Source organism: Phocoena phocoena, chromosome 9 (assembly GCF_963924675.1).
Source record: "Phocoena phocoena chromosome 9, mPhoPho1.1, whole genome shotgun sequence".
Classification (NCBI taxonomy): Eukaryota; Metazoa; Chordata; class Mammalia; order Artiodactyla; family Phocoenidae; genus Phocoena; species Phocoena phocoena.
The window spans coordinates 69,461,364-69,605,542 of NC_089227.1; the positions used below are offsets into that span (position 1 = coordinate 69,461,364).

At 37.8% G+C, this 144,179-nt stretch overlaps 1 pseudogene; it reads right to left on the bottom strand.

Moving 5' to 3' along the window:
• Positions 1–22,732: 22,732 nt before the first annotated feature.
• LOC136128393 (vacuolar protein sorting-associated protein 37A pseudogene) lies at positions 22,733–23,914 on the bottom strand (annotated as a pseudogene).
• Between the last annotated feature and the right edge of the window lie 120,265 nt (positions 23,915–144,179).

Here is a 144,179-nt window from a genome sequence, read left to right on the forward strand (position 1 = left end):
CGTGGCTGCTTCCCACTAGCTATCTATTTTACGTTTGGAAGTGTATATATGTCCATTACACTCTCTCACTTTGTCACAGCTTACCTTTCCCCCTCCCTATATCCTCAAGTCCATTCTCTAGTAGGTTTGCGTCTTTATTCCCATCTTACTCCTAGGTTCTTCATGGCTTTTCTTAGATTCCGTATATATGTGTTAGCATACGGTGTTTGTTTTTCTCTTTCTGACTTACTTCACTCTGTACGACAGACTCTAGGTCCATCCACGTCACTACAAATAACTCAATTTTGTTTCATTTTATGGCTGAGTAATATTCCATTGTATACATGTGACACATCTTCTTTATCCATTCATCTGTTGATGGATACTTAGTTTGCTTCCATGTCCTGGCTATTGTAAATAGAGCTGCAGTGAACATTTTGGTACATGACTCTTTTTGAATTATGGTTTTCTCAGGGTATATGCCCAGTAGAGGGATTGCTGGGTCATATGGTAGTTCTATTTGTAGTGTTTTAAGGAACCTCCATACTGTTCTCCATAGTGGCTGTATCAATTTACATAACCACTAACAGTGCAAGAGGGTACCCTTTTCTCCACACCATCTCCAGCATTTATTGTTTCTAGATTTTTTGATGATGGCCACTCGGACTGGTGTGAGATGATATCTCATTGGAGCATTGATTTGCATTTCTCTAATGATTAATGATGTTGAGCATTCTTTCATGTGTTTGTTGGCAATCTATATATCTTCTTTGGAGAAATGTCTGTTTAGGTCTTCTGCCCATTTTTGGATTGGGTTGTTTGGTTTTTTGTTATTGAGCTGCATGAGCTGCTTATAAATTTTGGAGATTAATCCTTTGTCAGTTGCTTCATTTGCAAATATTTTCTCCATTCTGAGGGTTGTCTTTTGGTCTTGTATATGGTTTCCTTGGCTGTGCAAAAGCTTTTAAGTTTCATTAGGTCCCATTTGTTTATTTTTGTTTTTATTTCCATTTCTCTAGGAGGTGGGTCAAAAAGGATCTTGCTGTGATTTATGTCATAGAGTGTTCTGCCTATGTTTTCCTCTAAGAGTTGGATAGTTTCTGGCCTTACATTTAGGTCTTTAATCCATTTTGAGTTTATTTTTGTGTATGATGTTAGGGGGTGATCTAATCTCATACTTTTACATGTACCTGTCCAGTTTTCCCAGCACCACTTATTGAAGAGGCTGTCTTTTCTCCACTGTATATTCTTGCCTCCTTTATCAAAGATAAGATGACCATATGTGAATGGGCTTTTCTCTGGGCTTTCTATCCTGTTCCATTGATCTATCTTTCTGTTTTTGTGCCAGTACCATACTGTCTTGGTTACTGTAGCTTTGTAGTGTAGTCTGAAGTCAGGGAGCCTGATTCCTCCAGCTCCATTTTTGGTTCTCAAGATTGCTTTGGCTATTCGGGGTTTTTTGTATTTCCAACCAATAGTGAAATTTTTTGTTCTAGTTATGTGAAAAATACCAGTGGTAGTTTGATAGGGATTGCATTGAATCTGTAGATTGCTTAGGGTAGTAGAGTCATGTTCACAATGTTGATTCTTCCAATCCAAGAACATGGTATATCTTTCCATCTATTTGTATCATCTTTAATTTCTTTCATCAGTGTCTTATAATTTTCTGCATGCAGGTCTTTTCTCTCCTTTGGTAGGTTTATTCCTAGATGTTTTATTCTTTTTTTCCAATGGTAAATGGGAATGTTTTCTTAATTTTACTTTCAGATTTTTCATCATTAGTGTAGAGGAATGCCAGAGATTTCTGTGCATTAATTTTTTTTCCTGCTACTTTAACAAATTCATTGATTAGCTCTAGTAGTTTTCTGGTAGCATCTTTGGGATTCTCTATGTATAGTATCATGTCATCTGCAAACAGTGACAGCTTTACTTCTTGTTTTCCGATTTGGATTCCTTTTTTTTCTTTTTCTTCTCTGATTGCTGGGCTAAAACTTCCAAAACTATGTTGAATAATAGTGGTGAGAGTGGGCAACCTTGTTTTGTTCCTGATCTTAGTGGAAATGGTTTCAGTTTTTCACCATTGAGGACGATGTTGGCTGTGGGTTTGTCATATATGGCCTTTATTATGTTGAGGAAAGTTCCCTCTCTGCCTACTTTCTGGAGGGTTTTTTATCATAAATGGGTGTTGAATTTTGTCGAGAGATTTCTCTGCATCTATTGAGACGATCATATGGTTTTTCTCCTTCAGTTTGTTAATATGGTGTCTCACATAGTTTGATTTGCGTATATTGAAGAATCTTTGCATTCCTGGAATAAACCACACTTGATCATGGTGCATGATCCTTTTAATGTGCTGTTGGATTCTGTTTGCTAGTATTTTGCTGAGGATTTTTGCATCTATGTTCATCATTGATATTGGCCTGTAGTTTTCTTTCTTTGTGACATTTTTGTCTGGTTTTGGTATCAGGGTGATGGTGGCCTCGTAGTATGAGTTTGGAAGTGTTCCTCCCTCTGCTATATTTTGGAAGAGTTTGAGAAAGATAGGTGTTAGCTCTTCTCTAAATGTTTGATAGAATTCGCCTGTGAAGCCATCCGGCCCTGGGCTTTTGTTTGTTAGGAAGATTTTTAATCACAGTATCAATTTCAGTGCTTGTGATTTGTCTGTTCATATTTTCTATTTCTTCCTGGTTCAGTCTCAGAAGGTTGTGCATTTCTAAGGATTTGTCCATTTCTTCCAGGTTGTCCATTTTATTGGCATATAGTTGCTTGTAGTAATCTCTCATGATCCTTTGTATTTCTGCAGTGTCATTTGTTACTTCTCCTTTTTCATTTCTAATTCTATTGGTTTGAGTCTTCTCCATTTTTTTCTTGATGAGTCTGGCTAATGGTTTATCCATTTTGTTTATCTTCTCAAAGAACCACCTTTTAGTTTTATTGATCTTTGCTATTGTTTCCTTCGTTTCTTTTCCATTTATTTCTGATCTGATCTTTATGATTTCTTTCCTTCTGCTAACTTTAGGTTTTTTTGGTTCTTCTTTCTTTAATTGTTTTAGGTGCAAGGTTAGGTTTTTATTTGAGATGTTTCCTGTTTCTTAAGGTAAGATTGTATTGCTATAAACTTCCCTCTTAGAACTGCTTTTGCTGCATCCCATAGGTTTTGGGTCGTCATGTCTCCATTGTCATTTGTCTCTAGGTATTTTTTGATTTCCTCTTTGGTTTCTTCAGTGATTATTGGTTATTAAGTACTGTATTGTTTAGTCTCCATGTGTTTGTATTTTTTACAGATCTTTTCCTGTAATTGATATCTAGTCTCATAGCGTTGTGATCAGAAAAGATACTTGATACAATTTCAGTTTTCTTAAATTTACCAAGGCTTGATTTGTGACCCAAGATATTATCTATCCTGGAGAATGTTCCATGAGCACTTGAGAAAAATGTGTATTCTGTTGTTTTTGGATGGAATGTCCTATAAAGGTCAATTAAATCCATCTTGTTTAATGTATCATTTAAAGGTTGTGTTTCCTTATTTATTTTCATTTTGGATGATCTGTCCATTGGTGAAAGTGGGGCGTTAAAGTCCCCTACTATGATTGTGTTACTGTCGATTTCCCCTTTTATGGCTGTTAGTATTTGCCTTATGTATTGAGGTGCTTCTATGTTGGGTGCATAAATATTTACAACTGCTATATCTTCTTCTTGGATCAATCCCTTGATCATTATGTAGTGTCCTTCCTTGTCTCTTGTAACATTCTTTATTAAAGTCTGTTTTGTCTGATATGAGAATTGCTACTGCACCTTTCTTTTGATTTCCCTTTGCATGGAATACGTTTTTCCATCCCCTCACTTTCAGTCTGTATGTGTCCCTAGGTCTGAAATGGGTCTCTTGTAGACAGCATATATACAGGTATTGTTTTTGTATCCATTCAGCCAGTCTGTGTCTTTTGGTGGGAGCGTTTAATCCATTTACATTTAAGGTAATTATTGATATGTATGTTCCTATTCCTATTTTCTTAATTATTTTGGGGTTGTTATTGTAGGTCTTTTCCTTCTCTTGTATTTCTTGCCTAGAGAAGTTCCTTTAGCATTTGTTTGGTGGTGCTGAACTCTCTCAGCTTTTGCTTGTCTGTAAAGGTTTTAATTTCTCCAGCAAATCTGAATGAGATCCTTGCTGGGTAGAATAATCTTGGTTGTAAGTTTTTCTCCTTCATCATTTTAAATATGTCCTGCCAGTCCCTTCTGGCTTGCAGAGTTTCTGCTGAAAGATCAGCTGTTAACCTTATGGGGATTCCCTTGTGTGTTATTTGTTGTTTTTCCCTTGCTGCTTTTAATATGTTTTCTTTGTATTTAATTTTTGATAATTTGATTCATATGTGTCTTGGCATGTTTCTCCTTGGATTTATCTTGTATGGGACTCTCTGTGCTTCCTGGACTTGATTAACTATTTCCTTTCCCATATTAGGGAAGTTTTCAACTATAATCTCTTCAAATATTTTCTAAGTCCCTTTCTTTTTCTCTTCTTCTTCTGGGACCCCTGTACTTTGAATGTTGGTGTGGTTAATATTGTCCCAGAGGTCTCTGAGACTGTCCTCCGTTGTTTTCTTTCTTTTTTCTTTATTCTCCTCTGCAGTAGTTATTTCCACTATTTTATCTTCCAGGTCAGTTATCCGTTCTTCTGCCTTGGTTATTCTGCTACTGATCCCTTCTAGAGTATTTTTAATTTCATTTATTGTGTTGTTCATCGTTGTTTGTTTCAGCTCTAGTTCTTCTAGGTCCTTTTTAAATGTTTCTTGCATTTTCTCTATTTCCAAGATTTTGGATCATCTTTACTATCATTATTCTGAATTCTTTTTCAGGTAGACTGCCTATTTCCTCTTCATTTGTTAGGTCTGGTGGGTTTTTACCTTGCCCCTTCATCTGCTGTGTGTTTTTCCGTCTTCTCATTTTGCTTATCTTAATGTGTTTCGGGTCTCCTTCTTTGCAGGCTGTAGGTTCTTAGTTCCTGTTGTTTTTGGTGTCTGTCCCCAGTGGCTAAGGTTGTTTCAGTGGGTTGTGTACGCTTCCTGGTGGAGGGGACTAGTGTCTGTGTTCTGGTGGATGAGGCTGGATCTTGTCTTTCTGGTGGGCAGGTCCACATCTGCTGATGTGTTTTGGTGTGTCTGTGGCCTTATTATGATTTTAGGCAGCCTTTCTGCTAATGGATGGGGCTGTGTTCCTGTCTTGCTAGTTGTTTGGCATAGGATGTCCAGCACTGTAGCTTGCTGGTCATTGAGTGAAGTTGGGTCTTGGTGTTGAGTTGGAGATCTCTGGGATATTTTCACCATTTGATACTATGTGGAGCTGGGAGATCTCTTGTGGATCAGTGTCCTGAAGTTGGCTCTCCCACCTTAGAGGCATAGCACTGACTCCTGGCTGGAGCACCATGAGCCTTTCATCCACATGGCTCAGAATAAAAGGGAGAAAAAATAGAAACAAAGAAACAGGATAAAGTAAAATAAAGTAAGATAAAATAAACTAATTAAAATAAAAAATAATTATTAAGAAAAAAATTTTAATGTAAAAAAGAAAAGAAAGAAAAAGAAAAAAAAAACGGACGGACAAATGGTGAAAGCAAAGCTATACAGACAAAATCTTACACAGAAGCATATACATACAGACTCACAAAAAGGGGGAAAATAATGTATCTTGCTCCCAAAGTCCACCTCCTCAGTTTGGGATGATTCATTGTCTATTCAGGTATTCCACAGATGCAGGGTACATCAAGTTGATTGTGGAGCTTTAATCCACTGTTTCTGAGGCTGCTGGGAGAAATTTCCCTTTCTCCTTTGTTCTCACAGCTCCTGGGGTTCAGCTTTGGATTTGGACCCGCCTCTGCATGTAGGTCGCCTGAGGGTGTCTGTTCTTCGCTCGGACAGGACGGGGTTAAAGGAGCCGCTGATTCGGGGGCTCTGGCTCACTCAGGACTGGGGTAGGGAGGGGTACAGAGTGCGGGCCGAGCCTGAGGCGGCAGAGGGCAACGTGACGTTGCACCAGCTTGAGGCGCGCCGTGTGTTCTCCCGGGGAAGTTGTCCCTGGATCCCGGGACCCTGGCAGTGGCGGGCTGCACAGGCTCCCACGAGGGGAGGTGTGGAGAGTGACCTGTGCTTGCACACAGGCTTCTTGGAGGCGGCAGCAGCAGCCTTAGCGTCTCATGCCTGTCTCTGGGGCCTGCGCTGTTAGTCGCTGCTCGTGCCTGTCTCTGGAGCTTCTTTAAGCGGCGCTCTTAATCCCCTCTCCTCGCGCACCAGGAAACAAAGAGGCAAGAAAAAGTCTCTTGCCTCTTTGGCAGGTGCAGACTTTTTCCCGGCCTCCCTCCTGGCTAGCCGTGGTGCACTATCCCCTGAAAGGTTGTGTTCACACCGCCAACCCCAGTCCTCTCCCTGTGATCCGACCGAAGCCCGAGCCTCAGCTCCCAGCCCCCGCCTGCCCCGGCGGATGAGCAGACAAGCCTCTTGGGCTGGTGAGTGCTGGTCGGCACCGATCCTCTGTGCGGGAATCTCCCCGCTTTGCCCTCCGCACCCCTGTTGCTGCGCTCTCCTCCGTGGCTCTGAAGCTTTCCCCCTCCGCCACCCACAGTCTCCCCCCACTAAGGGGCTTCCTAGTGTGTGGAAACCTTTCCTCCTTCACAGCTCCCTCCCACTGGTGCAGGTCCCGTCCCTATTCTTTTGTCTCTGTTTTTTCTTTTGCCCTACCCAGGTACGTGGGGAGTTTCTTGCCTTTTGGGCGGTCTGAGGTCTTCTGCCAGCCTTCAGTGGGTGTTCTATAGGAGCAGTTCCACGTGTAGATGTATTTCTGATGTATCTGTGGGGAGGAAGGTGATCTCCACATCTTACTCTTCCGCCATCTTCTCAAATCTCTCCGCTGAAGTATTTTTTTCCAAGTTAAAATTTCAGTTTTGTCATCACATAAAAGCAAAAACTACACAAAAATAAGCAATGATATAACACAGTGAAAAAGATGTATACATAGTCTGAATTGCTTTATTACAAACCAAAGCCTAACATCATATTCAGCAATGAAAGCATGGGAAAAGAACGTAAAAAAGTATGGATATCTGTATATGTATAACTGATTCACTTTGCTGAATAATGGAAACTAACAACATTGTAAATCAATTATACTCTAATAAAAATTTAAAAAACAAAGAAAAAGCAATGAAAAGTTGGAGGTTTCCTGCTAATATCAGCAAGACAAGGATGCCCACTCTCCCCACTCTCATTCAACATAGTACTGGAATTCCTAGCCAGAGAAATTAGGAAGAAAAAGTAATAAATTCATCCAAATTAGAAAGGAAAAAGTAAAATTCTCTCTGATTGCAGATGATATAATCTTATACATAGAAAATCCTAAAGACTCTATCAAAAAAACTGTTAGAACTAATAAATGAATTCAGTAAAGTTGCAGGATACAAAGTCAACAAACAAAAATCAACTGTGTTTCTATACACAAACAATGGACTATCAGAAAAGGAAATTTTAAAAAATCCCATTTACAATAGCATCAAAGATAATAAAATACTTAGGAATAAATTTAACCAAGGAGGTAAAAGATCTATACACTGAAAATTACAAGACATTGATTAAAGAAATTGAAGAAGACACAAATAAATGGGAAGATAATCTGTGTTCACAGATTGGAAGAATTAATATTGTTAAAATGTTTGTATCCAAAGCCATCTTTAGATTTGGTGCAATCCCTATCAAAATTCCACTGGCATTTTTCACAGAAATAAAAAAAAGAAAACCTAAAAAATTTTTGGAACTACAAAAGACCCCAAATAACCAAAGTTATCCTGAGAAAGAACAAAGCTGGATGTATTACTATTCCTGATTTCAAACTTTATTACAAAGCTATACTAATCAAAACTGATTGGTATTTGCATAAAAACAGACACATAGATCAATGGAACAGAACCAAGAACTCAGAAATAAACTCCCACATATGTGGTCAACTAATATTTGACAAGGGATCCTAGAATACCCAGTGGAGAAAGGAGTCTCTTTAATAGGTGGTGTTGGGAAAACTGGATATTCACATGCAAAAGAATGAAACTACACCACTCACGAAAATGAACTCAAAATGGATCAATGATCTAAATTTAAGCCCCAGAACTATAAAACTATTGCAAGAAAACATAGGGAAAATTCTCCTCACATTGATCTTAGCAATGATTTTTTGGATACGACACCAAAACACAAGCAACAAAAGCAAAAACGAACAAGTGGGACTACAAATTATAAAGCTTTTGTACAGCAAAAGTATCAATCAACAAAATGAAAAGGCAACCTGTGGAATGAGGGAAAATATTTACAAACCATCTATCTGATAAAGAGTTAATATCCAAAATATATAAAGAACTCATACAATTCAATAGCACAAAAAGATCCAGTTAAAAATGGGCAGAGTAAATAGATGTTTTTCCAAAGAAGACATACAAATGGTCAAACAATACACAAAAAGATGTTCAACATCACTAATTATCAGGGAAATGCAAGTCAAAACCACAATGAAATATTACCTCACACCTGTTAGAATGGCTATCATAAAAAGACAAGAGATAACAAGTGTTGGTGAGGATGTGGAAAAAAGGGGACCCTTGTACACTATTGGTGGGAATGTAAATTGGTGCAGCCACTATGGAAAACAATATGGACGTTCCTCAAAAAATTAAAAATAAAACTACCATATGATCCATCAATCCCACTTCTGGGTATATATTCGAAGGAAATGAAACTACTATCTTGAATAGATATCTCTACTCCCGTGTCTATTACAGAATTGTTTACAACATTCAAGACATGAAAACAACCTAAGCATCTAATGATGAATGGATAAAGAAAATGCAGTACACACACACACACACACACACACACACACACACACACTATGGAATAATATTCAGCCCATTGAAAGAAGGAAACCCTCCTTTTTTGTGACTACATGGATGGATCTTGAGGGCATTATACTGAGTGAAATAAGTCAGACAGAGAAAGACAAATACTATATGATATCACTTATATGTGGTATTTAAAAAAGCCAAACTCATAAAAATAGAAAGTAGAATGGTCATTGCCAGGGGTTGGGTTTGGAAGAGTGGGAGAAAGGGGACGTTGGTCAAAGGGTACAAATTTCCCGCTGTAGAATGTAAGTTTTGGGGATCTAATGTATACCATGGTGACTATAAATAACAATACTGTGTTACATACTTGAAAGTTGTTAAGACAGTAGATCTTAAATATTATCACTACACAAACGCACACACAGGTTATTTGAGGTGGCAGGTGTGTTAATTAACATTATTGTGGGAATCATCTAACAATATGTACTTGTATCCAGTCATCACATTGTAAACCTTAAATTTACAAGTATGTGTCAATAATATCTCAGTAAAGCTGGAAACAAATACCTTTCAGATGAGTCAAAGATTTTAATGTAAAAATAAAACTATCAAAGTTATGGAAGCAAACATGAGAGGGAACTTCCTGGGGGATAAGGAGTCAAGGAGGCTTTTCTCACTGTAGACTCTTGTACTTTATGAATGTTGTACCATGAACACGTATTACCTAGTCAAATATTTTCTAATATAAATGAAATAGTTAATAAGGATATTGTCTTGCCCAAACAGTCAAGTCTAATTTCTACTTCAAAAGCTGAGTACTAACGCATTTCTTTCCAGCTTCATTTCTGCTGTAACTGCACAAACTTGAAGGCAGTGAATATAAGACATTTTTTGTTCTTGCTGCAGCTCTCTGAATGAGGAGGTGGCGGGGGAGGAATTACAGTAGGGCAAGAGGAAATACTGGAAGTGAGAAATAAAACACATTGTATAATATTTCAAAATATTTACCTAGACTGCCCCTCTCTCCTCACTACCTTACCTCCCTGAGAATATTTCTGTGTTTTATTATCTAGTGGTTCAAGAGGATGACTGCATTATTTGGGCTTCCTGATCAGTGAGTCTGTTCTGATCTGTGTAATTCACAAATATAAGAAACTTGGTAGAAATTGTTTGCTGTGTTTATATTGTTCTTCCCATTTCAGATTGTAGCTGACTAAAACTAAGATGTTATCTTAGTGCAAGCACATGAATAGATAATATTCAACAGTTTGAGCCGTGAAAAAGTTGATAGAACTTAGAGCAGAAAGGATCTCTAATTTTTGCTCTAGATTTGTTAATTATTAATTAAAAACTTTCAGGAATTTGCTTTTAGTAATAATGGAGACATGAAGTGGTCCCATAAATTCTGAGCAGATAATTATAAAATCTTGTTAAATAGTTAAAAAATTATTTAAAGATTATGGAAATTATCCAAAGCAGATGAAAGTCAGAGGAGTATTTAAACGGGTAAGAAGTGTGAGTTTGTCTAAAACCCAGAATAGCAACTGAGGAAAACTACAAAACACTGCTAAGAGAGACTTTATAACATACATTTATTTATTTATTCATTTCCGAAGTATAGCTGATTTACAGTGCTCTGCCAATCTCTGCTGTACAGCAAAGGACTCAGTTATACACACATAAATTCTTTTTTATATTCTTTTCCATTATGTTTTCTCACAGGATATTGAATACACTTCCCTGTGCTATACATTAGGACCTTGTTTATCCATTCTAAATATAATAGCTTGCATCTAGCAGCTCCCAGTCCATCCCTTTCCCTCTCCACCTCCCGCTTGACAACCACAAGTCTGTTCTCTATGTCTTTTGAGTCTGTTTCTGTTTTGTAGATAGGTTCATTTGTGCCATATTTTAGATTCCACATATAAGAACTATCATATGGTATTTTAAAAATTTATTTATTTATTTTTGGCTGAGTTGGGTCTTCGTTGCTGCGCGTGGGCTTTCTCTAGTTGTGGTGAGTGGGGGCTACTCTTTGTTGCGGTGTGTGTGCTTCTCATTGCAGTGGCTTCTCTTGTTGTGGAGCACAGGCTCTAGATGTGCAGGCTTCAGTAGTTGTGGCTTGTGGGCTGTAGAGCGCAGGCTCAGTACAGTAGTTGTGGTGCATGGGCTTAGTTTCTCTGAAGCATGTGGGATCTTCCCAGACCAGGGCTTGAACCTGTGTCCACTGAATTGGCAGGTGGATTCCCAGCCACTGCGCCACCAGGGAAGCCCTATCATATGGTATTTGTCTTTCTCTTTCTGACTTCACTTAGTATGATAATCTCTAGTTGCATCCATGTTGCTGCAAATGGCATTATTTCATTCTTCTTTATGGCTGAGTAGTATTCCATTGTATGTATGTATGTATGTATGTATATGTATATACCACATCTTCTTTATTCATCTGTCAGTGGACATTTAGGTTGTTTCCATGTCTTGGTTATTGTGACTAGTGCTGCTATGAACATAGAGGTACATGTATCTTTTTGAGTTATAGTTGTGTCTGGATATATGCCCAGGGGTGGGATTGCTGGATCATATGGCAATTCTATTTTTAGTTCTTTGAGGAACCTCCATACTGTTTTTCCATAGTGGCTGCACCAACTTACATTCCCACCAACAGTGTTGGAGATTTCCCTTTTCTATAAAATTTAAGTAAATGGAAAGAAAGGCCATGTTCATGGATTGGAAGATGTAGCATAATTAAGATGTTAATTATTCTAAAACTGACTTATAGATTTAATAAAACCCCAATCAAATATCTCAGTGGGCATTGAAAAATATGAATAGACAACTGATTCTAAAATTTATATGAAAGTATAAACTACCTAGAATAAGCAAACGATTTTGAGTGAGCAAAATTGGATAGCTTTTGAGTGAGAAATAAAAACAAAGTTGGAGAACTAATTCTACCTGATTTCAAGATTAACTATAAAAGTTACTGTAATCAAGATAGTCTAATTGGTGTAGGGATAGACATATAAATCAGAGAGTCCAGAAATAGACTTATACATACATTCAAGTGATTTTTGACAGATGTGCTAATGTAATTCAATAATGGAAAGAAAAGATGTTTTTTCAACAAGTGCTAAAGCTATTGAATATCCATATGTGAAAATAATAAAGTCCACCCTAACCTCAAAACATATAAAATTGTCAACGCAGGTTAGATGATAGTTCTAAAGGTAAGAGCTAAAACTATAAACGTCTAAAAGAAAACATAGAAGGAAATATTTATGACCATTTATTAGTCAAAGACTTCTAAGGCAGAACACAAAAAGCATGAAGAAAAAAATCGATACATTGAAATCCATTACATTTAAAAATACATGTATTTGATGAGTCATCTATTTTCTCTCAGCTCCAAACCCACTCTTCTAGTCCAGGCTTTGTAATAATGGAGCTGCAGCTGGTAAACATTTCTTTGCCAGTTAGTGTGATGCTAGGCTCAGTAGAGGGCACTGGAGTAATGATGCAAGGTGATAGCAACAAGAACTTTTTGGGGTGATGGAAATGCTGTGCACTAATATGGTAGTCCCACATCACATGTAGCTGCTTAAATTAAGATTTAACTGAATTAAAATTAAAGTTAATAATTCAGTTCCTCAGTCCCCAAGCCACATTTCAAGTGCCCAATAGCCAATGTGGTCAATGGCTGCAATATTGGGCAGTTACAGAACATTTTCACCAGCACCAAAAATTCTATTGGATAGCGCTGCTCTATATCTTCAATCTTCATTGTGTTGAATGGTACACTGCTGTATATATTTATCAAAACTCATCAAATCATACACTCAGAATTAGTGAGTTTTGTTGTATGTAAGTTACACTTCAATAAAAATTACTGTTTGATTGAAAAGGTGTTAATGGGCTAGTCTAGGGTTTTAGTCATTTTTATCACTGAAATTGCACCATTAAATAAAAGTCTTGCAAAGCTTAATGTTGCCTCCCACCTTTTTGTTTGTTTGTTTGTTTTTTGAGCCAGGATCAAGCAGTGCTGCAGTGCTTTACAGTCTTGTGTTAATATTTATTCTGAATTTCCATTTTTAAACCAGATTTTCAATTCTTATCTTGCTTTAGAAAATTAAAAACATATCCTTTGGAGATTTAAACAATTTTGTAATCATTTTTCAATGCTATTCATAAAGTTTAATATCCTAAGAGAACTGCCAACAATTTAAATGTTTTTCTAAGATGGTTTAAGCAGTTATTAAAAAATTATTTGGTTCATGAAATAAAATATTCCTCTCTAGTTCAACTCCAAGATGCTAGATGATTGCCTTTCCCAGAAAAATGAATAGCTTTTGAGTGAGAAAAAACAGGGAGATGATTCTATGGAGCGGCAGAAGCTGTGTAGGTTTTGTTCAACAAATTGAATCTTGAGCACCTGAACAGAACCTGACAGTCAGTAAACTTCTGGTGAATGATTGACTGAGTGAATGAATGAATTCAGGTACTGGGGGAAGTCTGTGATTAGTTATGGATTTTGAAACATATACCACCAGCAAAGAACAGAAGACAACTGGGGAAATGCATAGCTATTGTTTTTTAACTAAACACTCCCCCCAAAATCTCTTTTGACTGAGTACCTGGGAAAATTTCCTAATATCTTCTTTTAAAAATATTTATTTATTTATTTATTTGGTTGCGCTGGGTCTTAGTTGCGGCAGGCAGGCTCCTTAGTTGTGGCTCAAGGGCTCCTTAATTGTGGCTCACCAACTCCTTAGTTGCAGCATGCAAACTCTTAGTTGCAGCACGCATGTAAGATCTAGTTTCCTGACGAGAGATCAAACCCAGGCCCCCTGCATTAGGAGTGTGGAATCTTAACCACTGAGCTATCAGGCAAGTCCCAAAATTTCCTAATTTCAAAATCCATTTCCTATAGCAAAGGACAAGCTGGAAGGCTCATTCTAGGCATTTAAAATAGCAAATACTGAGCTTCTGTGTGTCTATGTAGTTTAAATATTTGAAACAGACAACTGAACTACTTCCTCCAGGACTTCTATCCAGCTACCTGCAAAGCCACTCCCCCTGCTATCCCCTAGACACCTCAGTGTCAGTGTGCTTCAATCCAAACGCTTCCTCTTTGCTTAACTCCCTCTCCTGGTCTAATTTTTGCATCTTAGTAACAAGAACTGCTACTTTACCCAGTCACCCCTGCTAGAAACCAGGAAGTTACTAGAAGAAGAGGAATATTCTTCTCTCTTTTGACTTTCCAGAGCCAATCAGTTGCCAACTCTCGCTAATACATTTTAAACTGGACTGTCTCTAGTTGTGTCCAGAAGCATCACTGAGGTGGGTGAACACTAGAAGGACAGACGGGAAAGTTGGAATTGATGGTAGCTGGGAAGCGGAGGCTCCCTTAGGGCACATTCTCAAAAAGTGGTCTCCCATTTTTTTCTGCAACAGTTGTTAAAATTATGATGAAAAATTCTTAGAAGAAACAATGTGAAGTAAAGACTCTGATATAGAGAAAGTAGTTGGAGCAATAGTGCCATTTTAACTTCTTACCTTTTCTAAGCAGCCAGTGACAGAGAGAGGTTCATCCTTTGTTAGAATACTTTGTCTCTAGTCCCACTTCTATTTAATTCTTTTCACATCTTGATGTCAGTGTCATCCTCCTAAAACTAAAATTTTTATTTCTTCCCTTTTTAAAAACCTTTACCAGTACTCCTTGATACCCAGTAGGATGGCTAGAATAAAAAAGACTAATAATAGCAAGTGTTGACAAGGATGTGGAAAAGTTGGAACTCTCATACACCACTCGTAGGATTGTAAAATGGTGCATCCACTTTGGAAAGTAGTCTGGCAGTTACTTGAGTGATTAAATATGTGTTACCATATGACCCAGCAATCTCACTCCAGGGTATACACTCAACAGAAACGAAAACTTATGTCCACAAAGAAACTTGTACATAACTGCCTGTGGCAGCATTATTCATAATAGCCAAAAGGTAGAAACAACCCAAATGTCCATCAAAGGATGAATGGATAAATAAAATATGGTAAATCCATACAATAGAATATTATTTAGGCATAGAAAGTTATGAAATACTTGCTACATACTACAATACAGATGAACTCTGAAAATATTATGCTAAGTGAAAAAAGCCAGTCACAAAAGACCACATATTATATGATTCCATTCCTATGAAATGTCCAGAACAGGTAAGTCTATAGAGACAAAAAGTAGATAAGTGGTTTCTTAGGGCTAGCAGAGGGCATAGGGTATGGGGATTGATAGCTAAAAGTTGTGGGGTTTCTTTTTGAGGTAATGAAAATATTCTGAAATTGTGGTGATAGTTGCACACATTTGTGAATATACTAAAAACCAATGAATTGTACATTTAAATGGGTGAATCATATGGTATGTGAATTTTATCTCAGTAAAGTTGTTAGAATAAATGAAAATTTTAAAACCTTTAGTGACCTACATAGTAAAGCCCAATCTCATCTCACCCATGCTGTATTCTGTGCAGGGCTGGCTTCATGGCCGCATGCTTAGCAGTACACCATCACTTGGCTCCACAATAATGCAATCAGTCCTGACTCAGTGTTTCATCCCCATACTGTCCCTGGATGTTCCAGACTGCTCCATGAGTCCAGTTAACTCTCGTTCATGCTGTTTCCTTTGCTCAGAATGTCTTTCCCAATTGCCCCTTCTTTCTGAGTTCTGCCAGGGAAACACCTACCCATCTTCCAGGTTTATTCACTGGTCACCTCCATTTTAAAACGTTTACCCAACTTTCCCAGGCTGATTGACCACTCTGGCTTTTGTGGTCCATTCTACAAACTTCTATCACAGCATCTCTGGAGCTTGTTTGCTCATGTGTTTCTTTCTCCCTACTTACACTGTGAGCTTTTCATTGGCAAAGATATTGCCACTGTGTTTTTCTTCTGCATCTTTTCACTGCTTGACTCTGTTTGACATCTGCTGGCTCATCCCTGCCACATACTGAAATTGAAGCTTAAGAAGAAAGATCAGGCAGTTCTATCTTGGTTTACCTCACACACTGCGCCTGCTGCTCTGTGGTCCTATGTGTTCTGATGATTGCAGAGGGCCTCCTTCCAGATTATCTATCCAAATGCTGAATCTGAATCTGAACTCTGACCCATGCTAGCAAGCGTTTGGCTATGCTGTACACCCTGGCTGGTGTCTGTTGAACATATACCTCTGGAAGTTGACTGCAGAACTTGCACTGGACTGTGAACTTTGCCAGGCCTCTCCAGTTCAGCTGTCAACTCTGCTTTGATTTAAGACTGATGGGACCAAGATCCATAACCTGAGCACTTCCCAAGCTGTCCCAACCCAGGTCCTGCTTCTGTGTCCTTAGTCAGGTTTATCCCATGTTAGCTGTGGCTTGGCACAGTCTCCTCTAATCTTAACCGCACCCTCTCCTATCAGCACAGTTTTCTCTGACCCTTTCTGTCTTTTTAAAAAAAAAATACCCTTTTAGAATCTTTTTAAAAATTGTAATTGATTTAAAATGTTGTGTTAATTTCTGCTGTACAGCAAAGTGATTCAGTGATACTTATATATACATTCTTTTTGTATGTTCTTTTCCATTATGGTTTATCACAGGATATTGAATATATTTCCCTGTGCTATACATTAGGACTTTGTTGTTTATCCATCCTATATATAACAGTGTGCATTTGCTAACCCCAAATTCCCACTCCATCCTTCCTTCTCCTCCCCCTTGGGAACCACAAGTCTGTTCTCTATGTCTGCAAATCTGTTTCTGTTTCATAGATAAGTTCATGTCTGTCATATTTTAGATTCCACATGTAAGTGATATCATATGGTATTTGTCTCTTTCTGACTTACTTCACTTAGTATGAAAATCTCTAGTTCCATCTATGTTGCTGCAAATGGCATTACTTCGTTCTTTTTTATGGCTGAGTAATATTCCATTGTATATATGTACCGCATCTTCTTTATCCATTCATCTGTCAGTGGACATGTAGGTTGTTTCCATGTCTTGGCTATTGTGAATAGTGCTTCTATGAATATAGGGATACATGTATCTCTTTGAGTTATAGTTTTGTCTGGATATGTGCCCTGCAGTGGGATTGCTGGATCATATGGCAATTCTATTTTTAGTTTTTTGACAAACCTCCATACTGTTTTCCATAGTGGCTGTACATTCCCATTAACAGTGTTAAGAAGGTTCTTTTTTCTCCACACCCACTCCAGTATTTATTATTTGTAAACTTTTTAATATTGGCCATTCTGACTGGTGTGGGGTAATACTTAATTGTAGTTTTGATTTGCATTTCTCTAATAACTAGCAGTGTTGAGCATCTTTGCATGTGCCTGTTGGCCATCTGTATGTCTTCTTTGGGAAAATGTCTCTTTAGTTCTTAGTTCCCATTTTTTGATTGGGTTGTTTGTTTTTTTGTTATTGAGTTGTATGAGCTGTTTGTATATTTTGGAAATTAAGCCCTTGTCAGTTGCATCATTTGCAAATATTTTCTCCCATTCCATAGGTTGTCTTTTCATATTGTTTATGGTTTCCTTTGCTGTGCAAAAGCTTGTAAGTTTAATTAGGTCCCATTTGTTTATTTTTGCTTTTATTTCTATTCCCTTGGGAGACTGACCTAAGAAAACATTGGTACAATTTATGTCAGAGAATGTTTTTCCTATGTTCTTTTCCAGGAGTTTTATGGTGTCATGTCTTATATTTAAGTCTCTAAGCTATTTTGAGTTTAGTTTTGTGTATGGTGTAAGAGTGTGTTCTAACTTCATTGATTTACATGCAGCTGTCCAACTTTCCCAACACCCCTTGCTGAAGAGACTATCTTCTTCCCGTCATATATTCTTGCCTCCTTTGTCAAAGATTAATTGGCCATAGGTGTGTACGTTTAGTTTCCGAACTCTCTATTCTGTTCCATTGATCCAGATGTCTGTTTTTATGTCAATACCACACTCTTTTGATTACTGTAGCTTTGTAGTATTGTCTGAAGTCTGGGAGGGTTATGCCTCCTGCTTTGTTCGTTTTCCTCAGGATTGCTCTGGCAATTGTGTGACCCCTCTCTTTCTCTGCCTGCCCACAGCATCCTGTGTTTACATCAAGTGCTTATGACTGCACCTAATGGACTATCCTGTAATCATTGTCTGTCTGCCTGTTTCCCTCTCCCACTAGATCTAGGCTAGAGCTTGTCAACAATTTTTTCTACTTTAACACATGATAGTGATTTTCATTTGCTGGCACACCTCCATGGATTTATCCAGATGAATCGTAACTCTATCCCTTCTATTCCTACTCAAGAATGTGTATCATGATGTCAGTAAATGAGTACAAAGTTATTATAAGGATAACCAAATCCATTCTAATCTTTTAAAGTAAAAATTTCACCAACTTCAGTACTTTGTTATTAATAGCAAATCACTTGTGCTAGCCCTCTTGGGTGACTGCACTACACCAATGTTTTATGAGGGTCTCTATGCAGAATCATGGGTTCCCAAGAGCTGGAGCTACATCACAGCTATCTCTGTAAACTCAGTGTCTAGCACATTTTCTGACAGTAGCAGGTACTCAGTATGTGGTTGTTAAATTGGTCGCTGATGATGAATTATAAAATGAGATTAATTTTTTTACAATTTCCTAGGTTTTCATAAAAACAAAAAGGAAACCGAGGGTAACTATCTCCAGATATGTCCAGCTGTCTAATGGAGGCAGCTTCTAAGGCCAGAGTTCTTTAGAATTGGGTTTCCTTTCACAATAAGGCCATGAAAGAGCTTACTGTTCAGGAGAAGCAATATACAATGTAGTTAATGAGCTAGTCCACTCCTGGAATATTGTTAATTTTACACACGGATGAGTGGTTTCCAGTCTGTAATTATGGATCTCTTTTGGGTATCTGTATGGAATCTACTACATGAATCCATAAATCTATTTCATATTCTTTTGGTCAGATGCTTACATAATAATACTTCTAAGGTATTATTACTCCAAGGAGCTCACAATCACAAGTAGCACAGTAGAAATAGCTTCTGTCTTAAAGAACATGATTCCAATACTGGGTTCACTAGTATCAAAAGTGTGACTTTAGCCAAGTCACTTTGATTTGCTGAGGCTTTAAAATGGGAGTTAAATGAATAATCTCTAATCTCCTCACTCACTCTAAAGTTCCTGAGTCTAACAAGTATTGAAAGACTTTAGAAAGTACATGGACAGATCGTCGCCCTACAAAATGAGAATTAAAAATTGTAAAGGTTAGTCAAAATATTTATGTAGCCTTCCAAGGAGGAAAGATTGGTGCCTTAGCCCCCAGGTCACAGGAGACACTGGGCTCCCTTGTCCATTTCTATACAGAATGGGTACCTAGCCAGGGATGGGGAAAAACAAAGTAATCATGGCAAGGGTTCCAGATTTGACACATGGCTGGTACACAGGGATTGTTTCTTGGAGTGGCTCCATAATTAGGGCCAGACAGGATCCTTTGGGGAGTGTATTAGGGTTTGGATTGTGGTTTAGACAGAGCATTGCTTCTTCTGGCATTTAGGATTCACCAGCCTATAGTTGTCTTCACCAGTCTGTGAGATTTGTGAGAGGGCAGCCTGTCTAACTTGAAAGAGTGATGTGATGGGAACTGGAGTCCAAAGGAAAGATGAGCCTTTGAAGGCAGAGAGACACACCTTCCACTGTAACAGGAGGAAGGATGGAGAAACAGGTATTAACACAGGTAGGTTTCACATATGGAGGTGAGAATGTGAGGGTGTTCCCATCTAATAACATCTGTTTCCTCAAAAAGTCAAGAGTCAAGGTCATCAACTGAGAATGAAAAGGGAAGGGGGTGTAGGAGGTTTTTTGAGAGGGAAGAGGTATGAAATAATTGTCTTAGAGAGTGGGAAAGTGAGCTTACTAGGGAAACACTGTAGACTTTCCAGGATGTGTTGCATGCCCATTTGAGATATGTATTCATGAATTTAAGTGGTGCTCTAGCATCACCAAGATACAGGAAAAGAGGCTATTCAGGTTCAACCAGGGTTTTGTTAGGATTGTACACTCAAAGGTGAAAGCATAAAGGGAGTGATAGTCTTGATGATTACCAAAACAGATAGCTGAAGACAGAACAGGGGTATGTTAGCAATAGATAGAAGGGTCATTGAAAATTGTAGCAGTGGAGGAGGTTGTTAAGAGAATAAGTGAGCTCAAAGAAATGGAAGGTGGGAGTAGATATGGGATGTTTGAAACAGATTATGGGAATGGCTGGCTGAGATGCTGTGGAAGAAAAAGTCTCTGGAATTGAGTGGGTTGAGAAATTGAGACACTGAGGTGTGTGATGGGTCATCTGTATGGATGTCATCATCACTAAGAATAATGACAGAAGTCGGAATGATAAGGAAGACTGGTCTAGGATCTAGGATCTAATCCTGTCAAAGAAGGAGTGGGGTAACTAGGCGATAAGAATATGATAGCATTGAGGAGGTAGAGCAGCTAGTATAGCGGGCTGGCATGAGCTTCAAATTCATAGAAGGAAGGGGGAAATGATTTGATGTTGCAATGGAAAGCATGGAGGATAATCTACCTTCTAACCCTTTTGTATGTGCAATGTGAGAGGGGAAAAAAATCACCTCTACTTGAGCAGATTACAGAAAAAGCAATGCTGTTAGGAGGTAACCTGGTTTCATTTAAGGCAAAGAGAAGGGAATGTTCAGAGAAGACATTGAAGATACAGTGTTTACTGATGAGGAATTTTAGAGAATTCAAGAGCAACATTTGGAAGGGAAGGTAGGGTTGTGTGCTGGGTCAGATTCAGGGATGTATTGGGCAGAGTGGGGGAAATTGATGACAGTGGAAGAGTGTGGACTTCTAAAAGGGCAGGAATAGAATCATAGATGTGAAGTCTCTACCCCGAGAGGGCCAAAGGGTCTCAATACTTATCTCAGTGGTAAGATATCTTAGGAACCTTACCTTTCTGTACTTTCTGTGCTGAATTGTGGAGGCTTTTAGGTAAGAGTAGGAGTAAAGCAAACCTCTGGGGCATGAACTTATTTTCAAGTTATAATTATGAACTTGTGGTTCAGTAGAACTTGTTTAATAAATATACTGGTAGAAACCGTTAGAGCTCAGAAAATGATAAGGCATTGGCAGTAGGAGACTGTCTAATAACATACAATATCACTGGTTGATAAGTGAAAAATCACTGTTTCTTCTTCTCCACCATAAGTTCTTCACCTGGTCCAGATTTTCAGGAGGGAAAATCCATAACTTTCACTAAATTCTCAAAGCAGTCTTTGAACCTCCAAAAGCTTACCAACCACCGGTCTACATGATCAATCAAACATTGGATGAGTTTCTTTTTCTCTGAATTAATTGAAATTCAGACTGGATTTACCAAGCTTTTTGTCATCACTTGGACACAAATGTTAATCTTTAGTTTACATAATTGAGTTCTCTGTGAACTCTTGTTGGAGTATAATGAGAAACACTATGCAGAGGAAGCTTAGTAATTTCCCATAATTCCTAAGAGAGCCTTTTCAATGTACTGCACTTCATAAATCAATGAGTAAATAAAGAGACATGGTTAACAGACAACGGCATGTTGTCCCTATGAATATGCTTGATTGCATAATAAAAAAGCCTCCATGAACTACTTGGGATGTACATTAATGGTTTGAATAGTACTCTGCACAAAAATAAATACCTCATTAACAGACTTCATTGGAATCGATGATAATTCTGACCTGTAGTCAGAATTTTTATGTCTTTGCATTAAGAAAAATGTGTTTGATATGAATATTAATCATATAAACAAAGGAAATGAACAGCTTATTTGAATGAAGTCCTTTAGTCCAATAAGCTATTTTCAAAAGCATTTGGAAAACCATAGAGTTTTTGAATAGTACCAATGAATATGTTAATGACAAATGGTTATTTATTTACTAAAGAACTCATAAACATTTTCTAAGAACCATAGCCCTACTTCACTACCCTGCCAGTCAGCAATGTGACTATAGGTCCTCACGCTATAAGCCCCACATGCGCCCTCCAGTTAGTGTATATTTATTAAAGTTAATCAATTTTAAGTTTTTCTTTTCTCTCAAATCCATAAATATAAAAATAGACAAAAATTCTATTGTAAGAGACTATTTTGACACAGATATTCAGGCTTGTGAGTTAATGAAACTAATAGTTTCCTTTGGCTTGTGATAATTTCAAATGCTTTGAAACGATTCGTAGATGGTTGGATAAACTGAAGTTTTTTTGTTTTGTTTTGTTTTTGTTTGTAAAAACAGCTGGTTTATTCTTTTGATTTATTGTATGTATTAAAAGTTACTTCCTTGAGATGGCACATTGACAGGTTTGCTGTTTCCTGACACTGTGAATATTTAAAAACAAATTATTTTTGAAAGTTTTATCATCCAGAAAGAAGCAGGAAGAATAAGAGTTTTTCTACAGTTGAAATGGTAATTTTTCAAAAAATGTTGAGAGGAAAAAATATAAACCATTCTTGATAAAGCAATGAGGCAGTTTCAAATTAAAATTACAAATTTAAATGAAGTAATTTTATAAAATATTGAAACTAGCTAAAATGACATGCATAGGTATTTAATCAATAGTAAGAGATGAACAGCAGTGGAACTTAAATATGATAGGATTTATCAACAATAAATAAACATTTTTTAGTGCAGAAAAATTTCTCAAAGCAAAGATCATAGCAATCATTCTAATCTGTACAAAATTAGTCTCAGTTCTGTATACAATCTATATAGTTTATCTATGAATTCAGCCACTGTGATGAAATGCCAATTTTCAAATCATAAACATAAATGTGCTTAGTTTTGTGTCCCATTCCTCTCTTGGCAGTTCATGTTTTCAGGAAAATCTACAGTGGAGAATGAAATTGGCTGTGCATTGCTATCACTTGTTGAAGTTTCTCTCCCTTGGCTCTTCTACAGTGGCAAATTGTTTTCTTTTCCATGAAGCTACTGAGAAAATCTTCTATATCAGTTTTTCCCTCCAAGAAATCTTCTGCAATATTATCAGATTCCTCCTCAGCTTCATGTGCAGCTACTTTCAATCTTGCCTATTGGACACTCTCGCACTACAGCTCTTGCTAAGTTCGTGTTGCCTTTGCATCTTCTTTTCAAAAGTTGATTTCATTTGTGTAAGTAATTCATACTCATCTAAAACAGTTTGCCTTTTGGCTTGCAAGCTGGGCTCCAAAAGGAGATTTTTTCTTGCTAGTTCCTCAGTACTTTTTACTAAGTCATCCTTGTCAGTAATAATTTGTTTTAGTTGAGGCAAAGTCAGAAACTGTTCTAGTAATACCTCCTCTTGTTCATTCATATCTGTAAGTTGTGATACACTTAGTTCTGGAAATGCATCAGGGATATCAGGCATCTTGTAACCAAAAGCATTTTGGCTTATCGGTGCTGAAGTGTCTGTTGTGGGAATGGGCAATGGCAGATTTGAAAGCACACCAAATGAAGGAGCAGCAGAGCGGGTTTGGCTGTTGTATAACGTTGTTGAAGAGGAAACAGTGTCAGCAACAGATAAAGAACTGATAGTCCTGGTAGCTTCTTGTGGGGAATATGGAGGAAGAAATGGAAAATGCTGAGAAGCATAAGGAGGAATCCCACCTGGGTTACTGTGCAGGTATGGGAATGCTGTTGAAGCAGGAACTGAAATTGGAGGATTCTTCCAAAACTCATCCAATAGACTCCGAATAATTTTCCCAAGGTCTGAGCGCATTGTTAAAATTGTTTCCTAATGAAGAGGTAACTCCTTGTTTATCCACTAAGTGATGTCGTATTGGTGGATAAACACTGATCACTGGTTTTTCCTGAGGAAATTGTGGAGGAAGCAATATATTAATACTAATTGTCAGGGTGTTTACAGTGAATGGTAACCTGTATTCCACATCTTTCTGTATTTCGGCTACACTGGAGTGTGCGTTTCAGAGGGACTCGATCAGGTGTTGCTTCTGCTGTTGGGCTGGGGAGACCACCGGGGGGCCCCACCACAGGGGAGGAGGTGCTGTTGGTCAGGGAAAGAGCCAGCTCATCCTCCACGGGTGCCCGGGCCCGAGGCCCTAGAAGGCTCTGGCCTGCTTCTCCCAGCTGCTCAGCGCGGCGGTTCTCCAGCAACAGAGGGGGAACGGGCAGGGACAGAGGGGGAGCGGGCAGGGATGCCCCAGCTCAAGTGCTGGGGAGCCGCGTCTTCTCTAAGCAAGCCAGCCAGGGGTCCTAGCTCAGGGGGCCATGCTCTGACTGGGGACAGCTGGAGACAGGGAACTCGCCGCCCGGGACTGGCAGTCCTACCTTCACGGCCCTGACGGCCCAACCAGCCGATAAACTGAAGTTTTCAGATAAGGTTTTATTTTAATGTTCTTAGGACAATGAAGGTAAATCAAATTGTATAATCTTAGAAGCTAAAATAATAAAATTTGGAATACAAATATAAAACGCTCTCTATAATATGAGCTAGATCGTCTTTTATTCCCTGTATGTAACAGAGGGCCTGGCTCATTGTGAGTGCTCAAGGAATACTTTCTATGAGTGAGTAAAATATAACAAATTATTCACACTTTTTTTTTATACAGAAGGTTCTTATTAGTCATCAATTTTATACACATCAGTGTATACATGTCAATCCCAATCTCCCAATTCATCCCACCACCACCCCCATCCCCCCGTCACTTTCCCCACTTGGTGTCCATACGTTTGTTCTCTACATCTGTGTCTCAATTTCTGCTCTGCAAACCAGTTCATCTGTACTATTTTTCTAGGTTCCACATATATGCGTTAATATACGATATTTGTTTTTCTCTTTCTGACTTACTTCACTCTGTATGACAGTCTCTAGATCCATCCACGTCTCAACAAATGACCCAATTTAGTTCCTTTTTATGGCTGAGTAATATTCCATTGTATATATGTATCACATCTTCTTTATCCATTCGTCTGTCGTTGGGTATTTAGGTTGCTTCCATGACCTGGCTATTGTAAATAGTGCTGCAATGAACATTGGGATGTATGTGTCCTGTTAAATATGTTTTTCTCTGGGTATATGCCCAGTAGTGGGTTTGTTGGATCATATGGTAATTCTATTTTTAGTTTTTTCAGGAACCTCCATGCTATTCTCCATAGTGGCTGTATCAATTTACATTCCCACCAACAGTGCCGGAGGGTTCCCTTTTCTCTACACCCTCTCTAACATTTGTTGTTTGTAGATTTTCTGATGATGCCCATTCTAACTGGTATGAGGTAATACCTCATTGTGGTTTTGATTTGCATTTCTCTAATAATTAGTGATGGTGAGCAGCTTTTCATGTACTTCTTGGCCATCTGTATGTCTTCTTTGGAAAAATGTCTGTTTAAGTCTTCTGCCCATTTTTTGATTGGGTTGTTTGTTTTTTTAATATTGAGCTGCATGAACAGCTTGTAAATTTTGGAGATTAATCCGTTGTCCGTTGCTTCATTTGCAAGTATTTTCTCCCATTCTGAGGGTTGTCTTTTGGTCTTGTTTATGGTTTCCATTGCCGTGCAAAAGCTTTGAAGTTTCATTAGGTCCCATTTGTTTCTTTTTGTTTTTATTTCCATTACTCTAGGAGGTGGATCAAAAAAGATCTTGCTGTGCTTTATGTCAAAGAGTGTTCTTCCTATGTTTTCCTCTGAGAGTTTTATAGTGTCTGGTGTTACATTTAGGTCTCTAATCCATTTTGAGTTTATTTTTGTGTATGGTATTAGGGAGTGTTCTAGTTTCATTCTTTTACATGTAGCTGTCCACTTTTACCAGCACCACTTATTGAAGAGACTGTCTTTTCTCCATTGTATATCCTTGCCTCCTTTGTCATAGATTAGGTGACCATAGGTGTGTGGGTTTATCTCTGGGCTTTCTATCCTGTTCCATTGATCTATATTTCTGTTTTTGTGCCAGTATCATATTGTCTTGATTACTGTAGCTTTATAGTATAGTCTGAAGTTAGGGAGTCTGATTCCTCCAGCTCCGTTTTTTTCCCTCAAGAATGCTTTGGCTATTTGGGGTGTTTTGTGTCTCCATACAAATTTTAAGATTTTTTGTCCAAGTTCCATATAAAATGCCATTGGTAATTTGATAGGGATTGCATTGAATCTGTAGTTTGCTTTGGGAAGTAGAGTCATTTTCACAATATTGATTCTTCTGATCCAAGAACATGGTATATCTCTCCATCTGTTGGTATCATCTTTAATTTCTTTCATCAGTGTCTTATAGTTTTCTGCATACAGGTCTTTTGTCTCTCTAGGTAGGTTTATTCCTAGGTATTATATTCTTTTGGTTGCAGTGGTACATGTGTTTCCTTAATTTCTCTTTCAGATTTTTCTTCATTAGTGTATAGGAATGCAAGAGATTTCTGTGCATTAATTTTGTATCCTGCAAGTTTACCAAATTCATTGATTAGCTCTAGTAGTTTTCTGGTGGCATCTGTAGGATTCTCTATGTATGGTATCATGTCATCTGCAAACAGTGACAGTTTTACTTCTCCTTTTCCAATTTGTATTTGTTTTGTTTCTTTTTCTTCTCTGATTGCTGTGGCTAGGACTTCCAAGACCATGCTGAATAATAGTGGCAAGGGTGGCCATCCTTGTCTTGTCCTGATCTTAGAGGAAATGCTTTCAGTTTTTCACCATTGAGAATGATGTTTGCTGTGGGTTTGTCATATATGGCCTTTATTATGTTGAGGTAAGTTCCCTCTATGCCCACTTTCTGGCGAGTTTTTATCATAAATGCGTGTTGAATTTTGTCAAAAACTTTTTCTGCATCTATTGAGATGATCATATGTTGTTTTTTTGTTTTTTGGGTTTTTTTTGCGTTACGCGGGCCTCTCACTGTTGTGGCCTCTCCCGCTGCGGAACACAGGCTCTGGACACGCAGGCTCAGTGGCCATGGCTCACGGGCCCAGTCGCTCTGCGGCATGTGGGATCCTCCTGGACTGGGGCACAAACCCGCGTCCCCTGCATCAGCAGGCGGACTCCCAACCACTGCGCCACCAGGGAAGCCCTATCATATGGTTTTCATTCTTCAATTTTTTAATATAGTGTATCACATTGATTGATTTGTGTATATTGAAGAATCCGTGCATCTCTGGGAAAAATCCCACTTGGGCATGGTGTATGATCCTTTAAATGTGTTATTGGATTCTGTTTGCTAGTATTTTGCTGAGGATTTTTGCATCTATATTCATCAGTGATACTGGTCTGTAATTTTCTTTCTTTGTGACATCCTTGTCTGGTTTTGGTATCAGGGTGATGGTGACCTCATAGAATGAGTTTGGAAGTGTTCCTCTGCAGTCTTTTGGAAGAGTTTGGGAAGGATGGGTGGTAGCTCTTCTTAAATGTTTGATAGAATTCATCTGTGAAGCCATCTGGTCCTGGAATTTTGTTTGTTGGAAGATTTTAAATCACAGTTTCAATTTCATTGCTTGCGATTTGTCTATTCATATTATCTATTTCTTCCTGGTTCAATCTTTGGAGGTTATGCCTTTCTAAGAATTTGTCCATTCCTTCCAGGTTGTCCATTTTATTGGCATACAGGTGCTTGTAGTAATATCTTAGAATGCTTTGTATTTCTGCCGTGTCTGTTGTAGCTTCCCCTTTTTCATTTCTAATTTTATTGATTTGAGTCTTCGCCCTCTTTTTCTTGATGAGTCTGGCTAATGGTTGATCAGTTTTGTTTATCTTGCCAAGGAACCAACGTTTAGTTTTACTGATCTTTGCTATTGTTTTCTTTGTTTCTATTTCATTTATTTCTGCTCTGATCTTTATGATTTTTTTCCTTCTGCTGACTTTGGGTTTTGTTTGTTCTTCTTTCACCAGTTGCTTTAGGTGTAAGGATAGATTACTTATTTGAGATTTTTCTTGCTTCTTGAGGTAGGCTTGTATAGCTATAAACATTCCTCTTAGAACTGCTTTTCTGTATCCCATAGGTTTTGGATCGTCGTGTTTTCATTGTCATTTCTCTCCAGGTATTTTTTGATTTCCTCTTTGATTTCTTTGGTGATCTCCTGGTTATTTAGTAACGTATTGTTTAGCCTCCATGTTTTTGTGTTTTTTATGTTTTTTTCCCTGTAATTGATTTCTAATCTCCTAGCATTGTGGTCAGAAAAGATGCTTGATATGATTTCAATTTTCTTAAATTTACTGAGGTTTGATTTGTGACCCAAGATGTGATCTATCCTGGAGAATGTTCCATGTGCACTTGAGAAGAAAGTGTAATCTTCTGTTTTGAGATGGAATGTCCTCTAAATATTCATTAAATCTGTCTGGTCTGTTGTGTCATTTAAAGCTTGTGTTTCCTGATTAATTTTCTGTTTGGATGATCTGTCCATTGGTGTAAGTGAGGTGTTAACGTCCCCCACTATTATTGTGTTACTGTCGATTTCCACTTTTATAGCTGTTAGCAGTTGACTTATGTATTGAGGTGCTCCTATGTTGGGTTCATATATATTTATAAATGTTATATCTTCTTCTTGGATTGATCCCCTGATCATTATGTATTGTCCTTCCTTGTCTCTTGAAACATTCTTTAAAGTCTATTTTATCTGATATGAGTATTGCTACTCCAGCTTTCTTTTGATTTCCATTTGCATGGAATATCTTTTTCCATCCTCTCACTTTCAGTCTGTATGTGTCCCTAGGTCTGAAGTGGGTCTCTTGTAGACAGTATATATATAGGTCTTGTTTTTGTATCCATTCAGCGATCCTGTGTCTTTAGGTTGGAGCATTTAATCCATTCACATTTAAGGTAATTATTATTATGTATGTTCATATGACCATTTTCTTAATTGTTTTGGGTTTGTTTTTGTAGGTCCTTTTCTTCTCTTGTGTTTCCCACTTAGAGAAGTTCCTTTAGCATTTGTGTGGAGCTGGTTTCGTGGTGCTTAATTATCTTAGCTTTTGCTTGTCTGTAAAGCTTTTGATTTCTCCATCGAATCTGAATGAGATCCTTGCCGGGTAGAGTAATCTTGCTTGTAGGTTCTTCCCTTTCATCACTTTAAGTAAATCATGCAACTCCCTTCTGGCTTGTAGAGTTTCTGCTGAGAAATCATCTGTTAACCTTATGGGAGTTCCCTTGTATGTTATTTGTCATTTTCCCCTTGCTGCTTTCAATAATTTTTCTTTGTGTAATTTTTGCCAATTTGATTACTATGTGTCTCGGTGTGTTTCTCCTTGTGTTTGTCCTGTATGGGACTCTCTGTGCTTCTTGGACTTGGGTGACTATTTCCTTTCCTATGTTAGGGAAGTTTTTGACTATAATCTCTTCACATATTTTCTCAGGTCCTTTCTCTCTCTCTTCTCCTTCTGGGACCCCTATAATGAGAATGTTGTTGTGTTTAATGTTGTCCCAGAGGTCTCTTAGGCTGTCTTCATTTCTTTTCATTCTTTTTTCTTTATTTTGTTCTGCAGTGGTGAATTTCTCCATTCTGTCTTCCAGGTCACTTATCCGTTTTTCTGCCTCAGTTATTCTGTTGTTGATTCCTTCTAGTGTAGTTTTCATTTCAGTTATTGTATGGTTCATCTCTGTTTGTTTGTTCTTTAATTCTTCTAGGTCTTTGTTAAAGATTTCTTTCATCCTCTTGACCTTTGCCTCCATTCTTTTTCCAAGGTCGTTGATCATCTTCACTATCATTATTCTGAATTCTTTTTCTGGAAGGTTGCCTATCTCCAGTTCATCTAATTGTTTTTCTGCAGTTTTACCTTGTTCCTTCATCTGGTACATAGCCCTCTGCCTTTTAATCTTGTCTGTCTTTCTGTGAATGTGGTTTTTGTTCCACAGGCTGCAGGATTGTAGCTCTTCTTGCTTCTGCTGTCTGGCCTTTGGTGGATGAGGCTATCTAAGAGGCTTATGCAAGTTTCCTCCACACATTTTTGATGTCTAGAAGACATTGTCAGTTTGGAGAGACATATTCTAATTCTTTTTCTGTCGCTCAAACTGTATATAGTTAAAAATACATATTTAAATTAACTTGGTATATAGGATTAAGGGCTTTCTGACTGGTGTGCATTTTGTAAGCCAACTCTACATGAGCAGCAAATACTACAACAATTTTTACTTATTTACATATGGATGAAGAAATACCAAATAGTGAAGTAAATCATAGTGCACCAACCAGATTTTCTATATCTAAAAAATCTTGTGATATGTTTCAACAGCAAAAAGACAAATAACCAAATTTAAAAATGGACAAAGGACATGAATAGACGTTTCTTCAAATAAGATATATAATAGGTACATGAAAAGATGCTCAACATCACTAGTCATTGGGAAAATGCAAATTAAAACCACAGTAAGATATTACCTTATACCTGTTAGAATGGCCATTATCAAAAAGACAAGAGATAACAAATGCTGGCAAGGATGTCGAGAAAAGGAAACCCTTGTGAACTGTTGGTGGGAATGTAAATTAATGCAGCCACTAGGAAAAGCAGTATGGAGGTTCTTCGAAAAATTAAAAACAAAGCTATCATATGATCCAGCAATTTCACTTCTGGGAATATATCCAAAGGAAACAAAAACATTAACTCAAAAAGATCTGCAACCTTGTGTTCATAGCAGCATTAGTTACAATAGCCAAGATATGAAAGCAACCTCAGTGCCCAACAACAGATGAATGTATAAAAAAGTTATGATATATATATATACAATGGAATATTACTTAGCCATAAAAAATGAGGAAATCCTAACATTCACATCAACTTGGATGGACCTTGAAGGTGTTATGCTAAATATACCAGACAGAGAAAGCCAAATACTGTATTATCTCAATTATATGTGGAATCTAAAAAGAAAACAAAGCAAAGCAAAACAAAATAAAAACCAAACTCATAGAAAAGGAGTCAGACTTGTGGTTACCAGAGGTAAAGAATTGGGGGAGGAAAAATTGGAGGAAGGAAGTGGTCAAAAGGTACAAACTTCCGGTTATAAGGTAAATAAGTACTAAGGATGTGATATATCCAATACAACATGATGACTATGGCTAACACTGCTGTATGATATATAGGAATGTTACTAAATCCTAATTCTCATCACAAAGAGAAAATTTTTTCCTTTTTTCTTTCCTTCTTTCTTTTCTTTTTATTTTATGTATATGAGAAGATAGATGTTAACTGAATCTATTGTAATCATTTCAGAATATATGTAAATCAAACCATCCTGCTGTATACCTTAAGTTTATACAGTGATGTATATCAATTATTTCTCACCAAAACTGGGGGAAAATCTTATGAAAGATAGAATTAACTATTTCAATTGTATTTCAAGGACGAATAGAGGGGAAATGCATTTAGGTTGTAGTTACTGGGAATGAAAACCTTCAATACATTTTTTAAAAATTTGAGTTAATTAGGTCTACAACTTGGAGCCATAAGAAATTGCTTAAACTCCAAGTTTTCTTACAGAATTAATAGATGCTGGCAGAATTTGTAATTAGTCATATTACCTGGTGTTGGTAGAGTCCATATTCCCATTACTTTCTTTCCTTGTTTGTATGGATTTCATTAACAGAAATGTATTGGGGAAATGTACACAATAGGTGTTTAATAAATATTAAGTGAATAAATGAAAAATGATGAAGGAAAATGATTTTGTAACCTATTTTTACAGTTGAATGTTCTGGTTTATTCATTTAGCAAATATTTATTGAGCACCTACTTTGTGCTGGGCACTGTCCCAGGACCCCAGATACAGACACAGTGGAGCCCAAGTTCCTACCCTTATGGCACTCACATCCTAGAGTATCAGGCTAGTCTTGATGGAGTGCTTAGTTAGTGCCTGGCAGAGTTCTACTACATTACACATATTAACTCATTTAATCTCCACAAGTGCTCTATATTGTTGGTGTTATTATTATCCATCATCATTTTACTGATGAGGAATCTGAGGGTCAGAGAAGTTGAGAAATTTGCCTATAGTCACACAGTTAATAGGAACTGACAAGTTCAAACCCAGGCAGTATAGTTCCAGAGCTGTCTCTGTGACCTGTTTATGACTACAGGAGAAAGTAAAATATGAATAGGTTTGGTGATGAAACTCCAAATGGGCAACTATTTTACTAATGGGTGAAAGTTTTATAGTAATTTAGTGTCCATTGTCAATCAAAAATCTTTTCACATGTATTGCTTGAATAATTGAGTGACTCTTACTAGACACTGGGTGAAAGTTTTGACACTAGTACTTAAGATTCTTAGACTAAAATTTCTCTTTATAGACCAATATGACAATTCTCACTGCTTTGTTTATATATTTTTTAAAACAAGGAGTGTGATAATATATTCTGTCAATATATTTTTCTTTCACAGTTTAATTCTAAAGATTTGAAAGAGTAGAGGTCCTGATAAAGAGTAAATAGAAGGATATAATGCCATGTTAGACATTCCTGAGTGGTAATAATGGGAGTAGAAGCTTTTAGATATTATATTTCCAAAGGAGTTACATTAAATCTATTTACTATAATACAAAGAAATGTGATTTTTTTTGCTTATTTTTCACACTTTGACCTGAATTGGAGATTGCTTCTTCATGTAATTTATAAATATATATAATTTCAGAGCTATAGTAAGATGCTAGCATTATGGCTAGAGAAATGAAGAAGGGTGGAGTTGGACTATTTTGTTGGTGTCTAGGCAGCTAGTCTGGGCAGGTTAGGAAAGAAGAGAACTGTTTGAAAAAGTTTGAAAAAGTGGACGGAAACCTTGAAAGACTTACACAGAGGTGTGTGAAGAACAGTAAAGAAAGGTGCTGAAGAATAGATATTAATTAGCAAGATTGCAAGCTAACTTCACTAGGATGAGAGGAATAATACGTAGTATCATTAGATAGGCTTTTCTGGCTCAAAAGTTCCAGAGCATTCACAGGGGAACAAGCTGTTGCTGAAGCAAGAAGCTTGATATTTTTAAAATTCAATATACATTCTTTTTTTTTTTTTAATGTTTGAGAACCAGTAGTTAATTTAATTTAATTTAATTTATTCGTCTGCACTGCACAGCATGCAGGATCCCAGTTCCCTGACCAGGGACCAAACCCAAGCCCCTTGCAGTGGAAGTGCACAGTCCCAGCCACTGGACCGCCAGGGAAGTCCCTTGATGTCCTATTTACATCCTCACCCAACAGTCCTGAAGCACCGGCTGGCCTCTTCCTCTTCTGTAAGCGCTTGGGAGTAAGCTGCAGAGGCAAACAGGGGCAGGATGGCTCAACAATGACTTGCCTGAGCCCAGACCACACTGTGTTTTTCTGTTAGTGTTTGGAACAGAATTCGAAGTCCTTAAGATTTTATATTATTTAGCCTTCAATAGATTTTCAGATACCTGAACTTTAAAGTATCAGTCCTTCCCTTTGCTTTTCCATGATTGGGCATATTTATGAGAACAACTGAAACTTTAAATCTCCTACTTTCATTGTCAGTAAAAGCAGCAGAAATGACAGCAATAAAAAGTCTTGGCTTCTATTCTAATCGATGACCAATCCTTTCCTATCTAAGCAAGCCCATGTGACAGAAAGCAGTGATCTGTAACACCATTATCACTAAAGGCCAGCCAGCGATTTTGTTACAAAACCTTCTGAGGCAGTTTGTAATTTGGCTGTTTTAATTAAACCTTACCAGCCCAGATTGCAGAGGGAAAGTACTGGGAATTTTCCACTGAAATGTCACTCTTAAGATAGTGTTTTACTATAAATTTGATATCAGAAATCATAACAATATTTAATGCCAGATAATTGGCATAACAGTGATCTTGACTGACAGCTTGTGAACTTGGGAAGCTAAATTAAAATTGGTATGCTTATTTGTCTCTTGAACTGTCAAATCAACACAAGCACCTTTTGCTTTTTCAGCACTGCTACAGCTTCAGGCAGTTGGCTGCAATCCATAGTTAATTCTGTGCATTTTAGCAGGAGGTGGGATTTGAGTTCATTTTTCTCTTTTCTTCTTGTTTTTGACCTTAGAGAAGGATAATGAGAATTATGGTATTGGTAAATTTACCAGTACAAACTGGGGCCATAGAAATCTAAACGTCTAGAAGAATATTTTCTTGGCTTAATTCATCTCTTCAGAGAGTTTAGGACATGTAAAGCGGCTAATAATGGCAATGGCTACCATTACTGAGTGTTTACTGTGTGCTGGGTACTAGGCTAAAACCATTCCTGCATTTACGACTATAGAACCACTCTTATAGAGGAAGATAACAGCACCACTTCATAGATGAGGAAATTTGCCCAAATCTCTCAGCCAGTAAGTGGTGGATTTGTGATTTCAACTTTGCTCTGCTTAACCCTGGAGACCATGTTTTAAACTATATCATAATGCTTCCTGTCACAAACTACCCCCTTTCTACCAAAAATCAAATTCTTTTTCCAAGAGTCTAAGGTGAGGTTTTTCTTATATCGTCTTTTATCTAAAGGAAAGCTATTTATTCTAGAGCTACATACAAAAAAAAAGAGAGATAAATATAAAACATTCAACTCACCTACTTTTAGCTTAAGAACAGTCATAAAACAATATAATTTTACAAACGTGAACATTATTATTTTTATTTTACTTCTATATTACAGCTGGTTGGGAGAGAGAGAAGTAAGGCGAAGCAAAGAGAAGATGAAAAGGAGAAATGAAAAGGAATGACCAGGAAGTTGAGGGGAAAGGAAGATTGATGGGAGTGAGGATAGTAAGCATGGAAACAATTCCTAGAAACACTGAGGAAGGCTATTGTACGATCTTTGACCTTCACCACTGAGAATTTTTTCCATGTCTCTCTTTAATCAAGTTCTTTCTTTTAACATGATCAATTTCTTCCCTCCATTGACTTCATCTTCTTTGCCTTCAAAAATACACAGCTCTCTTCTAACATGAAGAAACCTTCCCTTGGTCTTTAGCCCTTTCTATCACTGGTTGAATTAGTGATTGACTTGAGAACAAGGTCTGGGCATCCATTTACCAGGCATTAGCTGCTAAGTCCTAGGGGTACAGAGAAGCACCAGGATGGGCTCTTTCCTTTTCACAAGGAAACTTTCTGAATGATTGGAAATTAATCATGAGCAGGTAGATATATCTAAGACCATATTTTATAATGATAAATCAATTAAGAATAAAAATCTGCCAAACCAGCTTATGTAGATAGATCAACTACTATAGCAATTGTTTTCCCTTTTTCAACCACTTATTTCTTCTTTTTGTGGACTGTGATTACTACCTTCATTTCATTTCTGTCCTCTCATTGTGACAGTTTGGTACATGACTATCCCCCTTCTAAGTTTCATCCTTGAATGTCACCAATTACCACCTTATTGAAAAATCAAATGTTTCTTTCATACCTTCTCTTCTTTCTATTGTACACATTGTGTATATGTATTGTATGATTTCCTTCAGCTCTTCTCTCCACCCTCAAATTATTTCCTTCTAGAACTGTAGCTCAAATCATTCTGGTTTAGAATAGCTTTATCTCAAACTGGATAAGCTTGGTTAGAAACGCTTTATCTTGAACAATCTAAGTTTGGTTTGCTAAATTTGGGGCAAGCCACTCAAGCTGAGGTTCTGAGTATTCTAAGTCATATATTCAGGTCATAGATTTCATTCTTTTACATCTGGAATATACCTTCAAATGACGATGGTTTCTCTCCTGAAAGGAGATAGGGTCTTGTGTGCAATTTTTCAGCTGAGGGGATTATTTTATATTTGATACACATATATCAGAAGTAAACATGGATTTTAGAAACCTCACTTTTAAAAAAAATTAATTTTATTGAAGTGTAGTTGACTTACAATGTTGTGTTAATTTCTACTGTACAGCAAAATGATTCAGTTGTACATATATATATACATTCTTTTTCATATTCTTTTCTATTATGGTTTATCACAGGATATTGAATATAGTTCCCTGTGCTATACAGTAGGACCTTGTTGTTTCTCCATTCTGTATATTATAGTTTGCATCTACTAAACTCAAACTCCCAATCCATCCCTCCCCCACCCCATTCCTTCCCCTCGGAACCACAAGTCTGTTCTTTGTATCTGTGAGTCTGTTTCTGTTTCATAGATAAGTTCATTTGTGTCATATTTTAGATTCCACACTTAAGTGATATCATATGGTATTTGTCTTTCTCTTTCTGACTTACTTCACTTAGTATGATAATCTCCAGGTCCATCCAAGTTGCTGAAGATGGCATTATTTCATTCTTTTCTTATGGCTGAGTAGTATTCCATTGTATATGCATACCACATCTTCTTTATCCATTCATCTGTTGATAGACATTTAGGTTGTTTCTATGTCTTGGTTATTGTAAATTAGAAATCTCATTTTTTTTTTTTTTTTTTTTGTTTGTTTGTTTTGCGTATGCAGGCCTCTCACTGTTGTGGCCTCTCCCATTGCGGAGCACAGGCTCCGGACGCGCAGGCTCAGCAGCCATGGCTCACGGGCCCAGCCACTCCGCGGCATGTGGGATCTTCCTGGCCCGGGGCACGAACCCGCGTCCCCTGCATCGGCAGGCAGACTCTCAACCACTGCGCCACCAGGGAAGCCCTGAAATCTCATTTTTTGATATCCAATGATTCAGGCTTTTTGGCTTTCTGGGTATAGGGTTTGGGGGTCCAGGGGGAAAGTCCAACTTTGCTAAAAGTAATCTAAGTTGAGTTCTAACTTTGTCCCATCCATCTTCTCTTACTTTAGAGGGAAGACCACCAAACTTCCTGTATTTTACCATAAGAACTTTAACAACAATATCCTTACTATACAGGCACAGACTATCTGCTCAAATATTAGGTAACATCTTGCATATTTCTTTTCTCCATTTTGTGTATACTCATTGTGGAGTTACTTATTTTGGGAATTGAATATCCCTTGAAGGTTATCAAATTTATTATAGATATAGTTACTCTTTGCCCTTCTCTCTTTAGAATTACAAAATTTTGCATTTTTAAGTGATTCTGTAGGTTTTGCTTACTGACATAGTAAAGAGATTTGGGTTATGTCCATATAAAGAAAAAATAAGTGGTTGAAAAGAGGGGAAACAGTTAATATGGTCATTTATCTATCTATATGGCAGTAAATAACTGGTTTGTCAGACTTCTATTCTCAATTGATTCAGTTATCATTGTAAAATATGGTCTTAGATATCTACCAGCTGATGATTAATTTCTGATTCATAATGCTGCCTCTTCTGACAACTTGCTCTTAGAAATTTTCCAATAGAAATGAAATCTTGAAAAATAAGTATTAGCTAATTTGAAGATCTTGGAACCCAGATGAAGGACATAGAGACAATTTATATAATGAGGCTCCAGTTTATGCAGCTTTAAAAGACTATACAACATTTGGGTTCTGGAATTCTTAAGAATATGGTTTCGACTTGGATTTGGTAGTAAATATCCACATTTACATTCATTATGTATAATTATTACTCCAGTAGAGCCGGTGAGGTCTGAGTTTTATTAGCCATGAATAACGAGTGAAAAAAGAGATAACACATGTAAACACACTTAGTGAACTGTAATTTCTATGTATCTGTTAACAACAACAGTTACTGTTTTAACAGACAGGCTAACTCTCTGTAGTCAGTGGAAGAAGCATGCAGTCCGTGGCAGCTTCTATCAGTCAGGATGCAGACAAAAAATAAATGACTCGCTTAAACCAAGAAATAGAGGAGAGCTTAATGAAAGGACTGTTTACAAAGATGCATAGAAAGTAGGCAAGGTCAAAGTGAACCAGTAGGGAATGATGCAGCACAACAGAACTAGCAATAGTCGGGAAATACCACCTCCCTAGGTCTGAAGCAACAAGACAAAGGGAGAAGTTACCCGAACCCAGAGAGAAAGCAGCTGTAGGAGTCTTTTTGACGGTGTTGTGGTCTTTAGTAGAGGGAAAAAGTCCAACCATGGTCAAGAGAACAGATACCTAGTCTCACTCTCCTCTCGCTCACTTTGATCTACTAGTGTCTCCCATTGGCTGGACCCAAATGGAGGCCAGAAGACAACACAGCCCATTGGTGCACTTCATGTACATCAGCCTCTGGAACACAAAGTAGGGAAGAGAAGCATCGAGTGAATTTGCTCTGGAAGAGCAAGTAAATACATCCAGTTCACAGGCTAGGCTGATATCTATGGCCTATAACAATTCATTTGGAGTCAATTAACTTTTATTGGCCTGGATAACATCACTCCTTCCTTTGAATGTCACCAATTACTTCCTTCTTGACAAATGTTTCTTTTACTCTCACACTTTCTTTTCTTTCTATTGTACATACTGGATTATCTCACCTACATTTTTTCCACGCAAGTCATTTATTTCTAGAACTATAGCTCAAATCTTCATTCCAGTTCAGAAAAGCTGTATCTTGAACTGGATAAGCTTGGCTTCCTAAATTTGGGACAAGCCACTCAAAGGGAATTGAGGTTCTACCTGATGCTTCCCTCCCAAAAGAATATGTAAAACTTAGAAGAGATCATTGCCTTGGGTAGACAGTTGAACCATGACTTATGAAGTCTATGACTACTGTGAGTTAGACGCATGACAATATTGGTAGCATGCCAAAGTACACAATACTTGTCTTTACAGATCACTATCCACTGTACCAACATCTCCTGAAACCGTCCGGCAAATGGGGAAAAGGAAGAAAAGTCATACATCTTAAATTTACACAGGAACTGCTGTATCAGGAAGTGCTAAGCTGTTAGAAGACTCTGAGTCTTAAAAACACATGCAGCCATATTAGCTTTATCTTCATGTGAACAGAGTCCATTGCATGATGGCTCTTGTTGAGTGAACCAAGATGGCTTTGCCAAGATGCGATTACCTTGAAGGAGGAGTAATTTGGCCCCCGCTTTCTCTTCAATCTCATCTTTCGTTATTCCCTCTAACACCCACAGTGCACATGCACGCACCAGACACACACCCTCAGACAGACACACTCCACCCCACCATACTAAGCCTCCCTCTTAACTCTGTTTTGTACATGCTGTTCCTACTGCCAGGAACCCTCTTTCTGCTCCTTATATTTTTCTCCTCCCGCCACTCACCATATTATATTATATTTGCTTACTAATGACATTATGCTGTGAACACCCTGAGAGTAGGGGCTATTTCTTACTTATTTGTCATTAAATCTCCAGGACCTTTTCCAGTGTTTGGCATATAATAGCTTCTCATTATCTGTTGAATTAATAAATGAATGAAGGAAATAGCAATGGGAAAAACTTTACTCACTGATATTTATTCTCAAGTTAGTTCTGCCTAGGATGATCTCATTTGTAAAGGTGAAAGGAAATTACAAAGTGCCTGAATAGCTTACAAATACAGTGTAGGTCCCAAATAAGCAGCAGAACAATAGCCAGCCTGTTGCATTGTGAGGGCTCCAGACTTGTGAGACAATGGTGAGGAAACTGGCTCTGCCAGTGCCGTCCAGGTTAGATGCCCATCAGAATCCCTTCAGGTTACTTATCTCAATTACTGAAGCCAGGGCTTCTGCTTCTCAGACCTTCTGAGTCAGCACCACAGGGGGTGTGTTCTGAGAGTCTGTGTTTCAGCATCTGCCCCCACGAACCCCCAGGTGGTGGTTCTGGTGCACACTCTAGCAAGAGAAGCTTTGCTTGACCTCCCTGAGGACTTGTGATCTTGCCATGGGCATGAGTCATTAACAATCGTAAGTTTGTAAATGATATTTGTAAATATTCAGTTTTACGTTTTAACTTTTTATGACTTGTCGGCTTTTCCCTGGGGAGATGTTTAACTTTTGTTTGCTGTTTTGTATTGCAGGGCCTTATTCACTTGATTAACTTTTAATCGAAGAATCACGCTGAGCTACTTCTGGACTCTGAGTGGAGACAGCGCAGGACTGATTTCCCGGTGCAATTCTCATTAACGCACTGTCTCTGTGGTCCCTGCGGATCACCAACTTCCTCATCCTCCGATTATATTTATTCTGTGGAGAGGAAGGCAGAAAGTTGGGGAAAGGTAAGCACAGCTGAGCAGTGTTGAGATATGCTGGGTAGCAGAATGTTAAAACCTCCTTTTGCATGTCTGCAGGTAGGAATCTACTTGTGTGTTTCCATGGAATCATCCAGTATAGTTCTGCCTCTTTGTTTTCACAATCACTTGCTTTTATTGGAAAATTGGTTATTCTAAAATTAAGCATTTAACTTCAGCCGAGACCTCTGCTAAAACTTCCTAATATGCATCCCAGTCTTGAAAATGATTGTTAGAGTCATTTAGTTAGATGGTTCTGCTGATTCTTCTATTTAGGCTTGTTACTGAAGCCAAGTGAGTCATTTTCTTATTATAGCTCATTGTAACTTAACAGATGATCTTCAGAATAGTCAACAGACCGTTCCTGATGCTCACCTGGGGGCTTTGCTGTTTCTTCATGCGAATCAGATTTTGAATTTTGTACAAAGCTGCACGAAAATGTTAGATATAAAAGAAGCCTGACATATAAGATTACGGAAGGATAGTGGATTATTACCTACTTCTATGTAACAAATTTCCACAAAGTTAGTGGCTTACCACTCATTTCTTAGCTTAGAGACCCATAGGTCAAAAGTCTGGCAGGGGCTTGGCTGAGTTCTCTGCTTAGGGTCTGTACAAGGCAGAAATCAAGGCAGTGGCCTTGTGGGAGAGGGGCATTTTTATCTGGAGGAATCTACTGCCACACTCACTCAGGTTGTTGGCAGAATTCAGTTCCCTGCAGCTGTGGGACTGAGGTTGCCATTACTATGCTGGCTGTTGGCTGGGGGTCTTCTTAGCTCTTAGAGGCAACTATCTAGTCCTTGCGTGGCACCCTCTCCATTTTCAAGGCGAGCAATGGTGCATCAAAATTTCTTTCATGCTTCAAATCTCTCTGGCTTCACTGTCTGCTACCAGCTAGAAAAAATCCTGCTTTTAAAAGGGCTCATGTGATTAGGTCAAGCCTACCCATATATCCTCTATATCTTAGAGTCAATTGATTTGGGACTTTACAACTTAAAAATTCCATTACAGCAGTACCTAGATTAGTGTTCAGTTGAATAACTAGGGGACAGAAATTTTGGAAATCCATCTTGGAATTCTGGCTAAAACAGACAGGGACAGCATTTAAATGATAAAACAATTATTATAGCTTATAAATATATGTAATCTATATTATATATGCAACCTATATTATTCGATTTTAATTGGCTGATAATAGGCTGCTATCTTTGGGAAAAATACTAGTTGTGACAGTATATAATATCATTTGTATATTATATGTAAGCCAGAAATTAGGGTACAAGAATGTAAGATCTTTTACCAAATTTAAAGGTATACTTCCCCTTGACTTTTTTTTTTTTTAAACATCTTTATTGGGGTATAATTGCTTTACAATGGTGTGTTAGTTTCTGCTTTATAACAAAGTGAATCAGCTATACATATACATATGTTCCCATATGTCTTCCCTCTTGCCCCCTTGACTTTTGAACGAAATATTTCATCTCTACAGGCAGGACTTTCAGGTCATGTAAATGCTCACTTCAATGCTGAAATCTCCTAGAAATTTCCCAGTAGTTACCTGCCAGGCATGAGGACTCATTCTTTCCTAAGTCTGTTGCCCAGTATCAAGAATTCATTTATGGACCAAGATAGCTAATACAAAATTCCCATTCTGATTGGCTTATATTATGTTTAAAACAAGTAACATTTCGTGAGAAGTCCTTTTCCTGACCACTTCCACAGGCCAGCTAGCACATTGTGTCAAAGTTGTTACTAAACATATACATTTTTTTTCTTCAGTAGCATTGAGTGACAAGTAAAGGGGATCTGTTTACGATAATGTACTTAAAGTCTGTGAGAGAAAATAGTTTTTACAATGAGTAGAATCATAAGAACTGGGTCAAAGATTAGCACGTATGGTTGAACTATGGATTTGCATATTGACCTTGGGACCAAGAACAAAACTATAGCAAGGTGTGCAAAGAAGAGGGGAGAATCAGCAGAAGGATAAGACCAGCAAAGTGCCAAGGGGAGGATGGCTAAGGATAGCTAAGGGCTGGGATGAGACGAGCTGTCCAAACTGGCCAGAGTGAGGTTGTGCTTCTATATCTGGGCACATCCTGAAGCTTGAGTTTGAAGCAAGGCAATGAATGAAACTAGAAAGAATGCAGAAACCAGGAGAACACAGATAATGGAGATCAGTGGATCTTCACTTCTAATAAAACCTATCATCTCCCTTTCTAAAAAAAAAAAAAACACACACATACAAAACCACACATACAGTTTTGTATTTAATTCCGGATCCCATAGGAATTGGGACTCTGTACAAATGTTTAGGTCAGCAGTCACCCAACACAGGCTCTGGATTAGATGCAGACCCAGAATTCAGGGACAAGCCCTGAAACCACCTACAGAACCATAATGGGGCAGCAATCAGCACCAGGCACCGCTATCCTTGATTCTGAAGTTACCCTCTTCGTTCACCAAGAATCTTATACACTCTGGTCATTTAGAAGTCAATCTTACAGCTGGACCCCTGCAAGGTTTAGAAGGAGTGAGATTACAGAGGATGGACTTATGCATGTCAGATAGGAAGAAGGGTGAGTCCTAACATCTAGATTATATTCTCAAGCAGATATAATGGGTACTTAAACTGGAACTACCTTTCATTTTTTCCTTTACAGATTCTTATCCTCCTCACACATTTCTGGCTCCTTTATGATCTAATTCTTAAACTTGCCCATCTGAGAAAACTGTTAAAAGTCTTTTTAAGCTGGATGTTCACACAAGCTTATTTAGTTTATATTCCTGAATTATTTAAATAACTAAAAAAGAGCCTCAAGAAATTGTCAAATGAAATAGATACCTAATAATTGATGAAATACAAATGACTTTGAACTAGAAAGACAGAACAACAGCAGATTTAGCCTCCAAGGGAAGATACTCAAGAGGAAGCATTAGAAAATATCGTTTGGGGTTTGTCTAGGGACATTTGTCAAGAAGTCACTAAAGTTAGAGTTTTAAGATGGCACTGTCTTCTCTCCCTTTTATCAAATCTGTAGCTGGAAAAACTAGGCCAGTTGAGAAATTCATTGATTATGAGTATCTACACTGCGTCCAGAGAGGCCTGAGAATTATCCACATAGCCTGTTCCACCAGGGTGGACTCTCCCGGGCCATCTACATGTTACACTCACACTAGGGATTCAGTGTGTCAGTTATTCTCTCTGACTGGTGTCACCATCAGTGGTTAAAATTTAGCTTCAGGAAGGAACAGTTTGGGGAATTTTGGTTCACTAAGCATGCCATAGCTGTCATAACTGAAGGTTAGTCTGTGTTCTGAGCTCAGGTTCTCTTTAGGAAGGAGACATTGCTACTGATGAGGAACATCCTGAATGCTTGGGACTCCTTCTTAGGTAGGGGACTCATGTATAAGGACAGATCAAGAAAGAGATTCCAGAAATGAGGCTGTGTTGGGGAAATCTATTACTAACATGTTTGGAAAGATTCAACTACCCTTCTAGTGAGGAATCAGTTGCATTGAACATGACCTAATTGATTATAAGTGGCAATTATAATTCATAAATCATTTAATATTTGGTTGTCATCCTTTCTGTGTAGGTGAGCAGGTACATGATTATAGTCCTAAGCCTCATATGTATTCAGGATGCAGAGTGTTCTTAGCTGCAGTATTTCAGTGATGGTTATAACTCTCTGACGTAGGAAGGGACGTTATTAATGTTGTTATCTCTAACAGATGTATAACTGGGGCACAGAGGGATAAAGTAACTTGGCCAAAATTACAGATGTTGTAAATAACAGACCTGGGACTTGTACCCTGTCTCCTTACTCTTGCATGCCTGTAGAGGCTCTTCTCTGCCACCATCCTCAGGGAAGGTGCTCTGTGATTGGTTTTTCCAGAAGTGATGATAAGATTGTGCTTTTTAGTGGTGCCTTGGGAGCCCCATTAGCAATACCCATGTCAGGAGTGAGTGGCACAGCCTGTGCACCTCGAATGGGGCTTTTCTTCAGGTGGCAATTAACTGGCATATCATTATGATCAAAATCATGTCCTATTCAACTTTAGTAGATGAATGCAAGCCAACCTCACTGAAATGCCTAGAACAGTGCCTGGCACTTGATAGACACATAAAAACATATGTTGAATTCACTGTTATTAGTGTTACATATATGATTGAAACTTTTATAAAGTAGGTTTAGTCAGAAGAGTTTATTCATTAATCTGTGCTTGGCATTGCTCTGGGCTCTAGGGGTTCAATGGTGAGACAAATGTTCCTGCTCTCATGGAGCTTATTGTCTAGTACAGGGAAACAGATATTTAATAAGTAAGAAAATGTCATAAATGGTGAGTGATCCAAAGAAAATTTAAATGAATCAGGAAATAAAATGACAGGCCAGGGAGTGGGCAAGCATTTCAGAAAATTCCCTTCTGAGGTGGTAACATGTGTATGATGTGTGCTGAGGTGGTAACGTGTGCTGAGACCTGAATGATATGATGGTGCCTGTTGTGCAGAGATCTGGATGATGAGATTTCCAGGACAGGACTCTTAGAAGTTAATAAGCTGGGTGTGGGTTTTTTTTTCAACATCTTTATTGGAGTATAACTGCTCTACACTGGTGCATTAGCTTCTGCTGTATAACAAAGTGAATCAGCCATAGGTATACACATACCCCCATATCCCCTCCCTCTTGCATCTCCCTCCCACCCTCCCTATCCCACCTCTCTAGGTGGTCACAAAGCACCGAGCTGATCTCCCTGTGCTATGCAGCTGCTTCCCACCAGCCAGCTGGGTGTGTTTGAGGGAACAAAAACCCCAGAGGACCAGTGAAGTTGGAGTGTCCTAACTGAGGGGACAAGGAGAACACAGGGAGGATGAAGAGCTAGTCAGGGCCTTATGGACCATGATAGGAATTCGAAATCTGTTCTAATTATACTCAGAAGTTGTGGGAGGGTTTGAAGCAAGGTAGTCATAAATCTGATTTATAGTTGAGATGATTTAGACTCTTGTGTCATGAGTGGACTGTGGGGGGCAAGGGAAGTGGGTTCAAGTGAGGGATGTTGTTGGTGGGGCAGAGAGAGTGTCAGTGGAGGTGGTGAGAAGTGCTTGGGTTTGACATGTGCAAACTAGAGGTAGGACTTGATGTGATTGACTGCGAGGGGGGCACAGGGGAAGAGATGAATCCAGGATGATTCCTAGGGTTTAGGCTTGAGCAACAGGTGGCTGGTTGTGTCATCACTGGAGGAGCAGGATTTGTGTGTATGGGGTGGGGATGGAGAATCAAGAATTATTGCCCAAGACACAAATGAACTTATCTACAAAACAGAAACAGACTCATAGACATAGAGAACAGACTTGTGGTTGCCAAGGGGTGGCGGGGGAGGGAGAGGGATAGAATGGGAGTTTGGGCTTGGTAGATGCATAGATGCAAACTATTATATTTAGAATGGATAAGCAACAGGGTCCTAATGTATAGCACAGGGAATTAAATTGAATATCCTGTGATAAACCATAATGGAAAAGAATATAAAAAAAGAATGTCTATATGTGTATAACTAAGTCACTTTGCTGTACAGCAGAGACTGCCACAATATTGTAAATCAACTATACTTCAATTTTTTAAATTAAGGAAAAGAGAATTATTGCCCAAGAGCATCCTTGCCACCAAGAAAACTCTGCCTGTGAAGGGAGAAGCTGAAGAACGGGCAGAACTAGGATGTCAGAAGGTTGAGGCTTTCTTTGATCTCTCCCTGTTGCGGTATGTAGGTCCAGGAAATATATTCTTAACGCTTTCTGTCTATTTCCTTTCTTAAGGAGGCGAGGTTAAATACATAAAAGTGCATATGCACAATACCCTTCCCCAAGAGTTTTGAGCTCCTCGGGTTTCGGTGTTATACAAGTGTAACTGGTTTCCCCAAAGGTCACGCAGTGTATCTCCTCGAGAGTGATTTATGTTAGCAGCTCTGATTGTTTATCTCTTCAGCAGCTCTGCTGCCAGGAATAGAAAGAAAATCCTGAGACATCTTATTCTTCATTAGGTGGCAGGGGAAGTGGTTTAAAGTCCCTGTCAAAGTTATTAATTAGCCACTTAGCTCAGTTCTATACTAAAGTGTAAGGAATTCTTTCTCCTCATCTTGTAGGAATATTGAAGAAAGCAAAATATATAAAATAAGCAATATGAGTGTGTAGGTTACTGAAAAATAATACTTGTCTCCTCGCCACAGTTGTCTCCACAAAAGTAAGTCAAGGCTTTGAGCATCCATTAACAGTTGGTTATAATTTATTCAGCCATTCATTCACTGTGGTAAAATAAGCTGTCACCAGGAGATGATACTTGGGGGCCAAATGACTTCCCTGATTTCATCAAAGACGCTAGATGGTCTTTAGACTGGTGCTAATAATAGGAGTAATGAGTGAAGTCAGTCAGAATGATTATCCCCCATACACTGATGTGGAATATTTAACACTCAAAGACCGCCAAGCATTTTTAAGACCCTAAACTTGTGAGACTTGACAGCTGAGAATTTGAGGCATTGAAGAGGTGGAGGGCTTATCTAAAGTTAGGCTGGAATTAGACTCTGAAGAATCTAAGTCTATTGTGGGTAAAAAAGTGGAAATTTACTTCCAATGACTAATGACCCCACCTCCCTTATCTGAATCATTCCCCTCCCCAATGGACCAGGGCCTTAGTGTGTACACTTCCTGGACCTCTCATTTCAGAAGAAAAGGTTATAATTAATGAATTCATGATTGAACCAGACTGGTCACAATTTAAGATGTTATTCCTCCAGACAGGATTCACATTTTTAAGAGTATATACTCAGGGAAATGCTTAGCTTAAGGGGAAAAAATGAGTCTTTGATAGTGGACTTTTAGTCACATGATGAATCAAAGATCGCCAGCTTTATCATTGTTAAGACTGGTTCTGGTGCATCTTCCATTGATTCTCTGAGGCCCAAGAACAATAGAGACCGAAATCTCCACCCCACCACTTGTAGGGCTTTCTGTAAAACAAAAAGAGTGTTTTTACTGAAGCACCCTCTATTAAATATTATTTACATACATGTATTTTAGAAAAATAGTAAAATGTTTCTTTCTTAAATTCTTTCTGCCATGCTTCCTCCTTACCTAAATTACCTCCTACCTTATTTTACCTCCTCCGTACATAAATAAAGATAGCTGGTTAAATTAAAGCCAATACCTGGCTGTGCGTCAATGACTGAGAGCTTACTTCAGCATGGTGGGTCTCAAACTTGAGTGTACAATGTACATCAGAATCATCCAAAGAGCCTGTTAAAACACAGGTTGCTGGACCCCATTTCTGGAGTTTCTGATTTAGGATGTCTGGAGTGGGCATTGAGAATTTGCATTTCTTGTCAGTTCTGAGGTGATGCTGATGCTTCTAATCTGAGGACCACATTTTGGGGTCTACTGGCCTAACCTTCACTGTCATCTGACTCCCCTCATTTGAGTCTCTGTTGGAATAATGAAGAGTGGATGTTACAGGAACCAGAACTTTTCACTTTGAACCAAAGGACCTTAAGTCTCAAAACCTAATCCCTAAATTATTCCCTACCTTAATTTTGTCAAGAACATCTATTTCACATGACTTACTTTTTAAGAGTTAAGAATTGTATTCACCTAGACAACTCTCCCAACTTGTTATAATACCAGTTCTAGAGACCCCACAGAGCTCAATCAAATGTACTTCTCTGTCTACTCATGGACTGAGTTTCTCTGACGTGTTGGAAACTTGTGTTATCATTCGGTTTAAAAATTAAATTGCAAACTGAGCTTAAGGTGTGTCAGTACTCTTTAGTGGGTTGATAAAGATCAAATTACCTGGTGTCACAATTCCCTTCAGCTGCTTGTGATATAATTTACTCAGGAGCTATTTCAAATGTCACCTTTTCATGAACCCTTCCCCATTTCTCTCAGGCAAGAGGGAGCCTCCCTTGCAAGGTCCACACCGCACTTAGTTCACACGCTGCTGTTTATCACAGGGAACTACAATATATTAAATGACTTTGCTTTTTTGTTTGTTTGTTTTGACCATGTCACACAGCATGTGAGATCTTAGTTCCTCGACCAGGGACTGAACCTGGGAAGCATGGAGTCTTAACCACTGGACCGCCAGGGAAGTCCCTCAGAGGGAACTACAGTATATTCTACCACAGGTCTTTTACCTTTCAGTAGATTGTGAACTGTTCAAGGAAGGACCAACTGTAATTTTTTGTAACACCAGGGCCAATTATAATGCCAAGTATGTAATAGATAAATAAATGTTGCTAAATGAATGGGATTTTTAAAAGTTATCGTGAGGCAAACATTGATCAACAGCAGAAGAGGAGAACCACATTCTATCAATAATAGTATACCATTTCCCTTTTGGACTAAATAATAAACTCAATAACAGATACAGCTGATTAATCTTGTGGCTGTTTTGAAGTATAAAGATGAGTGATGAATGAACTGGATTCGACTATTAAAATGGTGACATTTATTATAAAACTAATATATGTTTATTGTAGGAAATCTGAAGAATACAGAAAGGATGATATTTTAAAAGTCACCCCTGGTTCCACACTCAAATTCAATAACAAATATATATAGTTAAAACAGAAGTCCCTTTTTTGTCTCCTTTCTCCCTGGATATATCATGTTAATGATTTGGTTTACCAGTTTCACATGGATGAGATCCTATTTATACATTGTTCTCTCACTTGACTTTTCACTTAATATTCTATATTTTGATTACTCTGGGTGCCAATATCATAAATTTACATTTTATTCATCTGCTTACTGTCAGGATGAGAATATTCTCGTGTTTCTGCATAGTTTGAATTCCTAAGCAAAGGAAACTGACAAGCTACAGAATGTCTCCATTTTCCCAGATCCATTTGCTCCTCACATTCAAGGGTTTTAGACCTGCAGCCATCTGCTCCCATCCAAAGAGTAATAAACTTATCTCCTCCAAACTGTGGAAACATTCCAAGGTTGTAAACTTAGAGATATTTGTCCTATCATCCCTCTGGAGACATTTATTTATATTCCAAAGGGAAAGAGCCTAGCATACCTTCCCTTTTGTTCCCAAGTAGAGTTTGCTTATTTTAAGGAACAAAGGTTTCTTTCTTTCTCAGGAGAGAAGCAGGGTGAGCAGCTGTTCCAGATTCATGTTTATGGGGTTCCTCACCACATATGTGGGATGACATCTGTCAGCCTCTCATTCTATCATCCCAAAAAGGGGAGGAATTGGGACAAGGGGGAGACACTGTGGTTATTGTAAGTAGTAATCTGTCCCTGCCCCAGAAAATTTTTGTCTATTTTTAGGATACTATGACTATATGTAGATATTAAAAACTGATCACTTGTTATTTTGTGTAATGGCCATACCTAAGTTATTTAACACTTTTTCTTCTTGAAAGCATTTAAGTTGTCTATATTTTTCACAATCACAAATCATGCTTCATAAACAGATTTCTGTAAGTCTGATTCTTAGAAGTGAAAATGTTCAGTTAAATGACATGTGCATTTAAATTTTTGTCAGATGTTATCAAATGGCCCTCCAAAAAGGCAACACTGATTTATACTTCCATCAACTGTGTATATTACCAGTTAAAAAAATTTTTTTAAAAAATATGATTGATAAAAATCACATTACCTTGTTCCAATATGCATTTTACTCTTCACTAGTTGGGTTAAGAATATTTTCTTTGTTTATTTTTCATGTATATTTCTTTTTTTCTTCATTGCTTGCTCTGGTGCTTTGTTCATTTTCTACTGTATTGTTTTTCTTAGTGATGCAGAGATCATTATATAATATATTATGAGCATTGATGTTCATCTGCTCTATATATTGTAAATATTCTCCCTCTGTATTTTGCTTGTTTTTGTTGTTTATTGTATTTTGTGTATGGCTTCTATTGCTATATCAAAATTTTAAATTTTATGTAGTTCATTTATCAATCCTTTCCCTTATGGTTTCTGAGTTTTCTATCTATCTTATTGTGAAATGAATTGTAAATAAACCCCCTTGGTGAAATTCCAGCCCCCTTGCAGTATGCCTTTCATGCTAAAGACTAGAAAGTAGAAAGGCTAGAATGTAAAAGACTACATTTTATAAAATCCATCAAAGTTTGAATTCTACACGTGAGCTAGTAATTCCTAACAGACAAGCACCTTCTCCCCAAGATTTAGAAGATGGAAGTGAGGTGGATCCACGCCTGTGCTATTCTAGCTGGTTCCACAGGTGGGCATGGTGGAAGGGGCACTTGGTTTTCAGAGACAACAGTAGTAGAAACCCCAATTCCTGGTTTTTACTTTCATGAATATCAAGAAACAAGGTGGATGGGGTGATGGGTTCAGTTAGCTTGTATGGGAAGGGCTGAGGTGGAGTGGTCCTTTTGTAAAAATTTTAATTTTATATTGGAGTATAGTTGATTAACAATGTTGTATTAATTTCAGGTGTATAGCAAAGTGATTCAGTTATACATATACATGAATCAATTTTTTTTCAAATTCTTTTCCCATTTAGGTTATTACAGAGCATTGAGCAGAGTTCCCTGTGCTATACAGTAGATCCTTTTTGGCAGTCTATTTTAAATATAGCAGCGTGTACATGTCAATCCCAACCTCCCAATCTATCCCTCTCATCTACCCTTCCCCCCTGGTAACCATAAGTTTGCTCTCTAAGTCTGTGAGTTTGTTTCTGTTTTGTAAATAAGTTCATTTTTATCATTTTTTTAGACTTAAGTGATATCATGTGATATTTGTCTCTCTCTGACTTACTTCACTTAGTATGATAATCTCTAGGTCCATCCATGTTGCTGCAAATGGCATTATTTCATTCTTTTAATGGCTGAGTAATATTCCATTGTATATATGTACCACATCTTCTTTATCTATGGAGTTGTCTTAAAGTTAGCCGATTCACCCACTTTCTGATCATGGAGTTTTCTGATCACAGCAGAGTTAGTTATTAATAATTTTGGTGGGCCAGATCTGCAGTGATGTTCTAGAAATCTTTTTGAAAGTTCTACTTAGATCTTGCTCCACAAATCCCTTCTAATAATTTTCAAAGCTTTAGGTTCTCTGTATTTAATTTTTTTCTACTTAAGCCAGATAGAATAATTTCTGTTATGTTCAACTGAACCCTGATTAATATACTTGGCAATGCCTCCTTAAAGTTGGACACTCATTCTCATATTTTCTTCTAATACTTTTGTAGTTGTAGTTTTTCATTTAAATTGCGACTACATCTGGAATTATTTTTGTGTTTGGTGTTGGGTAAAGATATAATGGATAGTTATTAGTTCCAACAAAATTCTTTGAATAATCGATTATTTCCCGTGGATTTCAAATGTTACATTTATCTTACATCATATCCCACTATACAGATAAAGGAGTCCATTTATGTCCTTTATTTTATTCTATTATTTATTCCTTGAAAGACTTGTCTATTATTTTAAGAAATACTACAGTGTTTTAATTACTGAAGTTCTCCAACGTGTGCTTTGAAATCCAGCATGGCAACTTACCCATCATATTCATAAGTTTTCATAATGTCCATAGATAATTTTAACATTTATATATATGTAGATGAATAAGAGTTATCTTTTTCAAGCTTCATAAAAGTCTTTTTGGGATTTTATTTAGAACTGCATTGAAATTATAGAATTTGAGAATGGACATATTTTTTATTAATAATGATAATGATTCTATTATAGTTTACATAAATTAATTCGCTTAATTCTCATAACAACCCAGTGAAGTAGATACTGTTTTCATTTCCATCTTACCAACAAGGGAGAGACGACACAGAAAGGTTAAATAATTTATCCTACTTACACAACTAGAAAAACAGTATATCCAGAAGCATAGTATGTCATTTCACTTAATCAAGTGTTTATACATTTCCTTCAATAAAGTTTTATGATTTTTTTCTCATAGGTTTAACACATTTCTTGTGATGTTTATTTCAAGATGTTTTATAAGTTTTGCTCCAGTGTGAGTGAATATTTTCCCCATTACTTTGCAGATCTGTTAATGCTGGCATGCAGAAAAGCAATTCACATTGACATGTTGCTCTTGTATTTGGCCACCTGACAAAATTCTCCTGTTCTCATAGTTTTAAAATATTTTTGCAAGTATTATATATTCACTGTGATAACTGATAAGCGAAATCCAGAATATCACACACAGCTGTGTACATACACATAAATGTGTGTGCACACACATGCGTACCCAAAGGACACACATGCATACACAAGCACACATGAGCATGCACGGTATGTTGCAGAGCACAAAGGACCTCAACAGGCATCTGGGGTCTCAGCCCTGCTGGCTCAGCGTCTACATTTATTCCTCCAGCAATAGGATCCCTGCCAAATCCGAACCAGAGCAACATACCAGTTGGCTCAGGTCATTCCACACCCTTTAAGTCACTACCTCTCTGAAAACTGCAGTGTTTTCCTTGCTTGAGTTCTCAGTCGAGCTGTTATTCCTTTCAAATTCCACCAAGTCAAAGCCCTTCTCTTAGATAGTTCAGTTTAAACACCCTGGCGGGGGGCGGGGGCTGGTGGGAAACCAGATCTTCTAATCACAAAGACTGATTGATTATATCTAGGGCAGCCAGTACTTGAGTGTTAACTTCTCATTCACTAGCCTGGAAACACGAAAGCTCCATCCATGCTAGGGTTAGAGAGAACATAGACCATAGCTTGGTTGTCCTGTTGGGAAGGGTAACACTTTCTTTTATTCCTAGCTAACCAGTCTAAAGGAGTGGGAACAAAATTCACATTAATTTCTTACAGAGCATCCAATTCTCATCCTATTCCTAGATTACTAAATTTATTTCAGGAGTAGGATTGGGGTTTTTTAACTCCTTTTTTCAACATCAATTGCAAGATCATATAGAATTTCTCTGTTTTTCTATGTATACAAGGAATTAATACATATCCCATTGTTTAACCATTTAACCACACTTTTATTCTTATAAAAAGTCCTACCTGGTCATGATATATTCTTCTTGTAATATGCTACTAGTTTTGATTTATAATTTTTTAAAAGATTTTTACTTTTATAATTTTATGTGAAAAGGCTATTTTGGGCAGTTTTTGCTCAATTTGGTGTTAAACTAGCTTTATAGAACAAAAAAAGGAATTTTATATTTATTCTATGCACTGAAACAATTTAAATAAAACATGAAAAAACAATCCATTATTTCAAGGTTTTGTAGAACTCACCCATAAAACAGTCTGGGACCAATGCATTTTTTAAATTGTAGATTTTTTTAAATTATGTTTTCAATTTTTTTTCTAGGGCTGTTTATCCAGTTTTACATCTTTTCTGATATTATTCTAGTAGTCTATATGTCCTGAACAATTCTTTCCTCTAAAATTTTAAATTTATTGGTGTAAGTATTAGATAAAATTCTCTTGATTTTGCAATTATTATCTTTATCTTTGGCTATGTTTTTTTTTTTTTTTTTGGCTATGTTTTAATTCTTATTTCTGTTCTTATTTCTCTCTTCCTCTCTGTCATCAGAATTACCAGAGGCTTATGAATTTTACTGGGCTTTTCAAGAACTAACTTTATTTTAATTAACCTAATCTGCCTTTGGGGGTTATTTTCTATATAATTTATTTCTGTCTTTATCTTTTTAAATTCCTTCCTAATTTTTTTTGTTTTGTTTGGTTCTTTTTCTATCATTGAGAGTTAAAAGTATAATGCATTTATTTTCTGTCTTTCTTGTTTTCTAGTAAATGTACTTAAGAATGTACACTTCTGCTGATTATTGCTTTGGCTGCATGCCATACAGGAGAAGTGCTGTACACTCACTGATGTTCATTTTATCAGTAATTTTAGATGTGATTTCTCCTTTGATGCAAGAATTACTTAGAAAAGATTTTAAATATCTCAAAATGCCTTTGTTTTACCCTCCCACCTGTTTTTAATAGATGATTTCAATTGTGCCCTTTAAATATCACAAACAGGTAGTGAGTGTCGTTCAGCATTTCATTGTTTCTGTAGCTCGGCAACTCCCAGATATCGTTCATCTGCCCACTGAACTGTTCCTTTATCAGAGACAGATACCATCCAAAACTTTTCTGATACCCTTGATTTTAACTAGCATGTTTTTTTAAATGGAAGCAGCTTCAATACAAGTTTAAAGCTGTTTCCTTCAAGAACTAACTCATCTTTCTCAGCTTGATATATTAAACAAATAATAGCCTGGCCTTATCCCAAATTTGTGGATATATTTTTCACCCAAGCAATTTCAGATTTCAAGAGAGACCATTTTCCTGAATAATGATGCTGATGGGGAAGTAAGGACCTCACCTTATAATGAAAGACTGATGTTGCAGCCTTGATGATGTTTTGTACATGACGACAGAGAGTGGGAATGATGCATAGCAAGTTCCTTCCTACTTCCCCACTCTTCATCAACCAGACCGTATTCTTTTCTTTCTAAGGAGATTGAGTTCTATGCTGTTGAAACTGAGTCCTTCTGTGGTGTTCCTGTGTGGTCTTTTGTAATAAATGTGCATCCCTTCAAGTTAACTAAACTCTGTGTTCTTGGAGTTCAAGAAAAATAAAATACAGTCTTCCTAAAAGAAGCAAAATGCTAGCAAAGGGTGTCATTCTCCCATCTTTCAGGACAGGGAAGATTGCCTGGCTCCTCTGTAGTTCCTCAGGGGACAGAGGGGACAGCAGCCTTCACCCAGGGGACCAAGGATCTCTACTTGCCAAGCTTGCTCTAGAATACTCAGCCTGTTCTGCTCTTCCTCCTAAGCCTTTTCGCTACTGGTCCCCAGCTGTTCCTTGGGTTCATCTCTCTCTTTCAGGACTGGCCAGAGCTGCAGCCTGCCCACACGCTCAAAGCCCAGGAGCCATTTGGCTGGAAAGTGGTGTGGCAATTAGATTGAGGTGAGGGCCAGTGAATATGAGAGCACAGAGACCAGTTCAAACCACCACCTTCCTCTCTCAGACTTTTAAGTTTTTGCCAGTCGTAATGACCATAAAATGGCATTTCATTGTGTTAATTTGACTTTCTTTAATGACTAGTAGATGAGCATCTTTTTATATGACCCTTCTCTCTCTTTTTAAAATTGCTACTGTCTATTCCTTCCCATTTTCCTGTTGGATTGTTTATTTTTTTCTAAATATTTGTAGTTCTACAAATATATATATTCTGGACTAACCCTTTGTTATTGTTTCAGTTTTATTGAGATATAATTGACATACAACACTGTATGAGTTTAAGATGTATGGCATAATGACTTGACATATATATTGTGAAATGGTTGCCACAGTAAATTTAATTAACATCCATCACCTCATGTAGATATAAAAAAGGAGAAAGAAAAATATTTTTTTTCCTTGCATTGAGAACTATTGAATTTATTCTCTTGGCAGCTTTCAAATATACCATATAGAAGTGTTAACTGTAGTCATCATGTTGTACACTACATTCGGTACTTATTTATTTCATAACTGGCAGTTTGTACCTCTTGACCACCTTCATCCAATTCCCTCATCCCCCTCTCCCTGCCTCTGGTAACCACAAATCTGATCTTTTTTTTTAGATTCCGTATATAAGTGAGATCATACAGTATTTGTCTTTCTCTGACTTACTTAACTCAATGGCCTCAAGGTCCATCCATGTTGTCGCAATCTTTTTTATGGCTGAATAGTATTCTATTGTATATGTATATGTATATATATCACATATATATCATATTTTCTTTATCCATTCATCCATCAATGGACACTTAGGTTGTTTCCATGTCTTGGCTACTGTAAATAATGCTGTTATGAATATGGGGGTGCAGATATCTTTTTGAATTTGTGTTTTGATTCCTTCAGATAAATACCCAGAGTGGGATTGCTGGATCATATGATAGATTTTTAAGAACTTTTGTTTGCAACCTCCATACTGTTCTCCATAGTGGCTGCACCAATTTCCATTCCCACAAACAGTGCACAAGGGTTCCCTTTTGTCCACTTCCTCACCAACACTTATTATCTCTTGTCTTTCTTATGGTAGGCAACCCTTTACTGTTAATGCATCATAACTCTCAGCTGGTGGTTTATCTTCATTTTGTAGTGTCTTTTGCTGTACACAAATTTTAAGTGTTAATCTAAGTAGCTTATATTTTTCTTTTTGAAGAAGGAAATAAAATTGACTGAGGATGTTCTATCTTCTCCACCGCCTCCAATTCCTAAGAAAATGTTGAAAGGGGAAAATTGATGATTCAATTCTCTGACTACAATAATAAATACTAGGCGATGTTAATAGGAAAAAAAACCCAGGCTGTTTTAACATTTTTATACAAGAGCTTTGAAAAGCTGCTTAAATGTCAATTTGCACTAAATTACAGGCTTTAAAAGGGGCCCGCAAAATTAACTATCAAGGTTATAAATCCCAAGAAAAAACGCAGACCTTAGGTCACATGAACGTCTGTCAGGACTGGGTAATTTTCACTTTAACCACTTTTTAGTTAACAGGAGTAATCTGTAAATGTTGGAACCTTATTATTTATAGGACAGGGTGGCTCAGTCATTTTGATAGTCAGAACAAAGAGTTTAAGTGTGTTGTGGATCACCTTAATGTTGTAATATTAATGGGGAAGACACATAGAAGGAACAGAGTTGAAAACAATGGATCTGAAACATTAATAGTCATGTTTCATCTACAGAGAAGGGAGGGGCCACCATGGTAACTGCTTTTATATGAAAACTCATTATCACATAAGGATACAGAGTAGACTAGAAATAATAAAGATGCTATTTTTACATTTCAAAAACAAAAGTGAATCCTTTCATACAAAAATGTTTTCATGATTATATATCTTATGGTCCCACATCCTCACCCCAAACTGCATACATAACTTGAAAAAAGCATGCACATGTTTCTAGTTGACTAATTAATTTTGCAAACTTGCTTATGACATTTTTAATAATTTAAAGCAGTGGCTTTGGCTATAATTAGCATTATTTTTTATATCAATGCATGACATTGGAAAAAACCTTAAAATAATCAACCTCTGACCTAATAATTTAAGCAATTTATTTCTCTAATCTTTTTTTTTTTTTTTTTTTTGCGATACGTGGGCCTCTCACTGTTGTGGCCTCTCCCGTTGCGGAGCACAGGTTCCGGACGCACAGGCCCAGTGGCCATGGCTCACGGGCCCAGCCGCTCTGCGGCATGTGGGATCCTCCCGGACCGGGGAACGAACCCGTGTCCCCTGCATCGGCAGGCGGACTCTCAACCACTGCACCACCAGGGAAGCCCTATTTCTCTAATCTTTTAAAAGTGACCTCCTGCAAGCTCCTTTCCTCTTCCCAACCCTCCAGGGCAAACTAAGCCCTATGTCATGAAATGGACCCTTCTTAGAGGGCTGGTCTTTTATTGGCTCCCCTTTGGGGAGCCAGCAGGCCAGGTGCACCTACAGTTGGTCAGCTACCTCCTGTGTGGTTTCTGGATGATGATCTGGCACCTGATTCTACATGACCTTGACCCTAGTTCCATCTTCTAACTTCTAGACTTAATCCACCCTGGACTTGGACTTGGAATTGGACTTGGACTTGGACTCTGGGCACTGCCAGGCAGCCTCAATTGTTCTGCAGGTGGTTCTTATTTCTTCAACCCTGACATCAACCCCAAGCCAGTTCTTCAACCTGTTCTAAAAGGTGATAGGTAGCAGCTTTAAATCACTATAAAGATGTTCTTCTCTCTTAACAGTTTGTTCTTTTTAATTGGAAATGTTGACGTGTTGATGGGTATGGGGAACAAGTGTCCCTTTCGGCTCCCTTAGTGCTCTCTGTCTCTCTTAGGTAGGTTGTTTGTACCTGCTTCAATGCTAGGAGCTCTTTTCCCTCAGACAATCCAGCTCTGGGGGCGTCTCAGCTTTCAAATCAAAGGCTTCATATTCTCATCCACAGTGAGGGAAGCTCCAAATTCTCCAACCCCAAGCCCAAGCTACTCTCTTGGACAGGAAAAGAAAAATGCTTTCCTATGAGGACAGACAGGACTGGATGGAGCGGAGGTGGGGCACCCTGAGCAGGTTCCCTAAATGATACAAAATCTAATGAGGCTGTTGTCATAGCTGTTGCTGTTATTGCTGTTATCATTGTTAGGTTTTTCAGGTTGCACTCAGAAAACTGTTTTCTCTTCCAAACACACCTGAGCTTCCAGGGTAACAACAGTTAATACGTGTTAAGTTCTCTCTAAGGGCTTTACATGCAATACCTCAATCTATCATCACAGCGACCCTATGAAGGATGGTACAGGGACTACTACCATCATCCTCCCCATTTCACAGATAAAGACACCGAAGTCTAGAGATGCTGAGGGGTTGCCAAGGTCACACAGGAGGTGATGCCACAGGCAGTTCAGAAGCTGCTATCAGGAGGGTCCAGGGGCCATGTTCTTATCTCCAAGACAAATGCCTTGCAGCTGCACCCAACTGCTGACTGCATCAGAACCTCTCCTTTCTTCTGTGCCCCAGGCCAGACTCTTCCTTCTCTAGGGGTAAATTCTCTCTCAGGGACTCACCTGGATTCTCTTAACTTCCCTGCTTCTGGTTCTGGTTCATCAGATGAGTGACTTGACTTGACTTGACTTGCCTTGATAATGATGAGTCTTTGAACTCTGTACAGCTGAATTTGACTTGTGGTTTGAAATTTTTTCCCCCAAGAGCCTCCTTCACTCCTATGTAAATCAGAGGATGAAAATAAGTATTTACTTGCCAAGCAATTCCAAGTTCTGGCTATAGTCTAACCAGAAACTCTGCTACATGTAGGAATCACAATCCTAAAATGCAGTTACTTCTCCCTCCCTTCCTCTCTTCTTCCTCCTTTTCTTCCTTTCTTCCTTCCTGGAAGTTTTGTGTTTCTCCTACTCACCAGTCTACAGTGCAGAAACGTTACATCAGGTGAAGAGTAGCACACGGATTGCATTTTTGTGGTGTGAATATAGATTGGGTTCACTGAGAATACGAGTAGCCATCTTTACACTAAAATCAATCAATCTATTTATCCATCTATCTATTACCTATCTATTTATATCTTATTTTCCTTGCAAAGCTGATATCCAGGAGGCATATATTGGTATGACCATAGTGGTTGTGTGCAACCAGCTTCTGTCATGGTTAATTGATGTTGCATTAGTTGAAATATTTAAAATATCATTCCTGTATATGTGTACTCACAGAATTATATATCTATCTCCATTAAAATAACAAATCCATAAACTTGGAATCATATAATTTTAGATTTTAGATTTATATACTCTGAAGCATCCAATGAGAAACAAACTATCAGTGGCAGCATTTGGAAATGAGAGAGTTTTCATGGCTTATCCAAGGAGACAGAATTAATAAGAGACAGAATCAAGCCTATAACCCATAACTGCCTTGTCCCTTGTTCAATGGCACTCTGCTTTCTTTTGACAGCTTCCATTAAATATCAAGGTTTAAAGAAAGATAAACATCTAGGTATACTTAGGTAAGTTGCCCTCTAGCTTTTAACAGATCTCAATCATTTTTATTCTAAGCTTTGGTTTTTCTGACCTTGGTATTTTAACTACAGCTAACAACAGTGGATACAAATACTTCAGTGTAGGACATTTTCCTCTCAATGACAGTTCTCTCATCTTCCATCTCCTTCTCCCTGTCTTCTTCCTCTTTAACATTCATAGAATTCGCATTCTGTGGAAGGCGTCTTGCTAGCATAATGTTCTCCCAGACCTGCCTGGGTCATCCTTCTCCACTTGAATTCCTATACCTAACTTTTTCCCCCATACAGAAACAGCAATTCTTTCTTTTTTTCCACTTTCCCTTCCATCTAGTTCTCCTCTTTCTTTCCATTATATATTTACTTTAAAATACCGTATAATTGTTAAATTGGCTTATTTAACATTTCCTTTATCAATGCATCTTTCCTAAATTTTTTCAGTCTGTCCTTTGTGATAGATGGATTTTGAAAGACATTGGAGATACAAAATGGCAGTTTGTCCCAGGTATAACTTTTAAAAGTACATTTAAGGAAATATAATAAGATTTTGTTAAGAATTTTTTCACATATATTTTCTAGTCTGATAACTGAACTGATTTCCTATGTACAGCAGATTCCAGAACCCCTAAAATCATTTAAATCTGAATGGAAGTTTTTCGTCTTGGTAAATCTTATGATTTAATTCAATTTTGGCACTTCCCATCAGTCTTTTGTATTTTAAAATCACTATCAAAATATTTATAAAGAAACTCATTTTCCTCCTTTTCACTTGAGGAAATGGAAGATGAGCAACGCCAAGCGTATAGCAACATGGGGAGAGGTGTGTATTATGGAAGAAACTGTCTGGACTATAAAAAAAACTTAACTAAATTCTATGTGTTAGAAGGATTCTGCCACTGAAAAAGATGAAGAAGCCTCATCTCTCCTCAAGGAAGGTGGTGTCATCAGCCTTTTGCTTCTAAACATAAACAAGTTTAATAACGATGTTATTTAATGATGTTGTGCATCCTTTTGAAACTGCAGGGCTGTGGTTATAAAGGTGTGCTTATTCATCAGGCATTTAAACTCTTATACCTTAGTAAACTCTGGACCATACAAGAGAAGTAGAGGACATAGCTCTTATACTTACGGATACTGTTTCTAGTTTGGCAGACAGCTACATTGAGCTTATTTAAACTCCTAACATAAAAATATAAATACACACAAAATCATCATATCAACAATCTTTTCACTAAGTGCCTGCCAAGTGTGAGATAATGATACTCTGTCCTCACTCTCCCCTTTTAAAAACTTTGTACCTTGGGCTTCCCTGGTGGCGCAGTGGTTGAGAGTCCGCCTGCCGATGCAGGGGACACGGGTTCGTGCCCCAGTCCGGGAAGATCCCACATGCTGCGGAGCGGCTGGGCCCGTGAGCCATGGTCGCTGAGCCTGCGCATCCGGAGCCTGTGCTCCGCAACAGGAGAGGCCACAACAGTGAGAGGCCCGCGTACCACAAAAAAAAAAAACAACTTTGTACCTTGTATCATATAAAAGTTTGTGTTTTGGTGTTGTCCAATTTATTAGACTTTTTTCTTTATCGTTTCTGGGTTTTGTGTCTTGCTTAGCAGGACCTTTCCCTTACCAAGATTTTGAAACTTTTCTTTGTTTTCAAATTCTTTTGTGCTTAGATATTTAATTTTATGTTTGGTAGGGAGAAGAGATTGAATTCTCTGCTGCTTTAAGGTATAGCCAGTTATTATATTTAGGAAAGTTCATCATTTCCACACAGATATTAAACATCAACCTCATCAAGTACTCCATTATGGAAATGGAATACCATGGAGCATCTGAAGAGCAATTTCTGGACTTTCTAGTCTGGTTCATTGATCTGTGTTTGTATATCTCAATGCCAATTCCACTCTGTTTTTTATTATTGGGGCTCCATAGCATATTTGAATACATGTTAGGGCAGCTCCTCTCTTATTCTTTTTATTTTTGAACATTTTTTGATACAGTTGAGTACTTTTTCTTGCAGGTGAATTTTAGAATCAGCTTGTTAAGTTAACATACTCAACAAAAATCCTGTTGGGATTTTGAATAAAATTATATTAATTAAATTAATAACAATTCCCTTGGAGAAAACAATTCAAGAACAATGTGGGCCTCTGAACTTATTAAAATATAATTTTATGTCCTTCAGTTGAGTTTTGTGTACTTCATGTACTTTTTGAGTATTTTTGATAGGTGTCTTCCTATATATTTTATATTTCTTTGGCTATTATAAATGGTAGGGTTTTTTTACTATATTAAAATAATGGATTATTATATCACAAATTTATAGATGTTTTTATACACCTATCTTATATCTGCCTATGTTACTAAACCTCCTTAAAAACTAACAAATTTTCAGTTGGTTTCTCTTGATTTTCTAGGTAAGCAACTGTATTTCTTTGTAAATAATGAAAATTTGATCCTTTTCTATTATTTATCTCATTTATCTAATTATCTAATTGCATTGGGCAGGATCTCAGGTACATGGCTGAATAGTTCTGGTAAGAGTGGACATCTTTGTCCTGTTCATGACATCAAGTGGAATTACTTCCAATGTGTTCCACTTTGGTATGATATTTGTTCTCTGTTTCTGGTAGATATCCTTTATGAATTAAGAAAATTTGGTATGACATTTGTTCTCTGTTTCTGGTAGACATCCTTTATGAATTAAGAAAATTTCCAACTATTCCTAGTTTGATAAGATTTTATTTTGTATTATTTTTAGTCAGTAAGAGATGTTGAACGTCATCAGTCTTGGGCTATAAAATTGATGACTTTTCTTTTTTCAATCTGTTTGTGTAGTGAATCACATAGATATATTAATGTTAAATTATCCTTGCATTACTGATATAAACTCTACTCTGTCAAAAAATTAGTCCATGTTTTTATTTGCAAGCAACAAAACCAACTCATGCTAAGTTAAGCAGAAAAGCAATTTATCCTGGAATCTCTGAGAAGTCAAAAGAATCAGGCTACATGGTCCAGAACAAAGCCTCACATTATTTCATAGAAGTGGTCCAGCAAAGATACACTGCAGAAACTGCAGAGCACAGATACCACAATTTTTATCACTTAAGCTGGTCAGCAGATACTTCCTTTGTCCCCACCATCCTTGTGCTTGGATGTAGCCTCTACTGCCCAACAGATGGATTCTGAGCAGTCTCTGCTTCTTCATGTCAGTTGCTTTCAACTCAAAGTCTGGAGTGGTGCTCTCTGATGAGCAAAGCCTAGGTCATGTACTTCTTGCTTTAGCTTTGAGGGAAGCTGGGAAAGAAAATATGTGGCATGGGAAGCCTTTTTGATAGGAGATTGGGAATTCCCTAAACAAAGGACGGGTTGTCAGATACCAGGCAGCCCAGAAGAATGACTAATGTCCCTGATAGTTCTGACATATTACTTAAAAAAAAAACTTTTGGATTCTGTTAGATAATATTTTATTTAGGATTGTTACATCAGTGTTTTAAAATGAGATAAATGAGATTATTTATAGCATTCTGTTTTTGAGCCATCCTTATTTATTTTTGATATAAAGGTAAACTGTTCTTATAGAATGATATGGGAAGATTTTCATGCTTTCTATGCTCTGAAAGAGTTTATATAACATAGTAATTACCTGCCTTTTATAGATTTAGTAAAACTTATAAAACCACTTGGGAGTGGAGCCTATTTTTAGGATAGAGCTTTGACAACTCTTGCAACTATTTTTACAGTTATTGCTATAGTCACACTTTTTTCTTCTCTCTGGTTTAGTTTGATAATCTATATTTTTAGGAGAAAATAATTTCATCTATATTTTAAAATTAATTGGTATTAGAAAATCAGTATCCTTTTACAGTATAAACAATCTCCTCTGTATTTGTAGACATATCTCTTTTCTCATTATGAATGGTATTTATTTTTTCTCATTTATTCTAAACAAAAGATTCAAAGCTGGTATCTATTTTATGGGACTTTTCAAAGTGCTATGTTTGATTTTATTGATCAATATTACTCCTTTATGTTTTCTGTTGCATTCTTTGTAATTTAACTTTATGAATTCCTTTTTCTTCTTTCTCTGAAGGTATTTTATTATTGTTTTTCTAGCTATCTGACCTGAGAAATTAACTTATTTACTTTATTTTATCCTTAAAATTATAAATTATATCAAGCAAATAGAAGAGTTTAGAGAAGGATATGTCTATATTCCTCATACAACTTAGATAAATCTTAATATTTTGCCACATTTGTTTCAGATAGTTTTTTTAAGGAATAAAATATTTCAGTCAGCAAGTCCCTTATATATCCTTCACAAGAGAAAACTACTATCCTAAGCTATCTATCATGCTTTTCTATTTATTACATTTATACGTGCCCACAAGCAACATAGAGTTTATATAAAGTTTTTAAGCTTCATATAATTGGATCATACTGTATGTATCCTTTTGCAAATTGCTTTTGCTAAACACATTATGTTTAAGATTTATCTATCAAAATAAATGTAGCTCCAGTTTATAAATTTTGGCTACTCTATAGCTTCCTTTGATGAATGAGTCACAATTTATTTACAGTACCATGTTGATGAGTTTGAGGGAAAAAATGCTTTATCTGGAATAATACTAAAAGGAGCAGAAGAATGACTGTAGAAAAAGATATTAGAGTTCAGACATTGCTATAAGAGTGCAGGCAGAACTTCAATTGGCATCATGCTTGGAAATTGATGAATTTCTTTTGCTGTTTCTTTGTCAAAAGATTCAGAAATTTTTTTGTGGAATCCAAATGGAAACCACTTAGGTAATGTAATCAATGGTATTAAAGTTTATTTTTCACTCAATGGTTACAAATTTTGTAAAGCCTGTTTATTTCCAGTTTAAAATTAGAAAAACAAAAATAATTTCAAAATGGTTGGATTTTCTGAGGTTAGGTAGGGATGACTTCAAGTAATAATGGTGAATCCACTCAACTTTTGTCCTTTCAGGATGTGATGAATACCAAATTTTCATCTACCTACTTTCTTAGATTTTCCTTTTTTTTCCCCCCCCCCCTCTCTCTCTCATCTGTTACACTCTAACCTGAATATAGTACAGAGCTAAAATATAGAATGGCTTGATGTTCCCTGTTCTAAGTTTAATATAGAATATTTCTATTTCCTCTTTAGTATAAAAATTGCTTTTTGATGGATTTTTACTTAGGTCAGAAACCTCAATTTAAAAATGTATGTATGTGGGTCATCTGATTTAAGGATTTGAAACTAAAGTAAAACACCTGAAATTGGTGGCTTGTATTGTTTCACAGAAGCCTTGTTCTATAGGGTTGACCTAAGCTGGATGGTTTATCTGTATCATGGCATCAAACCTTTCATTAAAAAATTCTGCAATGTCTACACATCAAAATTATATATATATATATATATATATATATAATATATATATATGTACACACATGCATATTTATATATATTTTTTTAAGATTTCAAAACAACTTCTGTCCCTAGGCATTTAGGACTCAAGAAATACATACAAATTATTAAGAATGGATTATCTTTTTTTTTAACTTTAGGCATGTTATTGTAGAGCCAAAATAAAAGGACTAACTATATGTTGCTAATGTTGGAAGACTAAGAAAAAATGGTTGACACATGGAGAATAAGAATGAGCTATAGTGCACTGAACAGATTTTGGCACCTGTCTTTTTCCCTTCTTCCCCACTCCAAGTTATTTAAAATAAATACAAAGTTTAACCCATTAAAAAAAAAAGAATGAGCTATAGCATTTTGAAATGTATTATCAAAATATATTTTAAATTTGAAAACAAAACTTAAAAAGTTAGGCTCCAAGGAAAGGGGTCAGAGTATTTGAAGAGAATCTCTGCCATTCATAAGTGTTCCTCAGAGGAGATGCCAGCGGGTGAGGAGAGCAGAGAGGTGGGTTTCACTTTACTGCCTTCTCTTGGCAGCAGAGCTAAACTTGGGAGAACTCAGGAAGATAGCCTGAAGTTCCTACTCACTTCTTTGTGACTTAAATCATAGTATTGAAGTAAACTGCTGAGACTTAAGTCATTGATGTGTTGAGTGTTTCCTGTGTGTCAGGCAGCCCCTGTGCTATCTTCTGGGTATACACTGGTGAATTGAATAGATATAGGTCCTGCCCACAAAGGGATTGCCTGTCTGAGCCATTCATTTGTTTAGGTATAGCAGGAGTTTTTTGGGGTTTTTTTTAACCTCTTCTTTCTAGACTGGAGGCTTTTTACTGCTTTGCTTCTCTAGTAAAGATCTGGAAACTGTCATTTGTCTTCTGCTTAAAGGATAAATGTGTTCTCTGTCTTCTTTAGTGGTCTTCCAGAGACAGACCCAATGAGCATAACCCAGTTAATAGTAGTAAGACAGCCAGCTGGGAATGTGTACAGTGTGAGCTCTTCCCATACCCTGGCACCAGACAGACACTGGAGGACCGATACATGTTGGAGGGCTGATATCTCATCTAGTGGGCAAAATACAGTGCCCAAGAATAACAGCAAACACTTCCATAGCACTTAATATGTTCCAGGTGTAAATAACATCAAGTGTGTATTAACCTGTTTACTGCACATCACAGCCCCATGAGATAGATGCTAGAGTTTGCCTTTCTATCTTAATTCAGGAACCAAACAGATTCAAATAACACAGGATGCCCTCTTAATTAATCTCATTTTAGGGATGAAGAAACTGAAGCATGCAGAGGTTAGTGACTTGCCCAAGGTCACATGGTTGGAGAGCTCAAGGTTCAAATCCAAGTAGTATGGCTCTAGAATCTGTGCTCTAACCCCTGCACTACCACCTTCCCCACCAACCACCATTAGTCTTTGTTACTGAACTTCCAAAACACTTTTCACCCCAGTCTATTTATCCTGCCTTCAAGGCCTCAGAATGGTCCTGCCCTGGAATTGGCTGATGCCTTAGGAAGTAGCAGGGGATTTTGAATAGGATAGTAAGGATCTCTAACTATTAAGGATGGTTTGTGATTGTTGCCCTGTGGCTATTGTACAGTTTATTTGGAGAAGGCAGGGGTGAGGAAGTGGAAGAGCTTTGTGACTCCTTGGCCTTTAGGGTTATTTTTCCACTGTGACAGTGGGTTGTGTGAATTTGTATCCTGCGGGCAAAATGATGGTCATGCCTTGACCTTCAGTCTTTTTGAGTGTTCTGTTTCATGATCCCTAGCTGTCCAGCTTATTGGCCTGGGCTCTGACTCCCCAGCATCACCCAAATTTTTGATCTCTTAGACTTCTTATTTCTTCTACAGCAGAAATCAACCTGGGATCATGTACTCTTAAGGCATTGGATCGAGGTAGGGGGAGCCTGTGAAAACTTCTTACATTGTATATGGACTTTTATGGGTATGTGCATGGATGCACTTCTTTTTTTTTTTCTTCAAGGTGGAAAGCCTACAATGTATTAAATTCTCAGAGGAGTTTCTGTGATATACAACCCAATTTTATAATCTGCTCATTTTTCACCTCATGTGTGTATTCAATAAGCTGCCTTAAATTCTTTTTTTTGAAGGATATATGAGACAAATATATATAATCATAACTTATTTGAAGGATTCATCGTTAATTCCTTGTGTCAGACAGACTCTAATGTTGTGCTAAGGGTTGCATTAACTATGCCCAACTTTAAATTCCTCATTTTCAGGAATGTTTAAAGCAATTGTGATCCAAGATGATATCAATCTGTAAGCATCTGTAGTCTACCTAATGGGTAAAGGATTTTGAGGTTTAAGATTGAGGGAAATGGTAGAAAAAGATGGGACAGAGAAACTTGGAAGATGACAGATTTTGAAGGAGGCAGTGATATCTGAAACAAAAGAAAGGGTGTAGGTAAAAAGATATTCTAATGGATAGAAGGTGAGATGAAGAAATACACAAGTGATGGCTCAATATTTTCAGGAAAGAAAGAAGGGGAAGATTTTAAGTAATCTGTGTGAAAAAGGGAGGGACTGGTCTTAGTTCTGATATGAACGTCTCATTGAGGTGAGAGGACTCAATAAAAGAGTAACAAAAAAAGTGGGGAGGTCAATTCAACAGTTCAACAAATTTTCTATGAGCATTACTGTGGTAGGATACCGTGTAGGCACGGGGTCACAGAAGATACAATCCCTTTTCTCATGGGTGTCACGTTTAAGAGGAAAGCCACTACCAGGGCCTGGTGGAAAGCAAGTGAAAATGAAACATTAGCATAACCCCATGACAATCTTCAACAATGTTTGTTGGATTTAGGAGGAGAGCAAGTTAAGGTCTATGAAGATTCGGCCTTGGGACTATTCAAGGCAACATTGACCTTTGTGAACATGACATCCAGACTGGGAAAGGAGATGTGTAGACTAAGGGAAAGCACTGCTCCTGTGTGGAGGGAGTGGAATAGGTGTCCAGAAAGGTGGTGCCACCTTGAAGGGGTCCATCAAAATAGAGATCTGCTAAGTGATAAGAGGCCCCACAGTTAAGCCCTGATGGTGGGTCACCGAGACAAAATAGGAAGTACACAGAGGTGGTGGGGAGTTGGCTTCCCCGCAAATCTGAGAGAGACCAAGACATGTAAGTTCCTGCTCAAGATTGAAAGTCTCTAAGTACAGGAAGACTGATTCTAGAATCATCTCCATTTCTATTGGTTTAGTTTTTTGAGACACTTAGTTGTCTATGAGCTGCCTTACTATGAAGATTCATTACCTTTTCTTAGCTCTTCTTTCTTCTGGTCTGTTATCTGCCGCAGGTAAGACTTTAGCAGTAATAAGGGAAGAGCTGACATAAACGAGAAGTCTATATGAAATGACGCAACAACCATCCATCTCCAGTGGTACTTGGTAGATGCTCAATGAATGTTTTGAATGACTGAATCGTTGTTTCTTTACAGATAACCCCTTGAGAATTGAATAGAATTTGGAGAATTCTAAGATTCCCTTTCTTTTTCATACCAGATTTCTTATCTCAGCTATGAGGTAGAATCTTAAGATTGTTTCCAAGGGGAAATTTTAAAAAGAATGATTTTGAGACCTTGAATCCAGGTCCTCTGACTTCCAGTACACCATGCAAATTTCACTGGCACTGCTTTGTTTCTCTGCCTATTATAAGGAAGGTACAAATAGTGTCCATTTCACAGACTTTTATTGTGACTCTTAAATGTGTTAATCTATGTAAAGGACCTTTAAGAAGTACTTGACAAATAGTGTTCAAGAAATATTAACTGTTATTATTATCATTATTACAATTTTTACTTCTCCATTAATTTATCCCCTTTAGTAATTTTTCCTTTCAGTTCAGAATATCCTCAATCAGGATAAGCTCAAAAAAGAACTGTGAAGTTATTGTTTATCTTTAGAACTTCAGGTGCCCATGAAGTGATAAGGCTTGATAGGGTTGAGAATGGGAAGCAAGGGATGGAGGAGAGAGATAATATCAGGAGGATCAAAACATTGATGGTACAGGGGACTTCCCTGGCGGTCCAGTGGCTAAGACTTCACCTTTCAATGCAGGGGGTGTGGGTTCGATCCCATATGCCTCGTGGCCAAAAAACCAAAGCATAAAACAGAAGCAATACTGTAACAAATTCAATGGACCATTTAAAAATGGTCCACATCAAAAAAAAAAAATCTTTAAGCCAAATAAACAAAAAAACATTGATGGTACAAAGGTGAGAAGAGGGAGGGAGAGTTAGCATTGGCACTGGGGATTAGGCTGAGTGTTTGAGGAAGTTTTGGTGCCATTAATAGAAATGCAAATGCAGGGGAAGGGAGCTGGTTTGGGGATGAAGCCAGTTAAAATGATTTTAGAAATGGTTACTTTGAAGTGACAGTAAGACATCCAAGTGGAAATAATCTAGTAGACAGACAAGTGGAGATATGGAACTAGGAGAAAGCTTGTGGCTGAAGATAAACATTGTGGGACCTTCCTAAGAGTATGATAGTTGAGGTTATGTGAATAGATGACTACTTCAAGGGTAATTCTCCCTCTCTCCTCTCTCTTTCTCTCATGCATGTTGTATTCTGGGCATGGTGATGACAAGCACTGTGTACTAGTGGAAGACAAAGGCAACACAGCAAACCATCATTCTCTTTTTCTTTATCCCCCTCCTTCCTACTCTTCTCCCCTTCACCTTGCTCTTTCTCTATATATTTTTCTATTTTTCCTGGTCCTGTACATATAAGGAATTTTACAAATTGCATACAGTAAGTTTTTTCAAGCTAAATAATTAGGAAGAAGATTCCAGCAGAGGAAAATTAGCTTAGTAAAAAGTAATTTGGAGCAGTGATGATACTGTGCTCCAAAATGATCCCTGGGAGAGGCAGCTGAAAGTGGAGGAGAGAGGAACTCCTTGATATGGATTTCAATTAGGAATGGAGTGGTAACTCCTGAGACACTGCACTGATGCTTTCTGACCCTGTTGTCCTCACCTGCCTGGAATGGCAGGACATCCAGCAAGGTATGATCTTCTAGAATATATAGTATTGACCTTTCTCCTAGGATCGTCCCATAATGCTGGGCTTATTCAGTCCAAAGGGAGGGTGATCAGTCTTCTACACCAAGTCAGGAGACCTGTAGTCTCTGTCAGTTCTTTCTAGAATGTATTTTTTAAAATTTGATTAAAAACTATTTTGTTCCCCTGGGCCACTGTCACTGATAATTCCACAAGTCTTTATATTTGCAGTCTCTGCTAGAACTTTGTGAAATATCTGCAAATAAATGTAGTCTCCTGTTTTTGCTTATATATCTCCTTATTTTTAGGAACTGAAGATGGTCATGTCATCTCTAGCTTTCTGGAGTGTAAAAATCAAACACTGTGTGATTCTTCAGATGGAAAAGAAAGCTGCTCTTATGCTAATAAGGAGGTTGGAATATGTGTGTTGCATCTCAGAAAACATGCAAAGCAAGTAGTCATGAAGAAATAGAAAATTAGGGAGACAGGACAATCAACTCCCATGTTTTATTAAAAAAAGTCAGTCTTTCTCTTTTTGTCTAAAGTGACATATTTACTGACAGTTTAGATAAAAGTTTGTCAAGGAATTATAATGAGAGCCAACATTTCTTCTTTAGTTCCAACAGATCAAATATTTTCAAAGATTAAGAAAACAAAAGAATCCCTGGTCTCTCTGAGTTGGGGTGAAAAGTTTGGGGGGAGTGTGAGGTTCTAGAGAGAGGACCTGAAGGGGCATCTATAGTGTGCGTATGAGATACAGAAAGGGCAGGTGGGATCAGACATTACTAAATTTTACTGTAGATTATGAAGTTTTCCCTCCCTGTTTGCAGATTTTGGTAAAGTCTTACGTTACTTTTCAATGATTATTTTGGCTCAAAAATCTTTGATTGTAATTATCATGTTAGTGTTTGTATCATAACCTGTGATTCGTTTTCCTGACTTTTTATGCCAAATACCCAAACACCACCGGGACCTGGTAAAGTAGGAAAGTGATTCTTTTAGCCTGGGATTCCTTTCCATGGCCTCTGGTGCCTATGAGGTCCATGCTATCCATAGCAAATATAATCTCCTGCTTGGCGTGCTGAACAGGGCTATCTGCCCCCAGTACCTTATCCACCAAAGTTCAATGATTGCGCTACCCCAGCTTCTCTCTGAAACCGCTCTCTTAGCCTTTTAGAAAAAAACGTGATTGAACGTATCCGATTTGGGTAAAAAAGACAGTCTGTATTTTAAATAGAAAGCTTAGTGCTTGTAGGTGAATTTTAGACTGTATAACGACAGTGAAGAATTTCAGGCAAATATGCGTATCAGTCGGGGTTCAGGCTGGAAACAAAGGAGACATTCAAAGAAGTTCCCAAAGGTCTGGGCGAGGCTGTGGTCCTCATCCAGCGCGGGGCGGTAAGGGGGGCGGGGCGGGTGAGGGGGAAGCAATGTAGGAAGAAGACTTTCTCTGATGCGCTGCACCTGGAGGCCCCGCAGGGAGGCTGGGAGGAGGAGTTCCCGGACACTAGCCCTGGAATATAAGGGAGTAGCAAAGGAAAAATTAGCAAGGTAACAACAATGATTTGTCTCATTATTAATAGAACAGGGGGCAGCAGTAGGCTAATAAATGGAAATGTTGGTCCAGATGTGCTTAGAGGAAAGAGTTTTTGTTTAAAGAATTCAGGGTGGCCCCCCGCAGGCCCTGCCTTTGGGGTCTAGGTGGCCTCCTAGAGGGGCGCTGTCCCTTCTCAGGGTCTGCCCCTCCCTAGGTGAGCCAGGTCCCCAGGGTCCCTTTGTGATGCTGATGAAGGTGCCCAGGAGGGGGATGTAACGACAACTCCCTTCCATGCCCATCTTCAGTCTTCTCGCCTGTCGCCGACCCTCAGGCCCGGCCCCAGGGGGTCAGATGTCCCTGTCTAGCAGGTCGTCGGAGCGTTGGGCGAGGCAGTCCCAGCTGCAGCACGCGGCCTCCGTGGCACTTTGCAGGGCCCTGGTCAGGGAACGCAAGCGCTCCTGGACGAAGGTAACCGTGCGGGACCCGCGGGGCTGCGGTGGGAAGGCAGGGCCCCCAGGTGCTGCAAGGGGCTAAGGCTGGGCGGGGCTCGGCTGTCGCAGTTCCCATAAAGCCCTCTCTGCCCTGTGGATTGTGGAGATTATAGCCCTGTTCCCAATGTTCTGTGTACTTTAGAAGCACCAGTGCGTTAAAAACAGGTAAAATGTACTGTTCAGCTTCTTGCTGCTATAAATGCATCATTTTTTGTTTCTATACTTAACTCTGCAGCCGCACCCCTATCTCCCTGAATTCCCAGAGATGACTGCACTAGTTTTCCAACTGGCCTCCCAGCCTCAGGCTTACTCTCAGATTTATTCTTCAGTATCCCACCAAAAAAGGGGTGTGTGTGTTTGAAGGGGAGAGGGGGAGAGAGAGAGGGATCCTATTATTTAGCTGTTTCTTAGGGGGAAGAGGCTGAATTTTATATGCACAGACTCACATGTTTACTGGTGTGTAGACTGAGTGTACACGTAGTGTCACCTACATTCTCTGGGAAATGAGTGCCAGAAATTCCCATGGACCTTGCTTTTGCTTTGGCAAGCCAGGGCACACCGAAATCACAGTCCCTGAGTCAGCGAGGCCAATAAATTAGAAAGGATGGATGGCTACTCCTACCATAGCTGTGTTGTAAGCTAGATGGAGTTGCAAATAGCACGTTCCTCACCTCCACCCCCCCACCCCCCCAAACAAACAAACAAACAAACAAACAGTAAAACTGAAAAGCAATGGCAAAGGCAACCGGGCACAATGATGATAATTAACACTTACGGTACTTACTCAATTACCTGTGTGAAGTAGCTAGTATTTATCACTTGTGTACTGATAAAGAAACTGAGGCACCTGAGAGGTTATAGACCCTGCAGGTTGTAAGGAGTGTTGCCAGGATTCCAATCCAAGCAGAAGCTTTAACTCATTCTCCCAAGAAAGCAACTGGAAGCAACTGTTGCTTCAAGTATATAACTTGAAGGTATACAAGTTATATACTTGTTCCATAACTGCTGGAACAAGTTCATAGGAGGCAAAGCCAACTAGCTTGAGTAAGTAAAAGTTGGGGGTCCTTTCATTTCTACACAAGGAGACGTGTTGACCTTTTAAGTGGAGCAGTAGGAAGCTGGAGACAGCAATAGGATCTGAAGGTATTATACAGAGTAGGAACCACTTTTAAAACAGAAAAAGTACTTTTAGTCTATAATATCTCAAAATGTAATGCATTACAAGAGACTGCAATCTCTTTTAAGAAAAATAATCATGTACATTAATATCAGAAATATATCATTTGGAACCCTGATCTAGTCATATTAAGATTCAATGGTGAAGCCAAAACTTCTTATTGCTCTTAAAATAAGGCTCTGCCATGGTAATTATAAGGATGGCAATCAAACTCTAGAAATTAATATGACCAAGCTAGACAATTTATTAAATTTTTTCCCTTCCAATTTTAGGTTGTTGAATATTACACTGAACTACTGGGCATTCTAAACCAAGTGGAAATATACCAGATATACAACCCTGACATTCCTTTAGTCCTACTGATGATTTTTAACTTTCTTGCCAAAGAGTATTATTTTGGGTGGTAGTGAGATCATACTTGAAAATAGAGTTGAATTTCTAGAATGAAAAGTGCAAACTATGTATTACGATTTTCATTATTAAGTGTTGTTTATTATTATTATCCTAAGAAGTACCCATTCGTGGATACAAAGTAGGGTTTCTTTGTTTGTGATTCAGAAGAACTAGTGAGACTGGATCAGTGCCATTATTCGGCCTCCTTAAAGGATATTTATGCAGCATCATTCTGTTGGATTCACCTTTGCAAAGAATAGAACAAAATAGAAATCAAAGTAGTAGACAGAAAAACCAAATCTATCCACTCTGCTCAAAGAGTGTGCAACCTAATGACGCTGATAAACATATAAACTTTGTATTGTTAAGAGCACCAATCCTCCAGAGCAGTGCTTCTCAACAAGGGCTAAACATTAGACTCACCTGGGGAGCTTGTAAATATTCAGATGCCCTGGCTATACATCAGAATCTCTGGGGGTGTGACCTAGGTTGTACATTTTTTAAAGCTCCCCAAGCAATTTCAATGGTCAGTGAAGCTGGAGAATTAAGAATAACTGTATCACCTTATTAATGAATTTCATTCTTTCAAACCTTGAGAAAAGCCTTTTAAATATGAACCTGAATTTAAAATACATGTAAATTTCAGACAGCAGAAGCAGGAAGAACTATAATCCTTCAGCCTGTGGAACAAAAACCACATTCACAGAAAGATAGACAAGATGAAAAGGCAGAGGGCTATGTACCAGATGAAGGAACAAGATAAAACCCAGGAAAAATAACTAAATGAAGTGGAGATAGGCAATTGTCCAGAAAAAGAATTCAGAATAATGATAGTGAAGATGATCCAGGACCTCGGAAAAAGAATAGAGGCAAAGATCGAGAAGATGCAAGAAATGTTTAACAAAAATCTAGAAGAATTAAAGAACAAACAAACAGAGATGAACAATACAATAGCAGAAATGAAAACTACACTAGAAGGAATCAATAGCAGAATAACTGAGGCAGAGGAATGGGTAAGTGACCTGGAAGACAGAGTGTTGGAATTCACTGCTGTGGAACAGAATAAAGAAGAAAGAATGAAAAGAAATGAAGACAACCTAAGAGGCCTCTGGGGCAACATTATGTGCAACAACATTCACATTATAGGGGTCCCAGAAGGAGAAGAGAGAGAGAAAGGACCTGAGAAAATATTTGAAGAGATTATTGTCGAAAACTTCCCTAACATGGGAAAGGAAATAGCCACCCAAGTCCAGGAAGCGCAGAGAGTCCAATACAGGATAAACCCAAGAAGAAACTCACCGAGAAACATAGTGATCAAACTGGCAAAAATTAAAGACAAGGAAAAATTATTGAAAGCAACAAGGGAAAAATGACAAACAACATACAAGGGAACTCCCATAAGGTTAACAGCTGATTTCTCAGCAGAAACTCTACAGGCCAGAAGGGAGTGGCATGATATACTTAAAGTGATGAAAGGAAAGAACCTACAAGCAAGATTACTCTACCCAGCAAGGATCTCATTCAGATTCGATGGAGAAATCAAAAGCTTTACAGACAAGCAAAAGCTAAGAGAATTCAGCACCACCAAACCAGCTCTACAACAACTGCTAAAGGAACTTCTCTAAGTGGGAAACACAAGAAGAAAAGGACCTACAAAAACAACCCCAAAACAATTAAGAAAATGGTCATAGGAACATACATAGAGATAATTACCTTAAATGTGAATGGATTAAATGCTCCAACCAAAAGACACAGGCTCGCTGAATGTACACAAAAACAAGACCCATATATATGCTGTCTACAAGAGACCCACTTCAGACCTAGGGACACATACAGTCTGAAAGTGAGGGGATGGAAAAAGATATTCCATGCAAATGGAAATCAAAAGAAAGCTGGAGCAGCAATACTCATATCAGATAAGATAGACTTTAAAATAAAGAATGTTACAAGAGACAAGTAAGGACACTACATAATGATCAAGGGATCAATCCAAGAAGAAGATATAATAATTATAAATATATATGAATCCAACATAGGAGCACCTCAATACATAAGGCAACATCTAACAGCTATAAAAGTGGAAATCGACAGTAATACAGTAATAGTGGAGGACTTTTAACACCTCACTTACACCAATGGACAGATCATCCAAACAGAAAATCAATAAGGAAACAGAAGCTTTAAATGACACAATAGACCAGATAGATTTAATTGATATAGGACATTCCATCCAAAAACATCAGAGTACACTTTCTTCTCAAGTGAACACGGAACATTCTCCAGGATAGATCATATCTTGGGTCACAAATCAAACCTCAGTAAATTTAAGAAAATTGAAATCATACCAAGCATCTTTTCTGACCACAATGCCATGAGATTAGAAATGAATTACATGGAAAAAAACATTAAAAACACAAACACATGGAGGCTAAACAATACGTTACTAAATAACCAGGAGATCACCAAAGAAATCAAAGAGGAAATCAAAAAATACCTGGAGAGAAATGACAATGAAAACATGACGATCCAAAACCTATGGGATGCAGCAAAAGCAGTTCTAAGAGGGAAGTTTATAGCTATACAAGCCTACCTCAAGAAGCAAGAAAAATCTCAAATAAACAATCTATCCTTACACCTAAAGGAACTGGGGAAAGAAGAACAAACAAAACCGAAAGTTAGTAGAAGGAAAAAAATCATAAAGATCAGAGCAGAAATAAATGAAATAGAAACAAAGAAAACAGTAACAAAGATCAATAAAATTAAAAGCTGGTTCTTTGAGAAGATAAAGTTGATAAACCATTAGCCAGACTCATCAAGAAAAACAGGAAGAGGACTCAAATCAATAAAATTAGAAATGAAAAAGGAGAAGTCACAACGGACACCACAGAAATACAAAGCATCCTAAGAGACTACTACAAGCAACTCTATGCCAATAAAATGGGCAACCTCGAAGAAAGGGACAAATTCTTAGAAAGGTATAACCTTCCAAGACTGAACAAGGAAGAAATAGAAAATATGAACAGACCAATCACAAGTAATGAAATTGAAGCTGTGATTAAAAATCTTCCAACAAACAAAAGTCCAGGACAAGATGGCTTCACAGGTGAATTCTATCACACATTTAGAGAAGAGCTAACACCCATCCTTCTCAAACTCTTCCAAAAAATTGCAGAGGAAGAAAAACTCCCAAACTCATTCCATGAGGCCACAATCACCCTGATACCAAAACCATGCAAAGATACTACAAAAAAAGAAAATTACAGACCAATATAACTCATGAATATAGATGCAAAAATCCTCAACAAAATACTAGCAAACAGAATCCAACAACAAATTAAAAGGATCATACACCATGATCAAGTGGGATTTATCCCAGAGATGCAAGGATTCTTCAATATATGCAAATCAATCAATGTGATACACCATATTAACAAATTGAAGAAGCAAAACCATATGATCATCTCAATAGATGCAGAAAAAGCTTTTGACACAATTTAACACTGATTTACGACAAAAACTCTCCAGAAAGTGGGCATAGAGGGAACCTACTTCAACATAATAAAGATCATATATGACAAACCCACAGCAAACATCATTCTCAATGGTGAAAAACTGAAAGCATTTCCTCTAAGATCAGGAACAAGTCAAGGATGTCCACTCTCACCACTATTATTCAGCATAGTTTTGGAAGTCCTAGCTATGGCAATCAGAGAAGAAAAAGAAATAAAAGGAATACAGATTGGAAAAGAAGAAGTAAAACTGTCACTGTTTGCAGATGGCATGATACTATACATAGAGGATCCTAATGATGCCACCAGAAAACTACTAGACCTAATCAATGAATTTGGTAAACTTGCAGGATACAAAATTAATGCACAGAAATCTCTTGCATTCCTATACACTAATAATGAAGAATCTGAAAGAGAAATTAAGGAAACACTCACATTTACTATTGCAAGAAAAAGAATAAAATACCTAGGAATAAACCTACCTAGGGAGACAAAAGACCTTTATGCAAAAAACGATAAGACACTGATGAAAGAAATTAAAGATGATACCAACAGATGGAGAGATATGCCATGTTCTTGGATTGGAAGAATCAATATTGTGAAAATGATTGTACTACCCAAAGCAATCTACAGATTCAATGCAATCCCTATCAAATTACCAATGGCATTTTTTACAGAACAAGAACAAAAAATCTTCAGTTTTGTATGGAGACACAAAAGACACTGAATAGCCAAAGCAGTCTTGAGGGAAAAATCAGAACTGGAGAATCAGACTCCTTGTATTCAGACTATACTACAAAGCTACAGTAATCAAGGCAATATGGTACTGGCACAGAAACAGAAATATAGATCAATGGAACAAAATAGAAAACCCGGATATAAACCCACGCACCTACGGGCAACTTATCTATAACAAAGGAGGCAAGGATATACAATGGAGAAAAGACAGTCTCTTCAACAAGTGGTGCTGGGAAAACTGGACAGCTACATGTAGAAGAATGAAATTAGAACACTCCCTAACACCATACACAAAAATAAACTCAAACTGGATTAGAGACCTAATTGTAAGACCAGACAGTATAAAACTCTTAGAGGAAAACATAGGAAGAACACTCTTTGACAAAAATCACAGCAAGATCTTTTTTGATCCACCTCCTAGAGTAATGGAAATAAAAACAAACGTAAACAAATGGGACCTAATGAAACTTCAAAGCTTTTGCACGGCAAAGGAAACCATAAACAAGACAAAAAGACAACCCTCAGAATGGGAGAAAATATTTGCAAATGAAGCAACAAAGGATTAATCTCCAAAATATATAAACAGCTCATGCAGCTCAATATTAAAGAAACAAACAACCCAATCAAAAAATGGGCAGAAGACCTAAATAGACATTTCTCCAAAGAAGACATACAGATGGCCAAGAAGCACATGAAAAGCTACTCACCATCACTAATTATTAGAGAAATGCAAATCAAAACCACAATCAAGTATCACCTCACACCAGTTAGAATGGGCATCATCAGAAAATCTATAAACAACAAATGCTGGAGAGGCTGTGGAGAAAAGAGAACCCTCTGGCACTGTTTGTGGGAATGTAAATTGATATAGCCACTATGGAGAACAGTATGGAGGTTCCTTAAAAAACTAAAACTAGAATTGCCACATGATCCAGCAGTCCCACTACTGGGCATATACCCAGAGAAAACCATAATTCAAAAAGACACATACACCACAATGTTCATTGCAGCACTATTTACAATAGCCAGGTCATGGAAGCAACCTAAATGCCCATCAACAGACGAATGGACAAATAAGATGTGATACATATATACAATGGAATATTACTCAGCAGTAAAAAGGAACATAATTGGGTCATTTGTTGAGATGTGGATGGATCTAGAGACTGTCATATAGAGTGAAATAAGTCAGAAAGAGGAAAACAAACATCGTATATTAATGCATATACGTGGAACCTAGAAAAGTGGTACAGATGAACCAGTTTGCAGGGCAGAAATTGAGACACAGATGTAGAGAACAAAGCTATGGACGCCAAGGGCGGAAAGCGGCAGGGGGGGCGGAGGGTGGTGTGATGTATTGGGAGATTGGCATTGACATGTATACACTGATGTGTATGAAATAGATGACTAATAAGAACCTGCTGTATAAAAATATGTATATATATGTGAGAGACACAAAAAATAAAATAAAATACATGTAAATTTTAATGTGGGGATCACAGAGGCAAATGTGGAGTTCTTTGCATACTGTTTCTCTGACTGAGAATGGGAAGAATTAGGAACCAGATGGTATGAATTTTAGGCAAGAAATCAATGTGTAAAAAGATCCTTAATTCATTGTGATACTTCAAAACCCAATTCCTTAGATTGGGGGAAGGAAACATGTGATGAAAACTTGTTTCATGGCAGTCTCTGGAAACATGCTCATCACCATGACTTGAAACCTGAGTGTGAAAAGAAGTCTCATCCAATCCTGTTGTCTTTTCTGTGGAGACTGAAACAACTAAGGTTGTTGATTTTACAAGCACTCACTATTTCTTTTGGCTGGCGGGCTCCAGATGATTTTCATTTATTCATATATTCAGGCTGGAATAACTCTTCCAGTTAACTTATTTTCTTCCTCTTAAAAATATTGAAGAGGTAGAATTAAAGCTATGCCAAGTGGTTGAATGTGCACTTCGAGGGCTGTATCTGAGTATCTTCTGTGATGATACCCTTTGTTTTGCCAACCAGCTCTTCACTTAGAATCTTAGTGGTACTCATCCTCCTCAGAAAGCCACCCACTTATTCTGAGCTCAGTAGCAAGAGATGAGGTTTTCGTGCTTATGAGCCATGATTGGTTGTCAAAAGCTCATTGGAACAAAGCAGAAATTAGCCCCAAGGCATTTTCCTCGATAAGTCTCTTCCAGTCCTACCACCATTAAGTTGGGTTTAGACATTTTAAATAAATCATCTTCTAACCCATTAATTACTAAAAATTATTCGAGGTTTTGAATTCCTCACTTTTATTAAATACCATAAATTTTGTTGTTCTCATTTTTTAGGAAAGAATAACAAACCCATCTAAATTTATTAGGTAGCATGTATTTTGAAGTTTTTTTTTAACTGTGCTGAAGCTGTAGTTTCAATCAGTGCAATTCAACATGCTTTGTAAATAATTAGTTTCCATAAATATTATTCCAAGTATGTATTGGCAATGATATCTGATGGAAATATTATAAAACAATAAAAATGGCAACTGTTATGCTTAAATAAAAAGTATTTTGGACCATATTACCAAAACCATCTTGGGCCTGATCACTATTGAAAAAACCCTGTTTGTTGAATTGCCAGTCAGATTTAGAATTCCTTGCAACCTGTCTTTCTATTCCTCACAGTGATAAGGGACATTTTTCAGAGGTCATGGCTGCCTTTCATGATACCTCAAAAAGCTAAGCTGTCACTCAGACATTAGGTTAACAGATGAGAAAGTATGATTTTTCCAAGCAAGTAAATATACAGACAGAAGAGCAAAGGAGAAAGAGCTGACCTTTATGGTAAATACAGGGTTAAGATGGGAGAAGTGGAAGAAAAGTCAGAGAGAAGCAGTCATAAAGGGGGAAGAGAATGAGAGTAGGGCTAAGACCCCACCCAGTAGAGACTTTCTTGAAAGATGAGCAAGGAATAAAAAAGGGTTAAGTCTTTCAAAGAAATGGAGGAGAGTGATGAATGAGAAAAAACAGATTTGGTGACCTCCATGAACTTATAAATACTAAGTATAAGTAGCATTAGATATAACTACACTTTATTTTGTCTTACTTATTTTTAAGTTGTATTTTGTCTCATTTCTGGTATTTTATTGTTTGTTTTTGGCAACAGAAAGAGTGAATTATTGCTTCTCCGAGTGTTTCTGGGTCAAGAACCAGAAATCTTGCCCAGAACTTAGGCACCAGCAAAGTCGGAAAACCACAGAATATTAGCATTGAGAAGGCCCTCAGGAGTGTGTCCTGGTTCATTTCATCTTATTGGTGGGGAAATTGAAGTACAGAGTGGTTGAGTGACTCCCATCTGAGAAGCTCCCTAAGATGAGCCTGGAGGTCGAGCCAGAACCAGGTCCCTCCTCTTTCTGATGTGTCTCCATGTGGCTTTGGAACAATCGGTAGCGTCAGCTAAAAGCCTTAGGCTCTCTTCTGACTTACGTATTCAGTCCTTCCTTGGTTTCTACAGGGGTTGGTTCCGCAGCCAGTACCAAAATCCTTGGATGCTCAAATCCGCCCCTTAAATAAAATGGCATAGTATTTGCATATAACCTATTCACATCTTTCCATATATTTCAAATCTTCTCTAGATTATTTATATTACCTAATACAATGTAAATACTATGTAAATAGCTGTAAATACAGTGTAGACCTGTGGATGTGGAACCTGCAGTTTCAGAGGGTGGACTGTATCTCGACTTGCATCAATTTCACATAACAGAGGGAGACCCTAGACCAAAGAAAGATATTTTTTAAAAAACCTTTATTGTTGAATCAGAACACTGAGCTGTGTCTGGTTTGTTTGGTTCAATGCTTTGACTGCCTCAGTGCCTCTTTTAGACATAACAACATATTTAGAATCAGTATTGTCAGAATGAAATACATACTTTTTCTGGAAATGGATATATATTTAAAGACTTTAAAATTGTGGCACATAACTTACAGCATTGGAAAATATTGAAAATAACAGTGGTTGAGATTTTAAGAATGAATTTCTGTGTAATTTTGTGTAGTTTAGCACATCATGGTAGAAGACGGCTGCTGGAATCAGCCCTGTTATTTTTCTACCTCTGCTGCCTGTCCTTCTGGCTGTTAATGTATCTGTTTACTCACAAGGCCAGGAGATTTGCTCTTACATGGTTAGGAATGTAAACTGACAGACAAAAACTTTCACAGTATCCAGGAACCTATAGGAAATGTGTTGTCATACTTTCAAAAGGGAACTGTAAGCTAGTTTGTACTACAAGAGAATGTGTCTGCCATTTCAAACCACTAAACTCCTAGACTAGTAAGGGTTTGGAGCTGTATTGTGTAGGGATCTATAGATGCCTGTCATCATAGACTCATGAGCTTACTTTGGTTTATCTGTCTTTGGACTGGTCTGTTCTCAGTGGCACTGCGGAGACTGAGGCAACTTCCCCTACATCATGGATGACATTAGTAAAAGGGCAGAAAGAACTTCTTTTTTATAGTTTAAGCTTAGCCAAAAGCTTGCTACTTCAAAAAACAAAACAAAAGCACAGAAACCTGGAGTATTTTCACACCGCTTTTCTCTTCCAGCTCTATGAGCATCATTTTCATTTAGCAGTTGCTCTCCAGAACCTGAATCTCCACAAGAAAGCCACCCAGCTATTAACAAATGCCTCAAGGATTGCCTCCATACCAAAGGTAAACCTGGGAACTGTTGCTTAGAATTTTCAAAAAGGTGCAAATTGTAGGAGTGCAATGTGCTATTTGATGACAGCCATGTGTTTCCAGCAGCTATACATGGCATCATGTAAAAAACATGATATGCTCCAACCCAGAAAACACAGCACATTATGTTGTTCATATCAGGCATCACTATCAACCATTTTTCTGAATATTTTATGCTGCTTCATGCTTTGTTGTTGTTGTTGTTTTAAGTGACTATTTTTCCAGTTGTAGAGGTCATATGTATTCTGTGTTGAGAATTTGGAAAATGAAGAAAGGTACAAATCTCATCAACCATAGTATCTTCTGAATCTCCTAAAACAATATCACTCTCAAATAAGTAAATGAGAGACTTTCGTTTTGAGTGGAATTTTTCTTTTCTTTTCCCTTAAATTTGTGTCTAGTAGAGTAAGTTAAGGAAAAAATGGCTCTTCTGACTGTTCTGTAGTGTCATTTTACTTACATTTACTTATATTATTATTACTACTAAAAATGAACTTTCTCCCTGAGCACTTGACAGGTTTGGGACAGAATGCTAAGCACGGCATGTGAATTATCTCACTTAGCCCTGACGAGAAACCTAGAAGATTGGCAGGATCCCCAGTAACTTAATACAGGTGGATTAGTGGAAGCAGAGTGAGAGTATAACGAGCCCAAAGTCAGGCAGCTGGTAAGAAGGAAGGTGGATTCACACTGAGTCCTCTGCAATCATTCCACTACCTAATTGTGAAAGGAATGGAGGGAAGGAGGTGATTTATGGAGCTTCTCCATTATGTAAGGTACTGTACTGGTTACTTCCCTTGCTGATCTCGGTCCATCCTCACAGCCTCACAAGGTAAGGCTTGTCATTTACAACCATAGAAACTGAAGCTTTGGGGGATTAAATACTATGTTAAAAGTCACACAGCTAATAAGTGGCAGAGCTAGGAGACAGACTCAGCTGTTTCCAAAGCTGTCATTCCTAGTCAACCACACACAAAAAAGACTGTTTTTGTACAAAAAACTATTTTTGTATCTCTTTTTCCCACATGGATTTATAGGACAAAAATGGCTTTCCTTTTTTTATATATATATATATATATATATAAATTTGTACAGGATAATATGCACACTGGATCTGAAAATTCTTTAGCCCTGTAGATTCATGCTGACTTGGATTTTGAGGTCCATCTTGAAGAATTTCACCACAGATTCAACATAATGCCCGAAGATTATATTGAATGCACAATCTAATGTCTTGATATTTTAATGTTGAATCTCAATTTAAAATAAATTGTAAAGAATAGATTTGACACTTTATAAGAGATAGCGTTTTAAATATGTGTAGGAGGAATTTCAAGCACATTGCTGAAGTTTCCCCAGTCAAGAATGTTCTCTCATTTACCGATTAGATAACAAATGAAAATAAATAGATTTGTCATAACTTAGAATATACTTTGCCTGTAAAATAATTTTTTAAAGAAATTATAAATAGTAGAGAAAAGTGATATGAGAAACCTGGCTTAAGAGTGGTATCATAGTTTATTCAACAGTTATCTATTGACTACACTTTTCTAGGTGCTGAAGGTACAGCAGTGAAAAAAGCAAAATCCCTGCTCTTGAGGAGATTACTTCCTAGTGGCGAAATGCAGACAGTAAACATAAATAGTATATCAGATGGTGAGCTGTACTATGGAGAACAATGAAGATGAATAATGGGGGATAGGAAGTCTGGAATGTAAGGGGAGGTTATTGTATAAATAGAGAAGTCAGAGATCCCCATGTAAAATGGAAACTACAATTTCTGCCTAAAAGCAATGTTGTAAGAATGTGGGGTAAATAAAAGTATCCAAAGCTCCCTGTACTGAGAGGAAGGTTATATTATATTTTATAGATGAGAAACAGATGTGGAATAACAAGGTTGAGTTCACTCAGTTACTGCTAATTGGCAAAACAGGATTTGAAATCCGTTTTTCTGACTCTAGAATCTGTGATCATACCATTTCACTTTGCAGTTGTGGTGTTTCCCATGGGTATTGATCGCCCTTGGACAGACATTGAAGATAATATTTGCTTGCAAATGAACCTAACATAAATGCTTATTTTTCATTTTCATAAATTTTTCTGTGATGCATTTTTGTTTTGAAAGTGTATTTACTGTTAAGTGTAATTTTTATGTCTGTTAAATGTATTTTAAAAATTATAATCTCTAAGGATGTGAATTGATTTATATTAATGTGTGGCTAATGTTACAAGTTTTTAAAACAACCTCTTGAATTTTCATGTTGTTTTTAAAAAGTGAGTGTTATTATAGGAAACATTTATGGAATGATGGCATAAGTCAACCCTAAAGGAATAGCAAAAGTCCTGGGGTAGTTTTGTAGAGACCTGTCAAGATTAATAAGGTTGGTGATTTAAAACAAAGAACCTAATACTTTTACATGTACCTGTCCAGTTTTGCCAGCACCACTTATTGAAGAGGCTGTCCTTTCTCCACTGTACATTCCTGCCTCCTTTATCAAAGATAAGGTGACCATACGTGCGTGGGTTTATCTCTGGGCTTTCTATCCTGTTCCATTGATCTATCTTTCTGTTTTTGTGCCAGTACCATACTATCTTGATTACTGTAGCTTTGCAGTATAGTCTGAAGTCAGGGAGCCTGATTCCTCCAGCTCCGTTTTTCGTTCTCAAGATTACTTTGGCTATTTGGGGTCTTTTGTGTTTCCATACAAATTGTGAAAATTTTTGTTCTAGTTCTGTAAAAAATGCCAGTGGTAGTTTGATAGGGATTGCACTGAATCTGTAGATTGCTTTGGGTAGTAGAGTCATTTTCACAATGTTGATTCTTCTAATCAGGTACATGTAAGAGTATGAGATTAGATCACTCCCTAACACCATACACAGAAATAAGCTCAAAATGGATTAAAGACCTAAATGTAAGGCCAGAAACTATCAAACTCTTAGAGGAAAACATAGGCAGAACACCCTATGACATAAAACACAGCAAGATCCTTTTTGACCCACCTCCTAGAGAAATGGAAATAAAAACAAAAATAAACAAATGGGACCTAATGAAACTTCAAAGGTTTTGCACAGCAAAGGAAACCATAAACAAGACCAAAAGACAACCCTCAGAATGGGAGAAAATATTTGCAATTGAACAACTGACAAATGATTAATCTCCAAAATTTATAAGCAGCTCATGCAGCTCAATAACAAAAAAGCAAACAACCCAATCCAAAAATGGGTAGAAGACCTAAATAGACATTTCTCCAAAGAAGATATACAGACTGCCAACAAACACATGAAAGAATGCTCAACATCATTAATCATTAGAGAAATGCAAATCAAAACTACAATGAGATATCATCTCACACCACTCAGAATGGCCATCATCAAAAAAATCTAGAAACAATAAATGCTGGAGAGGGTGTGGAGAAAAGGGAACACTCTTGCCCTGCTGGTGGTAATGTGAATTGGTGCAGCCACTATGAAGAACAGTATGGAGGTTCCTTAAAAAACTAAAAATAGAGCTACCATGTGACCCAGCAATCCCACTACTGGGCATAAACCATAATTCAAAAAGAGTCATGTACCAAAATGTTCATTGCAGCTGTATGTACAATAGCCCAGAGATGGAAACAACCTAAGTGTCCATCATCAGATGAATGGATAAAGAAGATGTGACACATATATACCATGGACTATTACTCAGCCATAAAAAGAAACGAAATTGAGCTATTTGTAATGAGGTGGATAGACCTAGAGTCTGTCATACAGAGTGAAGTAAGTCAGAAAGAGAAAGACAAATACCGTATGCTAACACATACATATGGAATTTAAGAAAATAAAAAATGTCATGAAGAACCTAGGGGTAAGACAGGAATAAAGACACAGACCTACTAGAGAATGGACTTGAGGATATGGGGAGGGAGAAGGGTAAGCTGTGACAAACTGAGAGAGAGGCATGGACATATATACACTAACAAACGTAAAATAGATAGCTAGTGGGAAACAGCCGCATAGCACAGGGAGATCAGCTTGGTGCTTTGTGACCACCTAGAGGGGTGGGATAGGGAGGGTAGGAGGGAGGGAGACGCAAGAGGGAAGAGATATGGGAACATATGTATATGTATAACTGATTCACTTTGTTATAAAGCAGAAACTAACACACCATTGTAAAGCAATTATACTCCAATAAGGATGTAAAATAAATAAATAAATAAATAAAATAAAACAAAGAACCAATTGTGCTCATCCATTACAGTGTAAAATTATTGTTAGATTTGTTGCGAGGGATTTTTATATTTGGCAATTCTAGCTGACCACTAAATTGCTCTGAAAAACTGTGCCACTAAAGAAATGACAAAAGTATTTTAGTGTATGTAATCAGAGCTAAAGATGACATATGAAAAGTACATTCAGTTGGAAGCAAAAAGTTGTACCCCAATATAATTGGCAAACACAAAATTTCATCCAAAAAGAAGTAGAACTATTTAGGAACCAGTAAAAATGTTTGTGGTTGCTACTAATCATAGAATAATATTAAAAGGCAGAACAAGTTATTTTTCTACTCAGATTAGTTAAAGGAAATGGTTGAGAAGAGACAATGAAAATGGTATTTTTATACCTTGCAAGTGGGAAGACAAATGATACAACCCTCATGAAAAGCAATGTGGTAACAGGAACCAAGAGCCATGAAAAGATTTGTAGTATTATTATTTTTTTTAATATACAGGATAGCCCATTCTCAAGGCTCTGACCTTTATTTATTTTTAAAATTTATTTAAATAAAGAGAAAATGGTCTTTTCTCTAGAGGCAGCGAGTGGGGACTACTCTTCGTGGTGGTGCGCGGGCTTCTCATTGCAGTGGCTTCTCTTGTTGCGGAGCACGGGCTCTATTCACATGGGCTCAGTAGCTGTGGCCCGCGGGCTCTAGAGTACAGGCTCAGTAGTTGTGGCGCATGGGCTTAGTTGCTCTGTGGTATCTTCCCGGACCAGGGTTCGAACCTGTGTCCCCTGCATGGGCAGGCTGATTCTTAACCACTGCGCCACCAGGGAAGTCCAAGATTTGTAGTATTTTATCCAGCAAGTCAATTTATTGAATTTATTCTGTAAGAGTAAACTAAAATAAAGGAAAAACCTTGTTGAGGAAGATGTTCGTTGCAGTGTTATCGATAACAGCAAAAAAATTAGAAGAAAAAATATCTCACAATAATATCGTACTAGGTAAATTAGGGTGGACGTACTTGTTAGAAGATTGTGAAATTAGAAGAAATGATCGTGAATGTAACATAGCAATGTAGCAATACCCTTAATATCTTAAGTGAAAAATAAGTACAGGAAGTAGAGTGCAGGCTATTATGATAGCTATAAACAATTATGTAGAGAAGACGGAAAGGAAACATAAAAAATTGTTTGTAACTTATTTAAGGATAGTGGGATTATATATTTCCCCATCGATTTTTCAAATATTCTGCACTATTGTTATAATGCTTTAATAATAAAATGTTAATTCAAAGATTATTAATAAAATTCTTCATTTATTTCCAGTATGGCTATAATGTTGGCTGTAACTATGAAACTTTCTTCCACACACCAATATTTTCAAGAATGGCATATTCTCATGCAGTATGTGGTAAAATGCATTGTTTCTCTCTGGATTGGGCTGATATATTTTCAACCTAACAAACCTGTTACCTCTATGAAATTAAGTTTCCACTGGAGACCTTACACTCACTGTATATAAGCAGTAGTTAACAAAAAGCTACTATTTTGAAATGTCAAGTGCTTCCTATACTAAGATGTTTTTATATATTGATAAGTTACAATCAGCTTGATTAAAGCACTGCATCTTAAAAGTGCATTGGGACAACATCTTCATATTCACAGGATAAACCCAGAGGTTCAAATACAGAACTACTATTTTTGAGGGAGGTACCACTTAGGAAAACCATGTTTTGTATGCCAGGAGAGATGTACTTAAATCCAAGGCTTTCATCCCTTGGAAGATGAATGAAGATCCCTTTGTTTTTATCCTTCACCTCCTAGATTTCCCAAAACCTGGCTTGGAGAGAAATCTGCTTCTGTGGATTGAGCAGAGAAGGGTGCAAATAGCTTGAGCTCAAACAATAATGCTGTATCCAATTTCATACAAGATTCCACATTCCTAAGACTTTCTCCTCAAGTCTGCATCTCTTCCTGTGTTCCCTATCTTGATTCATGGTTCCATCTTTCAGGAATTTACCTAAGAGAAACACTTCAGAGATATTCCAAGGCTTCCCTCTCTTTCATCCAAAAACTGTCAACTTCTGTCAACTGAACCTCTAAAATGATTCTTGAGTTGATTCCCTGTTTATTTCTATACCTGGACTATTGTATTAACCTTTTGATAGGCTTCTACCAGAGTTATCTTCCTCAAACACTATTTCAAAATTTCTACTTTTATATTAAAAATCTTTGATGGCTCTTTACTGGCTGCCAAAAAAGGTCCATATTTCTTTTAATTTGAAAATTAAAGCCTGGGACGTGGTCAGGCTTTACCTCTTCTAGCTGTGTTTTTTCCAACGCTCCCTTATGCATTTCACATTTAATCCCGACACAGCAAATTGTTTTAATTTCCTCAAACCAGGAGGCCTTTGCATGATTGCATGCCTTTGCTTGCATATTTTTTGATAGCACATTACAAACACATGGCCATAATCTGCTTACATCTGTCCCCCTCACTAGATTGTCAGTCACTTAGCACAGAGACCATCACTGGATATCAAGCAGCTAACAGAGGTTGCATTAGTTGAGTGAATGAATGATTTAATAAATCCTATAGTGTAGAGTGCAGATAAAGTTAATGTGATGCTCCAAAGAGATGACTCTGGTTTTCATTGTGGGAAACTTTCGGAGGGGAAAAGCTGGGAGTGGGGAGTGTCCACAGACGTGGCCCAGATTAGAGCTGGAAGCAGAGCTCTGACAAGTGTTCTAAAGCTAGGGAGGAGGGGACCAGACTAGGAATGTGGTGGGGCTGCACTGGAGGTCAAGAACCACGGACCAAAGATACTGACTGAGTCAAGAATAAAATTGAATATAATTAGAGAAACATAGATCCTGTATTATCTTTCCTATAGCCTCCCATAGATACTCTCTTGGAGCAGATGGGAGCAAGTTATTTTTTTCTGCTAAGAACTTGAGGTAGACAGAACCTGTGTAGGGAGAGTAGAACCAAATATTTTGACAGGCAGCTGAGTTAAGGGCAGAGTTGACTTCCACTCTTGAATGTTAAGGAACTTAACCAACACATGCATGCATCTCTGGCTAGAAGTGGACTGAAGACATTCCAGTTAGAAGAAACAGAATGTACAAAGGTTCAGAAATGTGAAGGTGTGTATTATGTTTGAGGAATTTCTAATACTCTCATTCAGTAGGAAAATAGAATGTGAGAGAGTAGTTAAGGAGAAGAGGATTAGAGAATTTGGGGAAAGAGTGAAAGATCCAAGGTGGCCCCTCTGATCCCTGCCTCCTGGTGTTCACATAGAATCCTCTCTCCTTAAATGTAAGCAGAACTTGTGATATGATTCTAAGCAGTGGAGTATGGCACAGGTGATGAGATGTCTTATGATAATATTACATTCTACACTACTCCATCTTGCTAGTGGACTCGCTCCCCCTTTTACTTTGATGGTTTTGAAGAAATAAGTGCCATGAATTCTGTAGCCAAAAGGAGCTGAATGCTGCCAAGAACTGCACAAGCAGGGAAGCAAACCCCTCTATAGTTGAGCCTCCAGATAAGAATGCAGCTGTGGTCACCACCTTGATAACAACCTGTGAAACTCTAAGCAGGTGATCCAACTAAGTCGTGTCCACACTACTGACCCATAGAAACTGTGAGATAATAAATGTATGTTGTTTTAAGCTACTAAGTTTGTAGTGATTTGGCACGCAGTAGCAAACAAATACAGATTTTAGTATTTGGAAATGGGATGCTGCTATAACAAACACCTAAAAATGTGGGAATGGCTTTGAAGCCAGGCACTGGGTAGTCTAGAGAGATTTTGAGTTATAATAGAAAAGGCGTAAATGCCTTCAAACAAGTTGTTAATAGATATCTGGACTTTAAGGACTCTTGGAAGACTCAAAAGGAAGTGAGCCTGTTATTGGAAAATGGGGGAAGGGGGATCCTTGTTGTATAATAGCAGGAAGTAAGCAAATTGTTTCCAGCAGTTTGTTGTTCTTCAACTATCTCAATAGGAGCCAAAGATAGAAAAAAGATTATCTTGAAAGATATGTGGGTATGGCTTTTGTCTAATGGAATGAACCCCTGTTGAAATCTATGAGAGACCCACAAAATTTTTGAGAAAATTGTTTCAGCAGAAACACTTCCAGCCTGAGTGGAAAGGGGCAGAGAGAGAACAAAATGAAAGGAGGTTGTTGGACTCCCAACATTCTTCTGTCAGGAAGTAGGCTGATAAAACTACCTGGCTGTAAACCTATGCTACCATTTATGAAAAAGGAAAGATGATTTGAAGGGCAGAACAAAGATCGCAGAAGACTAGGCTGAGAGACATGGAGGATTATTTCCAGCCTTTGAAAATTAATAAAGGAACTCCCAACTTTTGTCTGGCTGGATTGATTTCTAAACTCCTGTAGACTAGTAATGGTTTTTGACCTTTGATTTTGCCCCTTTATGAATTAGGATGTCTATAGCAATTTTCCTACACCTATCCCACCATTGCATGTTGGCTCTGTTTGGACAGGTAACTTTAGTTTCACAGGTCTGAATATGGAGAGTAATTGTTTCTCAGGAGTTGTACTTAACAGATTATACCTAAGAGCCTAATCTGCACCTGGACTTAATTCCTAATTTAGATGATGAGAGTTTAGACTTTGAGCTGATGCTATAATGCAGTGAGACCCTTGGGAATCTTAAGAAGAGAAAAATGTATTTTGCATGTGGAAGAGATGTGAATTATTGATGCCAGAGCATGGTCTATGGCAGACTCTAAGGCGGCCCCTATGACCTCCGTTTCCTGGTGTAATTACCTCCTCTTACAAGACCTGTGACTAGCTTGATTCTAACCAGTAGAATATAGCAAATGTGATGGAATCCCACTCTACTGATTGTTATGTTATACTAGAATCTGTCTTGCTAGCTGACTTTCTCTCTTTCTCCACTTGTAGTTTTAAACAAGTCAGCCTCTATGAATCCTATAACCGCAAAGAAGCAAATGCTTACAACAATCACATGAATGGAGAAATGGATCCTTCCCCAGTTGAACCACCAGACCAGAACCCAGCCCTGGCCTAGGTCTTTGTATTGTAGTAATTTTTTACTCAGCAATAGATAACTAATACATTAGCATAGGAGGCAAAAGCCCCTGATAATCTCTACTTTCATCCCAGTCTATAAAAATGGTTAAAATATTAAATTTGAGGGGGAAACAATTATATTTCATCTTATCAAGATTTGTCAAATCTTTCTGAAGCATTTTAGTAGGCTTCTATCCAAAGAAGTAAAGAATTATTAAAACCAGTTTTCCTCTCAGATTAATCTTCTATTTTCTTCTCTAGCTCTTTTACGTTGCTTATCTTCATCTCCAATTCAAGCTATGTCCGAAGCCAACCCTCCTGGTCTGATTTGAGGTGATAGGCCCTTTACTTCCATCAACTGTATTTAGATTACTTCAGTGGCTCATTTTTATTTTAAAAAACCTTTTCTCACTTTATACATCTGTAAGAATTTCAGCATGTCCTGCAGTACTTTTCAGTAAATTGAAACTGTCTATGCACATGTCATATAAATGAATATCAGAATATTATATGCATTTATTATCCAGTTTATCCTTGGCAATGAAATGTAAAGAGAGACTATGGAAAAATATATTTACTTTCCACCTTCTCTACATTGATTTAGGACAGATGAGAGAAGCAATAAAGGATGCTAATAAAGCTATTTCTTTGGACTTTCTTAACCCGGTAGGTTTGATAAATTTTAATGTAAATAAATGACTAAAAATAGTGTACTATTCCTATAATTCTTTCCTTTGTCATCTCTGCTTGCTAGTTTTTAGATACTGCAATTACCTCTCCCTATTTTTATGTATGTCTGTACCACTATGTATCTCCTTGACTAGTTTTTAAGTCAGTGAAAACTGTGCACCTTGGGATGCACAATGAAATCCCAATGAAATTTAGGAACACTTAAGTTAAAAACTATTATAATCAGTAACACTATACTATAGTGATTTACTACCATATGTCATTTTCATAGAATGTGCCTCTAAGAACTTCACTTTCTGTGAAATAGATTGATAAAATGTTGCATTAACATTATTAACAATTTATCACCAAATGGCATATGCAGTTTTCTGAAAACATAGGCAGAGCTAAGGAATGTAGTGAATGAAAATGCATGGAGAAGATGGTTGTAAGTCTATAACTTGAGAAGCCTGAACGATATCTGTTGCAGTTGTCTCACTTTGCAGATGAAGAAAGTAAATCCAGGGAACTGATTGGTTAAAGTTATGTGGGCTCCAGGGCCACCAGGTTGTGAATGACAGCAACCTTGAGGGGCATGATTCACATGATCTAAGTTTGGAGCATGTGAACGGTGCTCCCGAGTTTCCAGTGCACAACCTGCATGGCTGCACAATTAGTACAACCCTGTTAGTTAATGGAGCTCATGGGACGAAATCCAGATTTCTGAACTCATGGGCTGGGGCCCTTTAAACTATGTTACTCTAACCTGCCTGTTTCTTTTTTACTTGTTTTGATTCTTTTTTTTTTTTTAAGCCTAAAGATTAACCACATTTTAGAAAATGAGTTTTATGTTTTCCAGGATGTGTACTGTGTTAGACCTCTCGTGTGGAATTCATGCAAAGAAACCAAAAGAGCCATTTATGATTTAAACTATGGCTTCAAGCTAAATCCTTCTCACATTTGTACCTTAATATTAAGAGGGGTTATCACTTAGTCTATTGGAAATGAAAATGATCAGTTTGATGAGAATAAAGATCATGAAAAGGTAAACAAAAAGGTTTTGACATCACAAATTTGAAATTAATACTTTTTCCTTCTATTATGTCTAAAATTTTAACTCTAATAAGAAATGTGATGTGAAAAGCACTAAATTAGTAATTATAAATTTGGGGGGAGAAATGTAGAAATTATTGCATCATGATAACATTACCCAAACCACATTATAAAACAAAGTAAGGCATTGTATACGTGAGTGATGTAAAGGTATATCACATAAACTCTCAAAGTATAATACACTAACATACACTTTTATATATTAATTACCTTTGAAAAAAGATATTTAAATCTTTACACTTATAAAATCTTGGAAAGAAATGCATGAAAGAAATGTTTTATTGTTTTGTTTGTTTGTTTGTTTTTTGCGGTACGCGGGCCTCTCACTGTTGTGGCCTCTCCCGTTGTGGAGCACAGGCTCCAGATGCGCAGGCTCAGTGGCCATGGCTCACGGGCCCAACTGCTCCGCGGCATGTGGGATCTTCCCGGACCGGGGCACAAACCCGTGTCCCCTGCATCAGCAGGCGGACTCCCAACCACTGCGCCACTAGGGAAGCCCAGAAATGTTTATTTTTATACCTGTTATTTCATTGTCACATTTATGGCATCTATCCATTAACTAAGCATGAAATGAGTTGCTAATAGTCCTATTTTTACCACAAGCCCACTTTGCAGAGTCTGAAGCTACCTTTTGGCATTATGGAAGAGGCACTCCCATGATGACTCTGAAGTAATCTCATGGAATGATTTTGAGTGCAACTGAAAACACTTAGAAAGCTTAGACTTCTAGTCCTTTTGTTTCAGTTGGATCTATTGCCAGTAATCATACTCAAACCTCTTTTATGGACATAGTTCCTTCACCTCTGTTACTGGGAGAAGGCAGGTGTAACCTGATTTTCACCACACATCTTTACAAGGCTTCTCAGTCTTAGCACTACTGACATTTTGAAACAGTTTTCTTTTTTATCCCCAGCTTTATTGAGATACAGTTGACATGTAACCACGTGTAAGTTTTAGGTGTACAACGTAATGACTTGATATATGTATATATTGCAAAATGATTACCACGATAAAGTTAGTTAATACATCCATCACCTCACATAGTTACATAGTAGCTTTTTTATTGGTGGTGAGAACTGTCAAAATCTACCCTTCTAGCAACTTGCAAAGATACAGTACTGTTAACTATAGACACCACGCTGTACATTACATCCCCAAAGTGTATTTATCTCATAACTGGAAGTTTGTACCCTTTGATCCCCTTCATCCATTTCTCCCACCCCATCTCCTGTCCCTGGAAACCACCCATCACTTCTCTGTTTCTATGAGTTCAGGTTTTTAGATTCCACAATTATGTGCGATCACATGGTATTTTTTTCTGATTTATTTCACTTAGCATAACGCCTTCAAGTTTCATTCATGTTGTTGCAAATGGCAGAATTTCCTTCTTTTATGGCTGAATAATATTCCAGTATATAATGTGTGTATGCATATCCATTCATCCATCAATGGACACTTAGGTTGTTTCCATGTCTTGGCTATTGTAAATAATGCTGCAGTGAACATGGGGGTGCAGATATCCTTTTGAGTTAGTGTTCTGTTTCCTTCAGATAAATACCCAGATACAAGATTGCTGGATCATATGGTAGTTCTATTTTTAATTTTATGAGGACCCTCCACACTGTTCTCCATAGTGGCTGCACCAATTTACATTCCCACCAACAGTGCACAAAGGTTCCCTTTTCTCCACATCCTCACCAACACTTGTTATTTCTTATCTTTTTGAGAATAGCCATTCTAACAGGTATGAGTAATCATCTCATTGTGGTTTTGATTTGCATTTCCCTAATGATTAGTGATGTTGAGTACCTTTTCATGGACCTGTTGTTTGAATATCTTCTTTGGAACAATGTCTATTCATATCCTTTGCCCACTTTTTGAATTGAATTGTTTTTTTGCTTTTGTCTTATTTATTGTTTCTCTGCAGTTGTGCTGTATGAATTCCTTATATATTTTGGATATTAACCCCATATCAGATATGTCATTTGCAAGTATTTTCTCCCATTCTGAGGTTACCTCATTTTGGTGATTGTGTCTTTTGGTGTGCAAAAGCTTTTTAGTTTGATGGAGTCCCACTTGTTTACTTTTGCTTTGTCGCTTGTGTTTTGGGTGTCATATTTATAAAATCATTGCCAAGACCAATGTCAAAGAACTTTTTCCTGTGTTTCCTTCTAGGAGTTTTATGGAGGTTTCAGTTAAGTCTTTGTTGTGTAGGGCTTTTCTGTGCATTGAAAGACGTTCAGCAGCATCCCTGGCCTCTACTTAGTAGATGCCAGTATCACCCTCTATCTCAGTTGTCAGAGCCAGAAGTGTCACTAGACATTGCTAAGTGTTCCCTGTGGGTGGCAAAACTTCCTCCCAGTTGAAAATCTCTGCTTTATTCCCCTATTTAGATTCATGTAAGGTTTTTGGAAAAGGCTTTAAGTAAAAACAATCTTATCTCCTGCTGTTTGGGAGTGCACACATAGTTAAACTTTTCCAACCTTGTCAAGCCCCAGATTTCTAGATATTGTAGCCCTTTACCTCTTGCAAACTGGCCAGTTCTTGCCTGATCTCATATCTCTCTCTCTTTTTCTCTCTCTCGTAATAACTTGCCAAAAAGTGGCAAGAAGCTGCAGGTGCATGGTGACATTCTGGCTTTTTGTTTAGCTGCTTCCCCTAAAGCAGTAGGTATGTAGGCATATGATTTGCCATCCAGATTATCATGGGAGACACTGTTACCAAAAGTTTTGCTGTAGCATAACGAGTCACAAGATTTTTAGCTTGCAGTGTCTGTGTGCTTTATTCCTGCCATCACACTGCTAAGCCAGTACCACATTTTAGGCTTTTATAATGGCAGCGCTCCACTTCTGAGTATCAGTCTCTGTTACAGGAAAAAATAAGCCATTTGAGGGTTAAGGAGAAGACTTGAACAGAAGGAACAGCTAGTAGAAAGGTACAAGAGTGGGAGCATACTTGGTCTAGTTGAGGAACCAAAAAAAACCCAATGTGGATGGAACTTAGTGGAAAAGGGGTGGAGCAATCTGAGATGAGGTCACAGAGGTAGGCAGGGCCTAGCTCTAGTTGGGCTTTCTAGCCAGTGTAAGAAGTACAGATTTGGGGCTTCCCCGGTGGCGCAGTGGTTGAGAGTCCGCCTGCCGATGCAGGGGACACGGGCTCGTGCCCCGGTCCAGGAAGATCCCATATGCCGCGGAGCGACTGGGCCCGTGAGCCATGGCCGCTGAGCTTGCGCGTCCGGAGCCTGTGCTCCGCAACGGGAGAGGCCACAACAGTGAGAGGCCCGCGTACCGCAAAAAAAAAAAAAAAAAAAAGGAGTACAGATTTGTTCTAGGAACAATGGGAAGCCATTGGCATATATTAAGGAGGAGGGGAAAAAAACTTGGATCATTCTGGCTACCATGGGAGAAATGGGTTATTGGGAAACAAGAGCAGAAGCAGGGAGTAGTCCTATAAGAAGTTCGTGTGAGATATGATAGTTGTTTAATTGTGGACCGTAGTCAAAGAGTTGGAGGAAAATGGATGGGTAAGGGATGTTTCAGAAATAACACTGGAAGATTCCTTGATAAATTGAATATTCAGTGTAAGGACAAAAGAGGGATGAAGGATAATTCCTGGATTGTGACTTAATTACCTGGAGGAATAATGGTTTAATATATTTAGCTGAAAAGGATTCAGAGATAAAAACAAGAGTTTTTGTTTTTGTCAAATTAAATTTGAGGTGCCATTCATCAACCATGCAGTTATATTAAGTGGCCAATTTGCTATATGATTCAAAATTTCCAGAAAGGTGTAAGGAATAGAAATTTTGACTGGAGAGTCATCAGTTTTTGAGGATATTGAAAGCCATCATCCTAAATGAGGTCATTATTGGAGAATGAAGAAGAGAAGGGAGCTTAGGATAGGTTCTGAGGCTTGCTGACATGTAGAATGTGAGTACAGTAGGAGGAACAAGCAAAGGAAACTGACAAGGGGCAGACAGAGAGGTAGGAAGAAACAGAGAGATTGGGAGTCTGGGATGTATAATGAGAGGTGAATCTTCTTTCTGCTTCTGATTTCCAGTTCTCTTGTCAGTAGTGGTTTCAGGTATATCCTTCCAGGAGGTATAAGCAGGTAGTTTTTTCCTAGAGGATTCATATTCTTTAAAGATACTCAAATCCAGATAGGAAGATACCACAATATTATTTTGCAGCTTGCTTTCTTAACAGTACATCTTTCCATATTAATACATACACATTGACCTCTTCTTTACTATGACTTCATAGTATTTGAAACTTCAAAGTCTAAGCAATGCTCCAATTTTCAGATGAGTCTTTTTAAAATGCTCTGTTTACACACGTACACACACCCCAATGATATACTGAATAAGAAGCTACCAAACGTGAAGCAATTTCAATTTCAATTAATGAGTTTCAATTAATGAATACTTGGAGAATCAGCTCTGACCTTAACTTAAAGATTTAATAATTGGCAAAACTGAGGGTTATAGAAAACCAGCCACAATGTTTTCCTCAATCTCCAGAAGAGAAAATGTGGAGAAACAAGAGAAAATGTTCCTTATGCAAGTTTCGTGTGTTCAGAAGTAATAGATAAATGAATGCCCTCTGATAATGCAGTGGAATGGAGAGTTATTTAAGCCATCCAATCATAAACCCTGGCTGCTGGAATCCTTGCTCCAATTAAGTAAATACAGCAGCTTATTTTGGTTTTATTGAGTTATAAGTAGAAAAACTCAGCCTGCTGTTTTCTGAAAAAGTTAATAATCATAGGTCTAAAAAGTTTCTTCTCCACGTATTACTGAACAATGATGTTTCTTACTGCAGTGAAGCAATGCGATGTGTAAAAAAATGAATCACTGGATTTTTACATTACCATCAAACTATTCAGATTCATTTATTAGATTCCTTGTAATTGGAAAACAGCTTTTTGCACCACAGAAATAGACTTCGTGTAACAATAAGTATACAATTAGTCGCCATAAACGAACAGATGACTTAAAACAGTAATGACTTTGAGATTAAAAATTTCTCACACTGTTGTTCACTCAGTGATCACTGCATTTAAGCATCATTAATGAAGCATTAGCAATTCACATTAATGCAGTTGAGATGCCATTTTTTTCTTTAATAGGTTTGTAAAATATGCCCAACTAATAAGCATGTCTTAGATGTTACAGACTTCAACAGTCCTAAAATGGCTGATTTCTATGACAAGTAAGTGGTGTAACAGATGAGAAGAATTTAAGTTACTTTTTAAAAATTCATTGTTATAATGAAATCAGCTTAATTTTTTTTCAGTCTGTTAGTATAAACATGCGTCAACGCCAAGGCCTGAGAGCCTGGGGAGGGAAGGGGACTCAGGCCTGCCTGAGCAGCTGTATCATATCTGCCATGTTCTTTTCTCTTGAAATTATGTTCCAAACCCACACAAAGGCCACCCCATGACTTGAGATCTGTGTCTTCCCCAGAAGGGCTCTCATTCTGATCTGATGCACAAGCCTCCAGTGGCTTCAGGCTTTGCCTTACTCTCATTTTTCTCCTCTCCATCTGGTCAAGCGTATGTATACTGTCAAGAACATTATCCTGAAAATTCTTTTTCTTATACCCTCTTTGCTTGTCTTCTCCTGCTAGAAAGTTTTTTTTTGTTTTTTGGGGTTTTTTTGCGGTACGTGGGCCTCTCACTGCCTTGGCCTCTCCCGCCGCGGAGCACAGGCTCTGGACGCACAGGCTCAGCGACCGTGGCTCACGGGCCCAGCCACTCCGCGGCACGTGGGATCCTCCCAGCCGGGGCACGAACCCGTGTCCCCTGCATCGGCAGGCGGACTCTCAACCACTGCGCCACCAGGGAAACCCCGCTAGAAAGTTTTAAAGAACAGAATCTGTGTGATTCTTTCAGCCCACACCAAGTCACTGTCTGCTGATCATAAGGAAGAATTCTTCTCGGGGTGTACTTTGTTTTTTACGTGGGCCTCTCACTGTTCTGGCCTCTCCCGTTGGGGAGCACAGGCTCCGGACGCGCAGGCTCAGCGGCCATGGCTCACGGGCCCAGCCGCTCCGCGGCATGTGGGATCCTCCCGGACTGGGGCACAAACCCGTATCCCCTGAATCAGCAGGCGGACTCTCAACCACTGCACCACCAGGGAATACCTTTTTTTTTTTTCAGAATTTTGTCTTCCTTCTTCAGTGCACTGTACTGTTTTCCCAAGAGGTGTGTTGATTTCTGGCACTTTTTTCACTTAGTTCCAAATTGCTCTGGTTTTAGTATTTCTCAAAATGTGAAGTTTGAGTTTTGGACTCTTTCCTGTTGGCAATGCTGATTGTTATTTGTTATTTTTGTTGCTATTTTTCATCTGGTTTGGGGGATGGGCTTCTTCAATTCTGCACCAAACTACCAGTTACCAAAATACAAGCTCCCTGAGAGCAGGGATCTTGTTTTATACTCCACTCTCTGCCCAGTACCAGACTAATTTTGAATAATGAATGAGTCTTACACAATAGCTTTGGGGGTATATTGAATGTGACAGGATGAATCAGTTATCCTACAAGTCTCTGGGAACTATATTCAGTGAGTGACGTGGACCTACTAGACTAAAAGCATCAGGGTGTGGATGTTTCCATTACCACCTACAGCTCCTCATCCAGGTGAACAGTCCCTCTTGCCAATCCATGGTCTCTCCTGCCCATCCCCCTTCTCACCAAAGGCTGCCTCTGGACACCCTCAGATCTCACCCAAGCACTGAGAATTGCAAGGGGTGAATTCCATTTTAGGCACTTGGCCTGACTCAGATGAACACTGTATGCTAAATAGTAAATACTTATATACAGTTCCTCTGCAGAAGGTGTAGCAAAGGCTCTTCCTCAATTGTGTAATATTTTTTTTCTCAGTGTGAACAATTGTGTGTGTATTGACTAAAGAGAGATGTGCCCTGCCTGCCCGCTCTGTGTCTGGCCTTAAGTACAGTCATGACTAAAATAATCTCTGCCCTCAGAGGGTTTATGATTGAGTGAGAGAAAAAAAAAGTAAATACAAATTATATACATCTGCAACCTGCTTTGATGGATTGGGTGAAAAAATTTTCAAGTTAGATACATCCTGCAGGATTCAGGGATTATTGATAATAGAGATGAAAGTTCAGAGAAGTCTTTATGTTTTATTCCCTTACAGATTGGAGGAACAGGTTTGTGATTGTTTTTTAAAAGTAAAATGCTTTCGAAATTTTGGCTGAAATTCAAATGAAAGTTTTGCATAAAATTTCTGGGCTTCAGTGAGAAAAATAATATTTGGCAACGTGAATATCTATTGTTGTGTGGTTAGGAATCTTTTAATGTCCCTTTTATATGCACTTAAAAGTCAAAGATTCACACCAGCTATTCAATTCATTGAATTTAACAGCTGTGTCTTCTGCTGAATTACTAGTTTATTTTTCCCTTGCTCTTTGAAAGTGAATGCTGTATGCAAATTGCTAGGTATACTTGGTAAGGTGTAGGCATAAATGGTATAGTCTGAAATTGTTAAAATGCGTTTTACCTATACAGCTGTTCCATGGAAGAAAGTTAACAATGACATTTTATTTACTATACCAGGAAAACGCTATGTTTATCTTAAATCATTATCATTTCAAGATGGTATTTCCAACGTCTTGTCAAGATTTTTCCAATAGAAAATTTAAATTCTGCATTGTTGTTTTTAAAATAAGCATATTTCCATTCCATTTCTATTTCATTCCATTTTCCAAAAAACTGCTAATTTCATTTTCTTTGAGAAACAAAGTACTGGTTCATCTTTAAATTGGTCGTCTTTTTTGTTCTCAGTAGCCTGCTCGGAACCATACTCTGCACCCAGGTTTTTAGATATTTGATCTGGAATCTAATGGAATTAGAAAACAGGAACCTGTAAAACCATTACTTTATCATTATCTGTCTTCTTCTGGTAACACTCTAGAGAGATTCAAAGCATGTCCTATTTGTGTGTGGCAGCCCTCAATGCTTTCCTTGAGAGAGGAAGAGTAGCGTAATCCAAGGTCATCCGCAGGTTACTAGGGCAAACATTCTGGGTCTACCTGTAATCCTGTGAGGAGAGGAAATTGCATAGAATGCTGCCTATACCTTTATCAGGTTCTGTAGGTCTTTGCAGAAATGCAAACCTGCAGAAGCCTGCCCTACACAGATTTCTTTCAGTCCCATATCCGGGTCTCAGGAAAAATGTGCAAGTAGGACAAGAAAAATAGAATCCCACAACCAAATATTTACTTGCTCACCCTTCTCTGTCTTGGGTCTTATGTTAATTCACCTTTACTGCTTTGAGGTTTCAGGTCCGGGTAGAATGGCAGGTAAACTATTTGGAAGTGTTCTACATGTGGGAAGGTGTATCAGTTAGAGGTTGTTAGTTGCAAGCAACAGGCCAATAAAAAAAGAAACAGACCATTTTGCTTCATGTATTTGAAAGATTAATACATTAGTGTATTGTGGCAGTGGCCTCATCTTAACACTATAAATGCAATTTAAAAGACTCACCCCCAGAAAAAAACATCCAAGTAAAACAGAATCTAACACACAGAAAAAAACCTGTTACTCCTGTTTTGGGAAGGTAACCTGGCAATGTGTATTAATAGCTACGAAAATGATCATGCCCTTTGACATAATCTTAACCTGTAGCCATCAAAAAAGTTTGTTATTTATTAAGTTTACATTTTTGGTAAATTTTCAAAATGCATTTAACCTTGACTTTCATTTGGAGAATACCTTCATAAATTATGATTCAGTGGAATTCAACATTTAATCAACATTTCAAAATATTTTTTGGATAGCTCTGTGACCATGGAACTTTTTTTGTTTTTTGTTTATTTTTGTTTTTATTTCCATTACTCTAGGGGGTGGATCAAAAAAGATCTTGCTGTGATTTATGTCAAAGAGTGTCCTTCCTATGTTTTCCTCTAAGAGTTTTATAGTGTCCAGTCTTACATTTAGGTCTCTAATCCAGTTTGAGTTTATTTTTGTGTATGTTGTTAGGGAGTGTTCTAATTTCATTCTTTTACATGTAGCTGTCCAGTTTTCCCAGAACCATTTATTGAAGAGACTGTTTTTTCTCCTTTGCCTTTTCTCCTTGCCTCCTTTGTCATAGATTAGTTGACCTTAGGTGCGTGGGCTTATCTTGGGGATTTCTATCCTGTTCCATTGATCTATATTTCTGTTTTTGTGCCAGTACCATATTGTCTTGATCACTGTAGCTTTGTACTATAGTCTGAAGTCAGGGAGTCTGATTCCTCCAGCTCTGTTTTTTCCCCTCAAGAGTGACCATGGAATTTAACACTCTCAAATTTGTGACTCAGAGTTGCAGTAATCACTCCCAAGGGGTACCATTCCCAAAGATATGCAAAATATGAATCGTTGACTCAGGCAGAGAACCTTAATGCACAGAGAGCTGGTTTAGAGCCAGTTCCCTGAATCTGAGACTCACAAACATACCTCTGCCTTTAGCTGAGAGTGCTTTTAACTTGCAATTTGAATCAAATTTAGCACCAAGTCTTCCGAAGTGAAAGGTCAGCTATTTAATGGAATAGTTTTAATTAAATGATAATGGCTTTTGTGTTATATAAAAAGAAAGTAAGCAAATTCCAAAATGGAAGACTGAATAGCTAATTCTAATGAGGAAATCAGACTTATGAACACAGACAACAAAGTTCTTATTAATTGCTTTCTTTAATGAAAATTTATTTTGTTCCATTTGCCTCTGTATTAACTTTTATAAGTAGAGTATATTTCCTATATTTATATTAAGTTTTTAATTACAATAGGTTTTTCTGAGTCATCCTACTCAGGATGTAAAAAATAGAATGAGAATACTGAAGTTAAATTGTTACTGGGACTTGAGATAAACATTATGTGCATTGATTAAAACTCACTTTCAATATGCTTTATTTTAAAAAACAAATTTTTAAGCCAGATGTAGTATTAATTTAAAGTCAAAATTATTTTTCCTCCAAAATTAGCCATTAATATCTCAAAACTGAAAATATTTCTCATTTCTGTGGATAGGGTTTTGGATGTTCATTACTGAGTTTATGTTTACTATGATTAATTTAAACAATAGGAACCAGAGCAAATTTGAGAAGATTTGCACTCAAGTGAAATTAATAATTGAGTGATCAGCAACTTTAATGTGCACATAACACAGGTATGCTTACCACTGTTTATATTGGGATGACCTGTTACTGGGTGTGTTACCAACTCGGGTCCCTGGACATTTTAATCAATAGAAATTGATAAGAGGCCAGAGGAGAAATTCAGGCAAGGCCTTATTGAGACTCCTGCTTCAGCAAAGGGGAGAGAAAACAAGTAAGAGGTGTCCTTGCTCGCTCCCTGAGGAGCGTGTGCTGGTTCCTTAAATGGAGGGCGGGTAGGGGCGGATAGGTGGGTTGGGCTGAAGGGGTGGCTTAGTTGGTTTGCCCACCTCATTGATGGTGCTGTGTGCAGGGATCCTGTGCAGTACCCTGCTTTTGCTGCCGGCACCTCAGAGGTGGCAGTAGGTTTGGGCCTTTTTGTATCTTATTGTTCGTAGTTTGCCCCAACTGCACATGTACAATATGTGGTTATTTTTAGTCCCTTATAGTTCCTTGTGTTCTGTTGCTCTAGGAGACATCTGTCCAGGTACAAGTACTCCAGTAAAGGGCCCCGGGTCCCAGCCTATCTGAGTGGCTTCAATCTTTTCAACATTTATCTATCAACAGCCTCCATTTCTTTCTTACTTTCACCTTATATAAAAACTTTAAATCTGTCTTTTAGCCAAATTAATCTATTGAAAATGTTCTGAGAAATCCAGTGATTTTTCTAATTGCCAGTGCCAATAATTTTTAATACATTTTAAACAAGTTTAACATAAGACATTGAAAAATGCACAGATCATAACTATATAGCTCAATGAATTCTCTCTTCTAAAGATAACCACTAACCTTTACCTTTATGGTTTAGTTTTGTCTGATTTTTGAAATTTATGTAAATACAACCATACAGCTTCCCCCCACCCCTGCTTCTTTTACTCCACACTGTATTTTTGAAATTCTCCTATGTGATTAGGTGTAGCTATTTATTTATCTTTCTATAGCGTATTCCTTTATAGAATATAATTTACCCATTTTACTGCTGTGGGACATTTGGCCTTTGATCAGGTTTTGGCTATTACGAATAATGCTTCCATGAACACTTTTGTGCACATATTCTATTGAGTTATATATTTAGGAGTAGACTGCTGTGTCATAGAATGAATATTCTCAACTGTCGTTGACAATACCAGAAAGTTTCTTAAAATTGTGGTAACAATTTATGTCTCCACCAGAGCTATAGGGTTCTATAAAAACCTTATTTTGAGTCTTTTAACTGTTTTGGTAGGTGATTAGTTATATCTCATTGCATTTTTAATTTGCATTTCCTTAATTACTAGTGAAATGTGTCACTTTTCACAAGTCTGTTGTTTACTTGGATTTCCTCTTTTGTGCAGCAGTGGTTCAAGGCTCATGCTCATTTTTAAAAAATGGGTTGTTTGTCTTTTTCTTATTGATTTGTGGTTATATGTGTACATATATCTCCTCCTAGTCTGTGGCTTGCCTTTTACTGTCTTAACTGTGTCTTTTGATGAACATACATTTTTAATTTCAATAAAGTCGTATTTGTCAATTTTTCCTTTATTGTTAGCACTTTTTATATTTTGTTAAAGAAGTCAGTCTCTCATCCCGAAGGCATGAGAATATTTCCTGTATTGTCTAAATATTTTATTGATTTATCTTTTAAAAATCACTTCCAGACGTTGTGGGAATTAAAGAACAAACCAAACAAGGCTTGTAGGAACATTATTTACAAAAAGTGGAGGATCTTAAGTGCGATATAAATGGCTCTAAGTCAAGGGCTCAAGCAGTTTTTACTTAAAAAATTATATACTCCAAGGTTCAGAAGAAGGAAGATATAAATAGCATTTTTAGGGACAATGGTGGCTTATCCTGGCAGCTGTGGGCTTTGTGATTTTCCGCTTAATTGGATTACAATATTCCTGAGTGTGCTAAAGAGTGAGTTGCTTGGACATGTCAGGAATGCAAGCCCAGCTTCACTGAAGACCATCAATGGGGAGCCGCATAACTCATACAGAGGAAGGGCTTTGAACTTGCAGGAAAGGCAATACATCTCAACTAAGATATATGTGTTTGGAGAAAAATCATAGTCCTTGTTTTTTTTCCATTCAGTTGGATTTTTATCTTAATTCTGGTGTATATATCACCGAACAGAAAATAAAACATGAGCCATTTACCTGGAAGATAAAAGTATTAAGGGAAATCAACTTCACTTTTACTTAAAATGGAATCAGTTCTACAATTTGGTTTCTTTTTCTTTTCTTTTTTTTTTTACAACTCCTATTTTACACTTCCAATTAGTACTACTTTCATGAAATATCTAACAGATGGAATAAAAGTATATATAGATATGAAGATAAATATACTTACTGGTCCCACTTGCCTTGTTAAGCTAACTTTCTATCAGACAAAATAGTTCCAACGCTCTTGGTTAAATAAATTAATAATGATTAAAATAGTCAGGATTCCCGGAAAGGGGCAAGACTTGAACTCAGTCTTGAGTGAGTTTAATTTTAGTCATTTGAAAGAACTTGAGTAAAGAAATCACAGAAGTGTGAACCACCTGGTTTGGGTTGGGTTCTTGAAGGGCGGTGGATGGTGGGGAAAGTCCAAATTTAAGTGACGCCTGATTTGGAAAACATCGAAAACTTGGCAGACGCTTGTGGATTTGATGCATCAGGAAATGTGGAAAGCTGTTAGAGAAATTGAAGAGTGATGAAAGCATTGTTTAAGAAATGCTAACTGTGCAGTTGTGAGTGGAAGGAACTACAGCGGTGAGATTCTGTGAAGGGCAGGCCGGCTGAGGATTGATCATGTGGACTGCACAGGGGCTTTCAAATCAGAAAAGCCTGGCTGTACTCCCAGCTCTACCATCCAGCCTCTCTAAACCTCCTTCTCCTTGTGTTAATCAGTAATCTTTTGCTGGCAAGTGACTGAATCTCACTTCAATCTGTGTTGAAAAAAAAAAAAAAAGTGTTGGACAGTAAACTGGACTGACTCCCAAATCTGAGGGAAAGTTGAACAACCAAGCTTTAGGAAACACAAACCAAGGCAACCGGGGGGGGGGGGGGGCTCAAGAAATGAAACTAGAGATTTAAAACTGCCCGGATTCTCTCTTCCTCTCTGCGGAAGGGGTGTGAGCAGATTTCACTGTGAAGTAAGGGGTGTGAGCAGATTTCACTGTGAAGTAAGGGATGTGGCTACTGGTAACTGTAGCTCTTCTTAGCTCCTTCACCAAGAGAAAAGGACTCTTTCCATAGCTATGGTTCTTAAGTTTTGAGAAAAGACTAGCTCACGACCTTAGGCAAGTTCTCTCTGTGCTTCTGTCTCCTTATCTGATAAATGGGAAAAGTACTGGGACCTAAGTCATAAGGTTGTTGTGAGAATTAAATGCCTTAAAATATTTAAAATATTTGGAATAGTTGCCAGCACAAAGCTATCATTTTTGCTGTTGTATAATTGTCATTAGCTCATCCCTGGACCATCATTATGGTTCCATGGTTGACCTAAACATGCCTGGGAGGAGGGATAAGTTCACTGTCATTGGCACCACTGGGGGGGTGGGAGATAGTGCCCCAAAAAACTGTGAGGGGAAGAAAGGGGTGTCAGGCAGACAAAAGCAATAGCTTTCTTCCATTCTTCATTTGTAAAAGCTTTAGTATTGAGTTATAATGTAAATGTGAGTATTAATAATAATTAATAATAACAATAATAATGCATATAAAGTATCTGTCCCATCTCAGGCCTTCAAGATATGTCAGCTATGCAGTCTGCACGTGAAAAAACCCAGGCCTGGGCTGGATACCAGTAATGCAAATTAATGAAATAAATATTTTGAAGGAAAATCAGATAGACTTGGATTGGCTTATGGATTGTATTGATGGTGGACATGGACTGTCACTTTGGATGTTTTATCTTTGGCTGTGCCTTGCAGCAAAGAGCAGTCATATCATATATGTTACATTAAAAATATAAGTTTTGATCCTTTCTCCTACGGGTGGGAGGGTTTCCCAGTAAAAGGTGCATCCTGCAATCTCTCCAGCTGAGTGGTATTCAGTCTGCTCTAATAGAGTCAGGCCTCAGCAACCTGCCAGTCCCCTGGGACCCTGGGTTATAGTTCCTTCTGTCATCAGGTCCCAGTAGAGAAGGCAGTGTCCATGCTTGGCCAGAGAGACCTTGCTAATCCAAACAAGTTCATGGGAAAGGAATCTTCTTTTTATGAGACTAATGGGGTATTGTGGCTCTTACCAGTTACTACCAGATGATCCAGTCATTTACTCTTTGCTCCACACAAATATTCACATGATTCGAAATGCAAACCAATATTTATATCATCATATTACATTGTTTACAAATTTGAGTCTATAGGCTTCTACTAATTAAATCAGTACTCTTGTGGTTGTGTTTTTAAAAATCCATTATATGGTGCACTGAGAAGGGAAATCAGGCCCAAGAGTGATAATCCCAGACCATTTGCAGGCTCAGAAATAAGAGAGAGGCCTGAGTCAAAGATAATTCCAGGTTTTTAAAGGCTTCAGTTGAGAAGCAGGAAACTATGTTTTCATTTCAAACCCTTTGGAATGTGCAAATAAATAAGCATGCAAAGATCTCTATGTATATCATGAGCAAGGAAAGCTACAGATTTCAGCAAAACTTACCATTGTGACATTGCTCTGAAAAAATTTATGTGAAAGAAGGAGTTGGGTAAGGATTTGATTGACACAGATTATCCCTGCAGGAAAGAAAAAGCCTGGGGAGACAATAAGGCAGAGAAACTATACTTGTGAGTTTTTCCTACAAGAGCCCAGCAGACCAGAGGGAATTAAAGAAAGGAGGTTGGGAACGAAACAGGGAAGGTCAAACGTAGGGGGTAGAAAAAGAAGCTGCAGAGGCTTCTGTAAAACAGGAGATTGTGAGATACCTTTGCTTCAAAATGATACTCTCTAACATGCGGAAAAGTAAAAGAGGGGTTGGTATTTGAGGTGTTTATTTGACCTCATGTTAATCGTTTATGACACTCATTGACCAGAGTTTTATTGGACATGAAAAATGACTAGCCTGTACCTAACCTTTCTCATGTCTTTACGATCTTAATAATCCCCGGGGCTGCCATATGTACACAGTCCACCCCTGTCCCTCGCCACACACCTGTGTATATGTGTATAAATATAATAATTCTTTTAGAGAAGGAAAAGGCAATGCTGATCACACCCATTTTGGGAGTGTGCCTGTGGAGCACGTAGCTCATTTACTTGTATGTCAGTTTCATGTGAACTTTATTATTCATGCATCAGCTCACTTTGGAATTCGAGTCTTCTAAATTAGCTAATTATATTGACTAAATGAATTCATAAGCACCAGTCACCATCCTAGTTAATTAGCAGCAGTAGCAGTAACCATTTCCAGCTCTCTAGTATTTTATAATTTACAAAGCATTCTCACAGATTTATCTCATTGGATAAATGAGCGTGCAATGAGTGCAACATGCCTTCGACTGGCTGTTTACGTAAACAAAATGATATATTTATATAAGGGTAGGTAACCCTTTTCTCACAACCATAGAGATCGACTTCTGTCCCAAGGCCTATTTCAATAAAAAGTTTATGTGGACCAAATATCAGTCGCAACATGAATAACAGGTTTAATTAATATGAGAGACACAGAGAGAGCAGTTTAACATCCAAAATTCCAGTGGCCTACGTGCTGAGCATTGGGGCTGTGCTAAAGAAAAGTACAACGAGCTCCACTGCTGCTGAAGATTAATTGGAATGATTCCTATGTAGTAGGAAAGTCTGGCTCATTTTTGCTTGAAAAATGTTAAATGTACTTAGCACTCATTCCTTTTGTGATTAATTTTTGGCTGATCATCATTGAAAAACAGTTTTTGGCCTAATGTTTTCTAACAGCTTTATTGAGGGTTAATTGACATATAATAGCTTATATTTACGTGTACACTTTGATGAGTTTTGACATACGTGTGCTCTCGTGAAACCATCAGCACAACCAAGATAATGAACATATCCATCACCCTGAAAATTTTCTCAGTGCCCCTTTGCAATTCACTTCCCACGCCCCCCTCTCCAGGCAACCATGGATCTGCTTTCTGTCATTACAGAGTAGTTTGCATTTTCTAGAGTTTTATATAAATAGAATAATACAATATGTACTCTTTTGGTCTGGGTTCTTTCACTTAGCATAATTTTTTAATTTATTTATTTTTGGCTGCGTTGGGTCTTCGTTGCTGGGCGCGGGCTTTCTCTAGTTGCGGTGAGCAGGGGCCGCTATTTGTTGCGGGACGTGGGCTTCTCCGGTTGCAAAGCGTTGGCTCTAGGCGCGTGGGCTCAGTAGTAGTGGCTCACGTGCTCCAGAGCACAGGTTCAGCAGCTGTGTCGCACGGGCTTAGTTTCTTCACGGCATGTAGGATCTTCCTGGACCAGGGCTTGAACCCGTGCCCCCTGCACTGGCAGGTGGATTCTTAACCACTGCGCCACCAGGGAAGCCCAGTGTAAATAATTAAAATTTGTCCATGCTGTTAATGTGTATACATAGTTATTTTCTTTTTATTGCTGAGTTGTATTCCATTAGATAGACAGTTTATGATTTGGTTATCATTCACCTGTTGATGGACATTTGGTTTTTTAACTTTGGGTTCTTGCAAGTAAAACTGCGATGAACATTTATGTACAAGTCTTGGTATAGCTATATTCTTTCAGTTATCTTAGGAGTGGGATAGCTGGATCATATGGTAAATGTATGTTTAACTTTTTAAGATACTGCCAAACTGTTTTCTAAAAATGGAAATCTAGCAGATTGTTTAAAAAACAAACATTTCTTCAACATAAATTTTAACTTGCCACTGTTTGAAACAATTGATTCCTGGTGTGTTTGTGTGTATTGTTCAAATTAATTAATACAATTAGTCTTAATTGAGTTGATACATGTTTTAGAATTTTTGATTGACATGCTAAAGTTTGCTCCAATAGATTTTTTTCAATCTATTTAGAGCTAATATGCCAAATATAATCTCATTACCCATTTGCAACACCCATTCCATTGCGTGGGCTGTTGCATGTCAGTCACTTGCTCTGCTTCTTCCCTTGTTTATTTTGAGGTTAATAGAAAGATCGTTACTAAAATATCCACATGAAGATTTGCATTATATGGAGATTTTAGTTATAAATACAAATTAATTGAAATGAGGAATCTCAGAAAAAGATTTATTTCTGGAAATACACATCTCCTTAGAAACCGTAAGTAACCAAGTTTGACACACAAGCCATAGAACATAGAGTTGAATGCAAATTTACAGATGCCTGTCCCCAGCCCCGCTCTCCTGCTTTGTGGGGTTTTCTTCCTTTAACGTGAAAATTACTATCATCCCCATTCCATGCATGGAACCAGCAACCCCGCCCCTTCCCACGTTGCTGAAGATTTGGGGGCCTGTGTTTCTCTTGCTTTAAGTTCCTGCTTCCTTTGAGGTCTTGCTCTTCTCTGTGTCTTGCCTCCTGCAACTGGCTTCTTCTGTCTGCCCCAGACCAACACAAATACAGAGCAGCCAGCTTTTCTTCAATACAAATGCAGGGCTCTTGCCTATAGCAGAGTAGTAGTGCAGGTTTGGATACATAGAGGACATAGGATGTGAGGGGCAAGGGATTGTTTCACAGCACAGCAAACAATTTAATTGAAAATGAAACATTATTTTTCTGGAGGTCTTTAACCATCTGCCTTAGAAAATTTTTGCCCGACACCATATTGCTCTCCCCCTCCCCCTTTCTCCAGACCCTTGTCAGTCTCCCCTTCTCTCAGCTGTCTAGAATCCCTTAATACCTAAAGCGTTTCCAAAGAGCCTTCATTTTCTTTTTTTAACATCTTTATTAGAGTATAATTGCTTTACAATGGTGTGTTAGTTTCTGCTGTATAACAAAGTCAATCAGCTATACATATACATATATCCCCATGTCTCCTCCCTCTTGCGTCTTCGTCTCACCCTCCCTATCCCACCCCTCTCGGTGGTCACAAAGCACGGAGCTGATCTCTCTGTGCTACGTGGCTGCTTCCCACTAGCTATCTATTTTACATTTGGTAGTGTATATATGTCCATGCCACTCTCTCCAGAAGTGCCTTCCTTTTCTCACATAGACTAAAGCAGTCCTTCTCAATTTTAATGTGCACCTGGATCACCTGGAGATCGTTTTAAAATACAGATTCTGATTAATATGTCTAGAGTGGAGCCTGAGATTCTGCATTTCTAACAAGTTCCCAGGTGATGTTGGTTCTGCAAGTCGAAGGGCCACGCATTTAGAACTACTGGCCTGGAACAGTCTAACTCTGGTCTCTATCCATGTCTGAGCCTACCTTTGTCTATCCTAGTGGTTTTGAACTTGGGTCAATTTTGCCCCCCGAGGTACATTTGGTGACATCTGGAGACATTTTTGATTGTCACAGCTGGGGGAAGAGTGAGAAATGCATCTCATGGTAGAGGCCAGGGATGCTGCTAAACATCCTGTAATGCACAAGACAGCACACCTCCTCAAAAGGAATTATCCAGTCCAAAATGCCAGTAGTGCGGTGGTTTACAAACCTTGATTTGTTCCAATGATTGAAACTACTTTGCTGAATACAAGACCACCTACCAGTGTCTCCACCCTTAGAAGAACATTTATGTGGTGATTTTAAGTTTTAATAGGATTCAACTTTGAGGCTTTGCTTCCTTAGCTCAGCTGCTAGTTTCTATGTGGAGAGTCCATCTTCCCCTTCCATCTCCTCTCCCTTTATTTGAAGGCAGAAGCAGCTGAAGTCAGTTTGTTGGTTTTGTTTGTTTTAAATATCAATAAAAAAATTTCCCTGCCAAGTACAAGTGCAATATAAATGTATATTTATTGTTACAAACATAAAGGAGACCTCAAGCATCCTGCTAGCATAATAAAAAAAATTATTTTATAAATGTATGAGGAAAGGAACTAATTTACCTGACAGAGTTCTGGTTTAGGTTAAAGAATAATTCTCTCTGCTTTCCTCAACTTCTACCTGTGACCTACCAGTTACCATTCTAGTTACTTGAAGTTCTGTTTAACTAGAGTATAAAATCAATATGCATGATAATGAATAGTCCCTGAATAATATAAAAGAATTGACCTTGATGGAATCAGAGACTTACCAAGAGTGAGCTTGGAGGGGTTGGTATTGCCAACATTCCTAGGAATAAGCCCATGGGGACAGGAATTATGTAAAAGGAAAAAGTCCTAGATTAGTATAATGGTTAAGGGTAGGGACTGGAGCCAGAGCGCCTGGGGTGGAATCATAGCTACACTGACTACTCGCTCTATCACCTCGGCAGAGAAACTGCATATAGCAGTGTAGGGTGTCTAATGGCACGCCCTGGAGTTGTGCAATGCACAATCTACACATGTATAGCCCTGAATCTTGGGCGCCTTTAAAAATTACTCTGTGCCTCTTTTTCCTTATTTGTAAATGAAGGATTTAGAACAAAGGCTGGCATATGGTAAACATCCAATAAATGTCATGCCATTAATTTTCTTTACAAGGTAAGCAAAGAGGTAATAGGGATTTCCACGAAACACAGGATTTTTTGGTGACTTTGGGAGGAACTACAGAGAAGGAAATAGAGGGGATTGAAGACAAAAGAATATTTGATATATACCCTTATTGTTAATGCAAAAATAATAGGACAAAATTCTATGCAGTTAATAATTATGACTCCAAATACCCAGCTTCAGGACTCTTGAGTCAGAATGAGAGACAGTCCTTTTACTTAGGAAGAAATTAGGTCAGGATCAAGAACAGTAGAGATAGCTAAAGGAGAAAAATGTGGCAAGACTTTCATTCTACGTTATTCAACAAGTATTTATTGAACACAATGATAGGTGCCAGGGATGCAGTGATGACAAGGTCTTGACCTCTGAAACTTATCATTCAGCTGGAAAGACAGACAAGAGAACAAGCAATTACAGTGTGTTAAGTAGGACAGGGTGATTTGAGGGCACACATTTTGTGTTCAGCCTAGGATTTACTATATGTTTTTCTGAAATTTTTGAAGGGAAGTGTTTTAAAATTTTTAATGGTAACAACTATACGGGAGGAAAGTTGTAACTATTAAATACCCTCTTCTTAAGATTTCACATGACGCATGCTTCTTTCCCGCTATCTCCGGGTGGAGCATATGAATGCCGCCAAGCTCACTCCCTCAGCATTCCTTCATCTCCCACACCACGCCAAGGAACAGGTCGGGAAGGGGCTGTGTGTGATAACTTCCCATTGAAATGAAAGGTGGTTTGGGTTCACTTTGTGAGGATTCTGTGAAAGTAATGGACTAGTTGTTCTCTGTCAATAAGATTCCAGAGAAGATGGAGAAATGGCCAGAGGTTCTTGAAGAATTGTGACCTGTTAGCTTCACTTTCACCTTGTCCTCTTGTTCCTTGACTCTTGAGTCAAGTCTTAGCATCTCCCTTTTTCTCTAGAACGTGGGTTGGGTATCTCTGGTGCAAGGAGGGGTACGCTACGGCTTGCAACTCCACCTTAGTCCAGCTCCACACCCTAGTCCTGAACAGGCTCATTTATCATCCTACTTGATCCATACCAGCCTCATTTCATTTAGAAAAGCCTTCATAGAACTATGATAACACCATGCCCACAGATTTTCTTAAGTGGTGATCAATGCTTTGGCCACATGAAGAGCTTTTTTTTGCATCTTTTTAAGGAACCACTACTGAGAGTGTATCTATTACATTACTCAGTAAAGATCACTGTGATTTTTTTCCAGAATTTACTGCCAGGCAAGTGATGGTCTCTGGAGAAAATAGTATAGATAGTTACAGCTGTGAAGCCACCTGCCTCAGCTGCAAGGAAGTTCAGAGCTAAATTTAGTACTCAGGCAGAAGATTACATCATCCTGTTTGCTTTTTTTCTGTTAATTTAGAGTCTGTCTTAATTTTATTTCCCTATGTACGTGCCTTTTCTTTAAGAAGGCTGGTTTCTTTTTATGAAAGTAGGAAAGATATAAATTATACATTTATTTTTAAGGTAATAATATATTTGATAATGTCTTCACGATTCTTCAGGTCATCCAGGGTCAAATCTTATACTCCTCTCTCCCCCACCTCCCTCATTCCCTAAAGCTATGTCATATCAGTTTTTTCTCTAGAAAATCTTTATAGCCACTTCCCCCCCCCCGCCATGCCCATTGCTCCTACTGAAGTCCAGACTCTTACCATATTCCACCTGGGCTATTACAACATCCTGCTATCTGACCACTTGGCCTTAAGTGTGTCCCCCTGAATCTAGCCTCGATACCCACATTCAGTAAGTGCGAATTTCATTATGCTACTCATATGCTCAAAAACTTACAATGATTCTCCATTCGTTTGCTAAGTTTTACCTTTGCCAAGCCCTTTGGCCATATCTTGCTTGCTTGTCTCTTATTTCCATCTAACCTCTATTATTCAAACTCCACTCTTGTTAGCTTGTTTCCTACCACCCCGTACCTGTCTCCAAATTTTCTCTCACCAAGAATGCTTTCCTTCCTCCTTCCCCTGCTCAGTTGAAATGCCTTTTTTTTAAGTAGTATTATCTTAACAGGTGGTATCAGAGTTTCTCTTAGGAAGAGAATCATCTTTGTTTAGGAAACATAAAAAGTATACTTTGATAAGTTGCTTGGAGTGAAAGATGGGACCTTGTGGGCATGGGTCAGCAGCAGGTAAGGCAGAAAAGGAATACCTGATGCCTCTGCATTAGAGATGGGCAGAACTAAGAATGGAAAGAGCAGAGGAGAGCAAAGGGGCGGCCTAAGCAACAGGTGGAATGTTTTACGAACAGGGAGGTCCGATATTCAATTTGAAATTCTTTTCTTTGCGGTGATGGAAACTCCCTCCTCATTTTCCCCAAACTTCACTTTGACTTGCTCTTTACACACAGGCCTAGTATGAGGGTTTCCTCATAGAAATCACAGAAATGACCTGTTTCTCCTTTGATTCAATGCAGAACAGAATATTGTCTTCTTCTGAGCTAGATTTTAAGCTCCTCGAGGGCAGAAGTGACAACTTAACTTCCTTGAGATTCTTCACAGGGTGAAGCACAGAGCTGGGCAGTCACCTACCCAATTTACCAATGACAGAACTGGCCCTCAAGTAGTGATGAACAGCTCCCAGGGGTATTTACAATGGGCAGAGTAGGTAACGTACTCACATGTAAGAGGCAAGTAAATTGCTGCAAAACCTGTTTTTAGGAAGTGAGCTACAATGTTCTCATTTACAGCAGAGGTTGGCAAACTTTTTCTATAAGGGCCAGATGGTAAAGATCTTTGTCTTGTGGATGATAATGTCTTTGTCACAAGTACTCAAGTCTGTGTTGTAATGTGAAAGCAGCCATACACAATAGGTAAACAAATAACCATGGCTGTGTTTCAATAAAACTTTATTTATGGACACTGAAATCTGAATCTCGTATACTTTTCATGTGTCATGCAATATTCTTCTTCTTTTGATACTTTTCAACAGCTTTAAAATGTAAAAACCATTCTTATCCTGTGGGCTGTATTAAAAACAGGTGATAAACCAGATTTGGCCCTGAGGCCTTGGTGGGTAACCCCTAATTTAGAGAATCTATCTTGCTTGCTTGTGTTTTATGAAGTAAGCTCTTATTTTTTAAAAAAATCTATACTCTAAGCTCTTATTTTTAAAAATCAACACTCTACCCTGGGAATTCCATGTATAATTTTGTTTGAAAATAAAGTTTTCCTGCTTTAAAAAAAGTATGAGAACTCATAATAATGATTTTAGACCATCATCAAATGGTTTTATTTCCCTTGAGTCACTATTAGAACTATGAACTGCGTGTCAGAGCAAGCAACTATAAATGACTCAAACACATGGGTTGAGAGAGAACACACGTAGGGCCTGAATACCTAACATTTGTATATTTGATGGCCACATCTCATAGACTGTTTTCTTTTTCTTTTTTCCCAAATCTCTAGAACAGTTGGAGACTCTGTTTCAATTAACTGTATGCCTATTTGCATCTTTGCCACTCTTGGAGAACTTAAAATGTGTCTACATTAAATTTGAGCAACATCCCTGAGATTGGTATCTGGTGTCTGGTGACTTTAGGAAAATTATTTAAGTTTTTAAGCCAAAATTCAGAAGAATATTTTGACTTCAGACTGAAAATAATGCAAGGTTGTAATTTTCTTACAGAAATTCCTAAAGTTATAGCTTGACTTGCCTGGGGAAGAAATTCATAATTCAGGAGTTCCCATTAGTTTTTTGGAAGCCCAGAAAAGCTTGAGTCTAATTCATATACTATCAAATTTTTGTTGTTGTTGTTGCATTTTTCCCCACCATGGGTCATTTAACTGTAAAGTCTCATTAACCATTTTCGTAAAGATATCACAATACACTGAAGAGATTATTGTAGCATTAAAAAAATTATTTTGATAACCCATTTTACACTGATTACATTCCTGACTCACCATAGTTAGAACACATTCTGTTCTAAATTTGTCCAAAAGGGCTAGAGAAAAAAAATTTTTTTAAGATAGAAAAGGATAATGATACCAGAAAAGCGAATACACTTCAGTAAAGCCACAGAAAAGAGCCATAGGTATGCTCGTGCCAAATAAATGTGAATGTATTGGAAACAAATATAACATGAATCATAACCTGAATGACCCCCCACTCCCATGTATATCAATGGGATTTGCCTTCTTATTGCTGTAAGGTTTTCTTAGTTTTCTTAGTTTGGGTTTTCTTAGTTTGTCTTCTTCCTGACTACACCTATCTGTTTGGAGAAGATAACAATTTCTTCCAGTTTTAATGTTTTTCTTTTTTCCTATTGTGAGTAGCATTTAATCTTTTTGTGTTAAAAATGTACAGAGTTCATATTACATGTAAAATAGCCAAAACAGTAAAGAAAATTGAGGCAAGTAAAGAAAACAGTTACGTTTGGCTTACTAAAATTGTCTTTCTTCTAGATTCTAGTGGTCTCTGGACGTCCCTTTCACTATCACAGTGGTAAAATTATCAGAAAGACATACTTCATCTTCTAGCAGAATGTATTCAGATCTAGGTACGTATGCTTAAAGTTGGGGATAAATGTTAATTAGATAAATGTTGATTTTCAAGCTATTAAAACCAATGATGACTAAATGAAGAAGGGAATGTGTATTTCCAACCAGAAGCAAAGCTACCAGAAGTCTCTGCAGGAAAAAAAAAAAAAAAGACAAGTTTGGGTTCCAGCTGTGCATATGGGTGATGATGTTTATAGTGTCAGTTCAGTTTTGAAAATCCAGTGAAACTAATTTATAAACAAGTAAATTTATGATTTGGTAGGTTGATTTTTTCACTTTTTTTTTAACCAGTTTTATGTTCCTTAGCTACAACCTATGTATTAGAAAGTAACACAGTGATTGGAAGTGTAAGGTTACAAATGATAATAAATCAAAGAAAGAAAGAGAGAGAGAGAGAAAAGGAAGAACTTGAGAAAAGGAAGAAAGTTTCTAATCAGGGCCCCCTGGGAATGATGAGATGATCTTTTCTTCCTCCACTGTCTAGTTTTCAAGATTACAGTGAATATAAAATTCACTCAGTTGAAGAGGATGAAAATCAAGGCAGTTTCATAGCATTCTTGAAGTTGGATAGCATTAGTACTCCAACTTTGCTCTTCTCCTTCAGAAGTTGGCTCTTCTGGGTCTTTTGCCCCTCCACGTAAATTTTAAAATGAGTTTGTCAATATTCACAAAATAACTTGCTGTGAATTTGACTGGGATTGCATGGAATATATAGATCAAGTTCTGAAGAAGTGACAACTTGACAATTTTGAGTCTCCCTATCCATGAACATTTATCTCTCCATTTATTTAGTTTTATTTGATTTCATTCATCACAGTTTTGCAGTTTTTCTCATATAGCTCTTGAATATATCTTGTTAGATTCATACTAAGGACTTCATTTTTAGGGGTGCTAATGTAAATCATACTGTGTTTTTAATTTCAAATTCAATTTCTTCATTGATGTATATGAAAGGCATTGACTTTTGTGTAATAACCTTGTATCCTGTAACCTTGCAATAATTCCTTATTGATTCTAGGAGCTTTTTATGGCAATTCTTCAGGATTTTCTACATAGACAATCATGTCATCTATGAACAGACAGTTATGTCTTCCTTCCAAATCTTATACACTTTATTTCCTTTTTTGCCTTATTGAATTAGCAAGGACTACCAGTGTGATGATAAAAAGGTGTGATAAAAGGAGATATCTTTGCCTTGTACCCAATCTTAGTGTGAAATGTTGTAATTTCTCACCCTTAAGTGTGATTTTAGTTGTAGGTTTTTATCAAGTTGAGAAAGTTCTCCTCTATTCCTGGTTTACCTAGAGGTGTTTTTTTGTTTGTTTTGTTTTGCTTTTTTAAAAAATCATGAATGGGTGTTGGATTTTGTCAAATGCTTTTTCTGCATCTATCAATTTGATCATGTGATTTTTTTTTTTTTTTTTAGTCTGTTGATGTGATGGATTACATTAATTGATTTTCAAATGTTGAATCAGCCTTGCATACCTGGGATAAATCCCACTTGGTCCTTTTGGTTTACATTCTTTTTAAACCTTTTTGGATTTGCTAATATTTTGTTGAAGAATTTTGTCTACACTCATGAGAGATATTGGTCTGCAGTTTTCTTTTCTTGTATGTAGTAAATTTTTCATTTCATTTTTTAACTCCAGAATCTTCATTTAAAAAAATAATTTTTAATTTATTGATATTTTATATTTGATGCAACATTATCATACCTTTTTTAACTTCTTTAATCATGATTTCCTTTAGTTTTTGAACATATTTATAATGACTACTTTGAAGTCTTTGTTAATTCCAGTGATCTGGTTGTTTTCCCAGGTAGTTACTGTTGTATGCATTTTTAAGATATTGATCATACTTTCCTATTCCTTTCTGTGTCTCATAATATTTTGTTGTTGTTAGAAACTGGACATTTTAGAAAATATATTGTAGCCACTCTGGGTGCTGGTCTCTCTCATCCCATACCAGGGTTTGTTATTGCTGTTTCTTTGTTGAGTCGCTGGCTGCATTTTTTTAGTGAAATCTATTTCCTCCCTGCCATATGAAGTCTCTGATGTTGCTTCAGGGGGGATGGGAGGTAGGGGGTTAGGGACGCAGGCTTGGGTAGGCCACAATCACCCTGGGTTTTGCCAGGGTTTTCTTAGTTTGTCTTCTTCCTGACTACACCTATCTGTTAATTTTCAGTACTAGTTGCTGGCTGACTGCTCTATTGTTTTCAACATGCCCTGGGCATAGATTGTACCGTCCTCTGATCCAATCAAATTCAGGCTTCTTTGAAGGGGTGCTCCAGATGTGGGTGCTTGAGATTTTTACTGGGCTCAGGAGGGCTCCTCCCAGATGTCTCTTCCCAGCTGTCTGCTCTCTCTGATAAACTAGTTGATGTACAGTTTAGCTTTTATCTCCAATGAATCTATCAATTTCTTCCCAGTTTTCTTTCACCAAACCTTCACTGCTTTTGAGAGGATGCTTAGACTTTAACTTCTCTACAGTCTGTTACAAATGGAGTCAGTTAGTTTAGGACAAGATTTGGAGCTGTCTATTTTATGGCCTGCTTCTTACTCTGAGCAAAGTCTCAGAGTGGGGATAAGGTTGCTTTTCTCTCTGAGTGATACATTCATTCCAGGAGCTGAGCACTTGGTGGAGGGGGTGACCAGTAGCTTCAGGTCTTCTCAGCTTGCCTCTCCTGGCTTGGAACCTCTGATTTACAGACTACAAATGAGTCATGGCAAAGGCCCCAGCATTCTTAGTATTCCGTACCCAAGGTAGAGCCTGCATCACACCAGCGGGTGATGGATAGAAGACAGCCCCCAATTCTCAGCTACATTCACCCAGAACTTAACCTCAGCACCAGGTAGTTGGGAGCAGGATGAGAAATGTTGACATTGTACTTCTCTTGGATGACAGCTCTCTAGCTGGGACCTGTGGGGAGATGGAGCCCTGTGTAATTGTCTGAACCAGTCTGGAGAGGAGTTTTGTCTCACTGAGCTGGGAGGGAATAGCAAGGAAGTATATACTGGTTCAAATACCACAGCCTCTGTTATTACTAAGTTTTAGTAGATTTTGAACTCTTTATTTGCTGTATATCCTTCAGACCATTTCCCATGACTTTAAATGGTGGGTTGTTTTTTTAAAATAATTTTCACCAATTTCACTGGTAAAATGGAAATGGGTTTGTGGAATTCCTTACAATATCTTGCTGGAAGTAGAATTTGATTTTAATTAATTGGAAATCACACACACTAACACATACACACATGTGTATATGTACATGTATATACATACACACATGCTTTACTAATACATTATGCATATTATAAATATTTATAATTTACTATATAAATTTTTGAATGATAAAATTATTTCAAATAAACTTTTTAAAAGGTACTTTGTATTTGTGGTACAAAGTATCATATTGCTCTTTTAAAAAATAGGTTATTATAAGTGATTAAATTATGCTAATATTTTTAGTGAGAGTAGTGTGATTGAAATGCTTCTTTGTTTTTAAAGTCCTAGTTCTGATACGGTTTATTTTGATGCTTGGTTTTAATGGTGCCTTAGCTGGGAAAATACCTAACAAAGAACTCTAGATCTGAATGGATGAAGTACATGGCTGGATGTACTTACTAAATCACTCTTAGTCCTATTCAGCAATGAAGCAAAGACTTGTTGAAACATGACTAGTAAATTTCCATCTCCCATCATGCCTATCACTTGTTTTTGCAAACTCAGTTGGATGGTTTTGCAGTTTAATATTTTTTTGAAAAGGGGTTCAAGCCCAATGAAAGTCTTCATTTGAAAGATTTTAAAACAAATAATAAAATTGTTTCCAAGTTTTTAAAGTGTTCAGACATAAAAATGTACCAGAGTGATAAATTACATTGTTTTTGCCCCAAACATTGCATAGCAATGGGAACATTTTCAAATATGTGTTTTCATAGTACTGTTTCTGTAGTACAATTTATTTTGAAAGACTTTCCTTCAAAAATCTGGTGTATTCTCTCTCTTTTTAACTTCTAAAGGATGGATTAGGTGTGTTCATGTGTTTGAAAACATTTGATGGATAGCATACTATCAAAGTGCCACCAGTCATCACATTCGTCTCTGGAAAAGAGAAATATCCACCGTCTTTAAATCCAGTAGTTCTCTTAAGTATGAGATAGCCAGTCAACATCTGCTTGAAATTTAAAATTCACTGTTAGCTGCTCATCTTTTTATAAAATATTAGGGATATACTATATTTCAGTGTCCTGTCTTTATATAATTAATTACATTGCTATGTGTTTTAGCATTTTGTTCACTCCTGACTTTAATACTTTTCCTGTAATATTGACCTTGAATAATCTTTTGAAAATTGTTCCAGTTAAAGTTGCAGCTCCAACTAACACAGTTTTCCCACAAAACATTTTTTCAACCTAAGAAGTTACTGTGGAGACTATATCTTTTCTGATGCATCTTTCATTTGTTGACTCACAAAACAGGAGCTCTGTGTGTTTCAGAACCTAGGGGCTCATGCCTAACAATTGTGGATGTATATACTCATATTTCAAATAGTATTCTTGGTTACTTCTTTCTTCTTCTTCTTCTTCTTCTTCTTTGGCTGACTTCCTGTCAGATCTAATTTCATCATTGTTGTTTCTGCATTGCAATGTGGCTACGAAGGGCTTATATTAGGAATAGAAGAATCAGGTCTGCCATTTTCTTACTGTTTGCCTGTACTTACATTATTAAGTCTGTCTTTATTCCTCATTTCCTTTGCAGACATCTTTTAAAGATGTTTATTCATTTTGTGAAGGTTAGTTTCATTAAAATTAGAGAATATAATCTGGAAACTCTATGAGGTATGGCAGTTTCTATTAACAGAAGGATTTGCTGGGGGGAGGGGTGGGATGGATTGGGAGATTGGGACTGACATACATACACTACTGTGTATAAAATAGATAACTAATGAGAACCTACTGTACAGTACAAGGAACGTTACTCCATGCTGTGTGGTGACCTAAATGGGAAGAAAATCGAAAAAATAGTGGACATATGTATACATGTGACTGATTCACTTTGCTATACAGCAGAAACTAACACACCATTGTAAAGCAATTATACTCCAATAAAAATTAATTAAAAAACAAAACAGAAGGATTTGCTAACTCACCAAAGGAGTTGTAGTTTACCAACTTTATATAGCACTTACTATGTGCCAGGGTCTATTTTAAGCATTTTATACACATTATCTCATTTAATCCTCATAATGATCCTATGGCATAAGCACAATTATTTTCTTACTTTACTTAGTAGGGGACCGAACCCCTGGAGCTGGGAGGCTGTCTGGTTCTTAACTAGTACACTCAGCTATCTCTGCCTATTGAACAATTATTAGAAAAGTGTAACTCAAGTTTGGAATGCAAATGGAAAATCAAGTCCTGACCTTCCTTCCCAATCTCATTCCCACCAATTACAAGGTCAGAAATCCTTTTGTGCTTCATTCTGGATAGGAAACCCTCTCGGAGATTCTTCTGTTTTCTCAGAATAAGTCTGTTCTAGGGAATGGTCTGGGAATACAAGTGGAATTAGAATATTATTTTATTCTGGTTAAATAATATTTATTCTTGGTAGAATAAACTCTGCTCTTAGGAAAATCAGAGTTGGGGAGAGAGGAAGTTATTACAAATGAAAGAAAAAAGAGAACCTGTCCACCCAGGTGATTAAAAAAAAAGAGAGAGGAGGAAGAAAACCAAGTATGCTTTGGAGGAAAAACAAGCAGGGCTCAGTACATTTCCTATATGTTTGAGGTCGTGGGGAGGTGAAGGATAGCAAAATGACAAAGATGAAGGAAGAAGAGTTTGTCAGCAAAATTAGAGACATGAGAAGGAGGTGTAGATTTTTAAAACTTAATTTCATTTTTAATCTTTAATTTTTTAAAACCTTTTTGTGATGAGGAATTTTAAACAAATACCAAAGTAAAGATAAGTATGTGCATGACCCCTTGTGTAACCATCACCGGCTTCAACTCATGTTTTATCTTATTTCATCTATAACCCCCAGTCCCTTTCCTGATAGAGGATTTCAAAGAAAAATCTCACACATCACATAATTTCATCCATAAATATTTTAGTGTGCATCTCAAAAAGATAAGGACTGTTCTAAAACATAACTTCAATACCATTATCAAACAAAAACTTTAGCAGTAAGTTCATGATATTACAAATTTCCCTGATTGTACCATATCTTTTTCCAGCTTTTTTGAATCAGGTTCAACATATGATCCACACAGTTGATATGTCTCTTAAGTCTCTTAATCTATAGGTTTCCCTTACATTTCTCTCTTGGCTTTTTTTTTTAATTGCAGTTTACTTGTTAAAAATAAAAATGAGGGGGGTATTAGGGTAAAATGACCGATTTGGTGTTGCTCATGTTGTGTTGGAGGTGCCTGTTGACCATCCAGATGGAACTGCTCTGGAAACAGTTGACAGTGTGGGTCAGGAGCTTAGGTCAAGGCAAATCATATTGCTCTGGTAAATATTTGAACTGAGGTTTATATTGCAGCCATAGGAGCAGATGAGATCACCTCCTGAGAGGACACAGGGCAGGAAGAGGACTGGGTCAAGAGCTGGGCTGTGGGGAAAGCGAGGACAGGCAGGGCCAGAACAAACCAAGGGAGGGAAGTGCTTCAGGAGTTGTTGTCAGTAGTGCCCATCTCTGAACCAGGACTAAGGAAGACGACTGACCAATGAATTCAAGTGTACAGTTATTCTGAGATCTTTGGCAGTAAAGAGGAGAGATAGCACACAATTAGAGGGAATTGTGTTTTGTTTTGCTTTTAGAATACTGGAACTCTGGTGAACTCAGGAGAAATAACCTGTGGAGAAGGAGAGACTTATGGCCTCTCCCTGGAGAGGGAGAGACAGGGGAGATAGGAAAAAGTCACTGAAGGAGAAAGGTCTTGGAGGTTTTGATTGACCACGGAAGCAAAGACACATGTAGAGGAATTGGCCTTGGGAAGATAGAAGGGCCTGTACCCTCTGAGTGAGGAGGGAAGTGACACAGGATGGATGAAGGAACAAAGAGCTTGGAGTGGAGAGCAAGGGAAGCTGAGGGAGCCCACATGGAGTAGTCTTCACCTCCCAAGAGACGAGGAAAGTGAGGGTAAGGTTAGGGACGTGAAGAACAGTAAATAGTCCTTTTTTCTGCTAACCCTGTTCTCTACTCCTAACCTTGTAATTAATACCAACCTGAAGGACAAAGAAGTGAGGAGTTAGTATGTGTCCAAATGTTGAACTTAAAAAACTACCTCACAGGGGGCTTCCCTGGTGGCGCAGTGTTGAGAGTCCGTCTGCCGATGGAAGATCCCACATGCCGCGGGGCAGCTGGGCCTGTGAGCCATGGCCGCTGAGCCTGCACGTCCGGAGCCAGTGCTCCACAACGGGAGAGGCCACAACAGTGAGAGGCCTGCGTACCACAAAAAAAAAAAAAAAAAAAAAAAATGGTAGTAGAGAAATATATACCTTTTATGAGACCAGAGAAGGGGAAAATAATATTAAAAGAATTTTTAAAAACTTTAACATTCAAATTAATAAAGGGAAAAATTGAATGAAGTACAACCTGATCAATCCAATAAAAAATAAGAAAAAAGAAATATAAAACAACAATGTAAAAAAAGTAATAGGTAACATACATGATGGAAGAGTAAAATTAATGTCATTACACTAAATATGAATGAACTAACTCCTATTGAAGGGCAGAGTATATCCAGTTGAGTTAAAAAGTAAACCTAGTTGTGAACTCTCTATAAGAAACACACTTAAAATACTAAAGAAATGTTGAAAATATGGCACTAGAAAAAGATAGATACATTTAAAAAAATGTAGACATGACAATGTTAATATGAGATAATGTAGAATTTACAGTAAAATAACTAAAGATATGGAGGTAATTTCACAATGAAAAAGATACAGTCTACAGAAAATACACAGTCATAATTCTGTATGAATCAAACAATATAACAGATAAATATATAAGCAAAAACTGGCAGATATACAAAGAGAGCTTTTTAAAAAATAAAGTTATAGTGGAAAACTTTAATACATGATTGGACAAAATGAGCACAACTTAGAGAACTGAATCACATAATTTAAAAACAATGTGATGGATAATGTGTGTGTGTGTGTGTGTGTGTATACATATTTTCTAGCCCTTTACTAGAAAATAAGCTTTTTATCGTGTATTTCTGAAATATTTATAAAAATTGATTGTGTTATCAACTAAAAAGAAAACCTTAGTAAATTTGAAGTAGATATTTACAGGTCACACTCTTTTGTCATAATCCAATAAAACTAAAAGTATGTTAAAAAGAGTGACTGAAAATATCATAATTCTTGGAAATAATCTATCTTTTTCTTTTTTAATCTATTTTATTTTATTTATTTATTTTTGGCTGCCTTGGATCTTTGTTGCTGTGCATGGGCTTTTCTCTAGTTGCGGTGAGTGGGGGCTACTCTTCATTGTGGTGCGTGGGCTTCTCATTGTGGTGAGTGGAGCACAGGCTCTAGGTGCGCAGGCTTCAGTAGTTGTGGCTCACGGGCTTTGTTGCTCCACAGCATATGGGATCTTCCCAGACCAGGGCTCAAACCCGTGTCCCCTACATTGACAGGTGGATTCTTAAGCACTGCACCACCAGGGAAGCCCTAAAGTAATCTATTCTTATAAACCTTATTTATATCAAAAAGGAAATCAAAAGAAAATTTATGAACTTTTAGAAAGCACTGAAAAGAAGAACATTTCATTACACTTCATAACTAGAGACCCAGTGAAAACTCAGAGGAAAATTTAAAGCCTTAAATTTTTTCATTATTAAAGAAAATGGAGAAAAATTAAGACACTAAGCTGTTCTTACTGCAGTGTTTAAGAGGACCCAATAAATGGCATTCCTTTTCCTGCCCAATAAGAGAAAGTAATAAGATAGATGAAGACCATAATATCAACAAATGACCTTGATCACTTCCATTCTCATTTGATTGGCCACAGCAAGTCATTTGACCACACCTGAGGTTCAAGGGGACAAGGAAGTGCATTATTGCCTTTTACCCAGAAGTAGAGAAAACAGGAATATTTGTGAAAGCCCTAAAGACTCCCATATTTCTTAATCCCAAATGTCATTTGTCTGGAATTTAGATAACATATTCATATTCAAATCTCCAATCGAAGCCTATTTAATACAAAATGTAGGTGAAACAGGAGCTCTTAACCACTGAAAATTTCAGTGTATTAATCCTGCATTTCCTTTAAACATTCTTAAATCTCTCTAGGTCTGATAGCTGAGTTGAAGAAGTCTGTATTTGCACAGCTTTCTAGGCATTGGTGAGTCAAGTGTCTAGTGAGACAGTAACAGCAATTCTATCTCTGTGTATGTCATTATTAGATCAAATATTAGTAAATTAGTGCACGTACACCTTATAGTTAATGAGAGCTGTAAAAAATCTCCTTGGTTAGAAATTACTGGTCTGAATATAAGTTATTTTATAATATAGACATTTCTGTATTTAGTGATAGTTCAGTGATGTAAGTAAAGTATTTTTGTTGAAAGGGGGAGCTCGCTATCTTACTGAATTAATAAGCAGGGCTAATCTGAAATGTAGCAGTAAAATCATTAACAATAAGTGTTTGTGTATTTGCATTTACATTTGCTACCCAATTTGTTAAAAGATTCTGCTTATAGTGGTGTGTTAAAACATTATGGAAATTATTTCTTAGAAAACAAATTTATGTCTGATTGGTTGTTTAGCATTTCAACAAAACACATACTGAATAATCATTACTAAAGAAAAAAATTCACAGTTTGAAATTGAACACTGCTAACAAATACTGAAGTATAAAAATGATATGATATAGAAAATTTATAATGATGCAAGTTTTCAAAGACAACACAAAGAACTCCAGGACCATCTTCTGTATCTAATAATAAGGCTTTCATGACTCACCAATGACAAAATTATCCACTATTTTCTCAGGTAAAAAAATAATAAAAAATATTCTGATTGAAAACAGAATGAACATGGAAACAATCCACTATATGTGGTATGTATACCAAGAACTATGATCTCTCTCGATACAGATATAATCTTATTGCTTTGTTCTTTATAGTAGTAACAATAAAACCTGAAAACTTTAAAATCATTTCAACTTAGCTTTTTCCTCCACCTTGTATTAATGTATCAGAATATAACTGATTTTCTTAATTTCTTGGAGGCTAACACCTTATGGAAACTCTTATAATCTCATCAGACATTCCGTCTTTTTTTTAATTTTTAATTAATTAATTTTTAACATTTTTATTGGAGTATAATTGCTTTACAATGGTGTGTTAGTTTCTGCTTTATAACAAAGTGAATCAGTTATACATATACATATATCCCCATATCTCTTCCCTCTTGTGTTTCGCTCCCTCCTACCCTCCCTATCCCACCCTTCTAGCTGGTCACAAAGCACCAGGCTGATCTCCCTGTACTATGCAACTACTTCCTACTAGCTATCTATTTTACATTTGGTAGTCTATATATGTCCATATATACACTACCACTCTCTTGCTTTGTCCCAGCTTACCCTTCCCCTCCCCCTGTCCTCAAGTCCATTCTCTAGTAGGTCTGCGTCTTTATTCCCGTCTTGCCCCTAGGTTCTTCATGACCTTTTTTTTTTTTTTAGATTCTATATATATGTATTAACATACAGTATTTGTTTTTCTCTTTCTGACTTACTTCACTCTGTATGACAGATTCTAGGTCTATCCACCTCACTACAAATAACTCAATTTCGTTTCTTTTTATGGCTGGGTAATATTCCATTGTATATATGTGCCACATCTTCTTTATCCATTCATCTGTCGATGGACACTTAGGTTGCTTCCATGTCCTGGCTATTGTAAATAGAGCTGCAATGAACATTATGGTACATGACTCTTTTTGAATTATGGTTTTCTCAGGGCATAAGGCATTCCATCTTGCAATTACAAAACTACTGATTAGCCTTAGTTCATTTCAGCTGTACTCAGAATTTTTCTAAATGGTTTTCTCTCTATTTCACTATCCATTTTATTTTTAGAATTCTTAAATTTTGGGAAGATCTTTACAAGTATCACTCTGTAGTATAAAACTTTCCCCTCATTGTCCTCCCCTCCCCCTAAACCTGGGAGAGATTTCTGTGTTTGACCCTCAATTTACCAAATGTGCTCAATTATAATGTCTTTAAGCCAAACAATTTATTTAGAATTCCCTAAATAATTTTTGTAACTAATTCCAGATTTTTAAAAGAGGTGTGATCAGAGTATCAAAGAGACAATAGAATCATAAAGTGCCTAACTGGAATGAGAGAAATAAATCCGTAAGTTCCTTTAAATTTATTTGTTTATGATTGTAGAGGTAGTGTATGATCATTGTAGAAAACTTGGAAAAACCCAAGGAAGAATAAAGAATAGAAATCACTATAAGTTCTCCACCCAGATAAAAAAGATGTAATATTTTGATTGAATTATGTTTTAAAATAGACTACAAGCTGCAACAGACTTTTATACAGCAATAAGAATAAATGTCTTTCTCTTTCAAATTTTTTCCTTTTGGAGACTCAGAAGAGTGATACTAAGCAAAGGAGAAAAGAATGAGAAGCAGGAAGAGGAGAAATTAGAGGCCACCATGTATGTAGTGTGCCAAAAGAGAGCCATTCATGTGCTTTTTCTGCAACAATATCTTCCTTGGAAAACAGTCAAGTTCAGCTGATACTTCTACTTGGCAATTTATATTACAGCAACCATGATATTAGCAATATTGTACTTTATGATACTGATATTTGGTAATTTTGGTTACAAAAATTAAGCTGGAATGATTTAAATGTGTCTGACACATGAACTGAGCTTCTATCTTAGTTTTTCTTTGTTTGGTCTCAGTCTACGCACTATTTCAGCTCCTTTAAGCGATCATCTTTTTTATTGTACTTTTGAAATATTACCAAGAAAGACAGTGTCAATATCAGTAGGTTTACCTGTGCTATGTGGTTTAGGGAACATCTGGTTTCTAGATCAGGACTTTCTCATCTGTTTCCTCTATCTCGGTGCACTTAGGATCTTTTCTAACACAGGTACATACCTTTGAAGGATGTTGGACCTTCCTATTCAACTGTCTCTTCTTCAGGCTATTCTTCTTCACATAATTTTTCCCTGAAGTCCAGTTTCTATAAATGAATAATTTTTGTTGTTTCCTTCAGGACTACCCAAAGATAACTTTCCCTGTCTCCTTCAATCTTTACTTGAAAAATAAAATATTATTCAAGACAAAAAATTTTTTTGACTTAAATTCTCCCACTACCTGGGCCACAAGGTTTTATAATAGGCGAGTAGCTGGAGACTTTTAAAGTCAGGTCAGGTGCTTACCCTTCAATCCTAATTCCTTATCTGCAAATCTCTTTCTTTCTTGTTTTCTTTATCTTATTTTCTTCATTATAAAATATTTTTATCACCCTTAAATAGTTCACTGGATTATGCTTACATTTAAGAAAAGATCTTCTGCCTTTTCTATAATAATATCATATTTAAAATTTTTCTGTGATATATGTTCATTTCATTTTCAGAAAATATTAGCAAGACAGTATTTTCAATGTAAGAGATAAATCAGAGCTTATTAATTGAGAAATAAAATTAGACCCAAAAAGAATGAAATGGCTTTTATTTAAATTAACTGCAGCGTCTAGAAATTTTACCTTGAAAACAGATAACTACCTGATGTTATAGAAATAAATAGCTTGAAGAAAATGGTTTAGAAAAAAAAATTGTCTTATTTTTATATAAGCTCATCTAAATATGCTTTAAAAAAAATAAAAGGATGAACAGAAATAAAACACTGGTTAAATTATTCTTCTAAAATTTATCTCTAAAAAGCAAATTGATTACTTCATCACATAGTAATAATAATGTATCTTAATGACATAATTAATTGATTGATTATAATCCCCAGAAAAATATGTCTGAAGTAGGGAGCAAAGTTTTAAAAATCCTTAAAGACAGATCGATTTCCTCAAAACTTAAAAGATTTCAAGGGCTTCCCTGGTGGGGCAGTGGTTGAGAGTCCGCCTGCCGATGCAGGGGACACGGGTTCGTGCCCCAGTTCTGGAAGATCCCACATGCCACGGAGCGGCTGGGCCTGTGAGCCATGGCCGCTGAGCCTGCGTGTCCGGAGCCTGTGCTCCGCAATGGGAGAGGCCACAACAGTGAGAGGCCTGCGTACCGCAAAAAAAAAAAAAAAAAGATTTCAAAATCTGGCACTATCCTGTCAGTTGTCAACATTCAAAAATACGCATGAGTAGAACGTTGAAATCTAACAATTACTATAAATCAGAATATTATAAAATACATATATGCCTTGATTTATCTTGGAACTAGTTTATTAAGTATATGATATGTAAGGTGTATTTCAAACCAGAAATCTTGGCTCAGGCTTTTCAATAAGTAATATATTGACAAATGGAGAATACCTGAGCCATTACTGAGTAAGTTTTCCCCCCAAAGATATTAAGCCTAACTCCTAAATGTTCTGAGTTTGAGTCAGATTCCATACTAAAAAGTTTCATTTGCTTGAGTACACTGATATCGTCACTCCTCCCAAACTCTCTCAAATTCATTCTTTCTCCCTTTCCTCTATTTTCTCCCTTCCCTGAATTCATTGATTTACATATCATTTCATGTGTCAACTTCTTCCTGATTGCCTCTATATGCCAAGAACTGTGCCAGATAAAGGGAAGACAGTAACGAATAAGAAGCATTTCTGCTTCTGACTATTACAGAGTAATTGGCACTAGATTAATGTTTATGTTATTAAAAAAAACCATATAGGGCTTCCCTGGTGGCGCAGTGGTTGAGAGTCCGCCTGCCGATGCAGGGGACGCGAGTTCATGCCCCGGTCCGGGAAGATCCCACATGCCGCGGAGCGGGTGGGCCCGTGAGCCATGGCCGCTGGGCCTGCGCGTCCGGAGCCTGTGCTCTGCAACGGGAGAGGCCACAACAGTGAGAGGCCCGCGTACCACAAAAAATAAAAAATAAATAAATAAATAAAAACCATATAACTGTGTAAAATATATGAGGCCATTGTTTTCAGGTATTGGACAAGGGACAGCACAAGATTGTGATCCTTGAAAAGAAAACTCATCAGGTAATATCCCATAATCATTCCAGCTCTCTGCCTGGAGACACTTAATTGTGGCTCAGTGAGCTAAAGTCTGAGCAGAGCATGGAAGTCCCAGTTAGAAGAATAAGAATTGGGGTAGATATAGTCACCGGAATGTGCGGGGTAGGAATTGAAGAGGGAGCAGAGTCAGGGAGGGCACAGAAGTTCTGGGTAAGATGACACAGGCTCACCAGAGAGCATTTGCTGTGAGGTAGAGATTGAAACAAAGAGTCTGGGAGACATTGGAGTTCCAGCCCAGAAAGAATGTTGATGAATGACAGGCATCCAGATGAGGCACCACAAAGGCCAGGCCTTAAGACCAAGGCCTATGCTGTTAGAGAAAGTCTATTCTAGAGCTACCCTAGTAAGGCTGAAAACCACCAGCCTAAAAATCTGTATGTAGTGAAATTATCTTTCAAAAGTGAAGGAGAAATTACCACCTTCTCAGGCAAACAAAAATTGAGGGTATTTATTGCCAGTAGACTTGACTTGCCAGAAATGTTAAAAGAAACCCTTGAGAAGGAAGAAAAAGGTCAGCAGTTTAGATCTTCATAAAGAAAGGATGTGTGTCAGAGAAAGAATAAATGAAGGTAAAATAAAATTGTTTTCTTTTTTTCACTAATCCTGCAGATAAAAATTTGTTCAAAGTAATAATAGCAACAATGTATTTGGTGATTGTAGCGTATGGATAAGTGAAGTAAATGACAGCGATGTTACAGGGGACAGGAGGGATTAGGAATATTCTGTTAGAAGGTACCCATACTATTCATGAAGCTGTACAGTGTTATTTGAAAGTGGACTTGTATTGGTTGTAAATGTATCTTGTAAACTCTAGGACAACAACTAAAAACATTTTAAGAAAGGCTATTGATATGCAATTAAAAGCAGAAATCAGAGAAGGCAGAAAAAGAGTAAATGAAAAGAAGAGGCAGAGAAAGAGGAAGAGGAAGAACAACAGCAACAAATAACAGCAACAACAATAACGGCAATGAATAGAAAACAGATACAAATATGGCCAATATTAATCCAACAATATCAATAATCACTTTAAATGTGAATGGGCTAAATAAACCAATTAAAATACAGAAACCATCAGAGTGGATACAAAAATAAGATCCAACTGTATGTCTACAAGAAACCACTTTAAATAAAAAGATGCCAATAATTTAAAGTAAAGGAATGAAATAAGATATACCACAGTTAACAGCAATCAAAAGAAAGCTATATTAATCTCGGACAAAGCAGACTTCAGAGCAAGGAAAATTATCAGGGATAGAGAAGGGCATTATATAAGGATAAGGTATCAATTCTTCAAGAAAACATAAAAATCCTTAATGTCTACTTGCCTAACAACAGAGTGTCAAAATACATGAGGCAAAAGTTGATAGAACTGCAAGGAAAAATAGATAAATCTACTGTTATAGTTGGAGACTTCGATACCCCTCTATCAGTAATTGACAGTTCCAACAGGCAGAAAATCAGTAAGGATGTCGTTAAACTGAACAGTAATGTCAATCAACTGGATCTAATTGACATTTATCGAATGCTTCATCCAACAACAGCAGCATACACGTTCTTCTCAAGCTCACATGGAACATTCACCAAGATAGACTACATTCTGGTGATTAATACAAATAAAACACACCTCAGCAAATCTGAAAGTATAGAAATCATGCCAAGTAGGCTCTTAGACCACAATGCAATTAAACTAAGAATCAATTACAGAAAGAGAGCCAGAAAATCCCCAAATATCTGGAGATTAAACAACAGACTTCTAAATAAAATTTGGGTTATAGAAGGCTTAAGAGAAACTTAAAAACTCTTTGAGGAGAATAAAAATGAAAACAGAACTTGTCAAAATTGTGAAATGCAGCAAAAGCACTGCCTAGAGGGAATTTTATAGAATTGAATGCATATATTAGACAAGAAAGATCTATAATCAGTAATCTAAGTTTCCACCTTAAGAAACTAGACAAAGAAGAGTAACATAATCCTAAAGCAAGAAGAAAAAAATAGATGACAAAAATTAGAGCATAAATCAATGAAATTGAAAATAAATTAATAGAGAAAATTAACTAAATCAAAGGTGGTTCTTTGAAAAGATAAAAAACAAATTGATAAACCTCTAGCCAGGTAACCAAGAAAAAAGACAAGACCAAATTACTACTATCAGAAATGAAAGAGGGGTCATTACTATTGACCCCATGGACATTAGAATGTTCTGTTCCTCTGGTGTGATCCTGAATAAGAAAGGTACACACATTAAGTTCATACATGTGTGTAAAATACAAGGTATGAAAGGATATTCACCAAAGTCAATAAAATGGTTGTTTGGGGGGAAGAACCAGGATTAGAGTTGGAACTTAGAATTGGGTTTTAGGCATCATTCTTTTTTTAAACCAAGAGAAGATTTCTTGTGCAATTAAATAGCATTTTCCAAAGAAAAGAACAGTTGAAAGCCTGGATAATCATCTAATCAACAATACACAAGGCAAAGGTAAGTGTTGTTAACATAAGAGTGCAAAACATCAGAAAAGAAAAGCTTTCTATCATTTCTCATAGCATAATACATGTTCGTAAACGCTCGCGATGTGCCAGCAAGATACTAGGAGTGAAAAAAAGAAGCATAGGGCTTCTCTGGTGGCGCAGTGGTTGGGAGTCCGCCTGCCGATGCGGGGGACACAGGTTCGTGCCCCGATTCGCGAGGATCCCACATGCCGCGGAGCGGCTGGGCCCGTGAGTCATGGCCGCTGAGCCTGCGCGTCCGGAGCCTGTGCTCCGCAGCGGGAGAGGCCACAACAGTGAGAGGCCCGCGTACCGCAAAAAAAAAAAAAAAGCAGCATATATATGGTTTAGCATACACCATTTGTTATATGGGGATATATGTATGCACATGGCTGATTCACTTTGTTGTACAACAGAAACTAACACAGTATTGTGAAGCAATTATCCTCCAATAAAGATGTATTAAAAAAAAAAAGCAAAAGGGTGTCTGCCCTCCCAAGACGGAGACATCCTCATCGATACCATACTCTTCACACCTGCTTTTATTCCTAAGCGTCAGTGTTTATTGAGTGCTAACAAAATGCCAGGCACTATTCTAACCTGTTCGTCATGTTTTACACGTGATTTTCCAGTCAATCCTCATAACAGCCACATGGACGTAGGCATTATTTTTATTTATCCATGTTTTAAAGATAAGGAACTAAGCCCCACAGGTGAGTTACTTGCTCAAGGTCCCCCAGCTAGAAGCTGGGATTTAAACTATGCAGCTGATCACAAGGCCTAGCTTCTTAACCAATACTACTTTGTTATCTTGTTTAATCCGCACCCAAACCTGGCCACCTGCTACCCATTATTTACAAATGGGGAAACTGAATCCTGCAGAGGTTGTGGAACTGGCGTAGGTTACGCTAATGGTGGAAGGCAGACCAGGTTTTAAACCAGCCCTTCCTCTATTAGTCTTCAAGACGTTGTCGAAATAAATAACTGTAATCACGTGTCACAGAGGTTTGGCTAACAGACACCTCCTTGATGACTATGGAGCTTCTTTGCCACAATGTTTCTCCTGTACCTTTTTCAGTCCTCCTCAGTGTCCTTCCCTTGGCTCCTTTACCTGCCATTTCTCTGCATGGATTTTCTCCTCATCTGCTTGGTGGCTGCTTTCTACAGCCTTTCTCCTTTCCCCTCTGCCTGCTTGCCTCTCTTAACTCCACCTTTCTGAATACTTATACCACACACCTATGTTAAAAAACAAAACTCTTCATACTTCTCAGTTGAGAGAGGGGCAGGAGAGGAAGCATTTATGGTCTTGGTTAAATTCAGGTCTTTTTTGATCAATTCCTTCCTGAAGAGTTAACAGTGTTTTTCTTCCTGTTCAAATTCACAATCATTGTGCTTGCAGTGGTTTTATGTGCATCTGTGTATCCTTCTACGTGACATACACAAGTGTTGATGGCATACTGCCTTAATTGGTAAAGAACTGCCCGTTGGTGCCTGGGTGCTTAGACTGACTATTGCTTTTGAATCCTGTGCTGAAAACTTCATAATGAAACCCAAATGACAGAAGCATAAACACAGCTGCTTATGCCTATAAAGTAAGTGGCTTACAAGGGAAAGCATAATCAGTGGAATCTAGTGTTTAGTCAATTACATTAACAGCAGACAAATAGAAATCATATGTATTTGACAGGAGGCCATTTTAAGAAACTGTATATTTGTATGCTGCAAATGTAATGAGACATCTTACAAGAAATGTGATCCATTATTCATGAACTTGAATAAAATACAAAGAAATCACCCAAAAAACCAGAAAATTTAAATTCTGTTAAAAATGTGAGGTTTTCTTTTTTATTGAAGTATAGTTGATGTACAATATTATATGTTACGGGTATACAATATAGTGATTCACAATTTTTAAAGGCTATAGTCCATGTATAGTTATTATAAAATATTGGCTGTATTTCCTGTGTTGCACAATACATCCTTGTAGCTTATTTATTTTATACATAGTAGTTTGCACCTCTTAACCCCCTAGCCCCTCTATTGCCCCTCTCCCTTTCCCTTTTCCCGCTGGTAACCACTAGTTTGTTGTCTATATCTGTGAATCTGCTTTTTTTTTGTTATGTTCAAAAATGTGAGGGTTTTATTTTGGTAGTTTATTTTATTTCTTAAATCAGAGGTTTTTTTCTTAAGTGATTACAACCAGAGAGATTTAATATATCTTAAGTATGCCATAGGTATTGTTTCAAAAAACACTCTATTTGGGTGTTTTCCAAGGCTGTAAGAAACACAACCAATATCAGAACTTGAACTGGGTTGGAGGAGGGCCATAGTGAATTGTCATCCAGCAGAAGGTGGGAGGTGATTAAGGAAGTTCCTTAAATGGATGATAGAAGGTAATCAGTGAAGGCAGCTGGACCATTGGTGCAATCTCGTAGCATGTGAGGGTCAGAGGTCAAGCCAGAAAGCTTAAAAGACCCATTGCCGGCTCATTGGTGGAGTTTCAGCCCTTGGGTTCAGAACGCAAAGAAGTTACTGATGAAATTGATAAAGGAATCTGGAAAGACCCCTATGCTGGGACGTGGGTACAAGGATGCTGCTATTGGAATTGGGGCTCAGGCAGGAACTTGGTACGAGGACAATTTCCAGGACATCCAGACCTAAGGTACAGTGGTGGTCATTTGTTTCTTAAATTCTACTGATTAAGGACTGTTGTGAGAGCCTGGACTGGGGCTTAGTCTTCAGGTTCCAGGTACATTGTCATAGTTACAAGTCCTGTGGGGAGCGGGAGAATGCCAGTTGCAAATGAAATTTTACTAATTTGGTATAACTGCAGTGGTGATAAATTGATAAAGTTCCAGTGTGAACAACTAGTAATTGCAAATTTCACAGGGCATTTTTGAAAGCCTTCCTAGATTTCAATTATTACAGGACTGGAAGTCCTTAAGGTATCTGTTAATAACTAAGATAATAATAAATAAATGGATAAGATGCATGGTTATGTAATTAGCAGAGATCCCCCCAACAACTGTGCATGAGTCAGTTGCATCTGAAACACCTGGTGTTGCTTTAAGACATTAACTCCCAGGCCCACAAGAAGCCTACAGAATCAGTATCTGAGAGAAAGCCTAGAAATCTGAATTTTCTCCAAACTCCCCAGGTACTAATGACAACTCCCCTTAGAACCCTGTCAGGTTTATTCCACATAGCATTTCAAGTGCTTCAAAGAGTTTGAAAGTTTGAAGATTTTGTTATCACAAATAGTTTAAGCATTCCTTTTCCAATAGTATCCAATAAATACACAGATAAATACAGCTTCTTGTTATACCACAGTGTGTAGCTTTAGCTCAGTGCTTCCCAGAATTATCATGAATTCCAATTTAGTAAGCCTAAATTAGTGAACTCTTAATTCCAGAAAATCATCCCCCTAAAATCCTATTCCTCTGCAGTTGCTCCATCCACCCCTGGGGTGCATATTTCCATGGAGACAATGTCCTTGAATAATCCCATCTGTATCTTTATTTTGGGTACCTTATTCTTCACTATCTTTCATGTCATGCTGAAGTGACTTTTGTCTGGTATTGTTGGGAAGTGAGGAGAAGCCTTGATCCGCTTCATCAGAAGGCAAGGATTCTACATCCAGTCAGATGATTGTTCCAGCTATAGGTGAAGATGCAGGTGCATAAGACTTTGCCACCCGCGTGCGTTTCCTACCACCTGCCCTCTGAGCAAATCTCTCTGCCCAGCTAGCAGCTAAAACTGTTTTCTAAGTCTGTTCACGACCCCTGGTGATCCCAGACTCCTGGATGGGGAATCAGGAGATTCCTGGTTTTGCCTCCAGGACTAGCCAGCTGTATGGCCTTACACAAATAGCATCACCTCTCTGGGCTTTATTTTATTTTAGTGGTAGGATCAAAGGTTTGACTCATGACTTCACTTACTATTTGTGTAATTTGGGGCAAATTATTGAACACCTAGTGCCTCGATCTCCTTACTTACAAAGCAGAGACAATAAAAGGACCCATCTCAGAGTAGTTGTGGCAGTTTGCTTAGATATTGCCTGCTAAGTACTTAATACAGTGCCTGGCACAAAGTAAGTTTTCTGTAAATGTAAGCTATTATATTTAGGAAGATGTGAGATAATAGATGTGAAAACACTTTGAAATGTTGAAAGTCCAGATGTACATAAGTGAAAAGTATAAGTATTAGCTATCGAATGCTGTATAACAAATGGCCCCAGTTAGCAGCTTAAAATAGCAAATATTTATTATCTCACACAGTTTCTGAAACTAACTGGTTTTGGCTCAGTATCTCTTGGTGTCAGGAGCTTAGCTAAGCTTGAGAAAGAGCTGAGCTGACAGGTGTTGGAGTAGCTGGTTAAAGCACAGGCCCGAAAAGAATTAACAGTGGACCCTTTAATCACTTACTGCTATGGTAGAAGCAAGAGTCTAAACCTGGAAAAGGGGTCAACTGCCCCCATTCCATTTTCTCCCATAGGGGACTGTGCTGGTCATGCATGAGGCAGGGAGGAAATGAGGGATAGGAGTGGAAAAGTACAGGGTACTGAGTCAGAGTCTGAAAAAAGAATCTTCAAAGTCCTCCCCCATAGAGGCACCTGAGGAATGCCTTGGCTGAAATGTGCCTGGGTTGGCCAGACAGGCTCCAGTTCTTGACTGAAATGCCCTTCAGAGACTGTAATGCCTTGGCTGTGCACCAAGTCTGACATAGGGAGAGCACCAATCCCCCGTAAGGCCTACCAAGCAAAGCCTTTGTAATTGCCTATAGTCAGGCCTGAAAAGTCACACATGGTTTTTCGTCAGGAGCTGGACTCCTCAGTTCCCCCAGATGTGATCTGCTGGGGTCATAACACCACACTGCATGCAAAAGGCAGGCCTCAGTCACAGAGCAGCTGAAGCAAGAAGCTACAGCCCACTTGGATGAAGAGTGCAGGGAGAACAGAGGGCAGGGCCAAATAGATCAGTTCAGATAGACGTACACAGGAGGTCAGGTGAACAAGGTGAGCAAATATCAGAGAGCCAAGAGCCAGAGTAACTCCCCGGTCAGTCAGAAACAGGGACCTTAGAGCGTTTCTCCATGTGTAGTGCTGGGACAATCTGTGTCGTCACCTGACAAACTTGCTAAGCACTCCCGGCCCCACTCTCAGTTTCTCACTCACTAGTTTTTTGTTTTTTCGTTTTATTTTATTTTGTATTTTATTGAAGTATAGTTGATTTACAATATGGTGTTAGTTTCAGGAGTACAACACAGTGATTCAGTTATATATATGTGTGTGTGTGTATATGTACATATATATATACACATATATATATATATTCCTTTTCAGATTCTTTTCCCTTTTAGGTTGTTACAAAATATTGAGTGTAGTTCCCTGTGCTATACAGTAAGTTTTTGTTGGTTGTCTAGTTTATATATAGTAATGTGTACGTTAATCCCAACCTCCTAATTTTTCCCTCCCCCACACCCCTTTCCCCTTTAGTGAACATAAGTTTGTTATGTCTGTGAGTCACTTTATGTTCTGTAAATAAGTTCATTTGTATTATGTTTTTAGATTCCACATATAAGCGATGTCATATGATATTTGTCTTTCTCTGTCTGGCTTACTTAGTATGATAATCTCCAGGTCCATCCATGTTTCTGCAAATGTCATTATTTCATTCTTTTTATGGTTGAGTAATATTCCAGTGTGTGTGTGTGTGTGTGTGTGTGTGTGTGTGTGTGTGTGTACACACACGCCACATCTTCTTTATCCATTCATCTGTCGATGGACATTTAGGTTGCTTCCATGTTTTGGCTATTATAAATAGAGCTGCAATGAACATTGGGGTGCATGTATCTCTTTGAATTATGGTTTTCTCTGGATATATCCTCAGGACTCACTAGTTTTAAAGTGGAATCAGAACTTTTTTTAAAAAAATGTTTTTAGTAAGTTCCTCTGTGATCTTGATGCAGACAACAGTTTGAGAACCACTAGATGAAGAGGTCAGGAAGGAGCAAGAGAGCAGGTCAGAAACAACCGGAGAGACCAGGCAATGGCAAGGCCATTGAGCACCAAGGCAAGGCTGACTGAGCCACATGCCCACTCTACTAGGTTTTAGTCCCCTCTTTTCAAGGTGGGAATCTTCCACCTTTGGTGAGATCTAGCCTGGAAACAACACAAGAAATGGTAATTGTGTGGGGATTTCCATTTAATTCCCATTAAATGTAATTGAGAATAGCTAAAAAAAAAAAAAAAGCAGGACAGGTGTGGCTCTTAATATTGGTACCTGGTAATAGCTCAATAACCCGAGCACCAGGGCTGTTCTTTGCCTTCTTTCTGGCTTGGGTTTTCCATCCCAGGTGGGAAATGCAAACTTTGATTGACATGTGAACCCTTTAGGTTGCTTCTCACACATGATCTGCAATCATTGTGACAGGACGACTTAGTTTACGTGGTTCAACCTCGTAGAAGTATTTCAGATTTCACTGAACTCATGCTAAAGCAAAGTTTATGTTGCTCTGTGAGAAAGCCAGCTGGACTTCAGTTGTCTTCTGAGATAGTTAATTGCTTTAGTGGTGTAGTGATTGTGGTCACTGGTCATGATGCAGTGAGTGAGTAGTTAGTAAAGCATGCAAAGCCTAATGACCAGTGGCTGTCTAAGCTAAGAGAAGAGAATCATCGAACTGAGAAATTCACAGCCCTCATTCTTGGTAACATGCTATAGAGCACCATAAGCATTTGTTATTTGTGTCTGCTGTCCCCACTGGCGACAACCAACAGTTTAGAAAATCCGGGAAAGATGATTCATAAAACCCTAAAGATTCTTAGGATGTTAAAAAGCCCAAGGGCATAGCCTAGGAAATGTGAATGAGACTTGTACTCACCTACTGATTGCTTTCAGACCAGATTATATGTTACACAGAAGTCCAATTTAATGAAAAGAGAGGTCTCATAGTGGGGTTCCATTTGGGGCAGTATTATGGGTCAGATATTCTGAAAAGCTATCCTGCTGAAGTACAGATAGATCCTGAACAGCGAATATATTTAAAAAAATGACTGAGTCTGTGAGAAAGTAAATTCCCAAGAACCAAAAGAAAAAACTGTGAGCTGAAATCAAGGTTAAGTAAATAAAAGCCTGCCCTATCACGGAGCAAATGCTAATACCTGGAATCTAAAGCTTTGGGGCTTATAATTGTTAAAGAAATGAAGGGGTAAGCTTTGTTTCCATGCGAAACAGGGAAACAGACCCTGAGATGCAAATATAAAGTCAGGACCCTTTTGAAGGGGCTGTGACACCAATGAAATAATGTGTAAGAAAACAAATCTGACAGCCAGCAAAGGGCAGCTAATAGGAAATTTATCTGGGCTGCAGTACTGGATAAAAAACAATAATAACAAAACAACAATATCATCCCTTCTGAGAATTTTTAACCCTATCCATTTGTGATTTGGGGGTTTAAATTTATACTATTCATTGAATTTATACTACTGACAAACAGGAAAATCCCAAACTGAAAAATAAAATAGTTCCAGACTGGAAGTATTCCTAGTACCTGCCATATACAAATACAAATCCTAGAGACAGCATCTCCTCCTTGAGGCCTTGAGAATTCCAACATATTACATTAAAACAAATAAAAATTCCCAGTGAAAAATTAACAAACTCTTGTTTGAAAGTCTGCAAACACAACAAATGATAGATTTAGATAATATGGAATTCAGATAATGGGATTTTCCAATATTGGCAATAAATAACTACCTAAGGAAATAAAAGACAAAATAAAAAGATTGAGAATGCCAAAACATATTGGCAAACAGAATCCAATACCACATTAAGAAACTAATACATCATGACCACATGAGATATATTCCCATGAATGCAGGGTTGGTTTAACTTTAGGAAATTCAGTAATATAATTTACCATATTAATAGTTGGAGGTGGATATACACTTCTTAAATTACACTTTATTGAGATATAATTAACGTACAATAAATAGAACATATTTTAAATGGGCAGTTTTGTAAGTTTTGACACATGTGTATACTCATGAAACCAGCACTAAAGTCAGGATAATGAACATATCCATCACCCCCAAAAGTTTCCTCCTGCCACGTTGTGATCCTTTTCTCCCTTTCCTTCTTGTGGGCTCCCTCCCCATCCTCTTGATACCACTGCTCTATTTCCTGTCACTATAGATTAGTTTGCATTAACTGGAATTTTATGTAAGTGGAATCACATAGTAAGTTTGTACTCTTGTCTTGTCTGGCTTCCACTAGGCATGATTATTTTGAGGTTCTTCCATGTTATGTGTGTCAGGAATTCATTCGTATTTATTGCTGAATGTTGTTACAATGGTTGGCTCACTTTAGAAAATTACTGGTAAGTCCTTTCTAGTTGAGTGGGCTCTAGCAATGCTGGAAACTAATGGGCAATGGAAGATTAGGAAAGACCTCCACTTGCTTCTTGAGACTTGGCTCAACAGCCATAGGCCTGTGTGAATTCACAAGCACCAATAATCCTTAAGTTTGGACCATCTCCTTGGATTGAGTAGAGCTCTTATTGGAAGTAGGTCTGTGGCTCTAACTTGTCCTGGTTTGTGTCTACAGTGAGGCAGGAAACAGGGTTCATGTGCTGTACTCCTAGGTGTTTCCATTGGTGGGCATGCTGGGGGACCTTGCCACAAACGCTGGATTTTCTTCTTGATTTCTTCTGAAGAACCAAGATGAAAAACCTTGGTCAATCAACTCTGTATAGGCTTGGACCCCTCCCAGCTCCATCATGGGAGACCAGAAGGAAGCTAACCCAGCGTTTTTGCTGTGGGTTGTATTGTAGGGAAGGAGGGAAGGAGAGAAAACAGTTTTGAAATGGGCCACAATGATTTATACCCATCTACCTACTAGCATGTTCATCATTCCTTCCATTTCTTACGAAACGCTCAGGCAGGGGGAGGAGGATACAGAGCAGAAAGCAAGAAAAGAATTCAGGAGGACTCATAATTGTCTTCAAAGATATAGAAACCTGTGGGTCCACAGCAATTTCCTCAATCATCTTTTTTACTAAGGTGCAGCCAGCAACAGACAGGCCTACAGGACGGCAGAACCAGAAAAACTGTCAAAGGGCCTAAGTAAAGACTGTAGATTTGAGAGGGGGTCAGAATGGTCCAGAGACAGAATCCAGTGATCAGCCTGTTCTGATATTCCAGGAAGCGTTGAGAGGAGCCAGGACAAACATTGGCTGAGGGTCATGAGGACTAACTTTGAGTAGGCCTAGGGAAAAATGAAGGGTGGGCCAGGAGACAGAGAACTGACATTTGACCATTTCAGGAAAGGTAAGAATGACTGATAATGGAAAACGTCAATCAGTGATTTTCACAGCTGAGACACATATTAGCCAAGGTTATTGGCCATGTCAACTCTTGCCACAAACTCCCTTCCAACACAGGCTGGAACCAGTTCTCAAATAGGCTGACACAGGCAAACTGGCACAGCTGCTAGGGGAATGTGGTGGCAGAAGGGAAATTTACTTTCTTAGGGGTAGTCCTGAAAAAGCAATTATGTGCTTAAAGAAGTTTTTTGAATAGTGGCTCTTCTGGTGCCTTAGAAATATTTGATTTATGCACAGAATTCCCGCTTAGTACCCAATGTAACATATTTTTAAAAATACAGTAGTCCTCGCTTAGCCACAGTTTTGCTTTCTACAATTTCAGTTACCCACGGTCAACCACAGTCCAAAAATATTAAAAGGAAAATTCGAGAAATAAACAATTCATAAGTTTTAAATTGCATGCTGTTCTCTCTCACCAACCTGCCCCATCCTGCAGGGGACAAGAATCATCCCTTTGTCCAGCATGCCCTGCCCATTAGTCACTTAGCAT